The sequence below is a fragment of the Cloeon dipterum genome, chromosome 4, assembly GCF_949628265.1.
Source record: "Cloeon dipterum chromosome 4, ieCloDipt1.1, whole genome shotgun sequence".
Taxonomy (NCBI): domain Eukaryota; kingdom Metazoa; phylum Arthropoda; class Insecta; order Ephemeroptera; family Baetidae; genus Cloeon; species Cloeon dipterum.
Genome location: NC_088789.1, coordinates 21,917,638 through 22,055,477, shown reverse-complemented (window position 1 = coordinate 22,055,477; position 137,840 = coordinate 21,917,638). Strand labels below are relative to the sequence as shown.

Below are 137,840 nucleotides of genomic sequence, written 5' to 3'. Positions count from 1 at the left end.
CACATCATGAGGAGTTTTCTGATTTCGACAACAATCGGTGTCTAATTTCAGCAGCAAGAAAGGGCTTTGCTCCCCCGGTCGTAGATTTATTATATTGCAAATTACGCGGCTTTTGTGCGTGCAGGGTTCAGCGGAGGGCGTCTTAGCCGATATGTCGGGCCGGCGAATTCGCATGATTAATTGCAATCGGCCGCTCGGTGCGCCGCTTTTGCAACGGTCCCGCGGGCCGGGGAAATGTAGAAGCAGCTTTGAATCAATTTGGCGCGAGTGTGCAAATATAAATTAGCCAGCGCGCAGGGCTCGGCAGGGGCGACCGTAAAGCAAGGGAAAACGGCTTTTATTGAATTTTATAACTCGACCAGCCGGCCGGCCCTGAACATAATAATGATAATTCGAGCAATAAATACATGTGTGCGCGGGAGAGTGTAATTTAATGAAATATAAATGCGAAATTCGCCGCTTAAATCAATTTAGTGCCGGGCAATAAAAGGAGCACACGCTGCTCTGCTCGCGCATTATGCTAATACCGCCCGCCTTAATTAACATAATACAAACACACAAACAATAAAAATTTCAATAAGCCGCCGCAATATATATATTTCATGTGTATGTGCGCGAGTTTACAATCCGGGCAATAAAGCACTACGCGCGGCTTTCTCGCATACAATTAAATTAGCCCGGCGTGGGCGGCGCACAATCGCATTAATTATCGTCCCGCGGAATAATAATTAAACATGCTGTCGGCCGCCAAACGGATCTTCCAATTTAAAATACACGTACGTACGTTAATAAAATCGCCGGCCGCGCGCACATTGTCTCTCTCTCTTTCGCGGCCGAAACCTACCATTGTGTGCGCTCCATCCACCTGGGGGGCGCGTTCTTGGAATCGCGGAAAACGCAAAGAGTATCGTAGTCACCAGGTGCACAGCCGCAGGAACTTATTCTTTATCCCGCAACAATTAAATGTTTAGCATCCAGCTTTTTAAAGAGTATCGATAATTGCTCGTAGTACCGTATTCATTCGGAAATATTGATTATTTTTTTTAATATTTATTCGGTTTTAAATAAACATTGTTGACATCCTGTTGGCATGGTTCATCAAAATTGAAGGAAAATAGTCCTATTTTGCACCCTAAAATATTTGGGGCCATAATTACTAAAATTGCCTATTTTACAGGGGCTAAAAATGTGCTATTTTTTTTTAGAAAATATCAACTTTTGCCTGGTTTGAAGTATAGATAAAAAAATTGATGTAAAAATTCCCTACACTTGATGCAAAAAAATTTGCCTTGCTGGATGACAACTAAAAAAATAAAAAAACAAGGTCATAAAAATCAGGTCGAATGTTAGAAAAATTCTGGCAAACCCTAATACATAACATTTTGAGTTGTCCATTTATGTGGCAACAACATAATATAAATATAATTGTATTGTGCTTTTCCTCTTTCTTGAGAAAATTAAAGTCAGAGTGGAAAAAACATGGAGGGTTTTTATGCCCTGAAAATCGAGATTTTACCTTAGGCCAATTTTTGTGCAGATTCCGTGTGGGCTTTGACCCACATTTGATTAAAAATAATAAATATCAACTTTTCGAGGGCACGGTTGGGGGCTTGATACTCATCGCCTGACCCCTAGGAGAGGAATTTTGTAGTTAACTCTCATAAATGGGTATAAACATTTTTTTGAATTATTCACAAATAAAATTTGTTGCTGAAATCCACTGAAATCTTAATTTATTTTTCATTTATAAAATTAGTACAATAAATTATTTCCATTTCCTTCTCACGCGTCCTTAAGTTTTTAAATTTAAATTAACCAATCTTGTACATCATATTCATTCAGTTTACTTAGGAGGTTTCTGCAAGAAACATGGATTATCAACATTGTAGCATTGCAGCTGTTCAACGTCCTCCTCTGACACTTCTTTGTACAATTGCCTGCCGTGGTTGTCAACGCAGTAGCAGAGGCCTCGGACGCACTGCCAGCGCCTGAAGTTGCCGTTGGGACAGCACTCGGGCAGATCCACCGTCAGGCCAGACTCGTCCTCAGCCTTTTTCAGCAAATATCGCGCTCTGGCGCAGTTGCAGTCCATCGCGGCTGCTTCAGCGCTCATTCTGTGAACCCGGAAGTTTTCCAGCTGCTCGCCGTTCTCGTCTGAGCAGAACATTTCTTCTGAATCAGTCTAAAACAAATTTATTGTGGAATAAAAATTGATAATTTTTGGCGCACGTATTTTATTCCGAGAAATAAAATTGAAAACGATTTCACTTCTGGTCCTTCTACAATGTGTATAAATAGTATATTGAAAATCCCAGCAGCTTCTAAAATATTTACATTTTTTATTAATTATTTTCCTTGAATGTTTACCTGTACGCGGTCATAGCGGCCATCGAATCCGCAATTGGGCAGCTCGTGGAAGACAAGGATGGACTCATCCTTGAGCTCGGCGTCGCGCACCAGGGCCTGGTAGCGGCGGTTCTCGCACGGACGGTACCAGCGGCTGCGCTCGTGTCCGAGGCTGGCGTTGAAGCAGCTGGGGCTGCCCTCGTCCAGCAGCGAGACGTGCACGCGTTGCTCACCCACCAGGCCACCTTCGTTGTCGATGCACGCGCACTTATTGTCCACGCACTGCAGCGGGTCGTACGAGCCGTCCGGCATGCAGTGCGCGAAGAAGGCGCCGGCGCCGAGTTCCAGTTGCGCCGCGCGCCACGCGTCTCGCGAGCAGTCGCAGTTCATCTTCATGAGCGCCGGCGCCGATGCCGCAACGATGTCGCCGAAGATGCGCTCACCTGGAAAATAGAGTTAATTTAAATAAATAATCAGAAAATAGTTAAAAACACAATTTGATGTGTTTGAAAATACGATTTCAAACACCACAGATATAAATAGAATCGTACACGTAATAAAACTATTCATAAGGTGTTAGAAATCATTTTAGAGATGTTAAAATAGTAAATTTTAATCTCAAAATGAAATAACAAACAGCATGGCTTGAAAATTAAAATCATATAGCTGAAAAAAAACTATAGTGGTATAAGAACAAAATATAATTTTTGAAAAAAAATGTATAATAATAATGATTTAAAAATGATTAAAATATAAAAAATTAAAAACTCTTGATAATTGTCTACATTTTATTTTCCATCTATTCAGGAGCTTAAAAATTGCAGCTCCTAAATAAATTTCAGAACCGCACTATTTTAATTTATGGATTGTTTGCGTTTTTTCTAGGTTTTGTAAACTGTCCACACTAAAGCAAATAATTTTACCTAATTAAAGAACCCCGAAATAAACTTCATCATTTATACCAAAAATTAGATTTTAAAAAATGTTAACATAAGTAAATTCAGAATTGAACGTCTAAAGTAACACTAAATATTAACTATTTTGCGCCTAAATATGAACTGAAATTCAAGGTTTATGGAATAATTTTTTACTCAGCCATAGGAGGCGTTTCGTTTAAGCGTTTTTGGTCACGCGACACAGACAATTTTTTACAATTTTTTTTAAAAGTGTGATTCATCATACCATTTGGAGCGAGACAGAAGCAGAGCGAGTCGGGAACGCAGGCGATGGGGGCGAAAAGGCCGCGGTCATCACACTGCGGTCTCTGGGCCAGGTGTCCGAGGGTGCCGTCCTCCTTGGCCGCGTCGTACGCGTCCTGGAGGTCGTGGCACGCCGTCTTCAGCCTCTTGCACGTGCCGAATTCCTCTCCAGCATCTTTCTGACACACAAGACCCGCGCCGCAGATCTTGGTCGAGGTTGGCTGTCCTGCCTGTCCGATGTCGCAATATTCGCCTGCTTTCAGGTACGAAATGCAGTACTCGCAACAGCCGCACTCCACCGGATACTTGTACATGCGGCCCTCGTCGTAGCACTGCTTGTCGATCGGCGGACACTCGTTTTTCATCAGCCAGTCCGAGCATACTTCCGACGAGCATCGCAAATCGATTTCGGCCGCCAGCACAGTCCCTAAGACAGCGAAAAGCAGAAACGGACGTACGCCCGACATTATTTCGCAGTTGTGATTACCCAAATGAATCGATGCGCTTTGGTATTATCAGTTGTTGCAGCATGATAATGGTTTATCGCATTGAGGAAACTGACGTCAGCAAAGATAACGTGCTGATGATGCATCGATAATGAGTTTTTCTTAGCCTAAATCATATAACATCATATCTTTGTGTTTATTTCTTTGACAGAATACAAGGCATTTCAAGCAAAAATGACGACATCCACGCTAATAAACTGGTAGAATAAACAAAAAAATCCAAATGTTGTTTTTTCGGAAATATATCCTGTGCTTGTGATACATTTTTTAAATATTATTACATGTTCTTTGTGCTTTATTGAACATTTACATTCAAGGTCATTATCAGGGTCAAACATTTTTATGAGTGGCCTTCGTGACTTTTATGTCTGGAATATTTTTAAATGTCTGAAACACCCAAAAGTAACTCCTACATACCGGCACCTGTTAAATTGTGCGAAAATTTCAAAATGCGGTTTTTTGATTTGATTTATCTTTTTAAATAAGTATGTAAATTTAAAATCATGAATTTTAACAAATATTTTAACCACCGTGGCTCAGCTTTTACGTATCAGAAATGCGGATAAACACCAATAATTAATCCTCCCCCATGTACTGCAGAGTTTTTGGGGGTGCTAAGAACAATTTTTGTGGCTTTTTGCCAAATGACCTGAAAATTGTGGTGAAACCTTCATTTTTTATGACATTGGGCAGTTGATTTTCGCATTTTTAGAATTTATTCTGTACTACAAGAATTATATTCGTGTTTATTGCAAAAACAAATGATTGAATTAATTCACTCACCAATACTGAATTCCCTTTTGAACAATCCAGTATGTTATTAGTAGCAACAGTTCAAAACATTTCAAACCATATAGCATCTTACGTTCACGTTCACAGTTCACAGTAAATTACCTGCATGATATTTTATGTTCTTTGGGCCAAGAAAGGCTGCAAATAAGGAAGCAAGAATCACTTGTTTGTCCGGCGGGTGGAATTCTAAGCCATAAATTATAATTTCGCGGCAAAAGGCGTTAACTAAACAAAAGGAAAACATAACTCCGGTTCGGTGCACACGTATATTTTTTCTCGTGGAAAAACTCCCACAGAGCCGCAAAGTGAGTAACGAGGCGCTGTTTTGGTATTTTTACCTTTTTCTTATTTCATTTTTCAATTTTCTCGCCTGCTCGTTCATCACACGAGGTGTTTCTGCCCTTTGTTAAATTACACGCGATAATTACGAGATTGCTTGGCGGCTGACAGCGGCGTAACCAGAGCTGAGCGCGTGTGTCAAGCCGCCCTTTGAACGCGCGGCCCGCGGCGCTGCCGCGATAATTAATTCCGAAAAACGCGCCTTTTCGTGCGCGGCCGGGTCGGAAGAAGAAGAAGAAAAAGGCCGTCGCGGGTCAAAGGTGGCTGGGCGTTGTTATAATTTCACTACCAAATAACTGACGCGCACTCTCGGGTTCCGCCCCACTTCTCAAAAATTACACAGCTCGTAAAAATAAAGAGCAAACGTAAATGCAGCCGCGCGCTGCTCTTTATTGATTTGTTTATGACCAGCCGGCCGACCGCGGCCGCGGCAAGCGCGAATATTAAATTGCAGCTTTTATTTATTGCCGCCGCCGACACCAAAATATGAGAAATTCCCTTCCTTAAGACAATGGCCAACAATTCACCAGCGCGTTGCGCGTGAGGCTGGATTTTCTGGCGCGAAATTTATGGTCCGAGTGCTCTCGGTGTGTGTGCGCGCGGCCAGATTTACTGGATCGGATCATGCAATTGGAGGATGTTTCATAAATCCTGGCAAAAAGGGGTGTTCTCTATACTTGAATTTTAACGAGCTAATAGTTTTTTGTATTCGTTTGGAACGTGTGCTTTTTACTGCTATTTAATTAATCTTGGAGGGCTTTTAATTACACTCACAAATTAAAAATAACTATCACCAATGAGATCGAAAAATCGGATCTCTGTTGAGACTGAAAAATATCCCAGCTCCCACCCTAAGATCGGTTGTGGACTTCGATCTCACTCTTTTTCCAAACTCTTAAAAAGTCAGCAACATGATAAAGAATAGTTTTGGAAAAATTTTCCTTAATATTGTATAATTTTTAAGTAAGGATTTACTGAAAATTTGGGAGCAATCGTTTATACCTGATACTTGAAATATCAAAAATTTTATGAAAAAGCTAAAAATATTCCTGTGAAAATCGGGTCAAAAGTTTGCATGTAAATTAAACGGCGAGCACTGTCTCCTTGTTGGAATTAATTAATTTCACTAGAAGGAAATTTACCCCATTATTTGCACACCATTGGAAAGATTGCGATAAGAGGGTTCGAAATCAAGCGCAAAAATCATTGAACATATTGAGAAATTTAGCCAAATCTGAAATTTGACTGTTCCTTGCTTCAGTTTTTATTATTGCACCTTTTAGCGATTAACTGTTGCTAAATTTTACAAACAATGAACTGATTTCTTTAGTCAACAATGCAAAATATGTTAAATGTTCTTAATTGTCAAGGCTCAACTACTTGAACAAAAGACACTATTTATCAAACAAAAGAGAAAATTGCCGAAATTTCATTAATATCGAATTGAAAACCAGAAAAAAGCTAAAATTTGTTTTATCTCAATATTGTTTAGTTTTTAGAACCAAACCCTTTAGAAAATGCAAACCTATTACCGATATTTCTTATGAAAATATATTTTTAGAAAAATCTTAGATGTATATCGACCACTTACACAGATAATTTTCTGCGTTTTGAGGTGTCTGGCAGTCTTCACAAACAATAATCACGGATTTTTAGCAGGTTTTGGTGGTTTTAAGAGTGTGGTTTACAAGCTTTGAATTACATACATTATTCGTGCTTATTTTGGTGTCTTTAAGTTAACAGAAAATTAGTTCGGCACTACATAATGAGAATATATCTTGCTTCTTTTTAAACAACGACCAAAAATCTAATTTCATTTCTATCCCAGCATCTAATTCAGTTTCACAAGCTTGCTCGTCGAATTTGTGGGAGTGCTAAAAAGCACACACGCTTCGGGAGTGATGAATGGGAGAAAATGGTCATCGCGGCGTGCTTATTTTCTCGCTGCAGCTGATGGCGATAAATCGCGAGCACCTGGACCGCAGAAGTGCGCTCAACTTGAAATCCGAGCAGTCATTTAGAAAGTGGCCCGCGAAATTTGGCGGCGTCGGATTTCTCGTGGGTGGGCCGCGCGCGCTCGTGATTTATGCCCGTGCACACGCGAGAACCGCGCGCGACCCATTTAGCGCGGGCGGGTCGTGCCCTCCGCACCAAATCTTACTAGTGACATCCACCTAATGGCTTTTTTAATTGAATGTTTGTCTGTTTGTTTATGCTGCTGCTCGTCACAGGCCTCATTTCCATATATCTCGAGCATCACAGTCAACTGCTGATACCGTTAGAGCGAAACGAGTGGTTGTACAGTGTACAACCAGTGAATCGCCAGGGTATAAAACGCAAAGTTGCTCACTTCACCTTGTTTTCCCCCAATTCAGTCCAAAAAATGCCGTAAATATGAATTATTCTAAAACAAATCCGGTGCTTTTCCTGTGATATCGCAGTCTCGTATTTTATTAATAAAATTTAAATTAAAAATGTTTTTGGACCACCTTTTATTTGAAATTTTTGAAATTAGGCTCCATCAAGGCCGTTTTAGATAGGTATTCAAGAAACTTACACAATTTTCTCACACGAGCAGAAAACTTGGCCTATTTTCATGGCTTTTTTGGTCAATTAAGACAGACTTAGACTTCTTTTAGACCATATTTGATGGTTTTGTCGTTTTATATATACGCTTTAAGGTGAGCAAAATTCGTACTTACATGGTGGTCCTGCAAATAGAAACTAAGGAAAATAACGTTCGATCATCTAAAATCTTTAAAATTAAAAACAAAATTACTGCAAGGTCATTTTATTTTCTTTTTAAATATATTTCTCACATTCAATTTAAAAAGCAATACCAAAATGAAAGAAAACTATTAATACAAAGACTTTCACAAGAGGAAGTTTGAAACAAAAGAGGGTTTAAATGAATGTATGTCTGTGAATATTATATTTATTCATGCTCCTCTCTGCGGTGAACGGTGGATTTATTGCTCTCAAAGTGTGGAGTAATTTTACAAGGAAGTACATAAAAACACAATTACAGAGAAAATGTGGTGTAATTACTCGCCGAACAGACCAGAATTGCAGAATTTCCAGCTCTCGTAAATCAAGTGTTACAAGCGCAAACGTGAGTCAAAGCAGCAGAGATAAAACATTAGCGTGTGTTAATTTTTACGCCAGTTTGCATTGTTCAGAGAGAAAAATGAGGCTCGACACGTGAACTCTGAGAAAAGAACATTAGGGATCATAGGTTACAAAGCAAAGTAGTGCTAAACTCATTTTACAATCTCTTCATGCACGCGTTGTGATAAAAATGAGAATTAAATCATTGCTCCAGCAAGAAGAATTTGATATTTATTCCTCAAGCTCAAACACGTCCACGATTAACATTCCGGTGATCGTAATGTTGAAACTGCGCATTTCAATTTAAAAATGTGTATTTGGAGCAATTAAGAGGAGAAATAATCTCGTGTGTCATTCCAATTTCACGCTTCATGCCAAAGAGTGGCGTCACCAAAAATGTAGTCTGGTATGCCCACTCTCGATTTTAATAATGATCGCAGCTTTCGGCACGCACAACTCCATTTAGATTCGCAGATAAAATACCTGGTGTTTGCCGTGTGATTTATAATTAGGCTAATTTATATTCCAGAGAGGGAGAGCGAGCGTAAAAATGATGTGGCCTTTATCTCCACTCGACTCCCGCCGAGTGATGAAACGGAAAGCGATGTTTGAACATTACTCGCCGCGCGTGATTTGTGCCCGTGTTCTCGGCCGGCTGGGTCACCACTGATTAATAAGAACAAGCGGCGAGAAACAGAGCAGGCGGAAAAATTATGGATTGCGTCACTCCATTGTTGGAATGGCTCGCTGATTGAGGCGTGCGCATCGCTAATGAGACAATTTCAGTCTCGCGGTGGGCCCGCCGGGGCGTCTTTTTTAATGAGACTGCGCTGCTCCCAGTCGTCAGTCGTCGCAACTCTGAAAAATTGGACGCCTTTTGACCCCAAAATCTAGTTAGCACTTCTGCGTCAGTCCAACAGTCCGTATTAATTGGGGCTCATTCATTTCCTCTCTCGTTTATTTTGCTCGAAAATTTATCTGTTGAATTTGGAAACTAGTCCATTTATTTGGCATCTTTATAGGGGTTTTGTAAAAATAACTGTTTATATTATTGGTTGCTGGAAAATTCTAATTTAGTACTTCATGAGATTTTTTAAAAATGTTCTGTCGATATTTATACAGACTCTAATTCCCACTGACTTTTGTTAAGATGATCTAAAAACTAAATTTTCCTTACCCATCAAAGGTGAAAATTTTAAAAGATTATGTATTATAGTTCAATCGATTGTATTTTACCATACGCCAGCAAAGTCCGAATGGTCTTGGAAACAAGAGAAATTCACATACTCGACCAGCATTTCACGGTTATCCATTTAATGCTTAGTTCAAATGTTTGTTTTCATCTTGAATTATTCCCAATATGTGTTTGAAAATTTTGTATTAAGTAGCTAATATAAGTATATATCATTATTTCAAATGCAAAGCAAATAATGAACTAAGTATCAACATAATAAGAAGCAACGCTATATAGATCTATGTCTTTTGTAAATTGTACACCGTTGGTATTGATTAATAAATTCTATTGTATGTAATATTCTATTCTTTCAAAATTACCGCTGGTGCATGAGTAAGGTTCCAAAGTTCTGTGTTGAAGCAAACAGAAACTACAAAATGCCTGAAAATGTGACAATCTATAGGGAGGAAAAAGTGTGAGAGTGAAATTTTAGTTCCTAAAGCATTAAATTCCAAACTGTAACAAGTAAAATATTTAGTTATTTTTACAACCTGCGTTTCTTTTAAGTAATTTATTTATTTTCGTCAAATATTTAGATTCTCTGTACAAGTCCAAGCTGCTTTGGAGCATATTTCCATATATATGACTGAATTGACTCGAAAATATCACACTCCATCTCTGCATTGTTTTTGCACGTTCTCTCATCATCAGGTAAGAGGCATGCAGGGTCTCATCGAGCGGCGCCAAGCAGCTGCAAGTGAGAGACACGAGGTTTCGCACTTCAGGAAGAGCCCGGATAAAGTTATGGAAAAAGAAAGAGTCGTTTCGTGAGAGAGGTCTTGACCCTTGGATGAATAAATTTTAATGGAGACGTAGCCGCGCGCGTCCCAGTCAGAGAGTCAGTCAGTCAGTCGGCCACGGCGGCCGCGGCGGCTGCGGCGACTCCACCCACGAGGGCGATGACAGCCCCAGTTCCTGTCATTGTGCGCGCCGCCTGATGAATGGCCGCCCCCGATTTAATTTGAATTAATTCATCGCGGCGCATAATTTAGCCTTCACAGCCGGGCTGGTCCCGATTCATCGTACTTTAATGAAAAATTCATGCGCGCGCCCAGCATTTTAAATTATTTCCATCTCCAGATTGGAACAATTAAAATAAAATGAAAAAAAGGAGGAAAGGAATCGACGGGGAGGATTGTAAATGCTAATTTCCGATCGGATCATCGCGACTTTTTATTATCATTTTCTGCTTTACATATTCATTCTGCGCGCGGCTCGGGATAAAAGCCGCAGCAAGCGCGGCCGGCGCACAATGCAAATGCCCAGTCGAGTGGACGAGCAGTGAGCATTAATTTATAAAAGCCTGTAGCGTGCAATTATCGAGCCCAGTGATATCGACGCAGAGACAATAGCCGCCGCGCACTTTAACGCTCGGCAACGCCCAGCAGGATCAGAAATCTGAATTGAACGAGCCTGCATGTGTGTGTGTGTGTGTGTGTGTGTGTGTTGAATTATATTCCGCTCTTGATGTGCGTTTAGGCGCATGCAAGCGGTGCGATTAACTTGATTGAACGTCAAGTGAAAGAGCAGACACTGCAATGACTCATCCACTCGACTGCATTAAGGCTAAAAAGGAAATTCATTTGACTCGAGATGAAATGCAATCACGGCTACCAAGCTTAATTCAAAACCTGTGTTACACTTACTTTAATTAGCACAATTATTTTTCACAAACGCGTTAATGTTGTCGTTGCTCTCACAATCAGTTCAGGTTAAGATTTCGATTCCTCACGAAGAGGATTTTTTATATAAAAATGCATTTCTATGCAGTTTACTTAAGCAACAGGGCAAAAAGCAACAATTGAAAAATTTTAGAAATTTTGGCTTCAATAAGAGATTGAAAACACTGTAATTTTAAAAATTTGTCCTACAAATAATGGCAATAGTAAAAATAGGGTCTTGTCACAGTATAACAACGCAAATTTTGCTGATTTTACGTAAAATTGACATCGCTTCCCCACATACATGTTTTCTTGGCATATTTTCATCGAACTGCGTGTGCCACTTTTTGAAGAAACTCTTTGTTGTGAAATAAAATTATGATTTCAAGTAGGGAGACAGTCTTTAAAACCATTTGAAAAGCATGCTAACTTTGCAGCAAATTTTCTCAAAAATTAACAGTGAATAACCAGCCCGTTGGCTCGCATTGTTAAGGCATTCTCAGGAGTGTCAAAGCAATGGGAGGTATTTGAGCAGTTCGGAGATCTAATACTGGCTACCCAATGTCAGAGATGGCAAAAAGTGGTTAGTTTAGTGACTCGAAATGCTCAAATTGCTCGGGCTGGGAGGCGCAGCGGCGCCGACTCGCTACTTGCTGGTTTGCACCTTTCCAGCATGCGTGATTTGGCTTCACGGGACGAATGTCTAGCGTTTCAATGCAGTCCTCGGTGCGGAGGCAAGTGGCCCTTTAGTGGGCTGGGTCCCTGTGCGGCCTGGTGCGCCCATGTTATCCGTTCGCGGTGTTATTGGGACCCGGGTTTCAGCATTCGTGCTAGTAAAGTGCGCGTCCTTCCCGGTCCTCGGACAGGGATAAAAAGAGAGAAAAAACAGTGATACTGAGATCAATTTGGCAATAAACGAATCCATTAGGAATTAGGGGATTTAGTTTATGAATTGACAGCAAGGGTTATCCAGGGCAGTATAAAAATCGTTCCTAAATTACTTCTAGTTAATTTCTAAAATTTCTTGATTTGTATAAGGACAAATAATATCACATGTTTTGAATGTAAATCTTCATTTTTCAATGTTTTATTCAAGATTTTTCTTCACATGAGTTGTAATAAGGATGATTTGTAATTAGAATTATGCTGAAATTGTCAAAAACTGGTAAATCTTGTTGTTTGTTGACTGCAACTGTTGATTCTCAAGGTTCTAATAATAACCGTCAATCTTTCCCATCAACAACCTGCGTTTTGTTTTTTGTGATCAAATTTCACAATTTTTTTTTTAGTTTCAGAGGTGAAAGAACGTCCAGACGATTGAAAGAAGCTGGACCTTTAAAGGTTTTATAACTCCAGCAATACTTTTGTTCGATAACAACTCCGACAGGAGGATATTATTTTTATAAAATACACATGGTATGCATGGCATCCTAAAAATAAATTTAATGTTCTTATTGTTAGAATGCAACAGAGGCGAAAATTTCGAGCTTCTCGTCCTGTAGCTCTAACAAAGAGCAAAAAAAGAACTTCCCAATTGAGCTTGATCTCAGCATACATATTTAAAGTTTAAGAACGGATTAAATGCTCAGATACTTTCAAAATTAGCAGGATAAAATTGATAAAAGTCAATTTTTTTGCTCTGGCCCAAATTTTAGCCAATTTAGATGCATCTAAAAATTATAGCTTTCAAAATGTTTAAGATCGTTTTGAATTTAAATCTTAAAATTGCACGATTCATACTTATTAGGTGGTCCTGTGATGATTGGAAGCTCAGAAAACGATCTTTAAATTCTCAACTCCACTCATTGGCAAGTAGGTATTTCTTCACGGCAATGAAAACACATCTTGCAGTTTGCTGCCGTTTTGCGTGTGCGTATGAAGAAGAATGAAAAATATATATGACACACAGAAGGCCTGGCGGATGGGATGAAATCAAGCAGGAGAGATCCATCAGGGGGGCAGGGACGCGGTGGGGCAGGGAACGGACACGTCAGTGCGATTTGCATTCAACTTGAGCAACAAGTTGCTCAATAATTTACGGCTCAAATTAATAATCGACAGCACGGCGCGTATGCAAATGTACGCGGACGCGAATAACAATTTGATGGGTTGACACACGATGGCTATCTGCGCGGCCGATTTATTTACGATCCTCCTGCTAAATGCTTGTCGATCAGCCGTGTTATTATTGTTATTAGCGTAATGAGATTGAATGCTCGCGATATGTAATAAGCGGCTAAATCATTTTCAATGAGAGCGCCGCTTTTTAGCGTCGGACGCCTCGTTTTCAGCGTCGTTCTCCTATAATAAAAGACTCAATCCAAATTAATAACGGGCTGAAATGCGCTCTCAGCCGGGGCAAATTGTTGCACGCAGCACGCACATCAAAGTGCATGCGACCGACCGGCCGGCCAGCCAACTGAAAGAGCTGCTAATTTATTCCTGCGACGAGAGGAGATCGAGTGAGCACTTCGATGATGATGCGCTCGCTGCTGCCTCTCTAACTCGACAATATCAAACGAACGGCACAAAAAACGACGAGTCTCTTTCACAAGACTCTCAAATGAATTATTAAGTGGAGATACGAACAGCGAAAAAATTGATTCAGCAAGTGATGTTTCAATCGCACTCGACGCTCTATTGTGTCGCAAAATTTAGAATTCCAAACTGTAGTAGAAAAAAGCTGTCAATTTCATGCGTCAGCTGTTCTGAATTAATTTCAAATAAATTGAGCACGCAACTCCTAGCTGGCGTTATATTTTCAATAATAAAGATTATGTTAGGATTTCAAACAATATTTTCCGATATTAAAATTGTATATAAGAAGTACAAATTGAAATTTGATACTATGATGTATTATGACTAAATGGGAGAATAAACAAACATATAATTAATGTAAAAGGCCAAAAATTTAATTTGAAGTCATGCAGAGTCCAAATCGAAGCTGTTAACTCAATTATGCATTTTCCCTTTTTTATTTCCATTTAATGAATATAATTAAATGGAAAAGAATTAGCTAGTAATACTCAAAATCAATGATCTAAATTTGATTTAAATCACCTTACTTAGCCGTGCCAAATAGTATAATAACAACCAAATTTATAATTTACAGAGAAAATTATAACATTTTCCAATAATGAAAAAGTGAGATTCCAGTTTTGATTGTATACTGCTACGAAAATGTGCGGTACATTTCATAAACTTCGTCTTCTATTCAATTTTTCGCCCTTTTGCCAAACCCTAGTCATAACTCATGGCCCCATCGTAGACAGTGTGAAAAAACCTCACTTTGCACTGACGTTACGCACGTATTTTCATCCGAAATAATATGTAATTTTCGAGAGCCATAACTCAAAAGGCCGGTGATCGGTATCTGTGAAATCGGCGCCGCAGAATACTTTAATAACCGTCCCATAAAATCTAAGTAGCCGCGTGCAAAATTCAATCAGTCTGCATAAATCGGGCCCGACGCCAATTTGGCCGCCGACGTGTGAAGAGGAGTCGGTGCGAGGCGAAAATCAATTTATTGGCTCCAAATTAGAGGCGTGATGGATGGCTGACGTATGCAAATTGATCGGCTATTAGCGGCAATTGAGTCGCGCTAGCCGCCTGATTAAAAGCACATGCAAATCAGCAAGGCACTAATGACAGACCCCGGCTGCCGCCGCATCCGCTGGACCAACGGCCGACACCATCTAGCGGACGCCCAACCAGCCTCACGCATGCAAATCTCTCACCACACAAGTTAAAATCACTCTATTTCTTCTAAGAAACTGTTTTTTAATCATTCAAAAATTCGTTTGGTAATTTAAATATTGAATTTGGCCATGTTTACATATCAGTTGACAAGATTTAAGTTAAAATTTTTTCAAATGGAAATTGTACACTTTAACCTGTTCTTGCCATTAAAATTTGCGAACATGAAATAATTTATATATAAAAAAGAAATAAACCAACAAATTTATCTGATAGGTCTTGAATGTTTCTGTTTCATGTTACGTCTTTAAATTCCATAATGTCGTAAAATGTATTGTAAATTTATAGGGCTGTAAATTTTGATGGTTTTTTGGGCAAAATAGTCGATACATGCCGATTTTTTTAGTATTCTGTGTGTGCCATAATTGGTACATTATTCAGGCATTAAATGAATATTTTAAGAAAAATCTTCATTTTTCACAATTTTCATGACAGAAAAATAAAAAAAATTATAAAATATTAAGTGAGAAAGAAGGCAACAAACTAAAAATTAGAAGAAATGTTGCCTCAAATAGGGAGCTGAATTTTTTCAAAATATTGTTCTACAAGTGCAATAGTAAAAGGAGGACCTTTCTACATGGAGCATTCAAACTTTGCCAGTTATCTCATAAATTTACATCTCTTCATTAGATTTTCTTGGCAGATTTTGATTCCTCTTATTGTCTATCCAACTGTGTATGAAACATTTTCGGGAAAATATTTGATGTGAGAAATAAAACAAATTTCCAGTGCAGAGTGCAGCCACCTTTCTCCAAATTTTACCTTCGTTGATTTTGGGTTAAAATTATATTGAATTCTTCGAGATTTTTATACATTATACAAAAGGATTTTCCGCGGTTTGGCACAAACTTTTGGGAATTAGAGACGATTTTAAGACTAGCGGTTTAAATGGCATACTAATTTGATGCGTCGGTGACGATCAGAAGCTAAAAAAATAGCCGTCTATGTAACATTAACAGCCCTGATTGAAATGCACAAACGGTTCAACTTTTTTCAAACATCCCTTCTCTGATCCTCGTTTTAAATTGACACATGACCTTATTATTGAAATTAATCATGTTAAGAGAAGCTGCTGATGCTGATAACACTAGAACAAAATCGTTAAGTGTCTTGTACAAGTTTCATGGTTGCTCAAAATTGTATAATACACAAAAACAAATCAAATATGTATTAAAAATATTCTTCAGTCCATCCATTGATGGTTTCTGTATTTAGATTTGATTTCAAAAATCCTATATTAAATCGTAAAAATTACACGACTGCAAAGAGACCAAGCTGATTGTGCCTCTGACATAAACAATTTTATTAATCTCCCACTCTATGCCATGTTTGAAATAATTACAAGAGGATTTGACAAATAGAGCAAAGAGAAGGTGTGTGTATCTGTCCAAATAGTCGATGTAAGCAAGCTTATCATCTGCTGCTCCGGCCATTATTTTCGCCTCTCAATATCTCCAGTGGCGCGCGAGAGAAAAACAATTATTATATCGTCTCGTGTGAGGACGGACGCTCCCATCTGAATGCTAATCGGATTGCCGTATAATAATATCGGTTCCGAAAGAGTAGAGAGAGAGGAACCTATATATTTTTTATCTTATTAACGACACTAAAGACTTAATCCAACTGGATTTCCAGCAACAGCAGCAGCGTTCTCGCGTGCCCCGCGGCTGTTTACGTTTCCACAATGAGGTATGGCATTCCATAAAAATTCGAATTGCGCGTGACAAACAATAAACAGGTTAACGCCGATCGCGATCGCCGTTCTGTTCGCGAATTTCGCCTCTGCAGCCACGCGAAATTCTGCCCCTTTTCGTGCTCCGGGGCCGCCGCTGGCCTATCCGCCAGCTGACCCCGATGACCGCGGAATTCCAACGAAAGCAGTGCTCCTTGATAGATACGTTGAGCAAAAGCTGGACCACACGAATCCCAACGATGCCAGGACGTGGTTTCAGGTGAAAAAATAAATAAATTTGACCGTAAAAAAAATAAGAAAGCCTTAAATCAACTTCTAACATGAAGGTTTTTCAAATGAATGTCAATTTTGCGTGACCTCATGCCTCGCTTGTAAATGATTATATCAATTTCGGGTCAAATTGCTTTATCTCCTCTTAAAATGTTTTCAAATTCTATTTTTATCCTTTTCTAGCGTTATCTAATCGCTGACGAATTTTACACGCCTGGCGGTCCAGTGTTTGTGTTTCTCAGCGGCCCGTGGAAAATCGACGGCGAAATTGCTGTGAACGGATCGATTGGCCTGTTGGGCCGCGATTTGGGAGCGGTCCTCATCGATTTAGAGCACAGATTCTACGGAAAAAGCAAACCAACCGAGTATGCAAAACATTTTAGCATTTGCCAATAAGATTTAATTGGAGTCTGTACATAGGTCGTTGACAATCGAAGATCTGGCCTTTCTCACCATCGAACAAGCAATTTCGGACATCGTGAATTTTGCCACGTTTTTGAAACAGAATGATGAGATGTTTTCTGGGCCGTGGATTCTGTACGGATCAGGCTACTCTGCCAGCTTGGCCGCGTGGACGCGCGCCCAGCATCCAGATATTTTTGCTGGAGCTTATGCTTCTTGCCCGCGATTGCACGTGACACCGTATTTTGAAGGTCTAAAATTTCAAATCATTGGAAACCTTCTAAACCACCCCTCGCCCAACCATCGTGTAGGCGTGTTCGTTCATCCCTTTTTAGAGTGCAGGAAGCACTGCTCAAAAATATTTTGTTGTGATTATAGGTTCTATATTTATTTAAAAAAATTCAGGGACTTTGCACTATTTCAGATCATTTTAAAATTTTAAACCAATCTCTATTGAATCATCAGACTACTACAGAGTAGTGTACTCTGCCCTGGAAGAGGCCTCTCCTGGCTGTGGAAATTTAGTCTGGCAAGGGTTCGAAGAAATGTCTTTGATAGTCGCCAGTGGAGACAGTGAAACGCTTGCCCAGCATTTCACGTGAGTTTTTCAGCAAACAAACTTCATTTTCTCTTCATTCCTTAACCTCTGAAGTTTTTGCGATGGAAAAATCGACACTCGAGACCCTTATGACGTGCAGAATTTGTATAACATCGCGACTGAGCACTTTGGCCAAGAGGTGGAGACAGCAAGGGTTGGAAATTTGACCGACAACGTTTGCTATTGGATGGAATTTGAGTCCCTCGGCACGCCATTTGAAATGCTTGCCTTTTTGGTAAATGAATTTGGCACGTGCTACATCAGCGATTATCAAGAGGTTCTCGAGTATGCCGTCAACAGCACATTTTGGCAGGAAGACTATTACGGTGATTAAGGGCAAAATTAAGTTAATCTAATTCAAATCCAAATAATATGCTCAGGAAAACAGTGGATGTATCAACAATGCTCAGAACTCGGCCAGTTTCTAACGACGGGATCCACTCTGGGACCAACTTATGTTTCTATTGATTACTTCTTACTCTACTGCAAGACGGTCTTCGGTTCGCAGTAAATTATTAAATTTTCACTTGTTCTCAGCATTATTGATTGTGCCCCTAGATACAATTTGCTCCATTTGGAGCAGAGTGCTGCCCGTCTGAATGAACTGTACGGCGGTCTGACTCCGAAGGGGACGAAAATCGTGTACACTGTGGCTTCGTTAGATCCATGGCACACACTAGGCAGCCACTCTGCATCACCGGAGAGCCCGTTGATCATGATCCAAGGTAACCAAGGAAAGCCCTTTAATAAAAATAATTAGTGAGGCCTGTGAATTTTAGACGGTCGATTTTGTTGAAATTTCCAATCGTCATGGGACAGTGAAGTCTGCACGGATTATATAATTTAAAGCTCTTATTAGAATCGTCCTTTGTCTAAACTATTTTAATCCTCGAATTGTGCTTCAAAAATGCACTGAAAACCGTCTATAACCGACTATTTTAACCATCGACAATTTTCCCTTCAAATTGTGTATAAAATTCATAAGTCTAAAAAAAGAATAAAATTAATTTCAGGGGCTTCGCACAGTTTGGATTTGAGCGGTCCAGGTCAAAACGACACGTTCTTCGTGCAAGACGCGCGGCGGCAAGTGGCCGAATTGATTCAATCCTGGCTGTGAGAGATCAATAAAGAAGCAACGACTCCTAGGAAAAATCGAAAGTGGATGAAATTTAACCCACATTTCACAGCGTCAGGTCGAATTAAAACGGATTAGACACGCGTACCGTTCGGACAGGAGGGTTTCGCGCTCTCTGCATACCAAGCGTCGTGTGTTTGCATATATTCACCGGCAACAGGAGCAGTTATAAATTTCAAGGAGTCAGCCGAAACCCATTTGCATTTGGTAATAACACGTAAGCCACGGCGTTTTTCTCTCTCGACCAGCGATCAAATGCAATTATTTAAATCGGGGCTGAGAGGAGAGCACCTGTGCTCCGACCAGCACAGATTATAAAAATAAACGCCGTAAAAGACGGACGGACGAAGCACCAGTGAAATCTGCACATGTAATCGCAGCGTGGCCGGCGAAAAATGTGGCAATCATTTACTCATCTCTTCGGCAGCTTTTTTACTCTTACCCCAGCCTGAGAAACCGATTTGTGGGTTGCTAACTATAGATGATTCCTCGTTTGACTACTATTATGTTCAATAATAAAGTTGTGGGATTTATTTACTAATAAACTTCAAAAATTTAGGGAAGGAGATAAGAGGCAGCTGAAATTTTAATCCCTTGCGATATTTTAGGGAATTATCCATTCTCTGGCCTTTTTTTTAAATATAACCTTCATATATTTTATTTTGTTCTGATTGTACAATCTCTAAATTTGGTTTGTGTTGCATGCGAATGCCTTTCTTAATAAATTCGAGTAAATAAAATTTGATTTTGAGGCAAATTTAATTTTATCAGCGATTATAAGACATTTAAAGAACTTGCGGATCTAAAATTGGCAACCCCGTGGGTCACTAATGGCTATCTTTTTAATTTTATGGACTATATTTGGCAATATTCAAACTAGGAAGCAGCAGAGGCCGCGCAGAAGAAAGTGCTGGTCACTCTTTCTCACTCTCTGCGGGTCGGTCAGAGCGAGTGTTTGGGCCCGCGGCTACTCGTCGGCTGCTCTCCCCGTTATTAGCCGGCCATTGATTTATGGACGGCCAATTTCAGCGGCTGGACGCGACCCGGCCGCAGCTCTTGTCACTCGGCGCGCGGCTATTAGCGAAAATTCGCCGCCGCGCGTCAATTAACCAAGCGATCGAGATGGAATTCGGCAGCGCATTGACACGGAAGCAGATAAGATTGATAGGCGAAAATTTGCGTAAACAGCTAGCCAGCCCGATTTCAGCCGCTCGATCGTGTGGACACACACACACCGAATTCTGGTTTCGGGTAATTGTCCACTCCGAGACTGGATAAGCGCGTTTTATCTCGGATTTATAAATTAGCCGGTTGCACGTCCCGGGCATTTCTTCTCAAGCCGATAAATCGTGGACATAGTGACTCGTGCGCATCAGATTTTAATTAATCCTCGCCTTTCTAAACCCAAGTGTGCCAGTTAAAACGGCAGAAGAGCTCAAACTTCCGTGTTTAATCCGAATATTTTGTTTTTTGTCTTTTTAATCAACTTTGATAGGATATTTTATGTGTGTTCAAAATGCCTAATCCGTGAGATGCTAAAACCAAAAATTATTTTTGCCAATACCAGAACATTCAACCAGATGAAAATTTATTCTTGCTATACCAAAATCAAAACAAAACCAAAATTTCAAGTTACAACACCTAGTAGTCCCTGAAATACATTCTAAAGCAATGGGAAATATAAGCAGATTTCCAAGTATGATACTCATCAGCGTAATCCATATTCCTATCTCTGTTTTTGCAGGGAGACGCAGATTTTATCGCGGTGGAATTCGACCGAGCGGATTCCATTCTTTTTAATTTGCAGTAGCGCGACTCGTATTTCATTTCGATGGCGCGCGGGGAGCAAAAAATTCGAGTTAATTTTTCACGGCCCCATTGAGGCATCTGCCTGCTTTTCTCTCGTCTTTTCGCCTTTTTATCGGCGCCGATCAAATTGCAGGCCGAACAGTGAGTGCAAAAAATCCGACAGCGAATGCCTTTGAGTGCGAGAGCGCGCGTTTAAAAGGGTTGGGCTAATCAGAGTTTGTTTCACTTTAATTAATTGGTATGTGTGTGTGTGTATGTATGTTGAGCGAGAGTTTTTTGCACTTTCCAATTGCCGTGCTGCTGCTGTTGCTGCTTAAAAGCTCATTAATGGCTAGAAATTGTGGGGATTCTTTCGTAATAACCAAAACACGTTTCATCAATGGCCCCGCGCGAATATTGCAATTATCACTTGATTATAATTCGGCGTTTAGAAAATTGACGCTTTCCCGGCAATATCAAGGGTGCGGTTGGCGCGAGAGCCATTGTTGGGCACAACACCCCATTAATCAGGGCAGAGCTCGTCTCATTAAGTGTCTCGGGGCCGAATATATGTAAGTGGGCGACACGTGTAATTACACGACGCGTCTCGCTGCTCCTGGGCTTGCTTTATTGAGAGCACGAGCGCGCGCCTATTATTCCCGGGCCCACGCTCGTGAGCGTAATTAGAAAATGACCAGTCGAATAAATCGGGCTTGATTGGAAAATGCGTACGACGGACGCGCTCAGAAATTACAAGTTGCGCGCTGTAGGCGGCGACCTTTCATTTTCTGCGTTATATTTTACACCTTAACAGGCCCATAAACATTAAATCGGCGTTTACAATTTTTTTTAAATATATTCCCTACAAGTACCGAGACTTCCATTTAGTCGCAAAAAAAGTACGCAAACGAGGGCGTCAGGCTGAGTGTTATATATGATCCGCTCAATTAAAATGCGTTATTACCCATAGAGGCATAACAGGTCTCCTTAGCGTGTTTTCGCCTCTCAGATATTAAAAGCCAATAAATTTACGACTTATTTTCGATGAAGTCGATAAATAATTATAAAATCCATTGGCAGCACAGAACAAGGTCGAAGATATTTATCAATTTTGAAGATGGTTTCTCTTGAAAATAATTATTTAGATGCTATTAACGGAACTTTAATTTTCTTACAGATGCAGTTTTTTAGCCAGTTTGTTTTCAATTCGAGTAAACAACATTTTGTGACTTTGGAGAGACACTTTAAAACCACTTTTGGAGTCCAAAACTGCCGACATCCTGAGAAGTGGTACCATACACGTTTTAAATGCAAAGATAGCATTCATTTTTTTAAAGTTTCTCAAAAATTAATCTTTGAGGCGATGATTTAATAAATTTGCTGCCCTCAGGTTCAATTTTAGTTATTGTTTTTTACACTTATGTTGGTAAAAGAATTGCAAATCCTCGAGAAAATTTAAAAATATTAGCAAGTAAATAATTAAACATTGGTAAAAATATATTTAAAAATGTCTAAATTGGCTCCAAAATCGAGTAAATGCAAGCTAAACCTGTTTAAAATTTCGTATTTTTTTATAAACTAAAACATCAAGCTCCCAACCCAAAGTGATTAGGATATTTAATGAAGCCCTGATCTGCGGGTGTGAAACAAATTTCATCACTCGTTTTAAAACATAAAAATAATGAGATTCGAACTTGCCTCTTGCAAAACAGGTTTGAAGCATTCAGACGCTGCAATAATGCCACTTGCATCCCTATCAGTGCTCCATTTATTTTTATTACAATGTCTTAAAGACAGAAAACGCATCAGGTCCAGAGATAACTATTGCGAGTTAAACAATATTTTCCACAACAACCAATTGCATCCCTCTGACGTCTTAAAAATTCCCAAAAAGAACGTGCGGTTGGCCAAAACAAGAAAAGATAAATATCGCAATGCCATAGTGAGAAACCGCACACGCATATTCCAACACATTCCTACGCACTCGTTGGAGAGCCCAAATAATTCTAATAGCTGCCCGAGAAGGCGAGAGATTCGGAAATTGTGCGTTAATGGACAAAACCGCAGTCACGACAAACCGCACTCGTTCACACGCGCGCAGGAATTCCCGCACGCGGCCGTAATTGACTTGTAATTCCTCCTGGGGGTGGGGCCGAGGAGTGGATGGACAGGGCGAGGCCCCCGAATTAATCACGCTGCCTGCATTTGGGCCTCGGCGTTGGTGGCGAACTTTGTGGACGCCTAGGATATGGAGGTAACAATAAATCCCGGCTATCTTGCTTTTTGGCCTTTTATTACGACACATAAATCAAATTTGTGACACTTTTTTAGTGCTTTGCAGACTGGAGAGAAGGTGGAGTGGATTTGAAAAATAATTTTGAGCACAAAATCATTCAAAGTTCGCACATGAAAACACATTTTGTTCGCTATTTATTACTTCATTGTGTTGCAGTCTCGGAAAAGGTTGAAAACAGCAGTAAACAAATTCTGCGCTCGAGTTAAATTGAAAGTGGGCCCATAACGCTGGTGGGCGGACTGCTCAAGAGGTGTTGGTGGCCGCACACCTGCATCATTGTCCTTTTATCACCAACGGGCCGAGGGCAGATAACCGCCTTAATTTATGCTTGGCTGCAAGAGACACACACTCGCATTGCTACAGATTATCTCCAGTGTCAAAATTCGGAGCAGAAACAATGGCTGCGTGTGCGGCAGCATTTCAATTAATCAGCAAGCAGTTCTCTCACACCCAGTCGACTCAGTCTCTTTATATCTCTATTCGTGCGACACGGCCAAACGAAAATAAATCAAAACGAGCATAAAATGTATCACACACATACTGCGCCTCTGTGCCATTGTTTCTGCTGATTATCTCGCTCTCCTACCTGATTTTACAGCAGTGGCATACTTTGATTTGAGCTCATGGTCTCGGGAGAGGAGACACTGCTCTGGGTCACCGTTGAAGCACTCTCAACCGAAGCTAAAATGCCAAAAATTGAGTCACTGCACAGAAAGACGACAAAATGAAACATACCAACTGATCCTCCAGATGTCCTTTTCTTCTTCAAGACAAGTTTATTTGTGGTGACTTTGTTTTCCAAGCTAGGCACTGTCTTCCTGAACAGAGTTCGGCTGTTTTTGGAGTGCACATATTCATAGCCTCTGCAAACATTTTCATAGAGATTTAAGTTTACGTGGTTAATAGTCCTAATTTCTTACTCAGGAGGTAAAAGAATCTTCAGTTCAGCTGGAGTCTTGGTTTTGCTTGAAATGGCATAGCCTTTGGGTTTCTTTGACCTGCCCATCTTTTCAGAGACCTCCGGCAGCAGAGCACACGCGCCAGCAGCTTAAATAAAAATTGTTACAAAAGAGCCAAAATAGAGTAGAAAAGGGAAACCCTGCTTTTGTAATGATCATGACAGGTAACAAGGCACACTCGACAGATAACAAACAGTGTCACCTGCTGCGCTTTTACAGGCAACTCTCCCCTTTGCACTTGCAGCGTGCTACCCTCTTACGATTTTCCAACACCTCTCCCTTAAGTAAGCCTCTCAGCAGCTTACACACAACCTACAAAGCACTAGGATTATCCCTAACGATGTTAAGATTATGATTGATGAATAGATGGCATTAAGTTAAAATAAAATGGATGATTTTCATCGATAAATTATTTTGGCAGTACTTCATGCGCTGTCGTTAAAGGCACATAACATCAAGATTCAGTCTAGGTCCGGCAAAAATCTGTGAATATACTTAGAGCTGATCAGGTTTCCAACTGTGATGTAAATAACTATATTCTCATTATTTTATAAATACTGAGATAAAATGGTAATAAATGCCTGGCCATGAGTGTTGTGTCTTTAGGAAAATAAATATTATACAAAAAAATTATCCAAGCTAGTCCGACTAGTTAAATATTTCAAGGTAATTTATAGAAAAAATGAAGGGCAGATAATTACAGATAAAATGTTAATACTGCAATTTTGGCCATATCGAGAAATCACTCATGAATTTTCTTAAGTGCAGCATTAATAGCAAACTCACAGTACGTTCAGCAGTTAATCAAACATTTATATTTATAACGAAATCAATTCTCACTCAAAATCTTAGCATCTACATGTGACCTTAAAAAACCAATGATCGGCATGGCATCATCTTGATTTTTACTGAATATCATAATTTGAATGGAAACTGGCTTCAAAATCTAACTGAAACAACAGCAATGCTCAAAACCATGAAGTATTTTATAATTTATTAACTGCTAGCAAGCTTGGATCGCAAACTTAGTGTGAGAGGTCCGCGTTAGAGTGGGGACGTCCACTTGGGAGCCTAAAATCGGAATATGAGGAGGTGCCATGTTATCTCAGTTTATTCCTAGTTGTTGAAGCATTAAAAATCAAACTATTTTCCACTATGTAGGCCATAAGAAAATTTAAAAGCGGGTTTACTTTGAAAGAGCAGTTAATGCAGCTGGCAAAAATCATCTTACTAGGCAGTGACGAGTAGGAGGTGAGGGAGGCAGGACTCTTCTTGCTGCCAGTTTTCGAGGAAATTGGGGTCAACGACGTTTCTTGCTCATCAAGCGCGGCCATATTGGCACTTCTCTGGCGGTCCCTCAGCCCTTCGTATTCCTTGCCAGACTTGGAAATGCAGATTTTCCTCAAGTGAGTGGCGAGGTCGATGATTGGCTCCAGCTCGCCCTTGAAATCTACAATGGACTAAACGATTAATAACAAAATTCTTTAAATAGGAAAATAGTAAATTGCCAAGGCACTTGTTGTCATTGTACGCCTTCTCAACATTTGCAAGCTTTAGGAACAGTTCAGAGTCCATTAGCATCTCCAGCTGGTTTTCCTTTCCCAGTTCTAAACCCTCAGGGAATTTGAGATCTGCGTGCTTGGACCTGGCTAGTTCGATGTGTTTTTCGGACGTTAACTGGTATAATTCATCTTAGAAACGACCCAGAAAATAATTAAAATAAAATTACATCAATGGGGCTGATGCAAAATTCAAATGCCTCTCTCTGGATCAATTTGCAGAAAATAAAAACGTGCTCTTTCAATTCCTCCTTCACGCAGAATTGCACTAACTCATTCAATTCCTGCCACTCATCTAGAGTGATCTGTGAAAAGATGCTGTTGTTCGCTACGAGACTTTAAATTTTATATTTTGGTTAATTCACCTTGAATTTGCAGTAGTCCTCTCCTGGTTGTTTGACATACACCCCATAGAGGAGGTACATGCTGCATAGTCGACGAGATAAGGTGTTGGGCGGCAAAACCATGTTTTTCACCACGAACAGAACCAATTCTGCATTTTCAAACGCCATTTCCAACGTTGGTCTCCTGTAATAGTTCACTTATTAGTACAGAAACATGTCAAGGGCAAGGTTTAGTTTAATTTGAAAGAAACTGAGTAAAAATCATATCATGATAATAAAACTAAAATTATTATTCTCTCTCACCAGAAAATCATGGAGAATCGCATGTCTTTCCAAACATCGGCGAAGATTTTATAATTCAAATACTTCAGAGAGTCAAGCTGGTCTACAATTTTATTACAGTCTTCCATCAACAGGCCGACAAGCGTTTCGACGTCGTCTTTGCTCATGCTGCACTCCACCGCCATCGTCGTTGAGCTGAAATAAAAAATTCCTAATTGAATATTTTTGTTGTGTTCCTTCATCAGTAATAATATGAGAAATCCATTGCAATTAATTTCCTTAATAAGCAAGAAGCAACCTGGTTATTTTTCTTTATTATTCCAGAAAATATCAGCTTGGAGGAAATTGGAAAAAATTATGAACCAAGGAAGCTGTATTAAATAAAAATTTTTATTCTTTTGAGAATAACGTTGATGATATATATGCATAAAAATGTATGTACATACATATGTATGATATTTTATCCGTTTTCGCTATGTAGTACATATATGTATCTATGTAAAAATCGTTTGGTGCGCAAAAATAAATGTTTTTATAAAATTTATGTAGATACAGAGTACATTATACATACACACGTTTTCAAGAATGTTCACCATTTAACCTTCTCAAAATTTACCTTCTAAATGTTTCTAAAAATTCGGAAAAAATATACATTCATATAATAGCATGATGGCAAAAACCTGTATGTACACCAAACATTACAAATTTTTTATTTTGATATATTATGTACATGTACATATAATTATCGAAGATGAGATTTATTGATATCTATCTATGGTTAAAATGAATGTAATACTACGATATCTACATTGAGAAAACAAATCATACAAACATACAAAATAAATACTTCGTGTGTGTATTATATATAATATGGAAAAGTCAGTTTTCGCCGCCGAGTTACAGTTTTCGCCACCCCTACTTTAACATGGGATTCTCATAATAACTGGCGAGATGTGTAACCCGGCAGAAACTGAAACTTTACCATTAATATTGTGTGTGCGTCGCGTGTCGCGTGCGTGTGCGTGGGTGTGCGCGGGTGTGTATAAGTGTAGATACAAATACATTCATTAATAAAATTTCGATATGAAATATTTCAGCATTGCCTAATGATTATGGTACAACATTATGTTACCTGATGTGCAGCTACTGGATGAAAAATTAAACAATTTGGACGGAGCACTCGGTCAAGAATAGATTTATGAATGAACGCACAACAAAGTTATCTAGGTGGATTTTTAAGTCCGGTGTCCAGTGTTAGACTCAGTCAGACGTCTCTCTTCGTGTGATTATATGGTTGGCCTTTTTGGTTTAGTTTGGTTTCTCTCAACTCGCACAGACAAGTGAGGACGCAAACACAACACAGGCACACTTTCGCGTCATTCGCAATCGCAACAGGCTCGTGGCATCATCTAACAGCGCGCCACAGGTCTTACATTCCATTACATCATACATACATACGCATACACACTGCAAAGCCACAAAATCGTTTTCATGCATGATTACGTCCAAAGAAGAGTAATAATGGTAATCTACTTAATTTTTGTCTCTCATTTCCACATTCATGCCATCTTTGACATTTCAAATTCAGATTATTGAGCGTAAGGCAGACTCACCAGTTTCGCCCAACTCACACTTCTCGCTAGGATAGGGAATAGGGATTAACATTGAATCTTCCCATCAGAGCGAGAAGTGTGAGTGATAGGAAAGCGTGAGCCCCCCATATATTAATTTAAAAATAATTTTGCTGATTATGATTAGCTTGTGCATGGTTTTAATGCTCTTATACATACAGGTGTTAGATAGCCAAAGTAAACAAACAGATTTCTCCCACCATTCCTGTAAATCTTATAGGTTAAATTTTGGTACCAGGAAACTAGAGATCCCGATGCCTCTTGTATCAACATTGACCCAGAAAAGAACCCAAAAAACCCTGAGATCCCCGGTTTGAACCTGGAGGTAAGCAGCTTAATTATGCTGGTGAGTATAGAAATGCTTGTATGAAAACTCTCGTACAATTACAATATGTATGTACGTATGGCTGTGACCTTCAGACCTGTTTATCCTCCACAGGCGTACATCTATGGAAAAGTAACAGTTTCTGCCGGGTTATGATACACATAATCTCGCCAGTTTTTAAGAGAATCCCATGTAAAGGTAATGGTGACGAAAACTGTAACGCGGCGGCAAAAACTGACTTTTCCATAATATATTAATAATTAGTTGAATTGTTAATTGGTCAATAACCCTGAATTAATTACAGCAGCTACTTGAGATATATAATGTGCGATGACTAACTAAACTCTTTGCAAAATGAAATAAAATAAATAAAGTTTTCGTTTTGAATCGTTAAACTGTAGCCAGAAGACATGAAATGTCCTCTGGTTAGGGGATTTAAATGCCTCTGGGTACAGGTGAAAAACGTGAAAAACAAACCGTGACATCAATGGATTGCTTCTTTGTAGATGATCTATGGTTAATTTTTTGGAGATTTTAACATTCCATAACGTCCTTTATCACTTATCTTTAAATTATTATCATGTATGCTTTTTAAAACATGGAAATATTTGACACGTTATTTTTTCACGTTTATTAAATTGAAAAACGAGATGTGGGCAGAAAAGGTTTGTGGTAGAGAGAGAACCGGGACGGGCTTTTGGTCCCGTCCCTGTCCCGTCACAGAAAAAATAATCCCGTCCCTGTCCCATTTTTTTCTCTCGGGTTCGTCCCGTCCCTGTCCCTGTTAGCTCTTAACCTTGTCCCTGTATAGTCTCCCCCTGGACCCCATACCAGATTCATATTTTTTTCAAATTTCTACTTTACTTTTAAAATTAGCTATTTTTTGTCAGTTAAATAACAATATGTAAATTGTAAGCCTCGCAAGAGTGCTCACTTTTGGAAAAAGGTTGGTGGAGACAGTGACTTATTTTTACTATTATCCAGGGCTCGCAAAAATTTTTCCGGAAAACCCCACTCCATGGCTAAAAACTGTTTTTTGCGGGGTTTTCTGCAATTTTGCGCTTTTTACCGAAACAAATGCATTTTTTTGGAAAATAAAAAAAATTCCTGCTGGATGAGCAAAAATAGGAACGTTACAAAATCAAAATAAAAGCCACTGATTGAGGGTTCATCAATTTTGCAAGGAAAAACGCACCACTGTTGTTTGCGCACAAACGGAGTCGGAGTAGTTTTTCACGAATTTAACCCCAAAAAGGTCAAATTGCGGTTTGTTTTACAATAATTGGTTGTCTTTTGGTGAAACCAGTGGCATTTTTACTAATTTTTAAAAATCCCTATTTCTGGTCATCCATCTTGAGAATTTTTTATTTTAAATAAAAACGCATGACATGTGCTTCGAAATAAAATGCGCAAAATCGCAGAAAAACCTGAAAAAAGCAGATATTTTGCTGATAATTTTTTGGCTTTCAATGCTGCAATTGCTGCCGATAAAACTGTCCCTCGTCCCGCTGCAGATTGTCCCGTCCCTGTCCCGAGATACAAAATTCATCCCGAATCCGGGATTCCCTCAGGGACGGGACGGGAATCCCGTAATCCTTGTCCCTGGTCCCCTCTCTAGTTTGTGGTGCAAATTTAATTTTTTTAATCTCGCAGTTTATGCTTAAATATTGTTTTCTATTTCAGGCTCGTGCACAATGACAGTTTATTCCTCTCGTCTCTGCAAGATGACCATCTGTCGTTGCAGCAAGTGATGGATGATGATTTAAAGAGATATATGGACATAGATGACAGCATAAATTTTGACATGACGCTGCCACTGGATGATTCACTTGATTGTAAGTTGGAGTTTCTGGATAATACCTCTACAGGTACCTCAAGATGAACGCCTGTTAATAATCATGTACATGACATTTGTTTTAATTTCAGTTGCCAACCTTATCAACCGAGATAATGATTTCAACTATGATATGTGGATCAATTCTGAGGGTGCTAGTAGTTCCCAGTTCCCACCTGTGACTGACAATGAGGCCGCGATTCGGATGGTCAAGCCACACACTCCATGTCACCCTCAAACATTGTGCCCAAAGTTGAACCCATCGAGGATGAGTTGAACTCTGAGCCCATTGTGTTGAAAACTGAGTCAGAGATGGATACGTCACCTCCTCGGCAAATTACTTTCAGCACAACCACTAAACAGTATGTTGCCAGCGAGAGCAGACATCCCGTAAGCAATATTTTGAGATAAAACTGTGGGAAATTACCATCATTGTGTGATTTTCAGATCAAAGGGCATTAGCCTTGTATGTAATGCTATAATATCCAAATATCATAAGGTTTTTAAGTCAAATAATGTACAAATGTGTTTTATAGTTTTAAAAGATTTATTGACCAAATACATTTTTATTAAAATTAAATTATATTCTTGCAGGCTGATGATTCATGAGCAAGGAGAGCAGTACCTCATATTCACTCGACAAGCTGCACGAAGTAAGATTCGATTTTGGGCTTGCTGCCCTTGTGAATAGCGAACATCACCAGACGGGAAGATGTAAGATGATCTCTGAGTCAATCGTGACCAGGGTTGCTGTAAAACTTTCTGGCCTGCTACAGACCTTAGGGGTGCCATGACCACATAATATACAGTTGGCTTGGTTAATATTTTCACATGTAGCTTACATTCCTAACCAATTATGGCTTAGCGTGGCTACAAAGTATTTGCTTGAAAATAGTTTGTTCTTCGTTTTAACCTTGTATGTGTGTAGTAATACAAGTAACTTTCCCGTTTAAGGAATAACTGCTTCAAGTGACCTAATAAAATACTATGATGCTGGACAATTGGTCATGGAAAGCGCTGATTAGGATGTCCACTCTGCATAAAGGGGCACCATGCTGGGCATGGCACAGGTGTAGGTGATGGCGGTGGCGGCGACTCAGGGGGTCCAAACTCTTCTGTTTCACCTTCTTCCTCAGCAGGCGTTAAGAGATGCTCAGGGGGCTCACCTGGCGGAGTTCTAGGACCAAGCTGCATCTTTGGACTTGGAGATGGTGTCCTCAGACCCCGAGAAGGTGTCCTGTGATCAAGGGACCTGCGACCTGGTGGCCCCCTCTGATCCAGCGGCTGCCTTGGACCGGGAGAAGGCGTCCTTAGACCTGGGGATCGTGTCCTGCGCCCTGGTGGCCTCTTTGGACCTGGTGCTGGCGGTGACTTAAGATCCAAACTTAACTTTTTCACAGGCATCGGACAGTGCTTTAGTGTCTTTTCATCCGGGAATAAGCGACGCTTTGCTCGATTAATGGCAAGCATGATGATGAATCCAGTGACGTTAAAAATATATGGATTAGAAACACGTACTAACAACTCGCCTCACGCTTGTCTTTAAAAGGTGCTAGAGTAGTAACTATTGGAGTGAAGTACTTGATCGCTGGAGTAAAAGTTATTGTGTTGAGATTTGCATGTCTCAATCATTACCTATTTATATTGCTTTCACCAACCTTAGACGTGTTTTTATTAGATTATGAAATCTGTAAATGCATAAGTTCTGTGCTGATTGAAACATCTTTAGCGTACCACCTTATCTTACTCATCTTGCAGGGTTTCCCTTTTCTTCAACGTGGAAGCGTATGATTGGCTGAGAAGTCTACCTACCTTAAATACGCGGGCTGAGTATGAAATTCATTAAGCTTACATAAAATATAATAATGTGTTTCTGTTCTATGATAACCATTAAAAGTTACAGCTTTTTGTAGTTAATCATTGTGGAATAATCTTTACATTTTTGGCAAAAATGATCAATACTGATTGATATGTATAATTTTACTGTGTTTAATCAAATTTTAGTATTATGAAAATAACTTTAAGAACTAACTCAAATTTGAATCTCTATTCCATTTTCTAAAATTCTCCACATAATTGATAAAATCCCTAAATCCTCTAATCTGTTCACCTCTTATGTAAATCACAACAGCAAAGACTGAATGAATTCGATGGTTTTGAAATTGATATCAAAACATAAAGGTTCCTTGTCAGCTGAGATTGCATGTTAGTAAAATAATAATTGCCTCATATAATTTGAAGTATATATTGTTGAGTGATAATTTGAATGGCTTTTTTTCTCACAATCTGTGTTTGCAGGGCATCTGTATTTCATTAGCAACAGGCGCTTTGAGAGATAATTTCTTTCGAGATGAGTGGACAAATAATGGTTTAGATAAGTGAATAACATATTTAATGTTGGAATTGCATTGCTTTGTGGTAATTTCTATTTTAGGGAGTGCGCATCCTGATGACCCACGTATTGGAATATTATTGTATGTCAGCAACCTTGCACCTTATTGAGTCACTCTTGTCCTTTGCGAGCTCTGGATTAAAGGTAAGCTACGACACTACTTCAAGTTGTTTTCCATTAATTAATGGTAAATTTTTTATATAAATAGTAAATTATCACTTTCAAGTGAATGTAATTATGTGGCTGAACTAAAGTAGACCGGCTCCATACTAACGATATGATATTAGCCTGAAAAAATCAAACACACAGATTTGTGCTCGTCAAAGCATGCACAAGTAACTGCAGATTCACTAAAACAAAACAGGCGTGATTTGAACCACAACTAAAGCTTGGCGGGTTTTTTTCTTTTTTAAAGTATATTCATGTGAAATAGAGTAATAAACAAGGGCAGGAACGCGTGAAATTCATATTTATTCCTCCGACTAAACACACGCGAGGCACGCGAAGTTGAATTACCCTCTCGGTGGACGATGTATGTACTGTGTACAATACAAAGCGCTTCCTCGCTGCTCATTAAAAACTGCTTAAACACACACCTATGTAGTATGACAGAGAATTTGCATACGCTCGCAATTCAGCATCAAGGGCCGCGGCGGAATTATTTATTTATTTACTCTGAGATGCAAATCAGGCGAATATGTGTTGGCTCATTTTATGCAGCAGACGGCGGCGAGTGCTCGAGCGGCGTGATTTATTGGTCTCTTCTTTCTTTGGAGCGAGTGCATTGTCTGCACACCGCCAAGAAGTGTGAGCTTTGAAAAATGTGTCCAGGCCAGGTGCCTGTATGCTTCGTTATTATAAATAACGTTGGGTGTCGAAAGCGATTCGTCGGAAAATCGAATTGGCAATGTGCTTAAATTAAAATTAGCTAATATAAACATTGAACTAAAATAGCTTAGTGCAATTTTGTCAACATGCCTCTGGCCACAGTGCAGCGATTGTAAGGAAACTTTTATACAGGTCGCGCCAAAATTCATTGACCAATGCATTGGCTCTGTATAGGGAAGATGAATGGTCATTGTATTTTGGAACACCCTGTATACTTTTTTACAACGGATTTATATCTTCTAACAGGATGTAAAGGGAGGGTATTTTATTTATAAATTATTATTTTAAATAGATTTAACAATTAATTATGAACAAATTTAAATGGTATGTTATTTACAATGTATTTCAATCAATTTTTATGTATCAAATATACCAGAAAACTATGACTAGGAATTCTTCAAAACATGTTAAGCAAAATTGCGAATTTATGAGTGATGAAAGAAATTCTCCATATTCGCTTGTGGGGTGTAACTTGCATTCAGAGCTGGCTGGTGGGCCTCTCGCGGAGATGGGACTGGCGTGGTGCCGAAGCCCACGCACCGCCATGCCCTTATTTGGTGCTTGCACGCGACCACCTCGCCTTCCGACATTATATCCTTCGCAGGCTTTTACTCACTGCTGTCTATAATACTTCAGCGGCGGCTGCGAAATGTGATCGAAGCGCTTAGAATTTTATTTATGCCCACCATGCGCGCTCTCTATCTCTGTCGGCCCATCTTTTTGTCTGCTTGCCCGTTTTTCACACATTTTCGCAGCCGTTTTTATTGTTTTTCGCGCGACGACACGTCACATTGATTACAGAGTGATCTACTGAACACCCTAAAAGTTAAAAGTTTCAAATTTCACTGAGATATCGGCACTGGCATCGCAGCTATTGTTTTAGGCCTGATTTCCCAAGTAAACTGATGGTACCTTTTTGCGGTTCAGTTTGGGTCTTTAAAAAAATCTGATATTCTTATGTTAGTAAAAAATTGCAGCTTAACGTACAGATCAATCTGGCATGAGTTGATTTATTTATTTAAAAACAAATTGGCTAGCCGAGTGAAAAATTCCTCATACTTGGAGAGTAAGAGATTTTCATTTTCTGTATGAAAACCTATGTAAAAAATTACACTCGCTTAGCAAAAATCAATTTTTACTCAGCTAAATCAGCCACGGTAGATTTGCAAACTGCGGAACCCTGACGGAACATTAGGAAAATGGAAAGCGAAGAATGATGATGAGCAGGCTATCCATTTTCCGTGCTCACGTTTGTGCTGATATGATAATTCGAGCGCAAGTTGCCTCTCGTCAGCAGCCGGGTCAGCCGAGTGGTCGCAGTCGAGGTGGTCGTGAGTGTGTACGTACGCGAATTTTTAATAATTTGCAGCCCGCGGGCGGCTGGCCAGCGAATGGAAACAAACGAGTGTGTGTGTGGTCGGCCATTAGGCGCGCTTAATGACGGCCAAGCCAACGCCAAATCCGAATCCATCAACGTCCAGCGTGCATTTATCAATTCGGCTACTGCACCGCTTTCCAGCCGACTTGAAAAATTGAATAGGAAACGAGCCGCGAGCAGAAGGGATGTGAAAAATCGTGAAAGGTCGACGTGTTCGCCCTCTGAGAGATCTGTTATCGAATTTTGTTCTAGAGCATGTACAGATTCCTATTTACTTAACACTAAATTTAAATTATATCTGCTTGCTAGAGCAATTTTAATAAAATTTAAATTTCTATTTGACGAGTGTCAATCTACGTCTCACATCCCTGACCGCGACTTGGCCGTGACAATTACGTCGATGGTTATAAATCACCGCGTCCACTGCTGCAAGAAGCGAAAAAACACTTCTGACACTTCAATTGCTCTATTTGATTTATTCCGCGTGTCGCTGCTTTATTATTGCAAGTACACAAACACATTCATACACCGCGTCGGCATTAAATATATGACACGCGCGGATAAAATCGTATTTGTTCGGCGCGCGGTTGATGGGCTCTAATGCCCGTTTTATCTGACGCGCCGCCGCGAATGACACACGCACAATGAGCTCGCCGCCGCTGCGATCACTTTTTGCCGTGTCTGCACATTTCGCCCACGGACAAAATATGTCATCATCAAGTGCGATATTCATCACGGAGCATGCGAGCGTCAAAATAAATTCAGTTTTTTGTCCGTAGTGTTTCTTAAACGGCTAATTGCACGACCGCGAGCTTATTTAATGAATATAATAAATATGCTCCACTAAACACACATTAGCTCGGCACTCGCACCAGCCATCAGCACCCCAAAAAGGTTTACACACGCCCCACAAAAAACTATACTATTAATTTAAATTTCTTGGCTAACGAATGTAATTTGAAAGGATCAAATTTCGACACTGATTTTTGCTCTGTTGAAAAGCACAGATCGAATAAGACTACTTGGAGAATTAAGTGTATTGATGCTGGGTAACAACTGAAGATGAGAGTCTGCATAACTAATTTCATCACGATTGGGTAAAAATTGCCCTTCACATTTTTAACATGGGAATCCCCCATTTGACTCTAAACCGATATCTGGCTAAAATGATGCTAGATTTAAGCTTTCTAGTATCTTCTCTTTTAATGAAAGTTAACCCGTTTGAGGCAAAAAAATGCTTATTCGAGTAGACCATATTATCCAAAGTTCCCTTGTAAATTTTCAAGGACAATTTTATGCATTTTTCGATTTTTGCTTAATTGAATCCTACATAATGTCAGACTGCCAAGAGGAACCTTAAAATTTAACTGTAAGTTCCTTTTTCTTTAATTTTAAAATCAGTTGTCATTACTAAGCCCAAAGAATTGTATGAAAAAATTCATGATTAAATTCTTTGAGCATGAGCAAATGAAAGTGTTGCCTTCTCCGGTCGTGCTGAGCATTGTTTCCACCCTTTATTAATTGAAGCCTTATTTCCATTATAGGTTCTCATAAGAATGAATTGCTTTTGCAAGCGGCCCCCTGATTTGCAGGCTCATTGTTCGGAGAGCGAGAGACGAGCTGTGAGTAGTGCCGGCTCGGCGTTTCACAATGGTGACGTTTTAATCCTCGGTGTTGAGCGCACTTCAATGTTTCCAATTTGCATCTTAATGTGTGCCGTTTCGTGAGCGCATGATACATACAATATTACAGCGGGGCATTAACGGGGATTTGAAATAAGCAATGCGCGCGATTATTACTCGAATCAATCGCGCGAGTGGGATTTGCGCGCAGGATTGGATCCACGCCTTTCGCTTCTTAAATTATTAACCTCTCGCACCGCGCGGCTTTATTACTTTTTATTTATTATATTTCTTTCGCTCCCCAGAAAAGCGTGTGTGCTCGCCGGCCGAGTGAATTATGAAACTTGACCATTCGGCCGCGTCTTTCTCTCTCTGAAATCGCCGGGCAAAATGTTTATTATCCGCGGCATGAAATTATTCGGGGCCATGTCGTAAAATTTATGCGTGAATTCGTAGATTTAAAGCGGCATACAGTTAACTCTCCAGCTGAGAAGATAAGGATCGACACTTAAATTCTAAAGTGAGAATAAAATAATTGGCCGCAATTGAGCCTGGCTTGCTTGCTTGCCGTATTTTCACTTCCGAGAAATTTGCCTCCGCGCATTTGATATGCACACGTGTATATTTGTGACATTTGCGCGTTATTTATTGCGCCTGCACTTTCTTATGGTTACCCTGCGCGGGCAAGTTAAAGGGGATTGATACAGAAAACATTATTTAAATTATTTGCGTATGCTTTGAGAAGTGGATCAAATTGTTATAATCTTAATATCAATTTGTTCTACAACTGTACAAGAATCAAATTAAAATTTTCCTACAGTAAAAAATTCAAGCCAGTTTTGTTCATAAACTTAAATTCTGAATCTTCTTTGCAGACTTCAATTTCTCTCGTCGTGATCTATCCAACGGTGCATTATCACTTTGGGAAACTCTTAATAGTGGTAGTTAAGTAAAATCAGATTTCAAGTAGGGAGACAGTTATCACCATTTGAAATGCTATTTTTGCAGCCAATTTTCTAAAAATAATTACGCTGCTACTTGAGTCAATTTTTACTTTAACTGGATCCTTTTGGATTGCTCAATGCATTATTGGCAACAGGAATTTACCGGAGTTTTGCAGTATCAATCCTCTTTAATTAATTCTGGATCCAATTTAAAATCCAGATTTAAGTTTTTTATTTAAATAAGAGTACTGCCCTTGTCTCCCTTTCACTTTGATCTAAAATTTTATAACAATTATTGCCTGTTGCAATTTAAAATTTTTCCTTTCCCTGGACATTACCAAAATTGCCCCTTGGAGCTACGGGGATATAATTCAAAATTTCAGGTTCCAATTTAAAATAACAACACGGCGGATTACAACGAATAATTGGCTTGCAATTTTGAAAAAATACGTGAGTTGCGGGTTGTTGTGCTGTCGACGAGAGGCGTCAGCATCATAAAGCGTCTTTCATAGAAACGCCGCCGCCGCTGCCGCGAGATTCCTGGCAATTAACGCTGCATTTTGATCGGCGCGCGGCTTCATTTGCTGCTCGCTTGATTAGAATTTCCAAGAGGAATGCACTTCATTGTGCCTCGGCGAGGCGCCGCGGGCCAATGGGCGGTGGGCCATAAATCAGCGGTCGTTACACGCCGAATAATCGGAGCGCAGTCCATGTACACACACACACACACACACACACACACCGCGTGTTTACGACACTTTGCCAAACAAATCAACAATCAAATTTATACTTAACAGCTCCCCATTAATTACCATTTTAATTTCAAGTCGCTGCCGGACACGCTCGCCGTTTTTTGCCTCCTCGCGCTGCTTTCACGTAGTAATTATTCCGTATTAATTATAATCCTAATTTGACGCTTTTCCCGTGCTTAATTCAAAGCCTGACTAGTCCACTCTCGTAGATTATATCGCCGTGCGTCACAAAGTTAATTTCTGCATAACCCTGAAGTAATTTTGTATATTTAAATTTAACCGGAACGCTTTTAATTGCAAACTAATCTGTACAAGCGGTCACTCTTTTTGGTATTTCTCTTGAATCTTTGTAAATCTGCCGTGTTATTTTCAGAATAACTTCACTCTTCAGCTCGGCGGCCAGTTCAAAGCCAATTTTTTGCCGGGAAAAAATCAGATTACCGAGCGGCAGGCCGACGTTTGAGCCGCAGATTTATAGAGCCGGTATTGTACCAGCGGCAGCATCCATTCTGAGCGGCTAGTCGACTCATTAGACGGTAATAAAATCATTTCCTCGGCTCCCTTTGAAAGCATGCATAATTTTGTGTGTGAGAGAGAGGAAAAAAGTTGTCGGCTGTGTATGTAGGAGCCGCGCCGCTTTTGAGTGCCTGTTTATTATTCGCGAGAAACGCTGAAAATTGACGAACAACCTGTCTCACTAATTTAATCGTATGCAAAAAAATCGTCAAGCGGCACTTAAACACGAATTACGCGGAATTATATGTACTCATTAAAGCGAATGAAAGGCCATTTTGCCTACTGAAATATGGCCCCCTCAGACGTTATTAATGAGTGCCGAATCGGATGACGAGAGAGGTTATTAAAAACATAAAAAATATGAACTCACAAAATGCGGCATCGTGACTGAAATTTTACGGCACACTTACTGGTAAATTTGGAGAGACATTATTCCGATGCCATTTACTTGGTGCCAGTTTACAATTTTTTAATAACTTATCTGTGCGTGGGTAAAAGAAAAGTTGATTTTAGGTTGATTTTTCGTGGCCTAGTTAAAAGTGTACAAATTGTTGTGTCTTCAAAGCATATTATATTGTGACATTGTGACGCGTTTTTTTATTACTACGTGAGATGTTTAGAGACAAATAATGTTGGAAAATCGTGAGTTCTGCACACCAGAACTAGACAGGCTTTGAAATTTGCCTTATATAACCGAGATTCCGAGCTGTATTGATTTTAAATCATGACAAATTGATAGTTTGTTCATACATTTTATAGGGGCCAGGCTTCACCCCTTGCCCTCGGGGGTTACTTGGCCGTTAATTTTATTTAACTCGAAATATGACGTTCTTGGTTTCACAATTCATATCTGGACTCAATTTTTATCTTGCAATATTTATTTATAACATTTTTCTTTAATTTTAATTCTTATAAGAAGCTTTTGCCTATCAATTTCCACCGTTACATACAGTAAAAAATAAAACGCGGCACATAAGAGAGAACGAGGAGCGATATTTAAGCTCCATTCAGGAAACGGTCCAGCCTGTGGTCCACGGATTGACAGATTTATCCATCAACCGCGCCGGAATTCGCGTTGGCGTTGGAGTGGCGTCATCGAAATGAAATTTAGAGTGTTTTCCGAACAAATTTCTCTGCGCGGAAGAAGCGGCCGGCGGCACACGTGTGTACGCCGTATAATTAACGGAAACGCGAGCCGCGCATGGAAGGAAAAGAAAATAAGGGCGTGCTGCGTTTTCCGCCCATGCAGCCGGCGGAGTGACACGGGCCCTGAATGATGAGCCTGCCGCCGCGAGTCTCCGTGGTCGTCCCGGCCGAGAGCGAACAGAGCAGAAGCGGCGGCGGCTGCGGCGTTATGAAAATATGCCTGGCTTGATTGTGTTTCGTTATAAATCTATTGGGGCGCGGTCGGCCGGCTGGCCAGCCTCACGTGAAATAATAATAATAATAATGCCCCGCGCGCACAAAGCGACTGCTCCTGTCAAACTGAGCAGCTAAACGCCCTTGTAATGGCCCTTGTCATACAACACGCCATTATTCAAAATCAGGCCGTGATTAAATGCACCCATTCCGCCCCAGACCCCAGACCAAACGGGGAACGCGAGGCTCGAACGCGTCCTCCGCACCTGAAGCACTTTTTGAGTCAGTGTGCTATTTATCGCCAAAAGTAGGGATCGGTTTGTAAGTGCTTTAGGTCCAATCATTTTATTTGTTGGATAAAAAGAGTGTCTAAATTGTGTTATTTTTTTTATCTCTATTGGACATGGTGCGAAGCTTGAAATTGATTCGTCTTAGAAATTGAATTGCTTGTCCCAAAAGTGCTTTTTTCCTCTTATAGAAAAAACGACTTCCTTACACAATTATAATAAGATTTTTGGTCGTCATTTGTGATAAAAATGGGTTGGAAACCCCTTAGTTTGAATAACAATAAAAAAACTGACAAATTTCATGACTAAAAGCGAATTTTCATATTTTATCCTAGGTCAAGAAACATCACAATTTAAACAAATACAAAACGTTTTAAATTATTTCAAGTATTCAACTCTATCTACAAAGCATGACTCATTTACGCGTTTTCTGTTGGTAAATGAGGCCCTTTTTTCAATTTTAATTTGAAAAGTCAATTTCATAGACCGTATGAGCTGTTGAGCAATAAATGTATTAATTGCATCAGGTTTTAAAAGGCAAAATCTGCATGGGTATGATTAATTTTGAAAAAACAGGAGCAAATTAATACCTGCTGGCTCACGTCTTTTACATTTTAGCCAAAAATAAAATATTTTGGCGCCAACCATGAGTAACATCAATTGATTTCCTGGCACCAATGTGAAAGTAAGGCAAACTGAGCTCACAGCAGCGGTGCAGACACAACTTCATTAAAATATAATCTCTTGGGGAATTTCAACAAGGATATATAAACGATATAAATAAAAGCGTCCGCGGTATTTCGCAAGACGTCAATTTATCTGGAGCCTCCATCACGTCGTTCATCACATGATAGCTTTTTGTGTTGTGAATTTTTCTACTGTGCAGAGTTGAGTGTGGCCAGAGGCCAGAGAACGGCCGCCCTGGCCGCGGGTGACACTATATAGCTAGCCTCTCCGACCGACTGATAAGCGCGCGGCAAATTATTTATTAGCGCTCGGCTCGTTTAGGCTGCCCTGTAATTATCGACCATTAATAAATCCTCATTACCCGAATCGGCCGCGCGGTCTTTTTCCGTTTGAGACTACGTATTAGTGCTAGCTGTGTGTCAACAGCAGCCACACTCAATAAACCCGACCCGCTGTCTTTAAGCCGAGGGTTTGCAATTTTAAACTACCCGGATTTACAGCCAAATTTAAAACTAGTTAAATATTCTACTAAAATTTAAACTAACTTCCATTAAATTTGGTTCAATTGTCTTTGAAATTTTTGCTTGGAGCCTGTAAAATAATCAATTTAGTATATATTTTGATACACAGGAGTGTTTAGAGTCCATAACCCGAGGACCAATTCACTATCAGGTCTTTCTTTCTGCGCGGCGGCCGCGAGCTCCATCAAAATGCCCGCGCGATAATGATTGCCCTGCTGCTAAGTGGCCCTTGGGCCACCGTTGTGCTAATATCGCAGCCTCTACCGCAATTGCGCGTGTCTTGCAGAATATACATATACGTACGCAGCTGAAACTGCTTTTCTCCGGGAAAAAATCGCCTTCGATTACTCTAACAGCCGCGCGTTGATATCTCCTGTGTGTAATTGGCGCAGGAGGCTCTTATTCAAACTGGATCTTAATATGTTCGACATAATATCGGGGCTCATTTCGGCCGTGCTGAACTACATTTTAAACGAATGGTCAAACGCGCGGCGTTATTTATAGCAAAACTAGTGGACAAGTTGGTAGCATTAGTGAGACTCGAGAGTGAATCAATTTACTGAGTGTTTTCTGAATAAATTATTTTACGCTTTTACTAAATTCTTCACGTTAGATATACGCGGACAAGATGAACTAAAATTAATGCCAGTATAGTTTATGTTCCAATTTCTGAAGCTATTCGAGACAGCTTCATTTATTTGGTGTGGCGATAAGCATTTTAAAAGTTGATCCTGTACTAAAAAATTGGGAAGAAACATTTCTATCTTTACCTAATATATAGGTGTTCTTGCTAACCACCAAATCAAAATGCTTTAAAATTTTACAGTATGAAGATAACGCAAATACTTGGTACTGAAAAACCGGCCGGACGCTGAATTTTTGCTTCGTTGACGACAGCCGACCAGGGGATAATCCTGTTGACGTTGTTGTAATATTAAAATGCACATCCTCGTCCATTTCTGAATTGAAAAGAGCGTCAAACCCGAGAGTGGATTGCAGCAGCTTTCAGTTAACAGGGAAAAGAAGTGCGAGGCGTGTTGCAAACAATAAAAGCGAATTAATGGCTGGCGGAGAGAATATAAAACGGAATGGGTTTGCACCGATATAAATGTCATACCGGTGCACAACACACAAATAAATTAATAAGATACACAGGCACAAGTGGAATCGGTCCCAGCCCGCGGAGAGATAATTTTTATTTTGCTATCGTCTGGCGTCACAGCACGCCCATCTGTGCGGTCCGTACGTGCGTGTGCTGCGGGATGGGATGACTAATGACTGGGCCGGCGCATGAAAAGTTAATTAATGACTGCGGCCAAATGAGGGAATCGTTGCGCGCATTGTTGTGTCCGCAGCCCCTGGAAATACATACGTATTTTCATAATTGAGCCGACGCCGCTTGACTTTCAATCGTTTAATTCCCTCTTGGCAGTTTGCTCACGCGCTTCATCAGTCACACATTGTTTTTGGTGCGCTTTCAAACGAGCCGTGAGAAAGGTGGACCACGCGTTTAACCGTAACACGACTATAATTAGGAACAGCATAGTTGTCATTTCTTTTCTGCCTGATGCAACTCGCGGCTCCGCTTTTCGAGCACCGCACAGCCTGATAGTTATTTTCAGATCGGCTCTCGTCTGGCAGGGTAATTGTTAAATATTACACTCGCTTGAATATAACAAAATGTTTTACAGCGCTCTGTATTCTGTTGAATGGAGAGGAATAAAAAGAACTCTAAGCCGTTTACTGAATATAGGCTTCAATAAAAGCTTGAATGAAAATGTCAAATTTAGAGAATTTCTCCGTTTTGCGCAGAATTTAGAGCTTTCACAGTCATTCCAACACAGTTATTCAAATTCTTTTTCGGCGGAAAGAAAGCCTGCAAAGTTCAGAGTTCGCTAATTTTGCAATGCGCAAAAATATATCACTGGTTTTGCACGAAAAAACAGACTGAAAACTGCGCCAATATTTGGTGCTCCCGCATTTTTTCGGGTATTTCCAAATTTAACCCCTGAAAAGCTCTTTTCTTATTCTGCGCCAAACATGACAAAGAGTATAAAAATTTGCATTATTTTTCAAAAACCCATCATTTTTTTAATTGGTAATAACTTAATGATTCATACAAACATGTGCTTTAGAAAAATCCGCAATATTGCGGAATACCCGAAAAACCTTTTTTTATAAATGCAGTGGGTTTTCGAAAGAAGGGAACCATTTTCAAATTGATGCTTCCCCTTTTTTTCTAATTTTGAGCATTTTAAACTACTAAAAACACGTCCTCTTGCTCAGAAAAATTTTACTTTCATATCTTTAGTTTGACCAGAGTTTTGCAAACAAGAGGACAGTTGCCAAAAAAGGCAAACCCTTCGCGAAACCGTTTTAGAGTTAAAGAAATTTGGAAAGGGAACACACTTTTACTTTTTTTTAGATATTCTCTCGTTTAGGAGAATGGCAGAAAACGGTTTTGAGGGGAAAACGGACGATTTATCTGCCGGACAATATCAGCGGAAATTTATTTTTGCGGTGCGAAAATTGACAGTGCGGGGGCCGCGCCTCTCGGGGGCTGCCCACGCCGCCTCACGCGGTAGCCGGTGCTGCCTCACTTGCCCGTCGGCCGCCTCCCACATGCAAAACAGCACTCTATCTCCAGAGGTGTCACTCACTCGCGCGTAGAATAAACACGCAAAAGAAGCAGTGTGTGTGTGCCGAACCGACTTATCGCCGCAGCCGCCGCCACAGCCGCCACCGCGCCTCGTGGGTGTGGGAAAATTAAATTTGCCTGCGAATAAATAAATAAAACGTGCGTTTCGCTAGACACGCGGAATCGATAAGACGCAGTGCCGGCAAAGGTTTCTCGCGCGATTCATCGCCAGATTTGGCGAAATATTAGCGACACGCAGAGGAAAACGGAGTGGACACGTCAATAAATCCTGCTCACGACACTCTCCACTTGGCTGTTCACCCATTTCAAAGCTAGAAATCGGCTCAAAACTATATACCAGGACCTTTCCATAGCGTAAAATTAAAAACGGACTGTATCCTCGAGGCTTGAAAAATTCTTTCGTTGTGACAAGTTTCCGCGTCATCGTAGCGCCCTATTTCATGTATCATCACAACTGGCTCCAATAACAGGTCACTTTTGCACGGATTTCTAACAGATTTGGTTTTTTAAACGCTTTTAGACAGTTTTATGGCGATTGGGAGCTCAGAAAAAACTGTTGGTCGTGTAAAAGTCAGTCTTAGAAACACGTCACTGTTTTGTTCGCGATTTGAAAATGCTGGTGCAGACGTCAGCGGCGGCGTGCTGGCAAATAAAAATAAATAAACGCCTAGTTTTGTAGCGTGGCGTGCGTGTCGTGTCATTAGCATAATTCAATTACGTGCCGCTGGCGTAATCTGCTCCGCCGCCGATGGGCGTCAACTCATTAAAGCCGAAAATCATTTCGAACATGCAGAGCAGGTGCCCAAATTGTAATAAAGCCGCGCCAGACGATAAATCCGCACCGATATTCCCAATATTAACTAACCCCTATAGCCACGTCCTTGTTGATATGTTGTTGGGCGGAATCAGAAATCAGTCAGGAAGACGTAACAATGCCCACGCTGCCCAACAATGGTCTGTGGGAGAATTAATTTGTGAGACTGCAGTGCGGCGTATATTCATTAATTACGCATTGACTGATATTAATGCTTTTGCGCCGTTTGAGGTCGCCCAGCCGGACGGAGAAAAGAATGAGCGGCATAGGCAAATGTTTTCCTCCTTAATCGACGCGCAATCAAATTGAACAAATCGACCGTCTGCCTGGCTACTTGATTTGCACCTTCAGAAAACCGCTTTGGCTGGCTCCTACACTTAATAAGACACAAGCCTAAAAATGGGTTTGGTGATTATTTTATTTCTTAAAAGCAGCACTGGAATTGAATTTTTGACAGTGCCAATCGATTTCCAAAGGTCGAATTTGGTCAAGAAGATGAATCAATCGGTCCACAAAAGTGAAAACCCGTTACTTTTGGTGGTTTTTGGTTTCGTAACCTAGCAAAAAAGCCAGAAGAACGCCGGCGACTCATCAGAGAAGCGAGTGGTTTCAAGATCGAGACAGCAGCGCCAAAGGGACAGCCAGCGCAAGTCAGCAGCTTGACTTTTAGCTTCCACTGGCTCTCACTGTGGCGCTGCCATCTTGTTCTTAGATTAGCGCTTTGTCCAATCAGAACCGCTCCCTTATTTAAATAGTCACCGGAACTTTTTGCTAGGCTCACAATCAGACCAAAAACCGCCAAAGTAACGGTTTTCATGTTTCCACCTGTTTTCGACACGTCTTGACGATTGTTTTACCAAGTGAATTGGCTTTCCAACCTAATTCAACCCTCAGGAATTGATCCGCAGTGTCTCAAATAAAATCTAGTGCTACTTTTACCGGTTTTTGAGATTTATAATCAATATTTTTAACTAAAGAGAAACTAATATTTCGATCAACAATTAGAAAAGCCACCGAATTTTTAGCTGTAAGTCCGTCTAGTTTGTTGTTTTATTTAATAATAATATTTAAATAAGAGGTCCAAAAATGGTTTTAAATTTGATTCAAAAATTTAGTTGAATGCCTTTTTTTCAAAGTGCGTATGAAATAAATTTCTTTCTGGACTTTGTAGCAAAAAAATAACAAGTGGACAAGTTTCACCTTTCCTCAATAAAATTACCTTGGTGGCTCATAAACAAAAAGGTATATATATATTTGTTGCATGCAGCACCGTGTGTCTTTTCAATATGTGTGTATTTATTTAATCTCAGTGTTTCAGTCAGAAAAGAGGCGAAATCGTAAATTTGTGCTGTGTGGTTACCGTGGTTGCGAAACGTCGTTGTCGCTGCTCTCTTGACCTCGTGCACATAAACCCTCTTTTTTCAGTTGTTTTTACATTAAACAACTATTAGCATACTGCTGTTGTAATAACGGGCACTTACAGCGCGGGTCCACGGCCGAGGGACGGATTTCGTTTTGTTGCCGCGCAGCTATTTGGACCGCTTTTATTCAGCCAGCACCTGATTTATAAGCGCGCACAATGAAAGAGATTCGGCGCGCATTATAATTTTATATTTAAATGTGTGTCTTGCCCCAGGGTCGACTATTCTAGACCAAGTTAATTTTTTCGTGTTGTGATTTTCATCTATTTTCTTTTTCCCCCAAAATTTAAATCCGGTTAATTTACGACTCAAAAATTTAACTGCCTTTAACACCCTAATTATTATAATTTTTTTATACCTCAGTTTTAATCTAGTCCTGATATTTTCCAATCAAAATTACGGTTGCAAGAAGAAATTTATTTAATTGAAAAGTGTCTAGAGTGGCCAACCCTGTTCTCGGCAGTTTGGTGCGGTGCTGTTGTGTGTGCGGAGAGCGAAAGACGAATTTATGAACGTGCGAGATGCACAGCCACACAAACAAACCAAGGACAAGCGCCGTTTCTTTCGCGAAAAGTGTGTGAGACGAGGTGGGCGACAGACAGAAAGACACACCGGCGAATTGCCCGTGATTTATGTCGCCATTCAAATGCAGCGGCGCGCGCATTAAAATTAACCGCACACGCGATTATGTATCTCTGCGCTATACACACTGCTTTTATGATTTTATTCACTTATTTTCGGGGAGACGCCTTCCTGCCTGCCTGCCTGCCTTTTTTCCTTCAAAGCCCGCGCCCATAAATTACGCCCGATAATAATAGATCATCTGTTTGCATTTCGATAATAAGCCGGTCAATGGGCCTTGTTAGGCTCCATTTGCTGCTCGCATTAAAGCGCGATAACTCAGCCGCGCCAAACCTTTTCATTGTTAATCTCCCGTCGGCGGCGGCGGTGACACGAACGAACTAGCGATTTTTTCCATTGCCTCTACGCTGCTCGCTTGGCTGCGTGAAATTTAATCCGATATATATTTCATTAATCAACTTTTAAACGGGACAATTTTCCTCGCTGCTGATCTACAGCCAGCACTTTCAAATTTAAATACGTCTGCTGGATATGATTAAAGCCGCTGACTTCAAGACCAATTGAGACGGTATGCAATTTTGTAACTGAAAAATTTACCGGAGTTTAAAATTTAATTTTATTTGTAATTTTCCTAGTGTGCATTTGAATTTTACCAAAATCTTGGTATGAAGACGCATACTTCAGACGTCTAAATGGACTCCTTAAACTTTTCTGGAGGACGAGTTGTCATGACGAGTCGAGATTCAGACGAGTGTGAGACGAGTTTTCAAGAACCTGCTACCACTCATGCCTCTTACCTCACTCTATATGTTTAATTTTGGGATGAAATCAAAAGTGATTTAAAAAATTTACTTTTTTTACGTATCTTCTATCAATCCGCAACGTATTTCTGGTTTGAAGATTTTTCTGAGATAAATTATTGTTTTTTTGGCATTATTTTCAAAAGATAAATATCACTAAAAGGTTTTGTCTGCATCACCTAGCAGTACAGCTATAATTAAGCCCTATTTTTTAAAGCTTGCTAATTTTTTCTTGCTTTTGTCAATAAACAGTTGTTCTTCAATACAGTTTTCAATTTACTTTGAAATTGTAGAAGGTCGTTATAAATTTGAAGAATCAATCGAATGTCTACGAAGCAGCATTAATTTCTGCGAAATATTGGTGTGCAATCCCAAAGTGACCGGCGGCAGTGCAATGCAAAGCTGGTTGGCATATATATTTTGATGCGATAATTGCGGCAAGTAGTAACAAAAAGCGCTCCTTGGCGTTGGACACCGTTTTGCTGGTCACAGCTGATCGCGACAGCGTGATTACGGAGCTGGTTTTAATCTGGCAATTAATGAGCGGCCGCCTGCTTATTTAGGGCATTTGTTTGTTATACAGCACGTAGTATACGTACGGCTGGCCGGCCGGCCGGCTCTCTTTTCGCCACCACCGACAATAACTTAATTATTAATTTGCCATTCACGTGGCCTCGATTCCGGTGCCGCGTTGCGCCAGCTTCGGCCCCGATCGCGCGCGCTGACCAAGTGGACATATACCCGCCGCCTGAATTAAAAGTCTTTTCGGCGCCCTTTCAAGTTTCCACAGAAGCTGGAACTGTTTTCCCAACGCAAACATCTTGTAAATCCGAAAATACGTGCCTCTCGAGAGGACGCTGTTTGATTAGAGAGCAGTTTGTTTGTCCAAGTGAGAGGTCTTTCCACGCCGTGCGGATTCAATAACTACTAATGCTTCTGCTGCTGCAACTACGCCACTCATGTCCGAGACTAAACGTGGGAACTTCAAATTTTGGAAAAATGTAGAAATTAAAAAATACGTTTGGGATTTACAGAGTTTTTTTCTATAAAACAGACGACTCTTTTTTATAAAAAGAGTCTTTTTCTTTTTTTCTAAGGTTTAGACAGTTTCAAAGAAGTAAGATTTGGACCCAATTTAGACGGTTTTTATTAGTTTTTATCCATCTTTCAGGCTGTTTTTATTTTTACGAAAATACCCCATTTAAAGCCATTACCAATTAATTACATTTTTTGTCCTCAAAAAATAAATATTTTCATTTCCAAGTCAAGCGGTTTACTCGATAAACGTTCATAATCTCAGACCAATAAATTAATAAATAATACTATGTAGGTATACTTATTGTCTATATGAAATTTTCTTTAACTCTTTAAAAACCTAACTCTCACACTATGTAGCTTTAATTCATTTCCCCCTGTAAAATGTCTCATCAGATTGTGAAAAATATTGATTAAAGAAGTAGTAAATTTTCTAAAAACCTCGTTTAATTTTTTATGAAATTCAAGAAGAGAAAAACTTGTTTAAAATCAATAGATTCATCTATTAAGAATATTCAGGTGTCAAAAAATTTAAACATTTCCACTTTCCTTTCGCCTATATAATATAATAGGTAGTTTCAAACTCTTTTTAGACGATTTTTAATCGCTTTTTGGCTATTATTGCAGTTTTAGATGATTGGGAGTTCAGCAAAAATTGTTGACCCTTTAAAATCCCCTTGGCCTGAAATAATTCGAGGTCGTTTGACGCCTAAATAAAAATCGAACTCATAGAAAAAATTCCCAGTCCTCGTAGCAGTGAAAATAGCACAATTATTTTCCTATTCCCACTCCCACCCCCGTCGAGGCGGATCTCTTAGTTGTAAATCATTTTATAACAGAGGTGAAAATTCGTCCTTGTCAGCGGGATAGTTTTTACGTGGAAAAATAGATGCATGGCGGGCGTCGAATTTGTATTGCGCGGCGGCACTCCCTTTTGACACAATCATCTCGCGCTTCTTCGGCTTTTTTGTGCTGCACTGCCTCGCGGCTGCTCATGGATTATGCATGATTGATTCTGGGAATGAGCGACGACGGCAAATTGATTCTCGCTTGCTTACGCTTGTTGTTGTTTGAAAAACACGGGCCCACGCACCGAAATTACCCGATTTATTGAATATTTTACAGCAGAAAATATTCCGGTTATTCGCCACAGGCGGCTTACTTTCAAATTCGAAGCATGACTCACCAGAATTTATTTTCAGGAATGGATATTTTCAAAAGTCGCATCGGAATGTTTGGGCTGCGAGCGAAAGAGTGGCACGTTTTAGATCAGGGATTCCCCGCGGATTAATGGATCTCTACAGGTGAATTCGATTGATTGCTGCTGCCAGCCTTCGGAATGGCGTTGATTATGCACTGTTCAATTAGCGCGGGTCAGCGGCCGGCGCCTATCAGCAACCTCTTTTTGCTCCCTTTCCTTTTAAAGGATTCTCCTGCGCGTGAGCCAGATATAAACATTGATTTCGTACCATTTCAACCGTTTTTTCACAAGCCGAATGGTTTAATTTTGAATCCTTGATTACGCAGCAGACTTGAACAAGAAGCCTTTTGCTGTTAATTACGGTCGTTGCTTTGAAAATGATTTAAAGGGCTGAAGGAAATGGAATTCGCGTAATCCGCGTGTGCGCACACACCGGCGTTTGGGTTAATTTATGCACGGAGCGAATTCCGAACAGTTTCACGACCCGCTCGCCAGGCTCACTTGAGCTCTGCACGCACAATTAAAATTTTAATCAACTTTTAAAGCTCCGACATCGACCATGCGCGATGCTGGCAAGTAGGGGCTGTGTAACAAGGAAGTTTCCTTTTTATAAGGACACCAGCCTTCAGAAGAATTAAATTATGATACTTTTTTTCTTCGAGGTTAAGTTAGATGTTTCTTGGATTGCTTTAAAATGTGCATCAAAGTTGACTGTTTTTACTAGCATACATGATTTATTCGAGTCATAGATTTTACACCAAATGTAGGCATTCCGAATTTTAATTTTATAATGTTAAAAGTTAAAAGAAATTATCTTTTAAAAAACATTAAAAACAATAAAAGCTAATAAAATGTTCAATGTTTATTAATTTTTCATGAATATAAAATTTTCAGTGAATTTAATTTATTAAATTTTATTAAAAATATTTTAAATATATTAGTTTTTTTAAATACTTGCTTTGATAAATATTGCGTGCAATATTTGTATGTTTTAAAACTTTTAAAATAAAAAATATATATATTTGTCTTTTATATTTACTACATTCAGAACTAGACCGATTTAAAAATCTGTGGTTGTGGTTACGATACGTGTTACGGTTAGGTGAATAAAAATGATTTATAGTTGGTAAAAAAATGTCTCTTTAATTAAAATGATAACTCGTTCTGTGACAAAAAGCAGAGAAAAGCAAATTGCAAGGACGGAAGTTTTTGTTTATATAGAGATCAATGGAAAAATAATATTTTTCCATTATATTATAATCTTATTCTGTCTTGATAGATACATTTTATCCATTAATTAAGGATTTGCAAAACGGATCATCGATTATTTTATTTGTGAGAATGACGTTGGCTCCGCTCAGACCGTCAAATATAGTACGAATCATGAGTTATCGAGCACTCCTATTCGAACTCTATTTCAAACCAGTTCATCGTTAATTTTTTTATCATTTCGTCCACGAATCACGTTAAAAATTTTTTTTGAACTTTCTTGAGGATTTTTGGCATCTGCGATGTCCCTATTTTAAAATTCCCGCAAATTACGCCCGCTTTAAAAGTCAATTTTAATAACGATTCCGGCGCAGACGTGTACTTTTTTAGAGAATTTGAAATTTTTGTTCATTACTCATAACACGAAAAAACAATTATTATTGAATTTTGATAATATATATATCTAGCCAAAATTTGGATATGATGAATAAAATTTTTACCAGAATATTTCTGTAGAAATAAGGAGTGATAAAGAGCTCATTATTAAGACCAAAAAAGCTGCATTTAATATCAATTTACACAAATTTTATTAAATTAGTTTGACAAAAAACGAAGCTATTAACCAAATTTTAAACTGAGTTGAATAATAAAATTCTACTTAAAAGTGTTGAAGTGAAAAAGCAAAATGGTTAAATTTGTAATTTAGTTTTATTGTGACGCATTAAATATAAATTTACTGTTTATCACACCCCTAAACTCTAAATTCAGGCAAACTGACGTTCGACAAACGTCATAAGCAAAATGTTTCGCATTCATTTTGGACGATGATTTACGAGGCGAGCACCAAGTCGATGGCTCGATGTGTTAATAAGCACGCGATTTGCATGCATTTGAAATGCTAATTCGCGAGCGACACGCCGAGCAAGTAAGCAAAAAAAAGAACGAGCCGTGTGCTCTATTTGGCCGAAAGCGAGCAAGGACACAAAAACGAAAGATCTTTCTTTCTCGCGGCACTTTCTCTCTGCCTGACCGCTACACAGAAGCTGTCTCTTGGCGTGTTTTTGCCCGGCAGCTTGTTTAATGTGTCTGTCAATCGTCGGCCGATCGCTCTCCTTTTTCATTATTGCGTAACCAGGGGAAAAAATTAGCCGCGCGCTGACCAGAGCATTTACATTACGCTCGGATGATGAATTGGCCGGCACGTTCTCCAAACTTGGAGCTCACTGACCTGCCCTCGCTGCGAAAATGTCACGTGAAACTTGCTCGCCTCACAATTCAAATAAATCCGGCAAGAAGAAGTTATATAATCCAAAAATGGTTTCATTTCTTCCACACTGGTTTAATTTTCGGCTTAAAAGCTTGCGTAATTTGTGATTCTACCTTATGGTTGAACGGTTTATTATTATTAACCACGCATTTTGTGATGGATTGTGACGTGGTAAATTGAAATAACTAGGGTACTGCGTTTTAATCTACTTTTTACGCTTTGTAGGTTGAAATTAATATTTATTTGATTTTGCCTTCCAAATAATATTTTAGTTCAAATTAAAATGCAAGGATTTTTAAAAACCAAAACTTATTTAAAAAGCATTTAAATATTGAGGCATTTTAGCTGGTTTTTTTTTTAAATCAAATTAACAACCTCAAGGAAAATAATCTAAAAAATTGAATTAAGTCCTGACAGTGAGTATGTCTTCTAAAAATATAAGTTCTTGAGTCGCATCCTTTCCCACTTCCCACGTTGAAAGATCAGTATCATTTCTCAGCATTGTCAGTCATGGATCGCAATTTCGATTATTTTGAACAGTTTACTTTATTACTCTCAATTAAAGCATCAATACGAAAAAAGTCCTAATTTTCCTGATTGAAATAAATTTTTATTATGTTTAGCAGCCATTATAAAAGTAGAAAAATATTATTTTCTAAATATAATTAAATTTGTCAAATGTTATGTTTATATTTTGTCTTAATCAAAATAAACTGAGGTATAGTTTGAATGAAAATAATAAATAATGGGCAAATTAATCAAAAATTATTTGAATTGCAAATAGGCCACAAAATTTTAATTTAGAGATCATTTCTGGGACACACTTATCAGAAAAGCATTTGGTTAAACGTGCAGTTTAACAGATGTCAATAGGGCTGGAAAATTTATACGGTCGGCAATTTTTTTTCTGACCTTCCTATCGTTGCAGGACTGACAAAACCATCTTAAAAACACTGTAAAAGTTGGCGTAAAATATTATTTGTCTTGCAATCTAACTTTTAGTGACATTTTCGTGCAAATAACGCAACTTTATCTAGATTTCTAATATGCTGTTTTTAAATAATTTCCGTAGCTTGGAGTAAGTTTAAACATGCAGCTTTCATTCTTTTAAAATATTCAACAAGTCGAGAGTCAGTTTCACACGTTTATCCCCCAAAAAATGCCGAGGAAAAATGCAAATCTGCGCTTTAAGAGGCGATAGAGATCACTGGTGTCGGGTTGCTGCTCTCTCGCGGCAGTAAAAATAAAGGAAAACGCGCCCATCGCAGGTGTGTTGCGGGCACGTACGAAATTTCGCTCATGTGTGCATGCATAATTGGCCGTAATCATAATAAAAATAATACAGATAGAGTACGCACGGCGAGAAATAAGTGGGTAACGGGACCTCTCACAGGTGAATTTCGATCTCGCGCCGCAGATTACGCGAGTGGTTGCAACAGAGGGCGCACAAAAAATAATTATCGCTCATCTGCGCGAGCGTTTATCTCTGTGCAGTTTCTCGGGCCGCGCGGCGTGCGAGAATAAAACGGGGCGACGCAGGACGATTGTAATCAAAAACCAAAAGCCATCAAAGGGCTCTTTTCTACACTCGCGAGCTCGCGCGCGCCCGGCCGTTTAATTAGGTTCACACCAGCACGAGCCGACACTTTCGGCGGCCGCACCTTTTTTGATAACGAAAATTGATCCTCTTTCGCCGCTCGGGCCACGTGATCCAGTGGTGAAATTTCCGGGACACGGCCTTTGAAGGTCTCCCCGACGCTTTAACGGTCCGTAATCACTTTTATATGCGCGTGAAAACCGTTTTATTTTGGAATATCGAGACCTCTTCGTTTTGCAGCGCTGCGCTCGCAAATTTAATCGCTGGAACGGAATTGCAGCAATTCGAAAGTGCTACTCTAATTTCTCTTTTAAAAATTAACTCTGTTGGATTGACCCTGAAACTAAAATTATTTCCCAAAGTTACAAAAACGTTGTCGGTAGCGGAAAAAATAAACTCGTAATTTTTATTTGTTGCATTGATTGTTGCCCTTTTCTTGCAACAAGGAAATTTGCGTTTGGTTGTTGAGCTATGCACACAAAGCTGTGTTTTCCGGAATTTATTGAGAGGAAATTTTGTAGATGATGATTTTAAGTGTGAGGGACTTTGAAAAAAAGTTGAACAATGTTTTAAACCTTTCAATTCTAGGACATTGAAATTTTTACTTACGGTATCTTATACAGTGTTTGAAATTAGATGAAAATTTGCCAAAGGAAATTGTTATCTAATTCGCGGTTTTTGAGTCATGAACGTTTGAATCTACTTTCTACGGCTGTGAATACTTCTATTTTAATAGTGCAATCAGGATCGACAAATCTTTCAATTTAAGGGGAAAAAATTAAAATTCGAAAATATATTGTCAAATCAGGGTAGGTACGTGTGGCTTTATAATTCAGCGGCTATGGTAGGTAGATAAAAAAAACAATTAAATTTGCTAGTATCAACTTATTTTGGAACAAAATCCTCTCCCCGATTTGCCACAAATGAAATTTATTTAATTATTTTAATTATTTTAAGACCGTTTTTGACGAAGTTTCTGAGCACACCAATCGATTCTTGAGGGTCGAATTAGGTCAAGTGGATATTTATTCCAACCTATCGTGCGTAGCTCAAGTAGAACTTTTTTACCGCCAAAAATATGAACCTATGTGCGAGAACTGCGCATGCGTCAGAGCTGTGTGGCCGAGGTGAGACGTCACGTCAGCCGCTAGCAGCCGGCGGTTGGCGTGTGGCATGCTCTTACGCATGCGCATTTTCCGCATATAGATTCATATTTTTGGCGGTAAAAAAGTTGTATTTTTGTGCTACGCACGTCGCGCTGCACTCTTTGGTCGGAAAAATATCCAGTTTACCTAATTCGACCCTCAAGAATCGATTGGTGTGCTCAGAAACTTCGTCAAAGACGGTCTTTAATTAATGAATCCATAAAATTTTAAGATCAAATGTTTATTTCAATCACCAGTTATTATTATAGCTAAATTTTAGTTCTTATTATTTAGGCTTGATAAGAAATTTGTAGCCGATAAACGTAGCAAATCAATTCAATTGGTATTTAAACAGCAATTAAAACGCAGAATTATTCAAAGTGGCAGGACAAACATATTCAAATCACATTTGGTTGAACAGCTGTCCCCGTTGGCAACGAGCCAGAAAAACAAACGAGCACCCGGCGACGATGTTCGCCTCGTAATTAATTTAGCAGTCATAAAAGCATCAACATTTTTTTGTCAAATGAAAGTGTGGGAACACGCGAGAGTAAAAGGCTATGCACACAAAACATGATATTAAATCGAGCGCATCGCTGGTCAAATTTCGCTTCTTGGCGCAGGCAGATCAGGCAGGTGGAGGAGAAGAAGATGCTCGGCCGCAGCGGCGGGCAGGAAAAAAATTCAGCCGCGCGGCTGCTGATTGAGCAAAAGTGGCCTGACCGCTGATTACGAGACGATATTAAGTGACCGTTCTGCCTTGCCGCGTCTGCAATAAATTTTTATACGTGTGTATGCACGCCTGCCGGCCGGCTGGCCGGCCGTGGGAACATTTTGGCATTTGGATTTATTGTTGAGCATCTTCGTCCGGCCGTCACATTAAAAGAAGTGCGCGAGAAAGTGCCGAAATTATATGCAAAGCAGCCCCGTCACTCTCGAGAGGCAAGTACTCGCGCGCAGCACGTGGGAAAAGACGCATTTTTGTTTTTCGAGGGGCATATCTGCCGAAAACCAGATGTGCGGTCCCGATCGAATAGCTGAACCCACTTCCAGGTTCGCGTTACGTGTTTGCCTTAGAGTGCGACGCGCTACCATTCGGTTAAAACGCCAGCCAACTCGTGGAGCGAGAAATGTGTAAATTAGCTGCCGGTGTCAACAAGGAAAATCCATTATTTCATCCGTTTGCTAGTGAATAAATAAATTCGAAATCGATGCAGGGAGAATGACGAATTAGTCTTTTTGACTTGTGCTGCACAAATTTCACTGATTGTGATTCGATCTGGAAATCCGTTTTTTATGTGAAAGCCAGAGGGCCATTAAGTGCCCTGGCTCCAAAAATATTCTTGGTTTGCGCTAAAAATTAAGAAAAAATTTACTTGAGAGGCACTTTATATTAGGACAAATAGGAATTTTTAATGGAATTTTACAATTTTCTGCATAATTTCTTAATTAGGATATTGAAATAAATTTAAATTTAGAAAGGATAAATGATCAAAAGGGCACCCAGTAAATATTATTAGGATTACTGATCAAACTTGCTCCAAAATTTCAACGCTTTTGACCATGTTTTCTTGGCCAATTTCAATTCTTCTCGTCAATATCTATCCAATGCGGCGTATTAAATTCTTTTGGGGAACTCTTTGTTATGAAATAAAATAATATTTTCATTTGGGAGACAGAGTTCTCACCATTTGGAAAGCATTATTACTTTGCAGCCACTTTTCCAAAATATTCGCAGAGCTGCCTAGGTCAATTTCGACTTCAACTGAATCGTGGGTGTATGCATTGGTAACAATGTTTCCCGGGTTTTTGCAGTTTCGATCGATTTTTTCTCTGCAATTTGACAGTCGAAATAGGATCAAGTAACAACTGAACTCAGTTTTTGCCTCTTTTTCAATATTAACACGTCTTGAACATGTTTTCGTTTAGTTTTTATATCTGATTTAGCTCTTCGCGGCGTTTAATATCAAATTGTGTATGGCTTTTGCAAAGAATTTAACCTCTAAACCGAGTTAATCACGTTTTAAAGGTGGCAAACAAAATACACGCAGAAACTCCATTAAAGTATTTGACAGAATGTTGTAAGTTGAGGAAGGAAATTTTTTCCTGAATTATGCACTCAAGAGGAAGAGTCCTTGTTGCCAATGCTTAAACTTGCTTATATATACCAATCCTCAAGGATTGAGCTAAAGCCAAAATTACCCAGAGAGAAGTGTAATATTTTTTAGTTAAATGCCTGATAAATTTGGGGCACCATCTCTTTACTTGAAAAATGATTGCATTGTATTACACATAGTTTGCTGACATAAGGCATACACCGTCGGACAGATCCCGTCCAGATAAATCTAAATCAAACATGAAAATAGTTGACAAAATCTTATGTCTGAATAAAGCCCCACTGTCTTTTGATTTTTGCATTCATTTTTAAAATTTTCCCGCAGTAAACTGGTAATCAGACGACCGCTCATATTAAATCATCAGTTTTTGTTCTACATAAACCCTTTTTAAAATGAGATTAAATTAAAATTAAAAAATATATTCTAATATCAAAAATCTAATACTTCAGTGTTTATTTTACTACTTTCAATATTCATAATGAAATTGTTGGAAGATGTCAATCAAGGCACGAGGTTGTCATATTTTTCAATCGAAATGAAATAAAATTTCCTCGGTGTATAGCGTGCAGTATTATTTTCTAACAAGTTGCAACTCATTCTAACTGAAAAAATTTGAATTTAAATACTACAAAATTTGTTCTGTGTTTTCCCTACAAAAAATATATTATATATTCTTATTTTAGTTTGACAACAATAATTTGAAATTACCACTTCCCTGCCTTAAATGTATTTCTAGAGAAGAAAAAACCATAATTACATTAAATTCATTATTACATTTAGTGTCTACGTTGCGCCACTGGTCTGAAGCAAAAGGCGAGTTCTCCGCTTCACCAGTCCTCACATGTTGGAGTTGATGATTCGCACACATTAGCTCGTTAGCCCGTCCAAAGGAAGTCCGTGCTCTTTGAAAACGTTTTTATTTTATTCAAATCACTGCACTTTTCGCCTGCCTGGTTCGCGCGCGCGTGTCACTCGAGCAGACAGCGCACTTTGAAATCCAACTCACGTTGTGGCGAAAAAAGAACAACAACGACGAGAAGCGTTGATGCTTTAATTGCGCCTCTTTAGCCCGAGATTTGCGTGAGAGAGTGGAGTTAAATAAAATAAAAAAGCACGCGTTTGTTCGAATAAATCACGCTCTCGCCATAGCGTCGGGAGTATACGTACTAAAAACTCGTGCCGCGGCCGCGCAAAGCGAATGTAATATAAAATCATATCGCATTTATTCAAAGGCGAATCTGTGAATGATAATTTTATTGAAGCAATAAAGCGGTTGGAATGTTAAACGGCTCGCTTTTAAACAAGTCGCGTTTTCCTGCTCCATTTGTGTCCTCTCGCGACTCATTTTTTATTATGTATCGCGGCGCCGACACAAGAGGGAAATGAAAAACTGTGCATTTTTGCGGCGAAAGAACTAAAACCGAAAATTAGCGAAATTGCTTTTAATGTGGGTCCATTAAAAAATTCTTTAGGACAACAGGACAGGATAACAATTATACTTCCAGAGAAGAATTTTAAGATAATTAATTTGGTTTGGAGATAATTATAAGATAAAATTTATATTGCTATAAAATATGTGTGTTTTGTGCAAGTTAATTTTAAATAAAGAAGGAATAATTCGTATTTGAAATTCATTAGAATGTTAGAAAGGAAATATTTATTTTTTATTCGGTTGTGTTTCATAATTTTAATTGATTTCATACTTGTTTTTATCTTAAAAAATCATTTTAATTATATATTTCTCTGTATCAATGAACCACTGCATAATGGAAAATAGAAATTCAGATTCTTCAAAATTTATTAAACTATTTTTTCTAGAGTTAAAATTCACTGAAAATTAAATACCAACTTTTTTCAAAGATCCGAGGAAAAATTCAATCTTCCATGACGGAGTGGCTGATAAATTCCGAAAATTCCTTTTCTTCGTCATATGTTTTTATTTCTTATTTCTCCTTCTCACACGTCCCTCGAGTGCGTCGTCGTCGTCTTCGGCGGCGGCAGGACAGGGCTGACCGAGTGCATTCTGCCGGGGAAAATGACGGGATGCCCCCATTGACCAAAGGAATCGCCGGGCTTTATCAACTAAGTCGCATCTCCGCTCGTCGGACGCGGCCATTTCCATACATTAGCGAATCTTGATGAAATTTAATGTCCCTCATATTCGAGAGCGTATAAAAATTCCGGTAGCCGCGTGCGTTTTCCACTCTGACGCGCCTCCATTAAGTTTTTCATTTAATATTTCCGCTCGGTTCGGCGAAATGCGTGCGGGCAAAGGACATAATTCTTTAATTCCATTGCGACCGGCTCGCCGCCGCGACCGCCGCCGCGCGCACGCGGGAATAAATCAGCGGCGTGGCTTATTTTTCTCTCTTTCTCGGTGTGCGTTGAGCGCGCGCGTGTTGCTACTTTTTGCAACAATTTCGCGGGCGTTGGTGCATGACGGCCATTAAATCAGCGCAGCGCAGGATGAAATACGCGTCTGCAGCCGCTTTTTGACAGAATCGTTCGGCTACTTTTGCCAGCCGCGTCACCATAAATCAGATACTGTATTTTTTTATTTTTATTTTCGCCGAGGTCAAGCGGACTGCTCTCGCTCGCGCAGACTGACCGCCACTTTCTCCGCGGCTTAAGCAGCCTCCCGTCGGTGGCAGCACTGTCCAGCCGTGATTCAGGTCCGCTCTTAGTTTTAAATATTTGCTAACAAAAATACAAGATAAAATTATAAAATTGAAACTTTGTTTTTATGCAATTCATTTTATTAATTATTTTGCGTCATTTATTTGAAATATTTTTAAATTATTTTTTATGCTACATGAATTCGTTATGGTTCAAGGCAAATTTAATTACTATTAAAAGTACATTATAAAGATTAAAACGCACAATTCCTGCATTTAATCATGTAAACACTTGTTCCATTATTCTCGGATGGTCCTCGAATGTTTTAAAATAAATACCAGTAATCTATATAGAACAGTTAATCCAAGAGAAATAATCAGCAAAATTAATGAAAAAAAAACAGCAGTTCTGTGGATCTTCACAGATTAATGTATTTATTTATTTTTTCAAATATTCCCCAGCGATATCAGTCTCTTTCTCCCAAAAGCGTCATTCCCATCATCCGCTTGTAAATCTGCCTCCTATTTATATTTATTGCACACACCGAGGAAAACACGAGTTTGTGTTTCAATTCCGGCGGTCGTAAATCGTGCGTTTTATCTGGAAATCGGTTCCTTTTGTCACCTGCCGACCGACGGATATTTCGGGCCCCGACAAACACGCGGTGCGAGGCAAACCCGCGATACATCACGGTCCTAATTCGAGCGCTCGTGTCGAACAAATCGCCGCACTTTGTTGACAACGCACCGGCGCAGATGCAGAAGCAGAGCGATGACAGCCCGGCCACGAATTTAACTGTACACAAATAGCTGCGGCCATGTCACCCGTGAAGTCCCTGTCATACCGATCCTTCCAACAGATATGTCATATCTATTCACAGAATTTCACGCACCCAACTAATTTTTTCAGTCAAAATTTGAACCTCTTTAAAGTGGCTGTCAATCAAACAGTTTTTATTTACATTTTTTAAACGTCGTTTAATCGGATGTTTTAAAATTTATGCTAACAGTAAATAAAAGGAATTTTTCCGTTTTCTGAATTTGTTCTGAAATTTGCTGTTAGGAAACCCAGAATTCGACGTTGTGATTTTGGTGAAACAATTAAATTTGCGTAGCCTTTCCTAGTGTGAATCACGTACTATGTGGGGGAATTTTTTTATTTGACAATTATAGTAATTTTTGGAGCTTTTCAGAAAAAAATTGATTTAAAAATAGAGTATTTTGCTCACTCAATTTAGCTGAAAATTTGACATACACAACATTTTTATAAATGCGACAAATTGATCAGTGGACTGTGTTTTTGGAAAAAATGAAAATGTCCCGTAAGTCTTCGTTTTGGGGTTTTTAAGATTTTAGTGACCAAACGTAGAACAAAAAACAAATATACGTTCTGAAAGCTTATAAATTAAAGATTACAGTAAAAAATTAACCACTTGTCGATTCTTCTTTTTAAATAGAGTCTACCTATAAAATATCATAAACTGGCTTTACAAATTGACTTTGAAACATTTCTTATGTTAAATTCCCATAATAATCGCCATAAAATAAAAACATGAAATGCTTGTAAGTGTTGTAAGAGTTAGAGAGCCAAGAACCAATCCTCGTGGGGAAATCTCATTTTTAGGAGAAAAATCACATGAAATTGGAATTCTTGTTGATTGACCAAAAAATGATATATAATTTTTTTGCCATTTATATTTAACCACATCAATTTTTTGTCAAAAAATAAACCAAAATAGGGGGATAATTTTGATTGAAAAAAAAACTAGAAAAGCTAGTCCATTAAAGATCTGTCGAATGTATCGTATTTCATCAAATAATGTGGTCATAATCCAAATTTTACCTCGACTGGTGCAAAATTGTATTTTGAAAAAATAATCTTAATTTTTTTAAGCTTTAAGCCTGCCGAGCCCTTTCATATTATTATAGATATTCCTTGATAACATATACATATTTTGTAAAATACTTGCCTGAGAGCATCATAACTCGTCTTGGGTTAGTTTTATCCTAGGAAGAAACGCTCCGATTTCTCAAACCAGAAATCCTGCAATGCGTCTGGCCTGAATGAACAAAATTAAGCAAAACATCAGCAGCTCTGTCGGCTTGAAATGTTATTAAATATTTCCGAGAATCAGGCGCTCACTCATTTCCATATCACCTCATTCTAGAAAACATTTCTGAGCTAACGTGACACGGTGCTCGTCGTAGATGCTCTCCAGGAAAGATTCGCTCGGCGAGGAAAATCGCGGCGCGCGCTCATGAATGAAAAAACAATAAACGCGACTCTACGACGGGTGGCATAAAAATAATGCCAGCTCCCGGAGAGTCGTAATGAGCCGGCCAACCGCTTGTTTTACTCCAAATTGCGTCAATTTCACCCGCAGGAATGTCCGTGAGCAGCGAAACGATGCACCGCATCCTTCAAGCGTCTAGTTTCGGGTGCGCGCGGACCGCGGACATTTTTAATTAGGTTCGCTCGTCCGGCGACGATGAGGCCAAATTAAGCGGCCCGCTGGAATTCGCTGGAAACGGAGACAAACGGGTGCTTTACTCTGCGTTTTATTGCGTCTGTTCAGTGGAAATCGTCCTTCTTTTGACCGTGAGCAGCAAAGCTATTTGCAAACAAAGAAATGCAGCAGAAAAATGGTTTCTTATAACCCTTGAGACTGCCTGTGGGGTCGGTTACCGAGTACCGACCCCAAGTCAGTATTTTCGATTTAGAGAAGCAAAAATAGTTTACTCTAGATTATTTTTTTTAAAGAAACCCCTAAATTGTAAATTACTGTGATATATTTTGCTTTCGAAAATATTAAACTCTTTGAAACACCAGACCCGGTGAAAAATAACTTAAAAATGTTTAATTCACCTTATTTGCGCCAGGAATCAAAAGTGCACCTTCTGATGGGTTAAAACACGCAATTCAAAGCCATTAATTGATTTGGGCCCTTCAAGTTATGGTAAATTGTGGATCAAAGCACATTCATGTTTTTCTGGGAGGATTTCCTGCCTAACGTCTCCTGTTGGCAAAAAATTAACCATTTTTCAGCTATAGCCTGAGATTAATTTTGCGGATTTTGTACGGATTGTTGCACTAAAATCGGTTTGTCACACCTTACAACTAATTAAAATCAATTTAAATTTTAAAGGAAATGCGTATGAGGGTGTTACTAGACAACCCCAAGTCCTAAAACTCTTCTCTTTAAATTTTCCTCTGAATGATAACATTTCATTGTTTGTTTAGCGAGGGTAACATAAAATTAGTTAATTTGAGCTGAAATTAAAGAGGAATGATACTGGAAAAGCCTGGAAAATGCTTGTTGCCAATGCATAAATTCGTCCCTTTTCCAGTTAAAGCCTAAATTGACATAAGAAGCACTGTAATTTTTTGAGAAAATTGGCTGGAAAGTTACCGTGCTTTTCAAATGGTAATGGCTGTCTCCTCACTTGAAATCCGATTTAATTTCAAAACCAAGAGTTTCCCCAATAAGTGGCATACACCGTTGGACAGATCTCGACGATTGGAATCGGAATGTGCCAAGAAAATATGTTCAAGCACTCTAAATTTTGGAGAAATTTGGCAAAATTTGAATTTTTACTGTAGGAACGTCTTTTTTTATTGTTGCAAATTGTTGAACAAATTGTTTATCGGTCAATTGTTTAAGGCATCCAACAATTTAAATAATTTTCAATTGTTGCCCAGTATCATTCCACTTTAAGTAGCGATTCATTGCATATTCGTCAAAATATTTGTCATGCAACACCCAAAAATACCATGTATCCTATTGAAAAAAACAAAATTAAAGTGGAGTGATACAGGACAACAATTGAAAATTATTTGAATTGTTGGATGCCATAAACAATTGATCGATAAACAATTTGTTCAAAAATTTGCAATAGTAAAAAAAGGACCTTCCTACAGAAAAAAATTCAAATTTTGCCAATTTTCTCCAAAATTTACAGTTCTCGAACATATTTTCTTGGCATATTCCGATTCCTCTCGTCGAGATCTGTCCAACGGCGTATGCCACTTTTTGGGGAAACTCTTGGTTTTGAAATTAAATCGGATTTCATGTAAGGAGGACAGCCATTACCATTTGAAAAGCACGGTAACTTTCCAGCCAATTTTCTCTAAAAATTACAGTGCTTCTTAGGTCAATTTAGGCTTTAACTGAATCCTAAGGGATGAGTTTATGCATTGGCAACAAGCATTTTCCAGGCGGCTTTTGCAGTATCATTCCTCTTTAAGCTATATTCCTTTGCATTAGATTACAAATTTTGAAAGCGAGTTTCATTTACTCTTTTCTCGATATTAATTTTCAATAAGAAGTTGCAAGCGACGATATCTTGGTTTCCATCTCATTCAAATCAGACGAATCGCATCTGCACGCTGATTTCTCGAAAGTTTCAATTTTTCCTGACGTAGCACGCAGACATGAACAGTACGGATCAGGCCTGCTGGTTTTGACATTCAGAGCGGATGGCAGCGGATCGAGAAGGGAAAAGAAGCGGAAAGCGACACTGCCGCTCGCTCTCCAGTCTCCACCTCATTGTCAGTTGAGAGATGAGGAAAATACAGCAAGCAGCCTCACTCGTTCGTTCGTTATGAGTTTGCGGCGCGAGTGACATTTCAAATGCGATTGTGCTGCGCGCAACGCATTGTGCAAGTGACGCCGCCGGAATAAATTAAATCGGCCGAGAACCAACCTTTGACTGTGGTGTGCTTGATCTTCAGGTCGCCGCCGACAACACGAAAAGGATTGGCATATATACATGTACATATACGTACGGGACTCTAATTGCAAAAGAAAGAAAAGGCTGGCCGAAAATTGCGTAAACATATAAACATACGCCAGCACTGATTTTCTCCTCGCATCAGCAGAGAACAGAAAAAAACGCACGTCTCTCTTAATTTCTGTTTGCGAGAAGGATAATTACACCTATAGGGTCGAGAATTTTAGGTATATTTATCTGGAAAACTAATATTAATTTTAAAAATGGACGCTAATTAAAAATAACTACTTAACCAGCTTTATGTAAAACGAAATTAATATAATTTATATATATTTTTGGAAATTTGTAATTAAATTATTTACTACTTGCTATAGTTGCTTACTTGACACATCATGTGATTTTTATATATTAAAAATATTTTTTGACCTGCAATCGAAGCAGTCCTGGTTAAAAACTAAATTCTTATAAAGAAAATCTCTTCGGTTTACCCTAGTGGTGAGTTTAAATGGATTTACAGATGCTGTTCAATTTTTTATGGTTTGAAATAAACACTGTCGACCTCCTGTTGGCATGGGTCCTCAGATTTGGAAGAAATTTTCTGATGAGGCTATACTAGTCACAAATCAATCGCACCATAAAATATTGGGCCATTGCTTGCTTCACACGGGATTAAAGTTTGCGTTTTTTTTAAATGGCGATTTATTTCCAAGATTGAGACTTGAGACCTATAAAAAATTATTACTTCTGTGTTTCTCATTCTAACGCAAACATTTTCACCTGGAGCTGTCACTGACATCGTTGAAAAGGCTCCAATTTGAACAATAAACTCACCTCAAACTAAATTGAAGCATCCAAAGAGATTCATTGTCGTCTGACAATTTCAACTGCAAATGTCCTGGCCAAAACTGGACTTTTGCAATGTATAATTAAAAATATTTACAGTCATACAGAAACATTATAATAAGGATAAATTCTACCTATTTTAATTAAGGATTAAAATAAAAAAATGTGAACATTTTAACGACATAGGAAATTTCAAACAAATCAAAGCTTATCATTAGTAACGGACTAAAATTGGCAAACCGAGGCAGCATGTTTGAATTTTTTGCTCGGCGCAATAATATCATCGTTTGGTGTAATTTTACACGGGCGGCGATTTGTAGCCGCGCGCAGGGAGAGAGAGCAAGTGTCCGTGCGCGGCGCGGCCGATGATGATTTAGATAAAGCGCTGTATTTGGGCATTTAAAAGTGGATCAAATCATTTTTGAACGAGCGAGCGCGGTGCGGCGGCGAGCCTAAGTGCTATTGGGTCAGGTGGAGCAGCAAGCAAGGCAGCGAAGGCCGGTCGACGAACCCTTTCAGCACCGGCAGGCACATTTATTTTCGCTAAGCAGCTCGCTTTAATAAACAACAATCACGGCGGCGGCGGCAGCAGTGACTACTTGAATTCGTTGCTTCGTTCGTTCCTTCGTTCGAACAGAGTAAGTGCTTTTCGTTTTGATTGCCGCTGTCATTCACACAGCGCGAGATTTTTAATTCTGATACCCACAGCAGCACATTCAATTTTATGCGTGCCGCTAATGTTATTTTGTATGCTTTTTAATTACGAATATTTACCTTTCAGATTTATCTCGCATGAAATATGAAGAGCAGGCAGCCGGCATTAAAATTGATACGAATCAGCTGAAAAATTGGACTAGTTTGTTTGCAATGAGACGCGCGTTTTCCAGGCTCTTCATTTGAATTTATTCCGAATATTTACACATGCACTCTTTTCCGGAGATTTATGCTATCGTTTCACGTTTACGCTGGAATTAATGAGGCTAACACGAGGGGACACACTGTAAACACACTGCTAATTGGCTGTAAATCTGGAATCGGAACGCGACATCTTCTCCCCATCAGCGTGTGTGTGTTTGTGACAATGTAACAAAGGGGGGCTGAACTAACACATCTTAATTATCCAAGAAGTGCAACTTATAATGTAGAGAGTCGCTAATTGCGATTGCTTTACATACATGGTAGTATAATCATTATTTGTACTGACATTATCCTTCGATTAAAATACTTCTAACGAGATAGGTTAAAAGGTTAAAAACTAAATCTGAGAGGTTACAAGTCTTGCGAAGAATGGCACTAGCACGTGCCCTGCTTTGGCTCGCCGGAGGCCGCTTCCTCGAGGGCCGCCTCCTCTGGCCGCTCGCCGGCCGCCTCCAACTCGCTCTCCTCAAGAAGAGGCACGCCTGGAACAGAAATTGCAGGAATTTTATTCGCAAACAGCACAATGAACAGGATTTTGTAAATGGGTGGGAAATAGGAAAAAGACAGTTCAACGGAAATTCCGGAAATACCAGCACGCTTCCATCATTTCAATAAATACAGTTAAAAATTGGATTGTCCCTTTATTCTGAGATTGAAAATACAAAGAAAATTTCCAACAAACTCCAAAAGTCCAAATTAACAAGCAAAAAAATCAATTATTGAACGTGCAAGAACTCTAATTTAATGTGCAAGAAGTTCAAATGGACGTGCAAGAACACCAATCTAACTTGCAAGAAGGACAAGAAGTTAGATTTGGGTATTTTCCTGAAACTCACCGTCAGTGTTGAGGACGGAGCTGGTGTCAAAAGAGGCAAGGCTTCCGCAGATGGCCCTGCAGGAGGCGCTGCCGGACGCGATGGACGAGGCGCCGTGCGAGCTGACAGTGTCCAGCGTCACGGTGGTCGAGCCGTCGCTCGTCGCGGCCATCGTGTCCGTCGAGCCCGTCAGGTCCACGGCGTACGAGCGGAGGCTTGCCGAGTGGCTTGTGCTGCGAAACGTAAAAAAACATTTGGTTACCTCTTGCGTTTCTTCACCAATAAAAATTGAATTACATACTAAAATTAGCAAAAATAAGATTTTATTTAAAAAAATTGAGAGAAATTCACGCAATAGTTATTTTCTACGCGTAATTTAACCTTTTTGCATAAAAAAGAGACCCTTGTAAATTTGGCTATTAGTCTTTAACTATCTACCAAAGTTTGTAGTAGCCTAAGCAAGCAGAAAAACGCTTTTCGCGATTTATATGCAAATTTCAATTAGCGTACATTCAAAAGTCCATTAAAATAATCCAAATATTGGCACAAGCTGCCGAATCTATCGGATTAAATGCAAAAACGCGGCTTTTACTGCCGATGTTTGACGAGCAAACATCCATGTTCGCGGCAAAAATTACTGTTTTTTTGCGCGCCCGCATTAAAAACCACTTTTGATGCCACGTAATTTGCATACCGAGTGTTTTATCGCCGTTTTTAACGAGTGTCGCGCACTTAATTGACTTTCGCAGGGGCCGTCGAAATTCGGATTCGGCTCGCATGACCGCGCTTCTCACGCACAAATCAATTATTTTCTCCCCTCGGCAGTGGCTGTGGCCGCGGCCGCGGCGATAAATATAAAATCTCTCATTGTCCGAGGCTTCACGCTTGCGAAATCTACATCGGGCCAACCGGTCAGTGCGGCAAAAAACCCGGCGAGACTCAATTTCCGTAATGGCCGCAAATGCGTATGATTTGCCGGGGTAATGAGCGTGCCATTTCTAATTTTTTCGCGTCGCCAATAAATCACGGAGAACGAACGAACGGTCGAAACGATCCGCCAGCTTTTCGGCTCTTAGCTCGCTTGGCCCAGGCCGCGGGCGCCGTAACGAGAAACACGCTAATTGAGCGGTTGTCGCCCGCGGTGGCCCAGCCTGATGGATACTGCGGCCCAAACATATGAGCAGGGATGTGAAAAAATCGGATTTTGGCAACGTAGTTTAATATAAAACTCAAAATCCCCCACGTTCATGGAAGATATCGGACTTTTGAGGATTGAATGTTGCTTATCGAATTCATTTTGATTTATTTTAGACTAAATCATATGAAACATTGAATAAAATGAATTTTTTACAGGTTTTTTTTAGCAAAGTAAATGCAATTTTAACTTGCAAATAAGTCGATACTAAAAATTATTAGTGTTTCATGGTGCCAATATAAATTTCACCACAGGTTATTTGAAAATTTCAGGCATTATTGCTTAGAATTTTTGCCTTAAATTGTGTACAATTTGCTGAACTGATTTTGGTTTTCAGCAGGACCTTTAATGAAATCTTTCTACCCCAAGAAAGCAGAAAGCAGAGTATATAGATTGATTCTGAAATCGCAAATCAAGTATCCGAAAAAAAAAATGCCATCATCTGTTATTTACTTGTATTTGTCTGTATTTTATAGTTTTCGAAATTCCTAATTTAAAGGTTGCTCTTTTTACACTTTCCCTCACACTTATAGGTTGGAAAGCTCTCGCGCGCGCCAGCCGCATCGTTTCCGAATTTCTCCGCAAATCGTTCGATTTTATCTCGCAAAGTGGCCATAAATAAGGCGCGATTAAGCTTTGGCCATTTTTCTTTTTGCCAATAATATTAATCAAGATTGATGGGCTTGCGGTTGCTGCGACGCGCCGCCGCATTCACCCCGCTCGAAGCAATTAGCGTGCTTGCGCCGGAATTTTTGTTGCTTCATTTCGGAATATCGCTGGGTTTCTGCGTATTTGCTAATTTGCAGCAAAATTGACAACTTCCGCTCGCTATCAACCTTGGAGAATTTAGGGCTTGCCAATGCGCAAAAATGCACTTATGTTTTTTTGCAAGCAAAATTCCACAATTTTGTAAAAACAGTGGCACTTGATTTTTTTTTTCAAAACTATTTATTTGGATCGTCTAGCATTAAATAATTATGGTCAACAAAACAAATGATAATTTATCTTCTTTGGAATTATGTGGTTTTTTGCGAGCCCTCTCAGTGATTACCGTTGCAGTTTGCTTTGATACAGCGATAAATTAAGCAGAATTCAACGCATTTCACAAAAAATGTTGCCTCCCACTAAAACCACGCAGTGAAATTCTAATCGTGGCGCCATCGGGCCCCGTTGGAACCGGAATACTGCACGTTAACTGAAGAAACACTAACCATTATATTCTTGCATTTTTGTCTGGATGTTTCGCAAAAATGCCTCGAGTTTTTACTCCGAAAAATCTGCATTTGAAAAAGGAAATACCTGGACGACTGCCTGGTGCAGATCCCGCCGTGCAGCGAATGGTGGGAAAGAGTGTCCGTGTCCCGGTCGTGCTGGTGTCGTCGGCCACGACGTCCGCTGCCTGAAGAGAGGGCCGTCCATTGGGGCCCCGAGCGACCCCGATGGAGGGCGTTGAAGAATATGCCGCCCCCGGGCGCCAGGTTGCCTCCACGCTCACGAGTCGCCTCCTCATAGCTGGGCAAAACCGACTGGAAAAAAAGAGAAAAACGGGATTTTAATTACAATAAGAGTTTATTTATTTGATTCATTTTTTTAAGATATGTATATGGAAATATTCCCTGCAGATCAGCAGGAAACATATTTATGAATCTAAAAATTGACATCACACTGATGAAATTAAAAAATTTTACCTGCCAAGGAAACTTTTTAGATGCTTAATTTTAGTCGGTAATTGTAATTACTGATATATATATAGAGCTTTGTTCTAGAAATTTTTAAATTCTATTATTTCAGCGAATATTATGCGGCTTAAAATTTATTTGAAATTTTGAGATTTTTTTGAAACCACGAATTGATAAGCTTAGATATTTTTCCCTTGAGATCATAATTTCATCTAGTTTTTTCCGTAAAATAAAAAAATTAAAATATGGATTTAAATTTATATTTAAAAAAATATATCATAATAATCTCATAAGTGCTATTATAGCGATTTAATTGTGCTAAATGTAAGTATACAAAATAGAGAAAGTACAACATAAAACAAATTTCAATTTTTCTGGGCAGGTAGCCTACACCTTTTCACGAAATTTGTTGCAGAAATAAATAAGAACACCTCTGTCAAAATATTATGACTGACTAATCGAGTTACAAAATACAAGAAAAATAATTCTTAAAAAGAAGAGGGAGACGAGTTAAAGGTCACAAGCAATGCAAGACTTAAAAATAAAAATTCACAGGAATTTATCTTTGCAAATGATCTGACGTGTGCTTGCTCATCTAAAATTCAAAGCTAGCATAAATAGAGGACGCAGTTGATTAATCTCGTCGCATAGATGGGTGCTTACACGGAGTGTCACACAACTCAAAAATATAATTTACGGCGGTAAAAAATTGAATGCTCACTTTGCGAGCGTTCAAATCTCCAGCTTGGCGCTTTTGTTCAACACAATGTCCCGTTTGACGGAGAAGGAGAATAATCTCGTAGGTACGTTATGAGGCAGGCGGTGTGCGACGGCGATATTTCATCTTTATGCGTTATTTTCACAAGGCGAGCCGACGGGACGGAAGACGACTCGGCTGATTAATAGGCCGGCGGCGGCCAGTGCCACATTCGAGCGTGATTGCCGTTGACGAGGCGGCCGCGCACGCGGGCCTCGATTTGCATCTGATTGCGCGCGCCCTGTGACCCCGGCACACGTGACCTGCTCAAGGCGAAACGAGCCGCACACTTTCTCACACCGAAAATAAAAAAGAAAATACACCGACGGCCGGACGGACGGCACCCTCGTTACTCACCGGCGCCACGAGAGCTCAATTATCCGATTTGTAGAAGAGTTTATTTTTACAGTTAAGCTGCTTTCGCACAGCAGATTGGCTCCAGATTTTATTATTTTAAATTATAGAGACGGACTCGGAAACTTGATTTTATCCGGGCATATAAAGGAACAGATGAAATTGGGTTGTGAATTTTATGTTTTTTTTGGGGGGGGGGGAAATAGTCGACAATATTCGTACATATTTAACGGTTTTTACTGTTTCTGTGGTTTTCTAGGTAAAGTTTCAGCCAAATATTAGGCAAGAACGAGCACAGAGAAATTTGCACGTTTAATTGCGGAATTTTTTCTCACATGCACCTTGAATAACAATAATTGCATTTTAAGCATATCAAGCCAGAAGCCACATTTAATTGGCCACGTTGGAACCCTTAACAAACAGCCCTTTTGATATAGAACATTTCCAAAACATTTTAGTCCGTATTAAAATTCAACAGTTTGAAAACTGACTGCCTCATAAAACTAGCTCCTTAAATATTTATTTACAGTTTTATAATTGAAATACAAAATTTAATTTTAACCAAATGAGGTTTCCTGGCTGGTAGTTAAATGAAGAAAAGAAAATTAAAGATGGAATGCTTGATTGTACAAACAGGTTGAGGGGGTTCAAAATGTATGATTTGATCAAGAATCTAGAACCTTTCTTTTCCTTCAACTTATATATTTTAATTTTTTACGCAATTTTCTCTTCAAAGTAAAGGCAATTCCACAAACACGAATAAAATTGATAATCTACCAAATGAAAACAAATTTTAACTAAATATTCTTTAAAACTAAAATATTAATTAAAAAACAAATGTAAAAATTAAAAACAAAATTACCTGTCCAACTTGGAGACCGTCAGCAAAAGCGATGAGCGCCACCCTGTCTGGGTCGGGGGGCAGCAACGTCGGGGGTGGCTGGGGCGCGGCATCGGGGCTGTCGTCGGGCCAGTGGTGGAGGCGGGACGAACGCTGCCGGCCCCCGGAAGCGGATCGGCCGCTGCGGCTGCGACGGCGGCGGCAAATGACGGCCAGGCAGACCACCATCAGCACGGCCATGACGGCCAGCGAGGTGCCCAGGGAGGCCAGCAGCGCTGCCCCGGGGCTCAGAGAGTAGTCTTCCCAGCCCCGCGTCAGACCCGTCACTGAAATTGAAAAGAGGCAAAGACCAACCGTCAATTTTGGGACACCAAAAAAGGATTAATTTATTAAATTTATGTTCAAATTGAAATTTTTGGGTTAACAAAATTCAAATAAATGCCCTTAATCTCTTTCCTGGGCACCCTAATATCTAGAAAAGGGGCGAGTTGCACGTATTCTGTAAGTCGTTGACGAAATCGACCGGGTAACACCGTACCCGTAAAAATAACTGACATGTCATTTAAATTAAATTAAATTATTGATGTATTTAAATTTTTGCGCCTAGCCATTAAAATATAAAATAAATTCGAAAAATCATGCTCCTCAATTCTATCTCCAAGACGTCTTTCTTTTTATGTGTTTGAAAGCGACCGACCGTCTCTAAATAAACAGTATCAAGTTACCGAAGCCACCACGAAGAAGTGATAAACATTATTTTAACTGCTCCAAAATACTCTACACAGGCGAAGAAATTTAATTTCTGAATCGAAATGAGCGAAATAAATTGCGACTGTGGAGCGATACAATCGGTGCGCTGCTAAAAAATTAATCTCTATTCCGATCAAGATTAAGACGGCGGAATATGCGCGCGGCATCGGAACATCTCTGATTTATATTTATTTCTCTGGCTGGTTGGCTGAGCGAGCGAACAGACGAATTAACCGGCCTTTTTGCAGCTTTATGACGGTACGTGACACTCATCCAGTATTTGGCGGCGTGGGAACACGCACCGCGAAATCGCGCGCGAGTGCAGCAGCTCGCGAAGCAAGGTCAGCCGGTGCAGCGCCGTCAAAGCAATCCTTCCTCGGCTTCCAATCACTCAAGCTGAGTCAGAAAATCGGACACGATCGGTCGGTCAGAGCGCGTGAAATTATTCCAGCCTGATTATTCCTTTTGGGTCTCGCTACCATAAGTGAAAAACTCGAACTAAATGCGTCGCGTCTATTTTTACACTTGTAATTGTGGAAAAGAAGTTGTAAACAATTAAACTTTCCTTTAGCGTCATTATCGCCGCCAGTCTATATAAAAGAGTCGTCGCCTAGCCGTTGCCACACATGCACGCAGTAATTATCGCATTGCTCAAAATTTGTCATAGCAAAACTCACGATAGAACGGCTGGTCATCGGCGACGCAGTCTGGAAGCATGGCCGGCTGCCAGCAGCCGGAGGTCTCGCAAGAAAAGACGGGATTGCCGCGCAGTCTGAAGCCGGGCTGGCACGTGTAAGCCACCCTGGCGCCGACCCTGTACCTGCCGTCAGCTGCCAGGCCGAATAAGGCGCCGTGCGGGATGCTCGGCAGGGGCAGGCAGCCCTGGAACTCCTCTGAAAACAAAAATTGAAAGACGGTCAAATCAATTAAAAAATTAAACTGTAAATAATCATGTCTTTTTATCTCTTAATTTAACTTTTACTCAATTGTAAATCTCTATGTCAATTTAAAGAAAATAATATATTTTTATTTCAAATTCAAAATTTGCTAGTTAATTGATTCCTAAAATTTTCAAGCGAAACAATTTGAACAAAATTGACTCTGTTCCAGTTTTTTTAATATCTGGAAACCATGTCTAAGACATCAAGACAAATTTTCGATAACAAATTAAATTTAATTAAAAGTGTAGACGTCTTCTCTCGAGTAATTGTATATTATATTTATATTTTCAAAATTTTATATTTGATAAAATAAAAAGTTGTATGAAAATATTAACTATAAAATTATATATAATATTTAAAAAGGATCCAAAAACTTATCATTAAAAATAACTTTGGATATCTACGGAGTTTTAATTTTTTTTTAGCTATATCTCTTTTGACTTACCACACTTTGGAAGTCTGCCGTGCCATTTTCCGTTGATGCAGCGGACTTTGCTGAGCTCGCAGGGCGCCTCGGTGTCTCTGAGCCCCTCGTTGCACTGGAACTGCAGCTCGGTGCCCTCGGTGACGCCATTGGTGGTCATCGGCCCCTTGACCCAAACCAGGGTGGCCCCGGGGACGACGGGGGTCGAGGCGCACGAGCGGCCCGTCTCGACGGTCTCCTCAGACGAGTCGGCGGCGGCGATCACGCCTGCAAAATGGCAAATATTTCGCGTTGACTAACGACATTCCAATTAAGTCCACTCATTTTTTTTGTCGGTCGCCCGGCCAATTATTTATTCAGTGCGTCTAGAAAGTGATTTTAGCGGCAAATCAGAATCCGCATCAAAAGCAGCCGAGCGGCTTTTTTGCCCGCGCGCTCATTGTTTGCCGCGGCGTAATTTAGAATAACGAGTGAGCACTCGCGAGCCAACGAGCCAGAGCGATGGACACGGGTAATAAAGTGCTTTTGTGAGCGGCGAAAAAACACTTTCTCCGCCGCCTTAATCACCACGTCCCCATGATTGGACTGCCAAATGAGGCGCGTCTCTCATTCCGCCACCCTCGAGCGATCGCGCCCAACGACCCGAACTCTTTGTTCTTCGCAAATTGCTTTCGATTCCATCTCCTGCGATCGCTCCACGACCTCTGGGCTTGATTTCAGCACAATTTGCGAGGCCGGCTTTGAATACTTGCCGGACGACATCAAACCGGAATAGTACGTGCGAACCCACAGAACCTTTTTGCCACTACTCAACGAAGGAAATGTAGCAAGCATAAAGCGATAGGGAACGAAAACCACAACATCCGTTTTTACTTATTTCAAGCATCAAAAATCCAAGTTTATTAATAAGCTTCTTTTCAGCTCAAAATAAAAGATACAAACAGTTTCAATTATATTAAGTGGACCTGATTTTTACTATTTAAAGAGAAAAATATTTTGGAAAGTTTGAAAATGAGGGGAAATTTTCTAATGCCAACAGTAGAGGCCTTTCTTACATTATTAATTTTACTATGCATATTTTTGGCCACAGATATGAAAGAGAAATCGGATCAGATTTGCTGAACTCGTTTAAAAAACCCCTAATTCCCGACAGTAAAGCTGAAGTGACCACAAAATTAAAATTCCCATCACAAATTCTTGAATTTTGGACAGATCCTTATACCCAAACAGAATGTATTCCCTATTTTTTTAATTAAATAAAAACTTTCGAGCCAATCTCGGAATTTTTGAGGATCAGAAAATTTTGAAAACAAAGTTATGAGGCCAGAATTTTCTTAATTGCTGAAATTAATGTTGTTTGCCGACATAAATCAATGGCAGCACGACGTGTTATTTTCAGCAACGACATTAAGATTAGCGCCGATTTCCAGGTAGTTGATTAGCAAATTTGATTTGCATATTTATGAGCTTCTTCTAATGGCACACTCGCTAACTTTTTGTCGCGCACACCACGATTCGCCTCGCCAGCTCGTAATGACTGCAGGGAGCGATCGGAATTCGTGGCATATATTTAAAGCAGCCCGGCGAAAGATTGATGAACAAGATAGGCACGTGTGTGAGCAGTGAGGGCACACACACGTATAAAAGCTAGATCCGAGGAAAGATGCACGGCGCTCATTCGGACATAATTAAAAAGCTTATCACAGCAGCGCCGGCGACGAACAGGTCCAGCAGCAGCAGTCACTTTTTCCGACGTGCTGCTGATTTTTAATGGGGCCTAATTAAGTGTAAATGACCGGCCGGCTACAGCAGCAGCAGCGGTTCCCACGCGCTCATTACCGAGGCGCAGCGTTTCTCGTCTCTCTCTCGCTTTATCAGCGGCCAATCGTAAAAATCACGGGTAAACAAGCTCTCAATTTAATCGGCTGTTGGTGCTGCATAAATTTCGTTTATATATGTTCCCGTGCACGATGACCGTCTTCATTAATGACTGTAGGGGCCAGATTTTCAGTCGGTCTGGCGAATGGTGTGGTTATCCACAGGACAGCAATTTTTATAGATAAGACAATAATGAGCTTGTGTCTTTTTGGACTCGTAAGTGATAGATTAAATTCATCACTGTGGGACAGGGCAACAATTTATTAAACATTAAAGGCCACCAAAACAGCAAAATTGTCATCATTTTCTGATAACAATTTATTTAATTTCTAGTTCAATTCAAATTCAATGGACTTTTAAAGCAAATGGCAACAATCGTGCACTTCAAAGGACCTTTAAAGAGGATTGATACTGAAAACCCCCGCAAAATTTTTGTTGCTAATTCAGTATAGCAAAACTTACCAGGATAGCAGGGCAATTTTTTTGAAAAGTGGCATTTCTAATGGCGAGGAACGTCTCACTGCTTGAAATCTTATTTTGTTTAACAGTAAAAAGTTTCGCATAAAAGTGTTCTCGAAGAGAGAAATCGATATCTCTGCAATAAAAATATGGTTGAGCGCTGTAATTATAGGATAAAATTTGCAAAATTTGAATTTTTATTGTGCCAATGTCCTCTTTTTATTGTGTCACACTGCAGAACTGATTTAAACTAACAATATGATCAATTATTGCTTAATTTAGCCCATAATTCTAATAGCTCCCAATCGAAGCCCTGTAAAAATCCCAGATTTTCCTGCATCAAAATGGCGTCATTGAGACTCTACCCAATCAGAATCACCGTGTGAGTTGTCAACAATGGAATGGCTGGCTGAAAATCTGCGCCCAACGCTGTTAATTTGGCTCCCTGGGCCCGGCGTGCTGCTTGCTGATTGTCACCTGGGCTAGCTGCGCGGCAGCAAATTTACAATGTCGTGTCGCGAATCGCCGTTTTATGGCGGTTTAAACGGCCGATTCTGCATAAGCAGGCCATCTCGCACTCGTGGTGGGTTTTATGAGGCGGACCACCGAGCGGTGAAACCAAGCATTTCTAGAATGCGTTCCGTGTAAAATGCGCAGTTCGGGGAATGCGAATTTAATAAAAACGCCTGCTGCTGCTGCTGCTGTTGATTTTGATAGGGGAATTCGAGTTTCACTTTTTTATGGCACGATAAAATATTAAAACCGTGCCTAATGATGAGTGATGTTAATAAATCTTATCGGGCAGCCCACTGATTCGGTCCAGCGTGTCAGGGAAAGATGAGTTTTAACCGCTACTTAATTTCGCACATGCTGACCATTATTAAAGGCCTTGATTGACCTTGAGGGAAAAGCTCGTCTGGAGCCTGTTCTTAATGCAGATTAAAGCGAATAAAATTCCCCGCAACTCGGAGAAACGACAATTAGCATAAAAACTAACTGTGAGCGCAAGGATGAGTAACAATCAGACATTAAAAACTTGTTTAATTTCGTGGAACATGTAAACCTATTAGATTTAATATTTCCGGCGCTTAATTTAACAGAATGTCTTTCATAAAGTGTCCACAATTCCTCTATAACTATAGGCCTGTGAATTTTAGACGGTCGACTATGTTTTTTGACCTTCCAAAATCATCACACGACCATCAAATGAGCACTATTTATGCAATTTGAAGTTATTTGAACCATCGTAATACCGTCAACGAGCTCTTCAAGAAATAAACCTGCTGCAAAAATGATTAAAATGTTTTGGATTTAATTTTTCTAAAAAAATTATGAAATAAAAACACTGTTCACAGACTTCCCAGTAATTATTCCTCAAAATATGCAAAATATCAACTGAGAACCGTCTAAAACGGTATATTTTCCCTAAATTCCCCGCCTAAAAAATATTTTGCAATAAACATTTAAATTTAAAATGGGAACGAACACAAGAACCTCGTTAATTACGGATTTGAGTCTTCACGCTGGCACGGGGCGTGGACGAGAGTGAAAGATCCGCGTGTGAGCGAAATGAAGACAAATCTGCCCGGCTGGGTTGTACGGAGCGCGCAGAATGGTAACTATAGCGAGCGGCCCTTAAAAGGACTAATACTGTTTGAATTTCAAAGTCGCTCGCTCGCTGCCAGCCAGCGTGACTGTAAATATGTATTAGTTCAGGTGTTTTACCCCGAGTGAGTGCGCACGAGAGAGTGCAGGTGAGCGCAAAAAGTCTGCAGCTGGGATGCTGGATTATCTGCCGCTCTCTCGGCGCGCGCGTCGTGTTGTGATTTTTAATTTCGAGATCGGCGGGCGATCAGAGGCGCGTAATTATAATTGGCCGCCGAACGCTGAGCGCTGGCCGAGCGAGCATGTCGCGCATTAAAAAGTTAATTTGGCATTCGGGCGAGGCGGCCGCAATTTGGCGCGATTATCGATGCGCGCGGGCACGCTCATTATCGCCGGGCTACATCTCAATAATGTTAATTGAAGCCGAGAGGACGCGATGCATGCGTTGTCGGGCGGCGGTGGACGCCGCGCGGGGCGTGATTAATCAATTGCAGCGCCGTTTCACACTCAATCACTCGCGCCCCGAAAGTCAACAAACCCGTGTTGCTTAATTTCGTGGCGAATTATGCGCCGAGAGCTGCTGAACATGAAGGTTTATTGACTTTGCTGCCGTGCTTGCCATCTAACACCGCCGCGATTAAGTGAATTTTCGTGTCGAACCAACCGGCAGTGATCGACGCTGTTTATTTCTAGTTTGTATAATTACTACTGTTTCTCTGCATTTATAAGACCCAACATTATCGAAAGGATTTAACGGGTTTAGTGACGAAAATTATTGCTGTGGGGCTGAGGGATCGACTGGCATTTTCTAGAAGCTAAAATTAAAATGAAAAATCGCAAAATAATTACTCTAATCAAGCCAGGTGTGCAAAGTGAAAAATTCACCTCCAAATTATTCAGAATCTGATCGCTGGCCGTTGAAAATTGCACTAATTGCTGTGCACGAAGGAAAATAAAGCAAGAAGTGAATTTTTTTTTGGAAAGTCAAGGAATTTCACTTAAAAAAACTCTAAAAAACACGATTTATTCGATTTTTAGTGTTTTACAAACATTGCCGACTGCAAATCCAGAGTTATATCGATCAGAATTGCTAATTCTGCACACATTTATAATAATCTCAACCTCCCATGACAATCCGAAGGGTTTAGGGGTGCTTAACCCCACTCTTTTCAACCCCTTTCTATCATTTTAATAAGAAAAAGTACTACTAAATAATTTAAATTACCCAAAACTCACTCTACATTAGCACCTCATACATTTTTTTTAAATTACCACCAGCATCCCTAAACCCTTGAGCTTGTCAGGAGAGGTCGATGCAAGTCTATAACGTTGTTTAGTTTTATAATCGAAGGTTGATGGTTGGAACCCGAGATTTGGAGTTGACGATTGACGATATTTGCAAAACACGAAAAAGCCAAGAAAATAAATGTTTTTTTTTGTTTTGAACTGGAATTTCTCAAAAATAAAAATTGGCAAGTCCGAAAGTTTTACAAAATTTTCACTAAAAATGAATAATTTTCCAAAAATATAATATGACGCTATCTGCTCGTAAAGACTAATTTCAGGTATAAATTTCATTGAGTTTGCTTGACCTCATGCCAATTTTGTCCTCCAAACTGTGGCATTTCGTCATTTATATAAATCTTTTCACTATTTTTTTATTTGTTCTTCTGTTTGGTTTCGTTCAGTACCCCTATTTTATTTATTCAGAATCGAATTGAGTCCGGATTCACCTTGAATGCTTTTAGCAGGCGTTGCATGCCTCAATTCGGTCGCAGGTCGGAGCAAACTCTCGAAAACTCCATTCTCTTTCGCTTTGAGAAGGTAATTAAGTCGAGTTTTTGTCTCTCTTTTCGTCGCCAGGGAGCGAAGGTGCCGATGCGAGGTGTGCTGATTGTTTTAACGCGCGGCAAATGACATCAACAGCGGTGCTAATGGCCAAATAATTGGCTCGCCAAGTGGTGCCGCGTCGGCAACCCCCGAGGCCGAAAAACGAGCCCGAATTAATCACAGCCGCGGCCCAGAAAAAAAGCGTCGGTAATCAGAGTGCGCGCATATTTCGCGCGGGTTATCGCGATGAAATTTAATATCTCTAAGCGATCCGAGCGCAGCAACGAGCCTGTGTACGGACAATTTATAAAATAAGCAGCCTGCTGGGCCGTAATTACGCCGGCCGGCTCATTAACGCACGCCCGATTTCACAAATGTCCTCTCTTAGCGGGCCAATTAAAAGTCGATCAATTAAGCGGGTCGAGCGGCCGGCGAAAACGCGTTTTTGCAACTCTTTGCACTTCATCATCGGCCAGAGATTGCTGGAAAGTTTCGGCCCGCCTGCCGAGCCGCTGAGCTACTGTTTTATTATGCCGGCGATTTTTACATTTTGCGATTCGAGCCAAAAATTTACTGCCACCGATCGGTGGTCCAGTTTTCCGCGCAAAATGAAATGTGGCGGCCGCCAACCGTAACTCGGGCGAGTTAGTGCCGCTCATGAAAAGCGACGTAAATTTCGCAAGCCGCTTTATAGATTTCATTTGATCCCATCTGATATAATAAACATCTCGGCCGGCCAGCCGTTTTCGCCCGTCTTTTCCTCAAAAGAGATGTCGACGCTCGGAATTGCTCTATCTCTTTTTCTCTCTGGCTTGTCTGTGAAGTAAGAAAGGCGGTGTGTATTTTGCTTCTGGGGAAAAAATGAAATTCCAAACACCTGGATCTGATAGTTCTGATGATGAATTGAATCATAACCGCAGAATATTTCAGTTAGCTTGGGAATGTACTATCAAACCGATTTATTGGCTAATAATCGAATTTAAAATGAGAAAAATTCCTACACTTTCTTTAAGAGGGTCTCAAAACTTTTAAATATTCCAGGAAATTAGAGTTTGATTGATTTACATATTTTCTTGATGAAACATATCACTTTTAGCTTCGTTTTCTTAAAAAATTAATTGGATCAACACGCCACATCGTTATGTGCACCAGTGAAGATCGATAAGAGAGTGTGGTTTTTGCATTTCGACGGTAGTAGTTGGTTACATTAAATTCGCAAGTGTTTGAAAAAAACGCAGAGCGTTTTTCTAAATTAATAATTATTTTTCAAGCATTTTTTTGCTCCATAGAATTTGTTATTTATTTTCCCATAATCTTGACTCTAGCTATGGATAGATAGAAAATTCTGGCGAAATTAATATCATTTTTAATTATTATTTTAGATGGCGCAGCAGAATTTTATACCTATAGCCCTTATGACTGCTAATTTTTTTTACTCCACAAGGAATTTAAATTTAGATAAAAAGGCCTCAATTTACAGAAAATGACCGGTGCTAACCATTAGCCTCTTATAGACGATGATCTTAAATTTATTATTCATTCAATTGGGCTTGACGAGAGGAGTGCACGCTCTATTTTTGAAATCGAAAAACGTGGAGTTGTGATAGAACCAAAAATCAGTCAAAAGTCTCGTAAACCCACAATAATAACAAATTTTATAAATCGTTTTTTGAAAGATTCAATCTGTGTGTAGAACTGATAACTAGTTTGAATTCATGCGAATTTACTCGAAGAATTTGATTTTCAAAAAGAGAGTAGATATATTAAAAAGATAATAATTTTTGAACCAAAATTTCAATTTCGACAAACCCAAGATAAGAAGTTTTTGCTTTCACAACAATTGATTTTTATCATTTTGATTGATTTGACTTTTCCAAACATTTTTATTTCGATCACGCCCTTGGGCAGCGGGCAGAGATGAGCACGCAGGTGCACGAGGCCAGCCCCGCCCTTGCCGGCGCCGCTCGGCAGGCCCAGCGCACGAGAGGTCAAGGGTCGCGGCCCGTCAGTCCTCGGCTGTAATTAGAAGCTGGTTCGTTTCTCTCTGTCTCTCTCAATGCTTCGACGGCCCAAATTAACTCGTTTAGCGTGATGACAGGTCGGCGGGGGCCCGGTCGTTCGCGCCCTGCCGAGCCGCGAGCCCAGTAAATCACGCACGCTCCACTTCGCCGCCCGCGCGTAAATCTCAATTAGACGGCCGGATCGGCGCGCTTTTACGAGCCAAACACAACAAGGCACTTGCCAAAACAACCGGCGTCCGGTTTTCTTTCTCACGGGCAGCTTTTGCCCAGGGTGCTGTCCACACCTGACGCCCTGGAAATCTCACGTGTGATAGGGAAAAGACGAGAGGTAAAATTTGCCGGAGACCAAGTTAATGTAAAAAGGTTTAAACAGCAAATCTCTGAAGAGTTTGTGTTTCAACAGCATAAACTGAACCTTGAGGTTTGATTTTAAGCAAAAATTTACCTTAGTAGAACCGCACATTTTTTAAAAGAGTAGATGCCACGTCACTACTTCGAGGACAAAGTGCACAATACAAATAATTAAAAGTTGGTCCACAATTCTAATAAAATAAAATTAAATTCTTTATGCATTCAACCAATATTTAAAATATTGTAATTTACTCGTACTTCGTAATACTATTTTATTTTTCAAAGCAATTCTTTTTGCGTCGTTTGCATCATTCATCGATTTCATGCCTGGCAGCCGTGCCCCTACGGATGCATTTTGCAATGGCGAGTGGTTCATTAAATGAAATCAGTCAGTTTTCCGAGCACCGTGGGCAGATAGGCCTATTAAATGCGCAGCTCGATCGGCAAGAAAGTCAGCGCGCATTAAATTACGTCTCGACGCATGAATGGGAGCACTTGAAATTGCGTTCGCTGTGTTTTCGCCATCATCAGGAAAGAGGATCGAGCGAGCGCGCGTTGGCTGCTGCCCCGACAATAACAACAATAACGCGCGCAAACGAGCCCTTTTTATGGGTTATCGGCGGCGCCTACGCCGAGCCGTGCGTTTACGCGCATACAGCGGCTTTAATTAGCGCCGTAATTGCCTTTAATAGAAGCAGAAAGCTCGTAATTGAAGGTGACATTACATTAAACTTTTATATGATCTGCCCCATTCGTGGCGCACGAGGAAAACGAGAGAGCGCCGACGGTTCGACGCCGCCAATCGCCGCTTTTAGCTGAAAAATGCTCCATCGGCATTTCTTACAAAGGTGTTGTTTTCTTCCAGAGGCTGATGCAACCAAATAAAATGTATGTGAGACTTTTAATTGCCACTTGCTTGAATCTTTATTAAGCAATTGGAATTGTCACACTGCTGCCTTGAGTCGTATAAGTTATGATAATTATAATGAAACCTCGGGAGGTGTAGGTTAAAGGTAATTTATGTTTTTTTTTCAGAATCTAAGAGGAAAAAATGCTCCAAAGTGGCTATAGGATTCAAATCCACATATATTGTAGGGCAGCTTTGGCTCATGTGAAGCAAACACAATGGAATTTGTATTGGTGCTAAATAAAAAAAATATTTAACAATGTCAAAATTATCATTACTACGGACTAAATTTGTGTATAGTTATAAACAAAAATATTTCATCTGCTAAAAAGGTATATTTTCAAAAATAAGATGTCTTTTCTATTCCGATTACAAAGCCCAATCGAATGAACATAAATATTTAAGGTCATAAATCAAGGTCTGATGTCACTACGGAGTTCATTCAAAAGATTTTTGGGTGTTTTTCGTGGTTATAATACCAAAAGCTAATTTAAAACAAAATTAAGTCACAAGCCAGTTGTTGTAAACCTTTGGGAAAACTTAATGATGGTCCTTGCTTTCATTTTCGACAATTTCTACTCTGAAACGTATGAAATTTCTACTGTTGCTAATTTTTTTTAGAGTTGAAACGACTTAAAATGTCCTTGCGGCCGATATTAATTTATTTTCTTCACGTTCTGTGCAATCTAGAGTGGATTGAGACTGAAAGGAATTTTCTTCCTTCAGAGCAATAAATCAAGATATTTCAGCATGAAGTCTCTCATTGTTTATAGAATCAAAAGTAGAAAAAAAGAAATTGAATCAAAGCTAGATGTGTTTCTCTTTAAGATGAGGAAAACGCAATTTGCAAAGCGAATAATCTTTTCAGAATTGATTTAGGAGATTTACCAAAGAAGCGACTCTCTTAGAAAATAATTTACGACTTGCTTCCAAACAGACGACGTGGAATTTTATTCAAATTCCATGTAAGCAGCTCATTACCATCCAAATTAAAAATTGAATTCATTCCGCGGCACGAGAGGGTACGATGATATTAAATTGCGTCCCACTGCGTGTTTGCGGAGAAAAAGAAAGAGCCTTTTTGATAAATGATGCACGACACATTAGCATAGGAATAAATTACGTTTTCGAGTCGGCGGTGGCGGCGGCGGCGGCACCAAAATGATGACTCACTCACTCGGCTCGAAAACGCTTCTTTTCGCTGAGCAAGCGTGTAAAATCAGATCGAAAAGATCAATTATGCCGAGCAAATGCACGAGCCCTGTTTAGCAATTACAAACGTGCTCGCGCGCGCGAGCGAGCTAGCGAGCGCCGCGATAATGAGTCATGCTGCAAGCGCACCACAGCTGAGAGAGACCGGGGCCGAGTGACTGACTGACTGGCTGGCTGGCTGCTTTTGCGTCCCGATATGGAAGCCTGTCGTCCCGCTACCATATTCAGTGATGCAACCGAATTCATATTCAACCGCGTGATTGACTCGACACTCCATTATGTTATGTGCACTTAGCAGCCGCCGCATGCAAATTCGCTTGTTCTCCTTTGTCCGCTCGCTCGCTCGCTCACTCGCTGGCTCGCTTGCTTGCGGCCAAGCACGCATTTCTCGCTCGCTCCACGACCACGGCCCGGCCGCCAATTAATACATATGTATGCCTTTCTTTGATTTGCGCTTTTGCAGTTTGTTTTCTTATTCCCATGGCGCAGCTGCGTGCGAATTTAACCTCGGGCGTGCCAGACGTGGGAATTAGCATAATTTCATTACATTTTTAGCTGATTGTGAGCAAGAGGTTTTCAACTCGTGCTCTGAAGCAAATCTATCCAAGCTGAAATTCCGAGATGCTTTTGTTATGGCTTGATTTTTTTAGACTTGTCAGCTTGTCGACTGTTTCTTATTTTGAGCTTGCTATATTCGTTATAGGACCACCATATGAGCGCAATTCATGTAGTTTTAAGCCATTTGAGCCATACTTTGAACAATCATTAACCATATAAATCAGCTAAAATAAGTGCGAATTTAAGGTCATTCATACGAGTTTATTTAATATCAAATTTTCAGGTGGTTTATTAACCAATAAATGTCTAAACTCTATTTTCAAGACGACATAAAATCTTGTTTATTTGTGCTCAAGGTGCTCAACAATAACGTGAATTTTAAATACATTCAATCGTTTTCTACGTCTGGCGATTCCACAGCCTTTTCAGATTACCGTATTTATGGATTTATTACGCTGATTCTTAGGCCTGAGGAGCCGAAACAGCTGATGTGTAGAACGAAAATAATTTTTTTCCAGTTTCACCTCTCCTTCTTGATGGCACAACATATTAGAATAAATTTATTATATAGCTATAAAGTTCCCCACGTTATCATGTTTATGTTTTCAGCGCAAATCTAGCAATATTAGCAATATTAGCATTGAAACAACAATTTTTCTCGTGTGACGGATTGAATTTATTAAACATTCAGTCTTGTGATATCCCCTGGCGAAAAAGCGCAATGTGGCGACAGCCAGCGATCTCATAATATATTCAACAATGCGATCTTGCAACATTGATAGCATTTCACAATTTACAACTCACATCGTTAGAATCGATAAAACGAAGGACTGGCAAAGCGCCGTAATGACGTAATTTGAATAATTTTTCAAGACAAATATTTGAGTCTAATCTTACGTCAGTGCAAAAGGAAATATCATCAATTGATTAAATCTTTAATATAGCTTTTTTGTTTTGAAATGAAGTGCAGCTCCCTCGGTGTTTATTTTCTACAGTTTAATTGTCTGCTTCTGGTTGCAGTCCTATATATATCCAGAGTTTCCTTTACCGTCTGAGGGCTGAGAGTAAGTCAGTGGAGCTCTACAGGTTATCAATTAAGATCATTTGGAAATGTTGGCTATAACAAGAGGTTCACTGAGTCTAAATTTACCAAAAATGTATCTTTAAAATGTGCAATAATCAAATCAGGACTGAGTAACTAAATTTGCCAAATTATTGTTGCCGATTTTTTCAAACAGCAACCTTTCCCAATATCTAGCAGTGTTCCGAGTTTTATCCAGCCGGTTTAATCCATGGTGGTTTAAACCAGGTTTAAACCACCCTATTTTAGCCGGCTTTATTCTGGCTTTTTTGAATTTTTCTCACAGCTTATTAAAAATCCACAAATTTGTTTAAAAAATAGTTTTTTGTTGCAGCCAAAAAAAGCCAAAAAAACCGGATTAAGCCGGATACAATCCGGATAAAACCACCTCGTTTTAGAAAAAGCCGGCTTTTTTGGAACACTGATATTTAGACAGTACTTCAACAAAATTAATAAGGGACATAAGGGTTTTCCAAATTTGTCGTTATCATTGAGTAAAGCTATGAGTAATTTGGCTTGACGAAACCAGCTGATTTTTTTATAAAGCTTTTTAAGAGCCGTCTGGCTTTCTGGAAACTCGTGACATGGCTCTGGGCATCGGTTCGCGAGCATAATTGCGCGTGCAAAGAGCGATTTGCGTCGTCGGCGCCAAGCGAGCGGGCGGCGCGAAGCGTGTCAAACGCGGGTAATGAGCACGCGCGCGCGCGCGGCGTAATTGCCGACGGACGGATAGACGGCCGGTCGAAAAGCAGCGCTCGGGGTCGCAGGTCGCGACAGTGAGAGAGTCGTTAAAATTTCGTTACGTCCCTTGGTAGCAGTAAATCGCGCGCGGTGCGGCGCGGCGCGGAGCGGCGTGGCGTGGCATGACCGCTTTCCGCCGTTTGTTTATAAAGTTGTCCGGTGTCAACGCTGATAAGACGCACACACTCGGTCTTTCGTTCGTTTCTTTCTCTGAGTGAGCTGCACGAGTGGCCGGCCGGGCCGGCCAACTGCTTTTATGGCCCAGCATTCCAGCCCGGGCGGGCCCGCTTAGGGGGGCCAACTCTCTAATCACTGCCCGCCGCATTTGTTTTGCTCCACGTCTGCTCTTTGAAATTAATGTCCAGCCCGAGCCATTAAATCGCAACTTGTGTACAGGAAATGACACGGATTCGTTCGAGAATTATCGCCGACGTTGGCCTTTCATGACGATGTGTAAGCCTCTGATGAATTTGGCAATCTTTAAGGACCACTCCTGCATGCAAGGATGTTGCGAGCCAGGCGGGTTTGCATAATTGTCGGGCGGTAGCCACAATTAGACTGCGAGGAAAACATTCATGTCGATTGTGCAAACCCACTTTTGATTAATTTTTCGATAGCCGCCATGATGTTTTGGGACCAACAAGTCACGAGATTTGAAAATAAAATAATCTGAATTCAATCCAAAAATTTCCCTCGATTTTACACCTAAACGACATTCTAATTCGGGGTTATATTTTTTCATTATTTTACAATCCGGTTTTCATCAATGGTTTTTATAGTTTATTACCACTCAATTTTTGCAAATTTCTTGCGCAAGAGGTGCAAGAAATTATTTATTTACTGTTCATATTTATTTTTAAATAAAGTGCAACAAAATTTTAGTGATCAGCTTTTAATTTTAACATATAAATATATATGAATTTGTTTTGCTGTTGTTTGCGGATATTTGATAGCTCAGACACAATCAAAATACTAGGAAACTAAAATAAAGAAATAAATAATTATCTTAAATTTAATTTTCCTGACATATATTCAACAAAATTTTTGCTATATCTTTTGATCGGTAGTTAAAAAATGCAAGAAATTGGTAAAAATTGAAAGCAAAATCTCTTTTACCAGAAAATTCATGAAAAAATACTGGGCAATAAAAATAACATTTTTTATTTTCCCGACGACAAAGGCCACTTTCACACCTGTTTTTTGGATATACCGGGAACTACACCGTTCTCCACGGCTATAATTTTAATTCAAATGACTTACGCCCTCCTAAAGAGTAAACTATCAATACGGAGCCGGTTAAAGGGCTAATGATTTTGTGAAATAATACACTAAAATTTTAAAAAATGCCACAAACCAGCGGTAATTAGCCAAAGATATGCAATTTTTAAATCTTAAAACCCGATTATTTAATTGTCCCATATGTAAAACTGACTAATTTGTGAAGGAAACAGATTAAACACTTTTAATGTCTCCGAAACTGCACAACCTAAAAATGTTTCTTATTATGGAGGATTTTAAAACCGATTTCAAGCGTTGATAATTTTATATGGCTAATTTATTTGAAAAAAATTATTTTAAAACTATTTTGATTTCAGAATTAATAAATCCTCTATCTCGCAGTTCACAAGAGGACAAATTTTCTTCAAAGTGATGAAAATTGTGAGAGTTGGAGCCAAATTATATGTATTTTAGGGAATTAAAAATTTACATCTGAGGATTAATTGAACAAGGAAAAGCAACAAAATAAATATGTAGGTCCGATACATGTCCAGAGTTCTTTTGGCTCAGACCTAGTGGCCGCGCTTTCAAAATAGATGGAGCGTAACCAGTCAACCCGACCTGCACACGCTGTGTACAAACATTCCCAGCACGCTTTGGATGCCAACACGGCCCACAATTCATCTAAACATCATTTTCGGCGAGCATCGGCGCCGCCTGGCATTATGGAAATTGAAACCGAACACTGCTGGTAGCGAAATGAGTGATGAGTTGGAAGAGGACAAACGGCGCGGCCGCGGGCGTTGTTTTTTTTCTTTTCAGCGGAGGTCAGGGACGCTAGCGCTGCGTACCCTGGCGCTGACCCTTTTCCTCTCCTGCGCCCGCTGACCGGATTCCACGGCGCAGAAAGCGGCTTTTTTCGCGACCCAGCCAGCGCCTTTATGATTTATTATATTTCTTCTTGATTAAATAGAGCACGTTTTTGCACCGGAGGAGAAAATGGGCCTCGTATTAAAATTCAAGCCATGCAACCTTCTGGATTTAAAAGGCGACCGGCTAATAGAGTGCGTGCACATTAAAATTTCGTCAGTGAATCAGGACTTAATTCGCGACGCTCGCGCTTAAGAGTTTTTGCATTCCTCGCGATAAGCGGCGAAATGTCACATGCATACCAATTACCGCTTTCCAAGCGGCTCCTCACTCAGCGGTTCTGCGAAATTAAAAAGGCGGCCGTAAAATTAAGCAAGCATTCCGCTAATTGCATTTGCGCGCATATAAACTTTTTACGGCCTTTTGCGGATCAAGTGTGAGTTATGAAATTGCTTTTAGACGGTCCAGCCTTATTTCGGCCTCATAATTAGTTTGATTGGCAGCGAAATGAACCACGAGAAAGCAATAAAAACTGCAAAAATGTCGCCGAGCAAGACTGATCGATCGTCAAACAAGTTTTTGCTGCCCCTGTTCATTTTCTCCGCGCTCATAATTAATACAAAACGTAAGATTTACTACAAAAAAATAACAATAAATTTTACTTGCGGTGGTTTTGAAAGAAATACAATCTGGAAAACTAACTAAAAACCATATATTTTAATTTAATTTTAGACTGGTTGTAATCAAATTAACTATCTGAAGATACACAAAATTGTCCAATTCTGATTGCTGAAGTGTCTATAGTTTTAGAACTTAATTTTCCTTGTCCTGTTTTTTCACAACAAAGGAGTTTGTCTGAAATTGCATCTCGGTCTGGTGATTACGTCGCCCGGCGTAATTTGCATCTCTGGCCGACGATTTCCCACGGCCACACGGGTAAATAATGATAATAATAACGCGCGCGCGCGTCTTGTTATGTTCGAGCTTTCGAATAAGTCGCATCCATCGATCGGAGCCTCTGGCCAAAAGAAAGTACCACGCAGCAAGTGTGTGTGATTTTCATCCACGTGGGAACTCAGCTGGACGGATGCAAGGAATGAAATGATGGCGGGGGCGGAACGGAGTGAAAAATAATCGCTTTACGGCCGCAACTAACGAAAAGGTGCCTGATTTTCTCGGCCCAAAAACCTATTGCGGATTTTTGCCTCATTAGAACCTATATTATGGAATATTTTGCATCTCATTGTGTGAAACAATCGCGCCCCGAGCAGGTCGGGTCAAAGGTGAGTGTTTTTTACGGTGAAGGTTCTCTCGCATCAAGCGGCGAATTTATGGGCCTCGCCGCTTTTGTCACTCGGACGAGGACGCTCGCTTCTTTCCTAATTTATTGAAAAGCCGAGCAGTCAAAACATCGTGCTGATGTTTGATGAAGTAATTACTGCAGATGGCATCTCGCCACGGGTCAAAGCACTTTTGGCAGCCGGCGAAACGTGATATCAGTCTGGGGAGAAGGAAAGAAAATGTTTTCTCGTCATTTGTGTAATTAATCGCTTCGTTTTCCTCGGAGGAGTAGTGTTGATCAATTGTGATTTCCAGCTAGGCCTTTAAATTCCTTGAAATTTTTGTGGAGATTCCACATGAATGCGACTGCGATAAAAGAAAAATCGGAGTTGCCTCTCAATTATGGGCAAGGATCGATTCACATGTCTCTCGGCTCTCGGCTGACACGCACATTACGGTGCGCGCGCGATAATTTATGGTGCAATTACAGTGGCGATCAATCGGCTATTGAGCCTTCGTCACGACCCCCGCGCGACTCGAGTGAACTGCACGCTGGGCCGATGGACATGTTCAGGATAAATTAGTCAGCCGAGGTGCGAGTGGCACTCTCAGGGCTGATTTAAAGAGGCGCCGCTAATTTATCGGCTGGGTAATTCGAGAGCACCTGCACTGCGCGCACGGCCGTGTTTGCTGACCCTCGCCGACCAGAGCGAGAGAGAGAGAGAGAAATCGCCTCTGCGTTTGCAGCATCTCTGCCTTGGTACCATTTGGAACGTGGGAATGTCGCTCACTCGCTCGCAGGACGCGTGTTCTGCATGCAGATCGCGTTTCCAGCCCGGGTCAAAGGATCTCGCTGTCGCAGGCTGCACCATTTGTTGTGTGTGCAGCTGGAAATCGCGCGACGGCGGTCTTGGAATTTTCGCTGATAATTTGCCGCCGCATTGTTCCAACTTGCATCGACTGAAAGCTCGTTGTGACAGCTCGAAATTCAGATCTGGTTCGATTTAATCTTGAAAAACGTCAACTTTCGAGTAAACTATTTAAATTATTAGATTGCAAGTTGAAAAACGAGATTTATGAACGAAAGTCTAATTTAATTGAACAATATCCTCCACTTTTTACTTCCACAACATTAATATCGTATATTTATCCATTATTTCTCATGAGCGGTGCTCTGTATTTCGCTGATCCACCGCCGGAGATTATAAACACGAAATCCCCCATTCAAGAAAAACGAGCTTGAAATATGTAATTTCGTGCTCCGCTTCTTCAGCAGGAAAAATGAACTCGATCCGGCGATAGGCCGTTGGAGACTTGAATGAATGATTTGTTTGCGTGCAGAGTAGATCAAAACGCCACGAGAGCCGAGATTTATACGCCTACAAGTGCAGGTAATTTAATACAGGGAGCTTTAATGCGCGCGTTTCAGCTCCTGGCGACATGCTACATGGAAACAGGCCGAGCCAGATAAAAATCAAATCAAAACTCGAATTAATCAAACAAGTAAGTGAGTGAGGAGAGCTGAAATTCCATACCGCCGATTCTCAGATTTTGCGCTGCGCCGTGTTTTGCTGCAGTGCACAACATAAACACCGAACTGTAACCTAACCCGTGACGTCGGTGCACCAAAGTCAGGAGCGAGATGCAAAATATCTTACAAAGCCTTTGCTGTAGACTCCAACAATAAAATATTCCCCGAGTTTAATCTTAATATTTGTGACAGTTGATGAATTGCAGCTTTCTCAAATATCTAGGGCCAATAATCGTTTGGCGGTGTGTTACCCAATATAAAAGAATCTGGTCCTGTCCACTTTCAAAACGTTGTTGAATCATAACTTTGGGTGAATTGCCCCTTTAGGAAAACGAGACCAGTCGTAAAGTGGTGCCATTTGGCCGAACAATTAATTGCCGCAGTCACAAATGGAACAGTTTGGCGCCACCCGGCGCGACCTCCGACCCTGTCAGGGTTGACAGTCAGTGAGAAAGAACGTTTCGCAAGCACTTATTGTTGACCAGGTCGCGAAACGGGCGATTTATCTCGGCGCGGCCGGCCCCAGCTGCTGGGAAAGTGATTTTCGCAGCGCACTCGTAAAAATGGCCTGGCCCGGTTGACCCTTGTTAAGCCGTTTTGCGAGTCGCGCCAGAGAAATGCTTATAAATCAAATTGGCGGCACAATTGCGGCGCGAATCTCTCGGAATTAGTACGCCAGTCCGTCTCGTCCAGTTAGCTTAATTGCACTTATTTATTATTTTTATTTATTCGCGTTTTCTCTGTACAAGCGTACTGGTTTTCGGTGTAAAGAGGCTTCACACGCAAAAAGCTGGATCCAGACGCCACGTTGACCCAATAAGTGTGTTGCTGGAGTAAAAAAATCAGCAGTGTACTTTTCGCACAGCAGGATCGAAATTATAAATCATTTTAAACTTAATACCTCTACTTTAAGACAAATTTTACGATGAGAATATAACATCATTTTGTGTCTGTACATTGTGAGCATTTAAATTATTGCTAAAATTGTATGGCTCAGTTTTGCATTTTGCCGTCTCACGGTGATGGCAGCACCGCGCGGATCGCTCAAAGGTAGGTATTAATAGTTTGCGGGCGGGCACGTGGCTGAGTCACGCAAAGCAACCAATTAATTGGTACGACTCCCGCTCGAGGTGGCTTTTGAGGTGCCTAAAACGCCGATTCTGACACGCGAAGCTGTATTTCAAGTGAATCAAATGGCTGTCATCATTAGCTTCAGGAGAAAGAGTCATCATATCTCGCTTAGCCGCGAAAATGATTGCAAATAATTGCTCGTTTTCTGGCGTTTTGTCCTTAATTGTGGGCAATTTAGCGTCGTATAAGTGGTTGATTCGAAAACTCTTACTTAAATCGTCATAAGCACTATGCCCTTTCCCCTCATTTTATTTATTTAACAAAAAAAATCAGTAAAAAGCATCTTCAAGTTGAAAGTTGTGAATGTGAACGTGACGAAACTCTGCAAGTAGAACGGTCAGAGCTGCATCACCCGATCGCAATCGGACCTTACGTTCACCCTTTCTTTGATAATGCTCCTTGAGCTTCTTTTGCATCGATCTCGTCGCTGGCTCTCAGGCTCAGACCCGAGTGCAATTCCGTGTTGGCAATTATCTCCGCGAGCGCAAACGCTGGTTTTATGAGCGGCAGGTGCTGAAACCTGATCCCTGGCGGACTTTTGCTTGTAATCCGGAGGCTCATCTCTTACTCTCATTACACGCACATTAATTCAGAAGGACGTGCTCGGGTTTCTCGCACGCGGAATCAATCGGCCACCGTGGGTGTCGGCTGGAACTCATTGAGCGGCACCAAATAAATCAATCGCTGACCCCGAAGAGCTGACTCATCGGCAGGCCAATTAATAATACGCTGCTGCCAGGGGAGCTCTCTGTGTCTGCACACTTTTCTCTTCTCTGTCGTCAGCAGTATGCAATTTTTAATTAGCCCATTAATTATGCACATTCGTAGAGAAAGAGAGAAATAGGCTGCGAGTCCATATATAGACAGCGCGTTTCATCATTCTAATTCATAATCAAGTGGTGAATTTATGATTCGCGGCGAGGTTTGTTTGCTTCTTACATTACGTGCATTATATACGCCCGGCTGAACAGACGTGCATGCCGAGCGGATAATTAAAATCTAAGCTTATTATTTATGGCCGAGGTAAATCTCAGGCAGAAAGCTTTCGATTTGCCTTATTTAGCGATTTGGTATGCATTCTGCGCGGGTAATTTGCATTTTGCGGCCACGTTTGGGAACAATTTTCTAGTCAATTTTACAAAATTTCGCTTTTTATTGTCCTGTTTTTCCGAGAAAACCAAGCCAATTAACTGTGTAGGCGCAGTCAGAAATAAATTTTAACTAAAATACCATTTTTCACGCTCCTGTGTCTAAAATCTTTCCTTTTCTCTAGACTGCACCGTGGGTTCCACGACAATTATATTACACGGCACATCATGATTACTGATCAAACAGCCCCTCGAGGCTACGAGAGTCATCGATAACAAGCCCGCTTTGTTTTGTTTATTGTCCAGTTGGTTTTCCACTCGATTTCATGGGAAATTGTGCGGCAATATAAACAAATTCGATCTGAATCGGGTGTGAAGAGGAGATAACAATAAACGTGAGTGTAGTCTTGTGCACCGTTTCCCCTGTTTTCCAGTAATCGGCGTCACAATGAATCAAGCGACGGATCATCCGAAAAGGCGTCGGCCCCCAGGTGAGAAAAGCAGCGCCCCAGCGGGCGGCTTGAAAAAGCGGGGCCAACGGGGTGACCCCTGCGACCGCCCACCAAATCTAATTAATCGCTTCCCACACGCTCGGCGACCACTTGGGCCTTGGCGTCCAGGTAATTAATTAATCATGCTGATATCATACAATGCTCAGGCCGAGCCATGTTGCTGGGCAAACTCTGATCTTGGTAATAGTTCATCTCAGGCTATTTGGTTCTGATGGAACAAGTAAATCAAACCGAAAAAAAATCCTTAATAGTTTGCAACTGTAATACTGAAAATAAAGGAGATCGCGTTTAATTTGTAAAATTATGTATTTAATTTAATTGTGGAAAGCAAGGGTATTTAAACAACCAATTATATAATAATTACAGCTTTAAATTTTAATTTTAATTTTAATATTATATTAAAATAAAAAAGTTAAATGTTTTAAAAAAATACGGCAAAATAACTTACAATCTAAAATGAAAGTGGATTATGTACTACTGGGTAATAATTAATTATTAAATAATAGTCTCAATTATGTGCTATAATCAAAAAAGGACCAAGTGTAACAGTAAAAATTTTGTCATTTGTCCAATTTCTCAAAATATTAAAAAGTTGGTAATGATTTTCGATTCCTCTTGTTGCGATCTATCCAACGGTGTGCGAATTATGAGGCAAATAAATCTAATTTTCAATGAGGAGAAAGTGCTTGACGCTTTATTAGCATGCACACTTCTCAACCGATTTTCTTAGAAATGCAAAAGACAACCTGAGAAAATATTAGATCGTTCCTGATTTTCAGATTAAATGTAACATTTCAGTGCATATCCACTTTAAACAACTGCCTATAAAATGCAGGAAAGGTTTTGTAAACAAATTTAGCTTAAATTAAAATTCAGACAAGCAAAACGGAGAAGAATTTACTGAAAATAAAGTTCCGGCTATTTAGATTGATCACTTTGAACAAAAGCGAACATTTGCAGTTGTATACCAGGATCAGATTGTCTCATCTTTGAACCTGCGAGTTTGTTGCGGTGTTAATTTGAATGCGGCGACACAAACACACGCTTTAGTTATGAGCAGGTTGCAGGCTCAAATCTAACACACGTCCGCGGTGTGTGGAGTGCAGCAAGTAGTGCCTGCCTGCCGCGGTGCGATGTCACTATGCAGATAAGTGCAGTTGCGCGCGCTGCTAATTAGGCTCGACAAGTGCGAGTCATGTGCTGGTGCGTGCTTTTGCGCCTCGCCTCCTTATCACAAAATTTAATTGAGCGTGTTCCGTTCGGTGTTTGTTGTCGCGGCGTGAAATATACTGGCCATTTTTATGAGCCGCATAAATTAGCCGCCGTGAGATCTCTATCCTCCGCGCGAGAGGATTCATTCTCTGCGATGTCTCGAGTGAGAAGTGCATAATTAAAAGTCGCTTGCTTGCCTTTTCGAAAGCTGCCGACAAAACCATAATTTTCACGAGTTCCTCGCCCTCTCCAATGCCGCGCGTGACATTTCGTGAAATGCAAATGAGATATCTTATACGCATCTTTCTTTCTCTGCCAGAAGAATTAATCATACGGCGTCCGTCGGGAAAAGGAATTTTCGCCAACAGCCAGACGCACGCAGATATTAAGTCTGTGATGTAATCGGTTTTAATTTTAGCCTGAGACACCCATCGAAAGAATTGTTTTACCACACTGTGAAATTGAGCATTATTGAAAAATCATGCAGCAATTAAATACATGTTTTCTGCAAAATAAAAGTCTAATTTATTTTTGGACAAGAAAGTTCCAACGGGTGGATTGCGTACTAAGCTCCCGTTAATATGAAATTTCACGCTCGCCAAGTAGCACAAAATCAAAAACAGGCTTTAAGAGCTTATCCACGTCAAGGAGACGCCGCAAATAAATGATAGTGGACAATCCGCGTGTACACTGTCCACATTTCGGGTTCAAGCAGAATTTATTGAGCGAGCCACAGGACGGCATCATTGTTTGCACTCCTGACGCAATTGGCCATTTGTTTGTCAGCTGCTGTTCCGGGTTCACCACGTGTTTTATTGTCTGCTGTGCAGCGAGTGGCCGGTCGACCAGCGTTTGCAAAAAGAATTGAAGACAGAATGAAAGGTCATCGGGGCGATAACAGTGGCGGCGACGGCGACACACAGAAAGCCAGCCACTCATGCACAACCCACTGACACAAAATAATCAAAATGCTACCGAGTCTCGCCGTTTTCGCCGACTTCTGGGACCGATGTTAAAATCAAATTCCAATAAAATAATTAATGAAATAAAATGAGCAATTTTTAATTAACGTTTAAATAACTTAAAATGGTAAAATTTGAATTAAAATTTAATTTATAAAATGGCTATTCATTTATTCAAAAAACAAAGAATGGGGGAATTTAAAGTTGAAAATTTTGTAAAAGAAAAAATAGCAATTCTAGTAATGTACAACGGCTGTTACATTGAAATATTACTTGATCTTTATTATTTTTTTAACCTGCTGTTCAAAGCTTCGGAAAGAACTTACCGCTGATAGAAATTATGTATTTTTATTTAATTTTTAAAATTATTGCTTTGAAGGTACATAAATATCTTTAACGACTTTAATTTGGTTTTGCAGCAGCACAATTACAAATTTTAAATACCAGTGAAAATGCCGGGGTGATCGTGACTAAGTCAGATTGCCGCAGCACAACAGGCTGAACAGGTAGCTCCTCCAATACATATTTCACTTTACAAGCATTCTGCGGAGGAGCAGTAACAACACTAGCAGCCGCTCACCGTGCTTTAAGGATAAGGAAAATGCCTCGCCAAATATTTGCGCGTCGCTCATACACTTTATCATCGCATTTTGTCTGTGGTACTGCCGTTTTAGAAACATCGTTCCTAAATTGCTGTTTGGCATAGCTACACAGCCACGCTCGACGCGACCAATTACTCATGGACTCGGCCATTAAAAGCGTTCGTAGTTAACTTCCTGGAAGGCCAGATTCACAGAACGATTCAAGTCATATTGTGCCGGAATCCGGGAAGTGGACTTTCTTAAATTTAATCAAATCCGCTTGCCGAAAAAAATATTTAATTTCCAAATCGAAAGAGCTTAAATTCGAATCTGTAAGGGAATTTTAATTGTAATAATTTAAGGACTAGATTATGATTTTAAAATTCTAAGGTGTTAAATAGGTTACAGAACGAAAAAAAAATAAAAAAATTGAGAGTTTTAGTGTCTATAATTTAAAAAAATTAATATTCATAATTATTTGTTGGAGGCTTGAAAAATCATCTCTGTCTTGAAGATGGTAAAGAGGCACTTGAAGCCAACTCGGTAAACATGACCGAAACGCCCACTCAGGGGACACTCGAAATTGTGCAGATGCATGGAAAACGGCGACGCTGACGGTTTCGGGCGCGTGGCGGTCGCAGTGCCGGCCACCCACGACCCAAAGGCGAGCCACACGGCGGTGAAAGGGCTGGCTGAGATAAACGTCGCTTGATTGAGAAAAGTGGCACGCAATAACGCGTGAAATATCGCCCGGCAAACGTGGCTTTTTTATGCCGGCAGGCGACAAGCCTGAAACAAGTGTCGCCCGTTTTTACGTTTTATTGCCGCTTAAATTGAATTATCATTGCACGGTGAATTAGAAAGGACGCGGGCCGAAATTTGAATAATATAACTCAGCGTGCTAATGAAGGTGAAATATTGTCGTGTCCTCGGCGCGCGGAGAAAGAAAGAGAGAAAGAGACAACACACACAAACACACGCGCCGTCATTTTCGGTTTTTCTTCCCGAATTCGATCGACGCCACACGTTTTATTATTATATTCGAGCTGTTGTTGCATGTGTCGCAGCGTGTGTGGCAATGCAAATGAGCGCGAGTGACGCGCCATTAGCCGGTGTTTCACACCTTGTTACCCAAACGGATCTCATTATTTCTTCCTCCTCTCGAACGCGTTAGTTTCCTGCCCAAATCACGAGGCGCGCCACCCACGGAGGCTGCCTTGTCATTACACCTGCGCAACCACAATTATCCTAATTGCCACAAGACGCGACACAGCACTCTCTGAATCATTCCTCGAAATGATATCGCTCCGCGGCGCGAGAGCTTTTGTCACATTTTAAAGGTCGTGTCACCGTTTCTCCGCGCACTGCTCACAGATGCAAATCTTTTTCACCACCGGGGTTTTTTAGGTAAGGAGAAAGAGAAAACACAAATAATGCATTTATTCGAAAAATAGTATAAAAACATGGCTATCACGTCTCGCTAACGATTTAGTTTCAAGCGTGGTACTTTATAGACGTCTGAGCTGAATTTTAATAATAAAAGCGCTTATTTTTTGCGCTCGCATCATGTCAGCCGTGTACGTGCTCATGTGAAAAGGCTGCTCGGATATTTACCTTAGGCCATGTACTTTTGATTTGTTTGTGAAGTGCTGGTTAGACACGGCGCAGCGTAAAAAAGCGAGATCACATTTCAGACAAGACGAATTCAGCTCGCCCCATTAGCCGGCTGGTGAAACTCAAGAACGGTATCACCTTTTCACTCTGCGTGCGAGACATCGAACGCTGCTGGCGAGAGAGAGAGAAACGGCGGACAGGACGCAAGACGTACGCGAGAGAGCAAAAATAAACGAGCTGCTGGAATCGTCGCGGATAATCTCGCAGTTATGATTTAATTAAAGCGTTATCTGCGAGACGTACGTGTTTGTTTAAATTTCGCACACGCACTGCTCTCTCACGGGGCTTAATTATCTGCGCGCCCAGGCATTCTAATTAACATGTTGGTTGGGCCGAGGAGGTGTGTCCGGCCGACCGGCCTGCCGTCCGTTTGCTTTGTATCTGTCCGCGCGATCTGTAATCTAATTAAACGGCAGATTCGGGCGTGCTAATCAAGCAGGCCGGCGAATTTCAGCAGTCCCGAGTAATCGCGGCTAATTAATCTGCCCAGCCTAAAAACACACTCGCATGCAAATTTGGTCGTGTTGAATTAAGAGCTGCTCATTTCCTCCCTCGGCACGGCCACTATAGGGCCTCCAGCTCTTTGAGAAACGGCTATTTTGAAATTTGAAGACCCGCCGGCGTTCTGAAAGTTGTTCGATGAGACGCGTTCGCGTTTGCAAGCCAATTTACATCTCAAGTGCGAAAATTTCTATGTTAAGAGGAGGGGGTTTATTTATGAGGAAGATAAGCAGGACAAAGAGCCAAGCTGTTTTAATCGGCTTGTTAGGGAAATCAATGAGGGAAAATTTCAACGCACGAAATTCCCCCTAACAATAAGTGGGGAATTTAAAGTGATTAAATAGACGGTCATTGAGTGGTAAAGGGTTTGCAGATTTTTTTCGTCCGGTTTTCCCAGAATAGAAAATACCAAATAAATAAATAAACAAATTTCTTGAACAATTTACGCAAAATTCATGAAAACCCATTAAGTGCAAATTGACAGCTTCAAGGCTAAAATTTATTTAAAAAAAGATTTGATTTCAATTAAATTTAGAGCTATGAAAATCAAAGCTTTAAACGGACCAAAAAATTTTGTAAAAAAAGATAAATAATGGAAACGTAATTATTAAAAAAGCTTTATTCGTGAAACATTTTTGATATGAAAATGTTACTGACTTAAATTGCATTTATCTTTTTGATTCAACCTTTAAGAGCCTTATATTTAAGAAAAAATTCAAAATTTAAAAATAACAACAAAAAGTGACACTTTTTTCCATTTTTTTAATGGTGCAAAAGAGGAATTATTGATTAAAAATATTCGAAAATTGCAAAAATTTGATCAAGTGAGAGAATTTCCGAAAAGAAAAACTAATTTTATAATAGAGAGAAATTGAGAAAAAAAAATAACTGTCTCAATTTCCACCCTATTAGCCAAACCCTTAGTAAAATGGGATGAAAACGGAAAGTATTGCATAAACCTAGCACTGATTTATTTATTAAACATTAAAAAATACTGACATTTTGAAATATTCCACGACTTCTACAAATTTCAGATGGAATGCAATGCTAGCCGAAACCCTATTCTCGGAAATCCAGATGGGTAATTTGTCAGAAGCAAATTATTCCTCTTCATATTTAAATAAATATCAAAAGGCAGAGTTATAAAAGGTAAAATAAATATGGCCCTTGAGTAAAATTCAGGAAATCGTCGCCAGGTAGCAGGCTAGAGATAAGCAAATTTCGGGCGTCACTTTGCATATTATCTAAAATCGAGACGGCGAACAAGCAGGCGGTCAGGAGCAGCGCGGCGTTGAAATAAAGTAATTAATCTGGCAGTGCAAAAAATGGAAGAGGTGTCAGACGGGCTGCGGATTGGCGGTTAGGACATGGCTCCCGCCATCAGATAACTAATAAATGCACAGCTCTGGATTATTTGAATACAAACATTTTTTGGGGTACGCGTAACGTTCGCGACGATGCTCAGGCAGCGATAATTAGGTGTCGCATCGGCGGCCACGCCCGCCCCTCGCTCGCTCGCTCGCCGCGTAATTGAGGAATAAATCTCGGCGGCGGCTCATTTGCATGATTAATTGCCCAGCACGGCGGCTGAGGCTGCGGCGGCGCGAGTGGGTGTCGGGCCAAAGTTTCAATCGCTGATTAGCGTCAAATCGCAGCGCCGGCCTCGTTTTTCGCACGCCAGATACCAATCGTGGCTGTAAATTTTCTGCTCGCTCCGCGCAATCAAACTAATTTCCTTTCCGCGCCGAACAAGCCACCGTAATTGAGTTTAACGATCGGCCCCGCCGACTGGCAGATAAATCACTTCCAGGTTTTAAGGCGAAAAAGGATTTCCACCTACCTTGTGTTGGTTTTTTGACGCATTTCGGCGCGAAGGGTGGCATCCACAGGCCCGATAGGCACTTTCGTTCTGGGGGCCCGTCCAGGTGGTAGCCGCTTTTGCATCCGTAACGCACTTTGTGAGTCGCTTCCCTCTCCTCGATCGAGTAACCGTTTACCAGGGTGCCTTCCAATACGCATCCACCCTTTTTAACTGAAAAAAAAATTAAAAATGTATTAATAAAAATATTCATTTCCCTAAAAAAAAACCTGGATATAAAGACAAATTATTCGTTAGGTAAGAACTATTTTGTATTAAATGTTAAAAAATTATTTGATGTAAAATTAAGTTTCGTCCTGGTCCCGGCAAAATTGCGTAACTTTCAACAACCAAACGCGAATTTCCTTGTTGCAGGTAAAGGTCAACAATCAATTCGACAGTGAAAATTTGGGTGTTGGTTGACCATTGCGCAATTTTGCCGGGACCAGGACGATTTGTTCTTTTGAACATTGAAATTTTGCAATATATGAATAAGCTTTTAAGTTTGTTAGGTGACCAAAAAAAGACGTAAAATTGAAGTTAAGAAATTTCAGAGCCAGAAATTTGCTGAAAATGCCTGGGAACCGCCAAAATTAAAACACAAACATTAATTTTGATATAGTCTCCTTTCCTAATTTTTCGAATCTAGTCGAAAAATAATAATTAAATTTATAATTCCATCCTAACGACCTTTCCCTCCTTGAACGTCTTAAAAAAGGGGTAAAAGAAATTGATATCAAAAATAAATAAAAGAAAATTTTCTTTTTTTAATAAAAAATCAGACAATAGTAAATTTATGCTTGAAGCTTGATAATACGAAATTTTGTTCACAGACTTTATAGCACAATTTGAGAAAGCAGCAAAATTAAAAGAAAAAATCTCACCACAAGTGACCGCCTGTCCTGACCAGACCCCATTAGAGCAAATCCGCACTCCAGATGCACCACTAGGCTGAAACTGATAACCAGGGGCGCAGGAATATGTGACTGTGGTGCCATTTGCATATCCAAGGCCGTCAACTGGGGCTCTCCCAATGTCCAACCCACCATTTTCAATACCTTGAGGCTGATAACAGTCTGCAAAATAACCCACAAGATTTATTTGTGATGTTGTTTTGATTTTTCTAATGATTTAAACAAAAAAACTTACATGACGTGCAGGTAGGAAGCCTGTCAAGATTCCACCGTCCATATTCACAGACAGCCTCTTCCTGTCCTGAAAGGTGGAAGCCGTGAGGACAGGAGAACCTGACCATGTTCCTCATGCGGTCACTAACGTAGCGCACCTGCAGGGTTTCGTCCAAAACCATCCCTATCGGAGAACATTGCTCCGAGATGTCGAAAATGTCTCCAGCTGCAAGGTTGCATAAAAAATCAATAAAGTGCAAGGCTATGATGATGATAATAATTATGGGATCAAAAAGAAACACTGCAAACCTGAGCCATTGAATCCGATCTCGGAGGCGAAAGCGCCTGCTACGGACAGCAAGGTGAAGACGTGAAGGGCGCTCATCGTGACGACACGCCCTGCACACTCTTCTGGCTGGCCGATAAGGTCGCAGGAGGGTCCGTGCAGAAAATCAGCGAAATTATTTGGGCTCTTTTGATAATATTGACAGGTCAACTCTGCTGCTAGCGAGAAACGCTCAAGGCCTCAACTGTTTCCAACAGTATAAATTATACTCTAAATCCGCATGAATTATTTTCTGTTTATTCTCAATAACTTTTGAATGAAAATGTTTTTAAAAATGCTATGTTCATGTTTTTAAATTTATTGATGCAATTTAAGTACAAAATTTTTGAATTTTTACAAATCCTTTAAAACTTGTCAGGTTGGCGTGCTTGCACATTTCACTTCCCACAGCTGACGAGGAAAATAGTGTCAGAAACCAAAATAATGACAACTCGACAGTAGTACGGGTAGTACGTACTTGACCTGTAAATCAGGACAAAGGTAGAAGGTGGAACAAAAACCTTTCCCATCATCGAAATGCAGTTTTTCCTGCTGTTGCTCTAGCTTTGAACAAGAAATCTGACAAAGGTATACTAAATTATATAATTTTACTGCAAATAATATTTTTAAATTTAATTAAAAACTTCCGTGCCAAATCATTCTAAACCTTAAAAAGCCACTTTTTCCCTGTAAATTTAATTTTAAAATATCTATCAGACCTCTTTCTTCAACTCTTTTCTGAATATTCCTGTTCAGCATCATCCGCAAGATGTCCTGGTTCAAGGACATCACCAGCAAAGCAGAGTTCATGCTCGAGAAGCTGGACAAAAATGCAGCGGCCGCACTGAGCACTGATACAATTCAGAAAGCAGCTCCCAAAGCGGTCACCCTAGATATTCCACCTGATGAGGGACCAGATACCATCCCTGAAGAAGCTCTGTTAGCTACACCTTCTCAACAGTGTGTATTTATTTTGTAAAATAATCATGGAGATTTTAATCTTGTGACTTTTATGTATTCATCACAGAAATGGCATCTCCACGCCCAAGAAAAGTTCCACGCTGTCGCAGTTGAGGAGTTCAAAGAGCAGTTCTTCCTTGAAAGCGTTGAGGAAGAAAAAGGAGTCTCAAGAGGAAGACATGATGAAATATTTGAACAGCTCCTCCAGGTAATCATTTTAACAATAATTTGCAACAAAAAAAAACTGTCGAATTTTTAACTTCCTCATTTTCAGCACTGCTATAACCATTCCTGACACAGTTGATGGGGACCAATCAGCAGCAATCCGAACTGAAAACAACCTTTTGAAATCAGAGATTGAAAGCCTGAATTTAGAAGTGTCGAGGCTGTTGAAAAGGGTGAAGCAGCATGAAAATGGTTAGCCTCCACTTATAAATAATCAAGAATTAATCACTAATCATTTCTATTTAATCAGACCAAGCTGAGCTCATTTCACGGCAGGCAAAAATCACTGAACTGGATATGGCTCTTCAAACAACCAGAACGGAGGCGCAAAAATTAAGCAAGGACTTGACTGAGCTGCAGGCCCTGAAGTCCGAGTCCCACTTTGAGCTGTCCTCTGAGATCGAACGACTTTCGAAACTTTCCAAAGACCATGAAACCGCAACCATAGCTCTGTCCAAAGAAAACGCTCGTATGGCGATGGAACTGTCCTCAGCTCAGCAGGAGCTGGCCTCTTTAAGAGAAAATTTTGAAAAGTATAGGACCAGAGCGCAGAGCGTGCTGAGTGAGAAGGACTCGCTGATTGCAAGGCTCAAAGACCACCAGCCCACGGAACAAGAACTTAAACAAGATGACAATCTGGAAAATGAGGAAATCCAGCTACTCAGGTAAAGTGCGAGATTTAATTTTTTTGCTTCCAATTAATTCCTTTAAGAATCTAAAATATGGTTTTTTTTCATATTATATGGCTAAGCGAGATGTCTATTTAACTATGTTAAAATGAGGCTGAAATTCGAATTTTACCTGCAAGTGAATTTGCGGAAGAAAGACTAAACCTTTACAATTATTTTTAAAAATAATTATTAGACCAAGCCCTCAATTTTTATGCTCTTGTCTAGTTTCTTATTTCATTCCCGCGAATTTAAACTCTTCAAATTATTTTTATCCTAATATATTATCCTTTTAGGCAAGGAAATGAAGAAATGATAAACCAACTGAACGTAGTCAGGGACGAATTGACTTCTCGCGAGGAGGAGAAAACCCAGCTGGCCAGAGCTTTGAATGAGGTGCAAGCAACTTTGGACGTAACGCGGCAAACGCTCACCTCAGCTGAACACGAAATACTATTCTACAAGGAGGTGAATTCACTCGCGTTTCCCAAAATTAATAATATAATTATTAATTGATGATTTAGGAGCTGGAGCGGCAGCGTGGAGAGGTGGTCAGGATGAGTCGAGAGTGTGACAAGCTCAAAGCAGCTCAGGTTTCTAAAGCTCCAAGTAGGCCTGCTCCTCCGGAAGTCAATGCAAACTATGTGAGTGGGTTAAATATATAACTTGGCGCCTTACAGATCTGTTTTTCTATTAGATGGTTGATTTGGACAATAAAGTGAGAAGTTTGACTGCAACTTTGGTCAAGAAACAGCAGGCAGTGGAGATTTTGACCGCAGAAAGAAATGCTATGCGATTGCAACTGGAGAAGGCTGAGGTTAGTTTAATATTAAAACCAAGAGCAACGTTAGCAAATTAATGTCTTCCTGCAGTTACGACTTCGTGAGTCTGCTAATTTGTACAACCCTGGGATGATAGCTTGTGATATTAACACCACTGACGATGGTAAAAATAGGAAATATTTATTTAATCTTCCCAATTAAAAATATTTTTAGCCAAGGCAGGAATGATGTCTGGCTTTCTACGAGAGAGGCTGGTGGACTCAAACGTCAGCAGGAGATTTCGCAGAGCGTATTCTACATTCGATTCGGTTGCAGGATCTCTGATGAGGCGATATCCCACAGCAAAAATATGCTTCATCGCCTACTTGGTGAGAACTTTATTCGCTTGCTCGGAACCCAGCTCCATTAATTTTATTTTTAGCTCCTTCTTCACATCTGGGTTCTGGGAATTCTATTCACGTACACTCCAGACTCTTCCAACAAGCACAACACTCCAATGAAGTAATGAAAATTGTGATTTTGTTAAAAAAAATCCTACGTATTGCATTTCTAGATTGAAATCCGTAACTGGAAAATGATATTAGGTATGCTCTCATTATTTGATGTAAAAGCACCAGTATATATAGCTTTTGAAGCAATAAATCATATCAAGCAGCTCTCTTGTTTTATTTATAAAAAGTGTGTCAGCGACGCGGGGCAGGGGCCGCCGAATGGGTGCAATCGGCCCTGCCGGCGCGCCTTCCCCTTATCACGAGGTCGGAGCCTGTTCTTCTAGCCATGGCCGACTTTAAAGGGTGCAGGGTGGACAAGAAGGGAAAATGCCCGGTTACCATACCATACCAGTTTATTGTTGATAGCGGCGACAGTACAGCGTGGCTACCCAGAGGGACGAGCGGGGGAGCGAGAGAGTTACCCTCTTGCTCGCGTGCCGTCAGGAGAGCGAATGTGTGGGTGCGAGCAGGTCGTGTGCTCGCGAGAGGGAGGCTCTCACGTCGCCTTTATTGATACCTGAGTTTCTCCCTCCACTCTCCCCTGTGGGCGCCCGAAAGTTCACGTCAATACATATCGGTGCGCAACAATTATTAATGCGATCGTAATATCGTCAGGTAAAACCCTGACATCTCACCGGGGTTTAGTTTTTTCTTTTCTTTTTTTCTCTTTTTGAACCTTAATTCTAACATTTATTTCATTTCCCGTTCTTACATTGTCTCCGGACATGGAATTTTCGTTGTCATTTGGTACTGCTCTGTCAGGAAATCAGGAAAAAAAGATGCTTTAATACAATATTGCTTTCTTGCGTTTGTAAAATCTTGTTTTAGAAATAAACTCTATTAAAAAGGTTGTATGAAACAAATATTTCAAATGTTCGTGTATCAGAGGTTTATTGCAGTTATTTTCTTCATGGGTGGTAAGAATGGATTTATAACTCGTAATATTTTTATATATAAATCGAAAAATACTCGCACCAGCGCCAAGGTCAAGACGTGTCAAGCACTTCTGGTCAAGGCACCTTCCCCTCAGCACGCTTCAATTAATAACGGCGAGTAAAACCTGGTGGAGGGGCCAGTTTGCCAGACCAGTCTGAATAAAACCACACACATGTATGTAGTAGTTGTTATCAAGGCAGATATCACTTTTTAAACTGGTTCAAATTTGAGCTTACTATACAAATGGAATAATCAATTCACAAAAGTATAGCTCTTTCGCAGTTTCGTTTGAGCCAGGTTTTTCCTCAACTGCCATCGGCGTGATAACTCGACATACCTAAATTTGTGCGAGACCTGTCGGACAGGTAGAGCCTTTCAGTAGTCATTATATTGAGCTGATCTCTCAAATTGCTTGACTCGGGTCTGGGCCGTGCACTTGCTGCCATGATCGCCGGGTCCATTGCCGTCCAATCAGATTGCACGGCTGCAAGAGGACATGTCAGCTTAGAACAGCACTCTTAATACGAATGTTGCAAACTGACGTCTTTGCTGCATAGGCGCGGGTCTTTGGGCACCGTTGCTTGTGTAGCTGCTGCCTAGGTTGGGCAGCAATGCCTGCCAGTTGGCAAAACTAAAACCTGATGGAGCAGGGGGATTCGGTTCCTTGTCGATAACCCGACCAAATATAAAGGAAGCAGGCTGACTCATATCGTTAAATGCTGAAAAATTCAAATGTTCTTTTAAATGGAACAGGAACTGAACAAAAATATTGCTGTCAATAAAAATCAATTACTATTAAGCTAAATATCCGCAAGAGGAGAAAAAGTCTTGCATTTTCTTGCCACTAAATTTTATCACCGCTGAATTTTGCCCGTCAATTTCTACTAATTTCAGCAACAAGAGTTACAAGAAATGACTTATTGTGGATATTTGATCAAATAAATATAAAAAAGCTGTGATCAACAATATTTTAACATTTTTTTTGGAGGAATAGTTTTTGCAACCCTGACAAACCTCTAGGCTGCATAGCAGGCCGGTTGGACGGTGCAGCGAGCCCATTAAAACCCGGGGGAGGCGCGCGTCTGGCGTCAAACTCAAAAGGTAAATCGTGGTGTGAGGTGGGACGGTGCAGATCGCCCGAGCGAAAAAGCTGTTCTAAATTGTTGTTCGTTTGTTGTTGCATGATCGCCGTCATCGATCTGCTTTGTTGCAACTGATGTTGCTGCTGCTTTTGCTTCTCCGACTCGATCAATTCAGCCAAGCCTTTTTGCGTCTCGGCAAATGGATCAAATCCTAAATCGTCGTCGTCGTCGTCATCATCATCACCTTCGTCCAATGCACCTGGAGGACAACCTTTATAATTGGGGATTTTAATTTAGATATTTGAATAAGAAATGTTTTTCTTCAATAAATACTCAATTTTAATGCAATTATGTTGGATTTTTCTGACTGCATCAAATTCAAAATAGCATTAAAACTATTAAGTACTCTTATGATTCAATGTTTAGGTTTCAGGTGAAGCAATTAATTGAATTAGAGAAGTATTTCCTGATTTGAACCATGTTGATTTAAGCAATTCTTGAAGATTTACTGAAAATGGACTAAAATTTCAAATTCAATTTAAAAATATAGTTTGCTAAATTTCGCTTGTAAACCTTGTTTAATGAGTAAAATCAATCAAGTCATTTTAGTCTAGTAATAACTCAAATTTTTCATTACAATTTGTTCTGGATTTGAAATGTGAAAAGTACCATTGGGTAATTCAGTTGGCTCGAAACCAAAGGCCGCTTGCAAACTGATGCTTTCCAAATGATTTCCATCGATTGGGAAATGAGAGAATTCCGTGGGTGCGCTCTCAGGAATTGGCTGCGTTGCCTCTACTGCAGGAAAAATTAGTTAAGGACCAAAAACAGACTATATCAAACCTTTAAAATCTTCTTTCCCATTCGCATCATCAGATATTGAGGAAGTGCTCGAAGAAGTTGACAACGATTGCGGGATTAATTGCACATTGCCATTAATAGTTTCGATATCTTGACCCGTTGAGTTATTGTTTTGTGGGGGCGGGGACGGAGACAATTCTCTTCCGCTACTCGACTCCGGTACTTGCTTTTTACTTCCATGCTTTCCTCTAGAACGGCCTTTTCTTTTCCTGCGAGCCCTGGAGACAACATGATAGAAATTTGTAAGGTCATGGATGGAAAAATTTAGATTTATTTTTGTGTGATGCAAAAATAAATCAGTTTTCGAAACTGCAGCACTGGACAAAGTGAGCACCCATTATATTGTGACGTAATCGTCAACTGTTCAGGACACGCCACTTCTGTTGCCCTGACAGTTTAAACTATAGAGCACGGAAAACATACAAGTAGCCTGGCTATTAATTACTGAAGAAATGACACATTCCCAGCAAGGCCCCCAAAATTTAATATCGAGATGAGGCCAACTCACTTTGCCGGTTCCTCTGATTCTTTTTTCTTTGTTTCTTGGTTGGAAGCAATATTCTCCTCCGCCTCATCGTTGAACAATGGCCATGGCTCTTCTGTGCTATTATTTCCCCAAGCAGAGGCGGCCGGAGCGGTGGTTGTAGCCTTTGGAGTATTATCACTGATGCTAAAAAATTAATTTTCAGCAAAAGACAAAGATGTGTCTATTGTGGAACAACCTTTCTTTGACTTGATTGCTAGAACTATTGATTAAAAGCTGGTCGTAGAGTTTCTTTTCGTATTCTTGGTGTTTGCCCTGCTGCATGTCCTCTTTGGTGAAACTCGCTTCAGAATCACCTGCACAAACAGACAAATTAAGCCAATTCTTTGGTGCATTATCAAATAAAAATCTACCCAGATCGTGCAGATACATGCACTCGGCTCGAGGGCACTGTTGGTTTTTTAGAAAGTTGGAACAATACTTGGTAGTACCAAGCGATACCTTGAGCGATCGGCTGTCAACCAGAGTATTGTTGACGGCCGAGATAGCACGCAGTGCGTCCTCACTACGATAATACGTAACGTACGCACTCGCACTTGGGCCCTGCAATTCAAGCACAACTTTCAGCCTCCTGGCAGAGGTCAGAATCTGACTCGCTCTTTACCTGAGTCCCAGCATAGGAGGTACTCTGGTTTATCACCACTTTTTGAATACGCCCAAATTTGCCAAAGTACTCGTGCCGTTTGAGCACCTAAATCAGAGGTGACAATCTCAAATCTTGTTTGACAAGGCATTAATTGCGAGCGAGTACCTCTGTGTCAGTCAGTCTTGCAGGCAAACCAAGCACAAAGACCAAGTTTTTCTGCACAACTCTCACAGCCGCCAGATGTTGCCGAGACTCGATAACCTTCTGCTTTCTTTGCTGCTCTCGCATCCGCTTCTCGGACTTAAGTCGCTGCACCTCCGTCGAGGTCAGCGGCCGAAAATTGGCTGGGTCCTCAGAGTAGGCCCGCCGACACGCCGGACAAAGTCCGTTCTCGTCTGTCCGGATGCGGTGCCAGCAGAACCGACAAATCTGTGCCACATAGACATTTATTTAGCTCAGTTCCGCTCGCTAAATTATTTATAATATTCTGAGCTATAAATTTGTGCTAAACGTTGTCAAATAACGTCCTGCGCAGATTTGCATTTTTTGAATGCTGTACCTGGTAACCACATGTACAGGGGTGGAAGTTGATGTCGTCAATCTCCAGCGGCTCCATGCACAATGGGCACTCTAGCTGCTCTTCTCCGCTCTGATTAAGCACAGACATTGTTTTCGCTGTAAAAAAAATCAAGTAAATATTTTAAGGCAGTGCATGAGAATATAACAAAATTTGAAATTGTGGGGATTAACGTGTATTTGACACCATTCAAGTGCCGTTTTAAGAGTTTTTCCCACCATTGAAGACAATGCAATCTAGGTTAGAAGCCCAGGATGCTAATAAATGGTAAAAAGCGCATTATTAGCAAGTAAACATCCCTAAATTCAATAATCAAAGTAGATATATTTCAAAGGGTTTAGTAAAGAGATATTGTCAGAAAGGGCCCGGGAACCTCGTATTGAAGGTTCAAGTACAGCTAACGGGAGACCGTGGCCTTGTTTGTGATGTCACCAAGAGAGGCCTTTGAGCTCACTTTTACCCGCTTTTTGCTTACTTTTCGCTGATGCAACGTTCTTGTAAAGAGAATTTGGCTGCTGGAAAGCGAGTCGGCGGTGGAAGAAGCGAGAAATTGGCTCAACTTGTGGGTGGAAAAGGCTGGAAGGGACGATTTCATAAACATCAATCGTGTTTACAAGGTTTTCCCGCAAAACAGCTAGCTGTACTACAGTGTTGCCACCAACACAGAAGGTTACAAAATATCTCCATTGATTTTTTTTATTGATTTAATATAGTTTGATACAGTATTAATTCGTGATTTATCCGATGAAAAGATTATGATAATTTTTCTTACTCGTAATGGGTCAACATCTTGCTCAATTAATTATTTATTTTAATTTCTTATTGGTGACATTGGTGAGCTCCACATGAAAGCGTTGGCAACTTTGATTTTCAGCTGATTCACCAAAAAAGTATTTTTTATGTCAAGAAGTGTCACAGGGAATTTCCTCTAGAATCTGCCCGGTTGCTCGCTTGTTCTTTAAATATTGCTCATGAACAGAAGAAGCTCAATACCATGAACGCTGAGCAGGTGCGCAAAGTATTCAAAATATTCGCGCACCTTACAGACTGGTCGGCGCCTGGGTGTTTTTTGGCTTAAATGTTTCTCTAAAGTCTCAAAATAAATCTGTTTACTTCAGCCGCGCCTTAGAACAGAAGATTTGATTTCCTTTAACGTAAAAGATTATGAATACTATTTTATCAGCGTTTCACGGATTGCTGATTGCTGAAAATACATAGGTATTTTCCAAACAGGATTGAAAATCAATTTAAGCTTCGGATTTAGGAGTTAAAAATTAAGAATAGATACATAGATAAAATATTTGCATGCTCCAAACATTTATTTAATTTAAACATGCCTTTCGTTTTAAGCATACACCTTGACTTCGCAGCATAGTAAAATAAATATTCTTTATCACGCAGGCTTAAACTGTGGGGACAACCATTATCTCAAGAGAAACAATAAAAGGAGAGGAGAGCTGATTTCCTTATCGCAATAATGGGGGAGGAATGCGAGTTGCGGCACTTGATGCTCTCAACCGAGGCTGACGAAGAAGACTCTCCAGACAGAGAAGAGCAGCCGTCGCCTCCACCAGTGGTTCCGCCAGCCAGAATGAAAAGCAAGTCGTCCAACAACAGCTCTGCTAAAGTAAATTATTTCACGGAGCTCTACACTTTAAATCAAATTTACAATTTCATCGATTTTTTATTAACGTCTTTTATTTTATTAAGGAAGGGCCGTCGAGGGAAAGTAGGAGTCAAACACCGTTGACAACAAAAGTGGTTTACGTCAATGAGAAGACTGACAGCAGAGAGAGAAATCTTGACGCAAGACAGGGCTCGGTCAAATCTGTCGCCAGAATGCACAAGCCAAGAAAGGGTAGAGGGGTTTAATTTTTGTTCAGTTTGTGATGCACAAATTTGTGTGCGATATAATTTCACTCTTTCTAATAATTTTGTTCTGTGGCATGCAAAATTAAGAAAGTTTGGGTAAGGTTTCAGTTCAGGACACTTTAGTATTCAACAATTTTTGTTGCTGCTTAAAGTTTTAGTCGCTAACCCTCATATTTATTTGCGTTTTCACATTTAAATAACCTCACAAGTAGAAATATACATATTTTTAATTTCGTTTTGTTTTAATTCATACTAATTTCGTTTTTTGTGTTTTAGTTGTACTTTAGTTGGCCTCTGTTTTCTTTTGTTTGCTTATTTAGTTGGTAATGTGGTGAGACCTCTGCAGCACCACTCTTTTCTCTCAGATGTTGCGGACGTGAGAGGTATGGAAAAGGCTCTGCTGAAACTTTTGGAAGACTTTCACTCGGGACAATTGAGAGCGTTTGGTATTATTTCCCTTTTGTCGGATTCTTTGATTACATTTTAATAAATTCTTTAGGCCAGGACTGCAGCATGGAGCAGATGGAGGAGATCCGAGAGCAGCAAGAGCGTCTGGCCAGAATGCATTTTGACCTTGGGGCTCAGCAAGAGCTGTACGCCCCCTTGAGCGACGAAGGCCTCAGGGCCGGACAAGAGAACCTAGACCGATTAATGGGAGCGCTTGAACAACTCAGTTTGTCTATTGAACGGCTCCATTTGAATGAGCAGGACGGTCTAGTTTTCACAGATTAGTCACATAAAAAATCACAATCTTGTTTTTAGTTAAGGAGTCTTGCTCTCTTTTTAATATATTCCTGTGTTTAATAAATTTTGTATGATTTTGTGAAATAAAGTTCCTTATTCAGAATAAAAATTTGAGTTTATTTTACAAAAATTGCGTCCGCATTAGCGACGATAGGCCTGGGCCTTTCACTGAACAAAAGTTTTTGCACAACCATACCTTGAACCTCGTACTCGGTGACCTCAAACTCATCTTCTTTCTGCTTCTTCTTGAGAATTGCAAGTGGTTTTTCCAATTTTGCCACTCTGCCAGTCAATACATGATGGCCAATAATCAGCATAGGTTCGCCCTGATCATGATATGTATAAACGTTACTTTTTAGATGTAATAGCTTTAAAAAAATAGTAAACGGACCTCTAAATTGTAATGCAGATCACCAATTATCTTTCCATGAAAAGGGGCTGCTTTTTCGTTACTTTGCAGATCTCCTTGAAGTTCTATCATTGACCAGATAGGAATTTTAAGATTTTTATGGCTGAAAATCGTAAACATAAATCAATATGAGGAAAATTCAGGAAAACCTTTCAACACGCCATACATGTTATGCGATAGTAAAAAAGCTGGAGTTTTAAGCAAAGTTTTATACTCACGGATTGATAATTATTTGCATCCTGAACTGAAAGATGACAGGCTATTCTCTAATTTAATCCCATTAATTCTTTTAGAGAATGCGCCTACCTCCCTCAAATTAAACAAAACTGAAAAACTGCTTGCTGGACCTGAAAAGTCCTTTGTTTCCGCTGAATCCTTCTTATCCGTCTTGGACGTCACGATTTTTGCCGCGAGAGTTGTAAGAGACAGTTGTGCCAACCAAATGCGAACAACAAAAAATCACCGGTTAAAAATTTGTGAGAGTTGAGGTTTTTAGTTTGATTTTATCAATTGCAGTCATAATTTTACTTTTTTAGCATTCATTTCATTTCATGAAAGATTTGCCTTTGAAATTACTATCTTTTAGGAGGCTGAGCAGGCTGCAAAATTATTAAAGTGTTGGATGCATTGCTTCAGTCCTACCGCAGCAGCTGATGTTGCATGTGTTTGTTTATTTATTTCTCTGGCTGATCAAATTGTAAATAAGTTGTGAGGACAAAAACGGAAATTCAGGAATCAGGGTTTCTTTTCTCATCAAAACGTAAAGATCACAAATAAATTTTTTAAACAGAACGAAACTCACTATTAACATCTCACGCGATGGCCGCTAATAAAGCAAACGAATCGCTGGAATTAGCTCTAGGTATCTATTTATGTTATGAGTTTTTGTTTTTTATTTTTTCCTATCCCTACAATGTATTCCTCAACTGTAAATTAAGTTCAATAATTAACTTCATCGTACATAACTTTTTTTCAGAGAAATTCTCCAAAAATATAAGAGAAGTAGGATCCCAAGCGATTTGGAGTTTGTCGTCTTGCAAACCAGGTAATTTTAGCCAAATTTTCTTTATGTCGGACATATTGACGAGTCAAACATTGAATATCAGGCTTTGGAGTGGACCAACTACGAGATGACTGCGTTGACACGTATTGGCAGTCAGATGGGCAGCTACCACACTTGGTCAACGTGCAATTCAGGAAGAAGACCACTGTTCAAGACATCTGCATCTACACTGATTACAAATTGGATGAGAGCTACACTCCAAGCCGAATCTCAATCAGGGCTGGAACACATTTCAACGATCTGCAAGTAAGATGAATTGCACCCTGCCCCCTGCCTTAACAATTAAATTAAAATATTTTTCTTTCAGGAAATTGAAGTAGTCGAACTGAACGAACCAAGTGGCTGGATTGTCATTCCGATTAAAGACATTCACGACAACCCTCTGCGGACATTTATGGTTCAAATAGCGGTAATAACAAACCATCAGAATGGACGGGATACTCACATGCGGCAGATAAAAATCCACTCACCAGCAGAGAAAAGGGCAATCACCCTAGATCTTGGCCACCTGAGCACCGTTGACTGTCGGCAGTACAGCTACCTCAGATAGGGTGTGAATTTTGGCCTTGATTTTAAGAATGAATGGGTTTGATTGTGAGTATGTTAAAGCCTGTGATTCAAATTGTTGCGTTTGCTGCTGAAGAGTGTAAAGCTAGGGTAACTGGTCTGAAAATAAAGTATGATTAATATTTAATGGTTGGCTTTGATTCACCAGAAAAAACAACGCTAAATTATATTCTGGGATTAATCATTTATTATCATGCTCAGATAGAATATGAATATGTATAATAATAGACCGTAGGTTATAATAATCTCAATACGTTGCATTAACAATTACTATTTTGTGTTTTGATCTACACTAAATTTTCACCATTAAAGCTGAACGTTGCGATAACTTTAGCAGTCTTTGTCAAGAATGAGAGTTTTTAAAATTACAACATTGATCACATATATAATATATGACGACTTGCCATAGACACGAATGATTTGAACCTAGTTAGTCGCATTCAGGCTTGTTTGGATTTCCTCCAGCGTCTTGCCTTTGGTCTCAGGCACAAAGAGGAGCACGAAGAGCACTCCAACGGCGGTGAGCCCGGCGAACATCCAGAAAGTTTGACCCTCGCCAATGGCAGATACGATTGGCCTGAACAGGGAGGTGACGGCGAATGCGAGCCACCAGGTGGCGGCCGACGCGACTGAGCCAGCAACGCCCTTGACCTCGGGGGCAAACAGCTCGCCGACCATGATCCACGGCACAGGTCCAAAGCCAAGCGAGAAAACCAGGAAGTAGAGGCAGACGGCGAGAACAGGCAGCATGCCGAGAGAGCTCAGGTCCTGGCCGCGGTCCTTCAGGAAGAAGAAGGCGCCCAGGGTGGTGTTGCACGCGGCCATCACGGTGGCTGACAACAGCAGCAGCGGCCGCCGGCCCGCCTTGTCCACAACCAGGAAGGAGAGGAATGTGGCGCCAACCTGGACGGCTCCGACGATGGCCGCTGCAGTAGCACCCTGCACTGACCCGCCAGCCGCAGCGAAGATTTGCTCCGTGAAGAAGATCACAGCGTTGATACCAGAGAACTGCTGGAACGCCATCAAGCCTGGAATTTTGGGAGTTTTTAGAGGATTTAAGAAAAATACTAGGCGGAGATCAACTCACCAACGCAAATCATAGTTGCCTTCTGTAGGAAAATGGTTTTCACCGACACAGATCTCTCTGGAAATAAAGTTTGAGCATTAGAATCTTAATTTCCGCGATTTACAGATTTCCTATAACGATGAGATGATAAAAATTTTGAATTTGTGTTATTCCTATTTAAAAAATAAAATTTAGTTTATTTAGTTTTTACTTTATTTAGGTTTTTACTTAGACTGTAAAAAATAGATAAATTTTTCATTTAAAATATTGAAACCTGCGTTCCAGAGAATTTTTCTCATATAACGGTTTCAAGTCAAGAATATTTTAATCAAAATTTTATTAACAAATTGAGCAATAGTCGTAAAAAGTCATACATAAAATGTGTTGAAAAATTATTGAATCCCTTTTTATCTTAAAAAATAGCAATACTTTGCTTAACACTATCATTTGTAAAATTTATATTTATATTAATAGAACGCCAGTTGGATCTGATACTTGTTGAAAAAAGTAAAATACAAACATAATATTATGATATAACTTTCAAACAAGGAGGACAAGTTTGATTATTTAATCAGTAGACAGGAAGTTAACTCAAAAAATATTTTAATTAAAATAAACCGTTTATTTTTTATTTAACTTAGCAGGTCATGAGAAGAGAAAACAATTTTATTCTTTTGAGAACATGAGTGTTAAAACCGTTTACTAAATTTTAATATTCTATTTCTATAAATTACGGGAAAATCACAATATTTGAGATTGAATTTAAATGCAGTTTACTTCAAAGTAGATTATCTGGATAATCATAGTAACTTAAATTTAGGCCAGAAAGAGGAAAAATAGTTAATTTGAATTGATTTCTGGGATATTTGGTTGGATTTGAGTAAATTAGATATGCTTTTAACAGTAATTTGAAATTTTTTGTTACCTTCAGAGACTTGTCTTGACATTTCGTTCAGTTCCGTTCTCAAGTCGCACTTGTTACCCCACAGCCACTGAAGCGAGTCATGAGCCGCATTCGTACGGCCCTTTCGAAGAAGGAACGAAGGAGACTCAGGAGAAAAAATGAGCACTGCTACTGCCGTCACAACTGGTAAAATCGCCGATATCACAGTGAGCCAAAACACAGACACCTGGAAGACATAAAAATTCACTTAAGCTCAGCAGATAACATTGTCAATAAGGAATTGTTTTTTCCTTATTTACAGGCACTAATTACCAGTATCATGGAACGGAAAAACAATGTTTTGTAAATTATTTACTTTTGATAATCTCTTTGAAGAAAAATCTTACAATTAGTCCACCGCGCCCTTAAAATTTTTGCTTTTTAAATTCTGATATTCGTTTTATTCGTATTACTTGTATTAACAAATCACTCACAAGTGGTCCAATGACGTAAGCCATCTCAACGCCCATCACAACCTGCAGCTGGAAGAGCGCTCCCAGGGCTCCTCGCAGTGACGGATGGGCCACCTCAGACACGTAGACAGGCGCGGCCACGCTGAAGGCGCCGCCAGAAGCGCCGCAGATGATTCGCCCGCTGTAGAGCATGGCAGGGTTTTTGGCAAAGGCGACCAGCAGCCAGCCGATGCAGAGAGGCACGCACAAGAAGATCATGCAGGCTTTGCGGCCAAGCCGGTCGACCAGCTGTCCGGCAATCGGCGCCATCACAGCTGCGCCGAATCCAGCCAGGGATCCGACCCAACCCAGTTGGTCGTCTGAAATCTGAGGAGATGCCGATTTTAGTGCAATTCATTTATTTATCTTAACTGCGTCTCAACTGGAAAGCCAAGGGCTCCTTGCTTCAGTCTTTCTCCAACCGGAGAGGTCCAGGCCAGCACGGATCCCAAGCAAAACGCTCCACAGGTGGCGGAGAGGACGGCCAGGAATTGAGATATTTTCCGTACATCCTGAGCCACTGGCGCCTGGGAATGGTCATCTGATAGCAGGGGCGTATTCAAGTCGTCATCCACTCCTGCTTCACCGCCACGAAGCTGCATTGAGAAAGAAATTAATGATTTAATAGATCTATGAAAATAAACCGGAAGTATGCCATGACATAAAAAGAAAACGTTTGGCACGCAATTCACAAGCTGGGTTCCTTATCATAATTATGGTTTTCAGATATGAAGTGTAGCACAAATACATACAAGGAATTCAATCCAAAAATGCGAACAAAAATTTCCAGATACAAAAATAAAAATTTAGACTATCTCACCTGGCCGTGTTGGGCTTCAGAGTCCATCATTGAAATTCAAGATCTATAAGACAAAAAAAATCTTTGAATAAATATATGCATACAGGTAAAAAATCCCAAAATTAAAAAAAAAGGTGGGTGGCTTTCCATGTCCAAATAATTGTTATCTTTTTTGGAACGAATTTTATAAAATTAAAATGAATTCGAAATAGTGAATAGGAAAATTGGTAAAGAAATGTATTCAGCTTAACACAAACTATGAATGATGAATACCAAATTTCTACCACAGCGATATTATTTTTAAACGTACGTAAAATATTCTCTTTGCAGTCACGTGAAGTTGTTTCAAAAAGCTCAACGCCACCGAGCAAACAGTATGATGTACACAGTGTCAGTGATTCATCTGCGTTTCAGCAGAGCAGTGTACGCTGGTTGGTTTCAAAATTAAAAGTGATAATGATATTCTGCTGGCACCGCTGCGGAGTGAGGAGCGAATGAAAAGAACAAAGAACACCACATGACCACGCCCACTTTTAAGTTTCTTTTTAAAATACCGGTATGCAATAAAAAACCGGAAAAAAGTTAAATTTTAATTAAAAACGCAATGAAAAAAGAATTTGACGGTAAAAATTATTTTTTATTCAACGCATGATGGTATTTTTTTCAGAAAGCTTGAGGAGCTGTGCATACGTGTTTGTTTTCCTTATTTTGGGAACCGGTTCATTTAGCGATAAATAAACGTACAAATGTAAACAAACTGAACACGTCGAAGACACGGAGGAGCCAGACTGCCAGACCAGGAGGAGCTCAACCACTTCCCACTTCGGCACTATGAAAAAGGAGCAAGGAGGGCAATCGCGTAAAATCTCTTCTCCATCATCAGCCTGAGACAGATTGTAAATTGCCTATCTGTTAAAGGCCCACGCGAGTTTTAGATGCCAGGCGTACTAGACGTGCTTGTGCCACGGTGGTACGTATGAAGCGTTTATACATATATGTAATTATATTAGGGACGAATGATTATCCGGCGATTAGTGAGGCTGTGTGTAGTTTAGTTTGACAGCCGCAACCGCAAGAGGATAAAAGACCGGAGTGAATGTTATAGAGAGCCGCTGTGAATTAACCATATCGAAAGTTATCAATATTTTTGCAGATTTTTGCTTCATTTTTTAGATTCGACTAAATTACTGTGTTACGTCTAATTTAAAACGCCAAAAACGCTCCATTCTTTCATAGTCCATGGTGCATTATGGTTAGTTAAAAAATTAGCGTATGCCGGCTGACCTCGCGCATTAGCTCCCTATTTTAGCTTTTAAGGCAAGGTCCGCTGGGAAAGGATGTGAGTCAGATATTTTAGCCCCACCTGCACGCTCGCCAGTTTTTGTTATCTCCTCTATATCGTAAGATCATATTTTCGTGTACCCTCCTCTCACCAGATCAAAATGAAATGAAGTACTTTTTAATTTTTTTTTTACATCAGGAGATCTGTTAAAAAATTAGTTCTAGCTAATTTTTTGATCATATATACGTTAAATGGTTATTTTTTTATCAGAGTTATGACTTCTTCGTTGAAGAAAATGTTGACAATTTTAAAAATACTATTATTTCTGAATTTGAATATGTGCCAGTGAATTTATCCCAACAGATGCTAACATAACTCGGGAAATTCGACCTTGTTTCTATTGTGTTTGCTATGTTAACTCTAAAATATTTTAATACATTCCCAAAATATCTCACGAAGCAGTTCCTACAATTTTTATTTTATATAAATTGACGTTGAATGTATCGCTGGTATATAAAAAATACAACTAAATGATTATTACCAACAGCTGCTCGTGATAAGATGAGATAAGTCATATTTGGCAAAATGTCGACCCGGAGCGAAGAGACTGTGTTTGCCTCTGGCAAACTGATTTTTCCAAACCCAAAAGAAGATAAGCTGGATACACTAGAATTCCTTGATGCAGCCAAGGGCGTCGTCACCCTTGTTGGTAATTTCATAATCTTTTCTCAAAATATAATTCTCGACATTAATTTTAAATGATGAATAAAATAATAATTGTTCAATTAAATTTTGTTTAGAACTTTTCGGCACACTTTTTGCAGTCGTGAAATCTGACATGAATGGAAACATTCAGGTTTGTTGAATTTCAAATGCACCTGCATTAAATTAATTATCAATTATCTGTGCGCCCAACAGAAACTGACGAAACAATATCAGAAAAACCCCGCCAGCCACTCGACTCTCCATGACATGATAATCGCTGAAAAGCAGCAGGGTGGAGTTTACGCCACAGATGCACTCCTTTGGCTCAAAAGGTAATGCCTTTATAGGCGCTTAGAAAAAGAAAACACTGATATTCCTCAATTCCTCATTGAAATTGGTTGACTTTTAATTTGTGCTTACTGGTTTCGGCTGTTAACTCGTCAACCGCCGCCCTAATTTCATGAAATAAAATTAAAAATTCATTCAACAGTCAAATTTGGACAAAATGCAATACAAAAAAAATAAAATCTTTTGGCGGGTACAGGTGGGTTAGAGTTAAAACGTGAGATTAATATTTCTGAAAATTGCTGAAAAGGTTAAAAAAAATTCGTATTCTCGGGGTTGCAAAATAATTTAAAAAAAAATCAGTGCCGTGTTAAATAACCTTTTTTCCCAATTTTAACCAGTTTCTTGCAGGCCATATTTGCACCTCAGTGTTCAATAATTTTCTTATTTACATGACCTTGACTCTGAAAAATTTTTAGAGAGGAAATTAAGGAAAAATTGAGGTAGCAAATTTAATAGCAATTTATAAAGAAACATATTCACAGTAGAGGACATTTGACCACTTCCGACCGCAAATTTTATATTTCCAAATGGGAAAAATGGAATAAATTCATTTCTTTTGTAAGAAATTGGTATAAATTGAGTAGTTAAAACCGTTTAAAACCAGCGGTGAAAATACCCGGTTGGTAAGCAAATGCAACCCTGCCTATTCTAAATTTAATATTCCATAATATTGTGTCTTCAATTATCTGTCTTAAATATTCCACGAAATAAAATCTAAAATTGACTGCTGAAACCAGAAGCGTAAAAAAGACGACTTTAAATGAGGATTTCCCGGTGTTTTCTCCTTTTATGAATGAATCTTCAAGTGCTTCCTTCAATACCTAGATGCAGGATAATAAATGTTTCATAAATATTAAAAAAAAACTTTCAGAGCTTTGCATTTCTTCCAAGTGTTTCTGGAAGGCATCCTTACAGACTCGCAGAATGGGAAAGTGGAAGAAGACGTGTCCTCGCATTTGAGTAATGCTTACAAGATCACGCTGGAGAGATTCCACAATTTCCTTGTCAAAAAGACATTCAACGTAAGTGCTAAAAGTAAATAATTTCAACAGCATTTATATATTTTTTCGTGCAGTTTCTGTGCGGTCGGTGTCCCCACAGAAGCAAGTTGGTGCTGACCATGTCTCTAGGCGTCGAGGGCCGCGAGGAGGCGGTCATCCAGGGACTGGACCCTGTTGTCAGCAGCTTGAAGCGCACCATTGAAGTGATCGACAAGCTCTATGTGGATAATGGCCTCGATCTTGAGGCTGGTGCTTGACCTTCCCCACCGAGTCAGCTTTTTTAACTGATTAATTCTTGTTGTGTCATTTACACATTTAATACTTTTGATTCTAACCGTGTTATTGGGACCCAAATTATTTAATAATTGTCGGTGCGTTGATCATTTATCATTTTAGCGAAATTTTAAGATTTTGATTGCTTTGATTAATTTTAATTAGGAACGTAGTTTAAGATTTGAGCTCAAAAAGCATGAAAAGCCATGGAAAATCAGCCTACGCAATCAGGGTATATTTTTGTAGAGGAATGTGGTGCAAACCTGTGTCAAATTTTTAGTTGGAACCTCCGCGACATTGCGCAGAATGTGATTTAGCTAATGGGCCTTACGGGAGTGCCTCCAGCTTCAGTGTTTTTCCACGAATCCAATTATATAGTATCAGGCTGTTAATTTATAGTAGATTGTATTACAAAATCAAAACTGCGTTAGTGTGTTTCACTCAGCATTGTGATGTTTCATTGATTTGTAATGATCACCAATGAAGGTTGTTAACATGTTAAAAGTCTAAGAATTCATGTGTATTTAAGTGAATTATTAAAGCAAATATTTACAAAAACGCCATTTCAACAAAACTAAAATGTTTATTTTAATCATTCTGAAAACATGATATAAAAATAATGTCTTTTTTCTACTGCTGGTGAGCCTGCCGAAAGCGATCTGCGTGATGCTGAGCCGCCCTAATCAAAGCTTGGTAGCCGGAAATAAGTTGGAGAATCAGCAGTAGCAGTAAAATGGTGTTCACTGCGTATTCCGGAGGTGTGGATTTGATGCCTCTTGACACCATCAGGAATAATTCCATTGGCAACTGCAAAAGCACAGACAACATCCAAAAAGCTGCCAGCTCTGGAATCTGAAATGTTATGTTAGAATTATGGGATAAATTATTTAAACGTGTTTAACAAACTTTTTCAGTTAAATTTCCAAGGTAGCCTAAATAAAGGCGTAGAATTTGCACGACAAAAATTGACATTAGCATGGTGATGCTGATGAACTTGTATGTGCTGCTGAGATAGTCATACTGCAAAGAGAATAGCATAAAAGTAGAAAAGGAGCAAAAATAAAAATTTTAAATTTTTGATTTTCACCTTAATCTGGAATACAGATCCAATAGTTAAAGCCCAAAAAGGGAAGAAGACGGCATCAAAGTAAAGGAGCATTTGCAATACCAAACTGCATTCTAAGGAATCGCCTAGAAAAATTTTATTTTTTATAGATACAAGATAAAATGATTTTAACTAATCATTCAATAAAATTAATTTCTTTTTGTATTATCTTATTAATTTCACCTTGGTAGTTTAGTGATATTCCTGGAAAAACATTTTCGGATAAACTTGTCACAGACTTTCTCCAAGAAGAAAATGATTTGGCTCTCATTCTGCACGTGTGCCAGTTTCCTGTCAAATTAAGGAATGCAACTTTTAAAACAAAGAGCGTTTTAGCGCTAAAACCAGCGAATTGCGTGAACGCTCTCAGCATAGAGCTCTGTGATTGGTTGATGATGTGCACGCTGAGCCCACCCACTATCAGGTGGTGGTAAATGCACTGTACATACAGACAAAACATCAACAGAAAAGAACGCAAAATTAGATTTTTGACTTCTTGCAAGAAGAAGTTCGTGTTTAAATACTGCTGTAAATCCGAGTGCCAAAAATGACGACAGAGTTTTCAGAATCGCACTTGATTAGATCGAAAATTATCGAAATCATCGGAGAAGAGACTTCAAACAAGTAAGAAAATTCCTTGTGCTGCACTATTACATATCATACTCAAATTTCTCAAAATCGTTAATCCCGGACACTTTCATGCATTGTCATTTTGCTGTTTCTCTTACAAAATTTGTTTACACGATGACTTTCATACGTATGTAATCGGAAATTGCTGATTTTTGTTTGCCATTTGTGTGTGTGTATATTAACGTATGATATGTCATTGTATCATCATTTAATTGTTTCAGGTATTTCGCTCTGCTGAAAAATTGGTTCAGAATGAAGGTTAGTACAGCGGTTATTGATTCCATACCATTCTCCTTTCTCCACATTAAAGTTAATTTCCTTACGACACTGCATTTAGATTTGAATGCAAAGGGTGGGTCTGAGTTAGGCTCGTCACCACGACCCCTCTTAGGTTTTACCTTAAAAATTAGGATGACACATGAGAGGACAAGCCTAACTCAGCCCTGCCCATGTACACTGTTCCCTTTAATACATATTATGGTATTTTAAAGTTATGTAATGTGTCTTAATTAAAAAATAATTAACATATTTTCCCTTCTACATAGATGTCAAAAGAGGATTTTGACTTCTTCGCACGCAAACTGCTTCCACCTGAAGCAGCTCGTCTGCACAACCACTTCCTGCTCTCCCTGCTGAACCAATGCCAGCCACTGGCGGACAGCCTCCGTCTGAGCAGCCCCTTCACACCCTCCGTTCGGACGAGGTCTCCGGAACCGCCGTCTGGACCATTCGTCACGGCAGAGCCAGCAGCATTTGTCAGAGAAATGCGACCAACGCGGGCGCTTGGGACACAAGCGCCTCTGCCCCAGCAAACGCCGGTGCACTCAGACGCGCACCTGCCTGACCTTGGCCTGATGATGGGCCGCCTCCTGGTCGCTGGCTGGGACCACGGGCTGCAAGGGGCCCGCTACGACGTCGCTCTCTGCCTGGTCGAAGCCACCAGGGGCCTCATCAAGTCCGTCCTGGAGTCCGTCGTTCGCCTCAGGGGAGGCCATCGTCTCAGGGATGGCAAATACGCGTTTGGCCTAGGAACCAGACCTCCTGCCCTTCTTCCCAGGCAGGAAGGCCCGCCAGCCAAGCGACCTCGCCTTGAAGAGGCTGAGCAGCAGGCTGCTCAAGAGCTGGCTGCGTCTGCCCCTGGCCAAATTTCTGCTCGACAACCTATCAACCTGTTTGATCTCTACCTCGCTCTTAAGGTAGGGAATTTATTTTTCTTTAAGATTTGACTAGAATTTAAAATTGAAATGGGTTGCAAATATTAATAGCTAGATCTTTTTAAGTTTTCAAAGAATGTTTCTGACGTGACACCTTGATCTCAGTCTTAACTTTTGTCAAAAATAAAGAAAGTTCCTACGTTTTCGTACTTTGCAGAATCAGTGCAGGGAAAAATGTTTCATTTTTTAAATGATAATTTTAGTAAAATTTACTGCTCACATTTTGAAATACTCTGATTTTGTTTAAAATGATTTTTTATCATATACTAAACTTAAAAACTCTGACATTGGTAGTCATAGTTCATAGTTAAATAGGCCAATTTTTATAATTTTAGGTCCAGCCGAACGTAATTCCATCCACCTCGATCTACGCTCGTCTGGTTGAAACTATTGCTTCCAAAATGCAACATTCGAGTTAGGGAGTGAAAAACTTGGATAGAATTTACGACTGACTCAGTTAATTTAGTGCACATCGGCGATCCTTGGTGTAAATACTCCCATGAATAAATATATTGTTCACTGTAAATTCGTGGTTGGTTTTTAAAACAATGCTCACGCATTGCAAGCTTCATTTTTATTTCCCATCAAGGCTGATTTTCAACAAAAAACAGCATCACTTCAGCCAGATGATCAGCGTTCCAGTCGAGGATCTTGGAGAGGTTTGTCAGGGCACTGGCAAAGAACGCCTTGTCCTCCAGGGAAAGCTCCTCCATGTGGTCTTGCATGAACACAACGATCTAAAGAATCGCTCATTTAATAAACAGGTGCGTTTTTCTCAATTAATTCCTACCTTCTCGTAATGAGATTGAGTGTTGAGCTTCTCAGAAATTCCAGCGAGTGCCAAGCCCACGTTCATGCTTTAAAATGAAATTAAAACATTTGTAAACAATAATATAACAAAACCAACATATTTTTCAGCTCTGAGTAGTTTTCGATGAGGAAGTCCAGGGCCAGTTCTGTACCAATTGGGTTGCTGTACACGGAGAAGAAGACGCTCAAAGCGTCTCCAGCTCTGATGACGGAGGCAGGTTGACGAATTGTTTCCTCCAAGTACCTGAATTTTATGTTAGGTGAGTGAGCCTATTTATTTATATTCTTGCCTTTGGAGGATGGAAGCATCAGTTGCGCATCCAAGAGCTCCGAGAAGTTTAGTCTGCTCGCTGGCACTCTTTGCACTTGCGTACTGCGACATGAGGAAGTTGAAGTCCTCGAGGTTTCCGAAACGCATACCAGCACAATAAGCAACGCTCTTTATGTCCTCCTTCAGGCTGAAATTTTAATAACGAAAAATAATTAACCAACCGGGATGTTTTCTTGCTCACGGATTGTTGACGTGGGGCTGAACTGTGGACTGCCACTGCTTCAAAAGGGCCTGGCCTTGTTGGTTGCACGATTCCAAACCGGTGTTGCAGGCCCACTTGGAAATCAGGTTGCGGGTGATGCTGGTAGCATGGCTCTCAGCGCTGTCGACACTCAGTCCGGACACATGTTGGAAGACATTATCCAGACGGGTGCTCAGGTACCTGCGAACCGTTTCTTTTAATTTAAGTCCAACAAAAGCTATTGAGTTGTATTTTACTTATTGAACAAGCTGGCTGTCTCGGGTGTTTGGTACATTCTGTCTCTAATGAACTCCAAGCGCCTCAGGGCTGCTGCCCAGGGGCCATACTCCTTCTCGTGACGGAGGTAGAGGGTGCTGGAGAGGGCTGTTTTGTAGTTGAGCTGCTTTGTAATTCCAAAGGCGAGCGAGTCGTCCAAAATTTGAGCTCTGTTAAGTGGGTCGATCAAATCCGCAGTCGCAATATCATTTAGATAAGCGAAGAGTAGATCCCAGTTGGTCTGATCGTAGTTAACTCGGTAGTAACCTATCGATTAATTATTTTGGCATTAATTTCAACATTTACGGCATTTAAATCCACCTGTCTGTTGGATGTTGACGATGATCCATTCGTTATCCGCGGGAATTCCCTCAGCAGACCCAATCGAGCTTTCAGCCGTGAGGAGCCAACTCTTTGGGACTTGATTTGCAAAGTTCAATTCGCTCTGGGTGGTCAGGGTCAGAGGGATGAGCCATTGCTCACTGGTGCTGACCGAAAATCTCGTCTGAGAGACCTGAGCAGTTCCTGTCGCGTAATCTCTAATCACAGTGACGGCAGGGACGCCCTCCTGAAGGGTGAAGGTGTCCATGACTTGCGCCAGGGTCACTCCATCGGGCAGAATTCCTGCGGGCACGTGCGGCTCCAGAGAGGCAAAAAGGTCGTTTTGGTGAGCAGCGCCGTAAGCCCTGAAGAGGGGTCGACGAGTTATTTTTAAAAAAGCTGATGGTCGTGTGAATCTCACATTTTTGTCATGTAATCAATGATTCCACTTCTGAAATTGGTCGGACCCAACAGGTTGAGCATAAATTTGACCAAACAGCCGCCTTTGTTGTAGGACATGGTGTCGAAAATTCCGTCAATGGAGGCAGGACTGTCCACATCGGCGTGCACCGGGTGACTGAAAAACGCGAATGCGTCAACGTCAAAGGCGTCGAAAGTGTTGTCTGTTTGGAACTGCTGATCCATAAGCCAGTCAGGGTTAAGCTGCAAAATTTATTCATTTTTTAGATTCAGGTTTTTGCAAAGCTAAAAATTGTATTACTTCGCCTGTCGCATAAAATTCAAAGTAGGTCGCGAATCCCTCATTGAGCCAGAGGTCGCTCCACCAAAGAGGGCTCACAATGTCTCCAAACCACTGATGCGTCAACTCGTGAGAAATGACCTGGGTGGCCAACTGCTTGCTTGCTTGAGAACCAGTAGCAGGATCCCACAGCAAAAGATCCTCACTGAAAATTGTTTAAAAAATAATTGCAGGGTGCTAGTGTTTTATTAATCATTTTACACATAGGAGATGTGACCCCAGTTTTCCATGGCCCCAGAAAAGAAATCTTGGTAGGCGAGCTGGTCGACTTTGGGCATTCCATAATCTGTGTTTGTGTACGTCTGATAATAGTTGAAGTGGTCAGGCGCGATATCATTTGCATATTCGCCTTTTTGTACATCTTTGCTCAAAGCCCACACGGCGAACCTTTGTTCATAATGTAATGAATTAGGTCATCGTGACTTTTGGTCACACGTGCAAGCAAACCTGCTGTCTTTTGTACTTTCCAGCCTTGCATAATTAGAAGTAGTGAAAGCCACAAGATAGCTGGACATTCTCGGGGAGGGAAGGAATTTGGCAAAGGTCCATCCAGCTGGCAGTCTAAATTTATTTAATGAATTTAATCAGTCAAGTTCGTCTAGACATGTTTAAATTTCCTTACTCGGGACTTGTGTATGTAGATTCCAGTGGCATATTTGCTACAGCGGTGTAACCAGGTTCTTGGGCCAAAATAATCGTGAAGGTAGCTTTCGAAGCTGGCTCATCAAAGCAGGGGAAAGATCTTCTCGCGCCGACAGACTCGAATTGCGTTGTTGCCACCCAGCTGAAATTTTCAATTTTAATCTGATTTAGAAGTATTTATGAATTTCATACCCAGTGTTTCCATTTTCATCGGTGGTGCGGCTCCTGAAGAAGCCATAACCCTCGCTGTTCAGGATTCCAGTAAAATTGATATTGAGATGGTATTCTTGTCCACTGAGCAGAGATTCTGCCAAGTTGATGGTTAAAAAGTGCCTGTCGTCAGTGACCAAATTCCAATCAATCACAGGCACAACCAATCCAGTTGTATCCTGCGTCCCAAGGGTTTTAGTATTTTCTGCATTTTCATATTTCAAGTCCATACCTGAGTAACTCCAATATTGAGGATATTGAGTTGCTCAGCGTGCAGGACAACGGTGGACGTTGGTCTGTCAGCCAAAATTTTAATATCAACCCTTCCATCGAAGGTGAACTCGGCTCCAGGAACTGGCGAGTTTTGCAAGTAGGGGATCAGCTGCACTTCATAAGACACAGGTTCCACATCACTAGGCAAGAGATAATCTTCCACAGCACGCGCGGAACTGCCGGTTTTCTACGATATACAAACAGACGTGGGTTTTAATTTGAATTAATTTCTGATTAATCGTACCTTTTGAGCATGCCGGGTTTTATGGAAAAGGTTTGTGCGGCCGAGCAGATTTGGGCCATTCCTCGGATTTTGTCCCAGCTCTCTCAGTCTCTCATAATCCTTCACCGAGGGCTCGCTGGCTGCAGCCCACGCAAGCAGCAGCGAGGAAATCGAGAACAATAAAATTAAACGCATAGCGATTGCCTACTTGTCCTCAACTGACCGAATAACTAGGACCATAAGTTTATATCAATTTTGCACACGGAGGTTTTGGTTTTTTTTTTCCACTGATAATTAAAATATCAGCGCTTGTGTGATTCCCAATTTTTTAATTCGTCCTCAAGAGCGTGTTGCAACTCTTTGTTCATGATTATCAACTTGGCATGGTTTAATTCAAAATTATCGATCTGGATGGTCACATTTATAGAATTGAATAATTCTAAAGCACGTGATTGTACCTAATAAGATCGATTACGAAAACGTGAGCCATATACCATCATGCTCACCAAGGAATGTATAATTGATTTTGAACATTTCGGGAATTTTAAATATTATTTATTTCAATCCCACACTATTATGTATTTCATTCAGAAAAAGTCAATTTTCATAATTTGACTCCTTACAGTGTCAAAAATGAGTTCCCATTCCCAGATAAATGTCTTCCTACGAACCCAGAACACAACGCCACTGAGGGAAGATTTTTTGGAAGAAATTTGCTTAAAAAATAATTGTACTGGGAAATTAAAATCAAATCGGAAATATTAGAGGTGTTTTAGCCCTTCGTTACATCATCATTGTGGCAAAAAATCTTTCTTGTGATTTTCCTTTGTATACATTTAAAAGAAAACTAATAAACTTAATGGAAAATTGCATAAAAATCTTCCTTGTGAAACATATTCTCCAATCAGAATGGCATTCTATAAATATATACCATTCGATTTCCATTTTTCCTAAAGACCGTGTGCAAGACATTTTTTCAACCAATGAAACAAAATTAGGAATTTAACGCATTGCTGGACTGTGCATTTGTCACTCTTTTTGCACGCAGCTCGCAAAGAAATGCTTTGCATTTTACATAACTTCCTCTCTGTGTTAGCAGCTTGCCGTCAGGATTAGCGGTGGGAGAGCGCGCTTTGCGAAGGAATAGGTGGAAAAGCATCAGTCGGCCACCACCCTGACCTCCAATTGCAGCCGCTCTGCCAGTTGACATGAGCAACCTGAGTGAGCTGCATCCTCTGGATTACTTTGTTTCCGGCATCTACACATTAGCTTCCCTGGGAGACCCTCAACAGGTTTGTTCTTTTGATAATTTATTTTAGAATAGTTAAAATGAATTAAATTCAACCTATCACTCTGTATAGTTCTTCAATATTATCATTCGGCTCTCCCCCAAAGTGTATAAACTGGCAATCCTCGCGTTCGAAATGATAAGACACTGTTTGCTTATATCGAATCACGCGCACAGACCCTATATAATTATTATTCTGTCTGCATCAAGTTGCAGGATCATTTTTCTTATTTTTGTAACTGAATCGGGCTGCAGTCACGCCGAGTAAACAACCTGGGGTACTCACACAATATTTTTGCATTGGCAAACAACCTGAACTTTGATGCGTAATTTTTTCATAAACATATTTTCCGTAAGAAACAAATAACAAGCTGGTGAGTGGCGCATTTTAGTAGCCTGCATGCGTGTTTCATTTGTATTTCACTTGAGTTTTGTCGCAACAAAGCAACATTGTTTGCAAAGTCCACGTGAATTCATAAGATTTTGGTATGCAAGACAGATTCACTGCGGATTTCATTTATTTATATTCTTCATCATGCGTACGTTAATTTTTATTTATACAGAGAGAGTAGAAACGTTTACGGTTATTTTTGGGTTTTAGTATTTTATGTGCCTTGTAGCATTATGACCTTGTGCGAAGCAAACCAGTTTTCTCTTTAGATTAAATTTAGACTCTCTATTTTAGGAAGTCAGCAGCATAAATTCGTCCCAAACTAGAAATCATTGGTGTTGGGCAATATCGCGGCGTTGACTAATTTTTTCATTCAATCTGCAGGAGGAGAAGTGTGTGCAAGTGCAGCTACTGCCTGAAGATGCAAAGTGCGCGTTCGTGCAAGAGACGGCCGACTGCCTCACTGAGAGCTCTTTCGTGCCCTACCTCTACTTTCTGTTCTGCAAATTCTCAGCAACCACTAGGTTTGCTGGAGTTGCAGTTTCTGTAAGAGCAAATTTTATTGTTATAATTGTTCTAAAATTTTTGTATGGTTTACAAGTAGGAAATTAAATTTAAGTTTGTGCATGGCCAGTTTTAAAATGATTAAAAAAATCTTCAAAACGAATGGCAACAATTTCTCTTCACAAATTTATGAATTTATTTAACAAATTTGGAAATGTTCTGATAGGGGTTTAATTTCTAATCTAAAATCTTAAAAGAAATTGCTACGCTGGTCGATAGCCTTAATTACATAAATCCCCTTGTGGGTATGATTGTGAATTTGCCTTCACTTTGAAATAACTGTGTATTTTTCTGTAGGTGGGATGGCTGGTCTTGATGTTTTTCCTGCTTGGAAAATCAGCCAACGACTTGTAAGTCAAAATTTTATCACTAAACGCTTCTCTCAAATCTTCAAATTTCGATTGAAATTTAATTCAACTTAAAATTATTTCATAGTTCATAGCTTAACAAAATATTTTATTTCAACTAATTTAAATATTTTTACGTTTGTTTCAATAATTCCCGATTTAATATGAATTTTTTTGCAGTTTTTGTCCATCTCTGACAGTGATAGCCAAAGTTTTGGGCCTATCAGAGAGCCTTGCCGGAGTGACCATCCTCGCCTTTGGCAATGGCTCCCCGGACATATTCACCTCGCTCGCAGGAGCTCCTCACGGTCGATCTGAACTTATTTTCGGAGAACTCCTAGGCTCTGGCCTCTTTGTGACAACAGTCATTGCAGGCTCCATCATCATCATCAGACCGTTCAAGGTCGTCGACAGGTCTTTTCTGCGTGACCTCATCTTCTATCTAGGGGCGGTTTACTGGGCCTTTTATATCTTCTATAAAGGGATCATCACTACCTGGGAGGCCATTGGTAATTTTCTGGGTTTTTTCCTCTTTCTTAAATAATGAAAAAAATTTTCTTAGGGTTCATTATCCTTTACCTGGTCTACATAACAGTGGTCCTGTCAGAAAAGTTCTGCCTCAAGACGCAACCTCCGATTGGTATTTCAAAATTTAAATTTAATCTGCCAGCAGATAATTGTGTGGTTTGCAGATGTTGAAAAGAACGCTGAAGAGCGAAAGACTGGGGATTTTCCGGACCGCAATGGTCAAACCTCGACTCTGAGCTTGCCTGGGTCGTCAAGCCATGATCCAAATGAGGTGCTGGACCGCAAGAGATCAATGACAGTCAGCATTGTCCAAGAGTTGGCCATCCAGCAGGATAGATGCAAAGAGCTTAGATGCCAGGGCATTGCAGCAGAGCCGCCAATGCCACAGGAGGATTGTACACTTGATGAGAACACTCCTCTTTTAACAGGTTAATATAAAAAAATCCCCCCATTTGAATCAGTTCCATTTTTTCCCCCACAGGAAAGGCTAGTGCACGAAGACCAAACATCTGGCGAGAACTGCAAGAGGGGCTTGTGCAACTCATCGGTCCCAAGAAGCCAGAATGTTGCTTGGCAAATCGGGTGTTGCACTGGCTGCAGCTCCCAATTGTGCTCATCTTGGCCCTCGTCTTGCCCGTGGTCAACTACACGGCGCTCAGACACGGCTGGTGCCGGCCGCTCAATGCGTTGCACTGCCTTACCTGCCCACTCTTCTGTATTTTCGCCACTCAAGGTACAAATTTGGGTTTTCTATCAGGGTTTGCACACTATTTATGTTCTCTTTGTTCAATTTTGAAAAAAAAACTGCGAGAAACCCATTTTTTTCTTGGAGCATGTTTATATTTACTTACTTTTCCAAAAAGAGTGCAGATCAAGAGCTCAAATGGGAACAAATCTTTCCAAGTCAAGGACATTCATTTTTGAGCATGAAATTAACTCGCGTTGGCCATTGAAAAATGTATGATAATTCAATTTTAAAGTTTAAGTTTTGCAGAGGAATTTTATATTTTTAAATATATTGTTAGCCACTTAAAATGTGCGAAATTTAAAAATCTTGTGCTGCAATGCTCTGAAGAAAACAATTGAAGTCTGAAAATAACATTTCTGAAGGTTTTTTTACAATTTATCTCATGGTGTAGGAATTAAGATGCTTAAATTAAACTTGCCAGGTTATGTTTCCCTAGGATTTTTGTTAATACAATTTTCTTCAAATTATATTAATTTTAAAATAGTTTTCCTGTGTTTAATTGATTAAAAGTCAAGTGTTTTCGTTTAAAATACACATTTTATAATTTATCTACGTTATTGTCAAACCTTTGTTTCTATTCAAATTCTCATTTTTTTCCAGTGGCGACAGTTGCCGTGATTTGGCCGTGGCTGCAGCTGTGGTATCTTGTTTTCCTCTTTGGATGCGTCGCCTGTGCGTTCGTCCTGCTTGCCACCAAACCCTACACGCCGCCCAGATACCATTCAGTAAGTTCAATTTTTCTTCAAAGACAAAAACATCTTGATCTTGCGTAGATTTTCGCCTTCCTAGGCTTTGTTGGAGCTGTGGTGACAATTTACATGGTGGCAAACGAGGTTGTCAATCTGCTCAGGGCGATCGGCATCCTTTCCAATATCAGCGACACTTTGCTTGGCATGACCGTCCTTGCGTGGGGAAACAGCATTGGAGGTATGCTTAAATTGATTATTCAGAAAACTCACCAGTTAATTTGTCATTTTGGCAGATTTCATCACAAATGTCTCGATTGCCAAGCAGGGCTTTGAGAGGATGGGCTTTTCAGCCTGCTTTGGCGGTCCTCTGTTTAGTATCCTTGCAAAAATGACTGTTTAAATCAAATTTCAAATAATAATGTTTTATGATCCTTAACTGCAGCTTTCTCAGATATTTTGTTAGGCATTGGAATCTCTTTCACAATGGCCACTATCGGAAGTGGTGATAATCAAGTCTACGTGAGTATTATTTAAAAAAAAAATGAAAAGGAATTGTCCACGTTGGGAAATGTTGCGTTAGTTTATTCATATTGGCCTGGTGTCAGCTACTCCTCCAGCCCTATTCGCAACGTGAAAATTATTTTAGTTTAAATTTTTAATAGTAATAATGTAACTAATTTTGGTATAAACTTTTAAATTGAAGGTTGTAGTAATGATTTATTTCAACAAAAACTGGCTATTTAAGAAACTAACCAATATCCCCTATTCATAAGCAGATAATTTCACCTATGGCTCCTAACATAAATATATTATTTAAATTTTAAATATTTCCAGATCCGCTACGGAGATTTTGGGCCTGTAATCGCCATATTTTTGGCGATAAGTATGTTGTCCTCCTTGATCGCCTTGATTTTGATGGGCTTCACCACGAGACGTGCCTACGGCATCTACCTTCTGTTGCTCTATTTCTTATTTTTGGTTGCCGCCATCCTCGCTGAAGTTGGACAACTGCCTCTGGACTGGCTCCCGAGATCAAGAAGCCCTACTTTCAATCCTTAGCGAATTTCCCAATGCTAAAAAAGCAACTTCAAAATACCAATTTTAGTTGGAGAATTTTGGTACAAAGTAAAAAAATATAATGTTTAGTTCCTAAGGTTTCTGACTTAGTAGAAGGCCTTTTAGAGTTCTATTCTCCATGTGGATAGTTGAATTTCTGAAAGAATTGAGAGGAAATAATGACAGTGACCAACTGTGATAAAGCCTTGTGGTTAGTGTAAAAAATATTCTTTTTTGCATTTAAGTGTTATAAAAATTCTACATTAATATATTTTGAATTCGAACATTTCATGAGTTTTATTTTGCTCTGTGGATTCTGAATTCATGCAAGTACCCCCAGCGATTTCGCGCGTAATCTAGTTCATTTCAGCTCACCAGATGTCGTGAGAGCAGAGCAGCAGCTGAGAAAAGTAAACAGGCTGGAGAATATTGGAAAGATCCTCTTTATTCTTTTTTCCTGAATCGGCCATCAAGTTTGGGATCAGGCGCCGATGTCTGCCCAAAACATCACTTGTCCGAAGGTGCTCTTTAGGTACCTGATGCGCGAGTGTCAGCGCCTGCCGAAGGGTCCTAGGGAGTACTACCGACATTTCATCAAGCAGGCAAGTCAATCTCAACGCGTTTGAATTTTGGCGGCAAATCCACGTGCATTCAGAGTCGAATATTCTTGCTTACGTGCTGTTTTGCATGTTCTAGAGTTTCAAACAGCATACTGAGGAAAAGGACCCTGAAAGGGTTCAAGAAATTATCAAAAGGTCCGTAGAAGACGCTGAATGGATTATGAAAAAGGTAAATGTTGTCTTATCTTTAGTTAAATTACGACAAAAGTAATGGTTTTATGTTTACAACGTGGTTTAAAACCAATGCATTAACTTTTTTTGCAGTACAAGAACTACAAGCCTCCAAGCACTTCAACCTGAGAAGGCAAATAGGGTAGATTAATGAATTTATTTTTAATTGTTTTATTAAAAAAGTCTTATTGAAACTGTTACTTATTATTTTGGCCGTGTTTTGTCAAGCAAAACATATTTGTAAATTCTTCGACCTCGCCACTTCATGCATAAGTTAAGCGAGAATAGTTACCTAACACTGCAATGCAAACAACTCTTTGTGGTGAAATGAAAAAAATAAAAATTAAAAGAAAGGAATGTGAAACTTGTTTGAAATAATAAACTTGTGTCATCTTCAGGGAAAAATGCTTGTTTAAAAATAATAATAAATCCCCAGGCTTGAGAAAATAATAAAATTCGTGCATTTTTAACATTCGAACCGTAATATTGGTGATTTCTTTCGGGCTGCTAATTAGTCAATGAGTCTGAAGTTTTAAAATGCTGCGATCGCACTTCTCAATTGGCCTGAAACAAGTCTAGAAGTGAAGCTGGCTTGGCCAATAAGTGCGGCGCGGCCGACGCATTGGCTGCCGCTTGTCCGAGGGGTGGCCGCGGCAGCAAGGGTGGGCCACTCGGGGTGCCGGGGCGGAGCTCAACGCGCGGCCGCACCGCCCACCTCCAGTGGCCGTCGGCCTGAGGCAGGCCGAATTTCGACTAAAACTCATTAATTTCAATAAATAAATAGTGCTTTGTCGTATAATCTGATATAATGAGAGCAGCAATAAAAATCGAGTTATTTTGATCGAGTTTCGTCTCGTGGAGAGTTCGAGAAGGTAGAAAATTTTTAATTTAAAAACAAAATGGAATTTCCTAAAATGGATTTTGTAGGCACCAAAACCTTTTTTCCTAGATAATAATATTGTTTATTTTGCTCTGGTTTAAAATTTTTCCCCGTGATATTGATCGGATTTGCGTTCTCTTGTTTTTCCTCTGTGCAATAAATACAGCACGCAGTTTATAAAATTTAGTTGAAATGATAAATTGCGACCCATTTTAGGCCTCAGACAATTAAATTAAAAACAACCCAGATTTTTTGTACTCTCTTTACCGTCTTAAATATATTATGAATTTGTTTAATTTCAATTTCGCCCGCGAGAAATTAACTTTTTATTCGTTTAGTGCTTATATGTGTGTATCTTTGCATGACGTCCAGAGATTAAATTTTTGGCTGAAGGTGTTTACGCTCAAGGAAGACATTTCTGCAGAATAAATAATCAGACTGTCCTCGTTGTTTGAAAGTTGAAACTTTATTAGTCTCGACTCGTTTTGGCTCCAACTGGTGCACCATTCATGAGGATGTAAATTTTCTTGTTTGAAACCTTAAAAACGATGTCATTATGATTTTAGAAAAATTAGCAAAATCAAACATTACTGGGCAATCCCGATTTTTAATGAAATTTTCTTGGTTACTTTGTTGTATTTTCTAAAAAATCTGTTCTAGTGAGAAAAACTTTGATTTTTTGTCCAACTTTTTACTTAATTAACTTCAAAGACTGACTCAAACGAAAATATATGAAGGGAAAACAAAATAAATTAGCTCAGCTATGGTTTTTCACTTCCGCGGTAAAAAGAAATAACCAAATACCGAAATCACAAGACAAATTTGAGATTTTAAAGGTATTTCGTGTGCTAAGCATAAGTTTTAGCTGCCAAGTTTTGATGGGCGCAAGCAGCTAGGGGCGCACATTTTTATGAGCAGCGCGACAGGCGCGCATTGATGCACACAGATCAATAAATAGCTGCACTCTAGGCGCACGCGTAGTGGCTTCCAAGCACGTACTTTTATTATTCTTCCCTCTGCCATAAAATCCCGGAGCAGGCTCAACTCACAATCAGCCACGGGAAATTCATCAGTCATGCTCATGCACTTTAAAACTAAACACGGAACGTTTGAATTATTTTTTAATTTCCTTCTTTCGATAGAATGAATCCAGTTTTTTATTCTTTTTTACAAATATCGGCTACAAATAAAAAAAAAATACAATTTAAATGAATGGATACTGTGACTATGAGAAGAAGTAAGTTGCATTTCGATTGTGAAAAAGTTCAAAAAGTTTCCTCCGGGCCGGATTCGAACCAGCGACCTATGGATATCTATTGCATTTCTCTCGACTACAGTCCACCGCTCTACCAACTGAGCTACCAGAGGACGATGTGAACGAAGAGCGATGATTCGGTATTTGACTGATTGGCGCTGGGGTCGCGGTTTTTCGCTGGCAGCGTTGCTAGACTGTCGACTGTCTCTTGCGTCTTCGGCGTCTTGCCCTCGCTGACCACGCTCAAACATATAGACACGCGAGTCGTGACGCGACTACTGCCTTGCCTGCCTTTTTAATTCTCGCTGTTCACTGATTGAGGAGCGCTGTTAGCTGTTACTCGTCAATGTTTTTTAATTGCAATACAGATAATTATAACTATTTTACACATAATAATTGGACAATCTGGCGAGCTTGAAAATTAATTAATTAAGAAAAATTAATTTCAACATTCTCAACATGAA

At 40.1% G+C, this 137,840-nt stretch overlaps 16 protein-coding genes and 1 non-coding gene across 20 annotated transcripts; 8 read left to right on the top strand and 9 right to left on the bottom strand.

Moving 5' to 3' along the window:
- Positions 1-1,716: 1,716 nt before the first annotated feature.
- Positions 1,717-4,064, bottom strand: LOC135943991 (uncharacterized). The gene is made up of 3 exons (XM_065490664.1): positions 3,529-4,064; positions 2,368-2,789; positions 1,717-2,182 (listed from the first exon to the last, which is right to left on the bottom strand). Exons 1-3 carry the CDS (start codon positions 4,010-4,012, stop codon positions 1,844-1,846), a joined length of 1,245 nt encoding a protein of 414 aa, XP_065346736.1. The 5' UTR covers positions 4,013-4,064; the 3' UTR covers positions 1,717-1,843.
- A 12,561-nt stretch (positions 4,065-16,625) lies between these two features.
- Positions 16,626-19,499, top strand: LOC135942443 (putative serine protease K12H4.7). Its single transcript, XM_065488561.1, has 9 exons — positions 16,626-16,630; positions 16,680-16,893; positions 17,088-17,269; positions 17,325-17,557; positions 17,772-17,904; positions 17,959-18,230; positions 18,285-18,411; positions 18,463-18,629; positions 18,918-19,499. Exons 1-9 carry the CDS (start codon positions 16,626-16,628, stop codon positions 19,019-19,021), a joined length of 1,437 nt encoding a protein of 478 aa, XP_065344633.1. The 3' UTR covers positions 19,022-19,499.
- Positions 19,500-23,107: 3,608 nt separating this feature from the next.
- Positions 23,108-27,540, bottom strand: LOC135942726 (uncharacterized). The gene is made up of 10 exons (XM_065489006.1): positions 27,400-27,540; positions 26,289-26,462; positions 26,007-26,169; positions 25,812-25,946; positions 25,591-25,759; positions 25,314-25,532; positions 24,044-24,170; positions 23,859-23,986; positions 23,710-23,804; positions 23,108-23,455 (listed from the first exon to the last, which is right to left on the bottom strand). Exons 2-9 carry the CDS (start codon positions 26,450-26,452, stop codon positions 23,716-23,718), a joined length of 1,194 nt encoding a protein of 397 aa, XP_065345078.1. The 5' UTR covers positions 26,453-26,462; positions 27,400-27,540; the 3' UTR covers positions 23,108-23,455; positions 23,710-23,715.
- Positions 27,541-66,318: 38,778 nt separating this feature from the next.
- LOC135941779 (complement receptor type 2-like) lies at positions 66,319-102,835 on the bottom strand. Its single transcript, XM_065487497.1, has 10 exons — positions 102,612-102,835; positions 102,325-102,528; positions 102,060-102,251; positions 101,158-101,349; positions 74,135-74,380; positions 73,426-73,641; positions 72,020-72,324; positions 69,667-69,893; positions 67,194-67,405; positions 66,319-66,839 (listed from the first exon to the last, which is right to left on the bottom strand). The coding sequence occupies exons 1-10, from the start codon at positions 102,685-102,687 to the stop codon at positions 66,733-66,735; spliced, it is 1,977 nt and encodes a 658-aa protein (XP_065343569.1). The 5' UTR covers positions 102,688-102,835; the 3' UTR covers positions 66,319-66,732.
- Positions 102,836-103,058: 223 nt separating this feature from the next.
- Positions 103,059-105,916, top strand: Golgin84 (Golgin-84). The gene is made up of 11 exons (XM_065487499.1): positions 103,059-103,215; positions 103,384-103,587; positions 103,655-103,795; positions 103,862-104,004; positions 104,063-104,477; positions 104,777-104,948; positions 105,005-105,124; positions 105,178-105,297; positions 105,353-105,425; positions 105,476-105,630; positions 105,684-105,916. Exons 2-11 carry the CDS (start codon positions 103,397-103,399, stop codon positions 105,765-105,767), a joined length of 1,614 nt encoding a protein of 537 aa, XP_065343571.1. The 5' UTR covers positions 103,059-103,215; positions 103,384-103,396; the 3' UTR covers positions 105,768-105,916.
- Positions 105,917-106,625: 709 nt separating this feature from the next.
- LOC135941778 (CCR4-NOT transcription complex subunit 4-like) lies at positions 106,626-110,987 on the bottom strand. Of its 2 annotated transcripts, none has more exons than XM_065487495.1 (13): positions 110,815-110,987; positions 110,322-110,437; positions 109,928-110,191; positions 109,781-109,867; positions 109,530-109,719; positions 109,355-109,472; positions 109,141-109,302; positions 108,615-108,850; positions 108,441-108,569; positions 107,704-108,042; positions 107,232-107,408; positions 107,027-107,173; positions 106,626-106,843 (listed from the first exon to the last, which is right to left on the bottom strand). In XM_065487495.1, exons 2-13 carry the CDS (start codon positions 110,427-110,429, stop codon positions 106,794-106,796), a joined length of 2,007 nt encoding a protein of 668 aa, XP_065343567.1. In that variant the 5' UTR covers positions 110,430-110,437; positions 110,815-110,987; the 3' UTR covers positions 106,626-106,793. The 2 variants fall into 2 exon arrangements, with proteins under 2 accessions (XP_065343567.1, XP_065343568.1); XM_065487496.1 differs by having other exon boundaries at positions 107,704-108,030.
- A 204-nt stretch (positions 110,988-111,191) lies between these two features.
- Positions 111,192-113,064, top strand: LOC135942071 (coiled-coil domain-containing protein 28A). 3 transcript variants are annotated; one of them, XM_065487989.1, is made up of 5 exons: positions 111,192-111,348; positions 111,741-111,966; positions 112,050-112,197; positions 112,577-112,657; positions 112,711-113,064. In XM_065487989.1, exons 2-5 carry the CDS (start codon positions 111,817-111,819, stop codon positions 112,941-112,943), a joined length of 612 nt encoding a protein of 203 aa, XP_065344061.1. In that variant the 5' UTR covers positions 111,192-111,348; positions 111,741-111,816; the 3' UTR covers positions 112,944-113,064. The 3 variants fall into 3 exon arrangements, with proteins under 3 accessions (XP_065344061.1, XP_065344062.1, XP_065344060.1); XM_065487988.1 differs by having other exon boundaries at positions 111,193-111,348; positions 112,532-112,657; XM_065487990.1 differs by lacking the exon at positions 112,577-112,657.
- LOC135942074 (chromosome transmission fidelity protein 8 homolog) lies at positions 113,049-113,796 on the bottom strand. The gene is made up of 3 exons (XM_065487994.1): positions 113,583-113,796; positions 113,347-113,467; positions 113,049-113,281 (listed from the first exon to the last, which is right to left on the bottom strand). The coding sequence occupies exons 1-3, from the start codon at positions 113,600-113,602 to the stop codon at positions 113,072-113,074; spliced, it is 351 nt and encodes a 116-aa protein (XP_065344066.1). The 5' UTR covers positions 113,603-113,796; the 3' UTR covers positions 113,049-113,071.
- Positions 113,797-114,036: 240 nt separating this feature from the next.
- On the top strand, positions 114,037-115,121 carry APC10 (anaphase-promoting complex subunit 10). The gene is made up of 4 exons (XM_065487992.1): positions 114,037-114,226; positions 114,341-114,409; positions 114,471-114,673; positions 114,735-115,121. Exons 1-4 carry the CDS (start codon positions 114,184-114,186, stop codon positions 114,975-114,977), a joined length of 558 nt encoding a protein of 185 aa, XP_065344064.1. The 5' UTR covers positions 114,037-114,183; the 3' UTR covers positions 114,978-115,121.
- Positions 115,122-115,161: 40 nt separating this feature from the next.
- On the bottom strand, positions 115,162-118,757 carry LOC135942070 (facilitated trehalose transporter Tret1-like). The gene is made up of 7 exons (XM_065487987.1): positions 118,565-118,757; positions 118,276-118,318; positions 117,839-118,051; positions 117,438-117,782; positions 116,986-117,190; positions 116,082-116,138; positions 115,162-116,022 (listed from the first exon to the last, which is right to left on the bottom strand). The coding sequence occupies exons 2-7, from the start codon at positions 118,303-118,305 to the stop codon at positions 115,421-115,423; spliced, it is 1,452 nt and encodes a 483-aa protein (XP_065344059.1). The 5' UTR covers positions 118,306-118,318; positions 118,565-118,757; the 3' UTR covers positions 115,162-115,420.
- Positions 118,758-119,027: 270 nt separating this feature from the next.
- LOC135942072 (glycolipid transfer protein A) lies at positions 119,028-122,443 on the top strand. Its single transcript, XM_065487991.1, has 6 exons — positions 119,028-119,224; positions 120,084-120,245; positions 120,337-120,392; positions 120,455-120,573; positions 121,461-121,611; positions 121,665-122,443. Exons 2-6 carry the CDS (start codon positions 120,122-120,124, stop codon positions 121,845-121,847), a joined length of 633 nt encoding a protein of 210 aa, XP_065344063.1. The 5' UTR covers positions 119,028-119,224; positions 120,084-120,121; the 3' UTR covers positions 121,848-122,443.
- Positions 122,444-122,493: 50 nt separating this feature from the next.
- On the bottom strand, positions 122,494-123,255 carry LOC135942442 (transmembrane protein 17-like). The gene is made up of 4 exons (XM_065488560.1): positions 123,152-123,255; positions 122,951-123,054; positions 122,770-122,883; positions 122,494-122,715 (listed from the first exon to the last, which is right to left on the bottom strand). The coding sequence occupies exons 1-4, from the start codon at positions 123,237-123,239 to the stop codon at positions 122,494-122,496; spliced, it is 528 nt and encodes a 175-aa protein (XP_065344632.1). The 5' UTR covers positions 123,240-123,255.
- Positions 123,256-123,416: 161 nt separating this feature from the next.
- Positions 123,417-125,330, top strand: LOC135942583 (transcriptional adapter 1-like). Its single transcript, XM_065488763.1, has 4 exons — positions 123,417-123,592; positions 123,820-123,856; positions 124,144-124,794; positions 125,148-125,330. Exons 1-4 carry the CDS (start codon positions 123,516-123,518, stop codon positions 125,229-125,231), a joined length of 849 nt encoding a protein of 282 aa, XP_065344835.1. The 5' UTR covers positions 123,417-123,515; the 3' UTR covers positions 125,232-125,330.
- Positions 125,331-125,367: 37 nt separating this feature from the next.
- LOC135942581 (aminopeptidase N-like) lies at positions 125,368-129,389 on the bottom strand. The gene is made up of 15 exons (XM_065488761.1): positions 128,861-129,389; positions 128,576-128,803; positions 128,326-128,522; positions 128,114-128,275; positions 127,939-128,052; positions 127,693-127,878; positions 127,453-127,636; positions 127,153-127,394; positions 126,732-127,096; positions 126,392-126,677; positions 126,135-126,335; positions 125,913-126,080; positions 125,720-125,866; positions 125,603-125,669; positions 125,368-125,549 (listed from the first exon to the last, which is right to left on the bottom strand). The coding sequence occupies exons 1-15, from the start codon at positions 129,032-129,034 to the stop codon at positions 125,397-125,399; spliced, it is 2,874 nt and encodes a 957-aa protein (XP_065344833.1). The 5' UTR covers positions 129,035-129,389; the 3' UTR covers positions 125,368-125,396.
- Positions 129,390-129,972: 583 nt separating this feature from the next.
- Positions 129,973-134,736, top strand: LOC135942582 (mitochondrial sodium/calcium exchanger protein-like). Its single transcript, XM_065488762.1, has 12 exons — positions 129,973-130,131; positions 130,903-131,064; positions 131,380-131,432; positions 131,610-131,938; positions 131,992-132,069; positions 132,122-132,385; positions 132,439-132,690; positions 133,306-133,430; positions 133,479-133,632; positions 133,688-133,768; positions 133,846-133,913; positions 134,229-134,736. Exons 1-12 carry the CDS (start codon positions 130,048-130,050, stop codon positions 134,451-134,453), a joined length of 1,875 nt encoding a protein of 624 aa, XP_065344834.1. The 5' UTR covers positions 129,973-130,047; the 3' UTR covers positions 134,454-134,736.
- A 76-nt stretch (positions 134,737-134,812) lies between these two features.
- On the top strand, positions 134,813-135,646 carry LOC135942584 (LYR motif-containing protein 9-like). The gene is made up of 3 exons (XM_065488764.1): positions 134,813-135,052; positions 135,147-135,239; positions 135,335-135,646. Exons 1-3 carry the CDS (start codon positions 134,942-134,944, stop codon positions 135,368-135,370), a joined length of 240 nt encoding a protein of 79 aa, XP_065344836.1. The 5' UTR covers positions 134,813-134,941; the 3' UTR covers positions 135,371-135,646.
- Positions 135,647-137,396: 1,750 nt separating this feature from the next.
- TRNAY-GUA (transfer RNA tyrosine (anticodon GUA)) lies at positions 137,397-137,489 on the bottom strand. The gene is made up of 2 exons: positions 137,453-137,489; positions 137,397-137,432 (listed from the first exon to the last, which is right to left on the bottom strand). It is a non-coding gene; the product is annotated as a tRNA-Tyr (tRNA).
- Positions 137,490-137,840: the final 351 nt, after the last annotated feature.

Bases quoted from the DNA above. Each gene is read 5' to 3' on its own strand.
- LOC135943991 (XM_065490664.1), bottom strand. From the start codon at position 4,012: ATGTCGGGCGTACGTCCGTTTCTGCTTTTCGCTGTCTTAGGGACTGTG. The intron at 2,790-3,528 runs GTATGATGAATC...TCTATTTTCCAG, and splicing joins CTTCTGTCTCGCTCCAAATG to GTGAGCGCATCTTCGGCGAC. The intron at 2,183-2,367 runs GTAAACATTCAA...AATTTGTTTTAG, and splicing joins GCCGCTATGACCGCGTACAG to ACTGATTCAGAAGAAATGTT.
- LOC135942443 (XM_065488561.1), top strand. The intron at 17,905-17,958 runs GTGAGTTTTTCA...TAACCTCTGAAG, and splicing joins ACGCTTGCCCAGCATTTCAC to TTTTTGCGATGGAAAAATCG. The intron at 18,630-18,917 runs GTAACCAAGGAA...AATTAATTTCAG, and splicing joins CCCGTTGATCATGATCCAAG to GGGCTTCGCACAGTTTGGAT.
- LOC135942726 (XM_065489006.1), bottom strand. From the start codon at position 26,452: ATGGCGGTGGAGTGCAGCATGAGCAAAGACGACGTCGAAACGCTTGTC. The intron at 25,947-26,006 runs GTGAATTAACCA...ATCTTTTCACAG, and splicing joins AGGACTACTGCAAATTCAAG to ATCACTCTAGATGAGTGGCA. The intron at 25,533-25,590 runs GCAATTTACTAT...AGTCCATTGTAG, and splicing joins CAATGACAACAAGTGCCTTG to ATTTCAAGGGCGAGCTGGAG.
- LOC135941779 (XM_065487497.1), bottom strand. From the start codon at position 102,687: ATGAGCGCCCTTCACGTCTTCACCTTGCTGTCCGTAGCAGGCGCTTTC. The intron at 102,529-102,611 runs GTTTGCAGTGTT...GCAACCTTGCAG, and splicing joins GATCGGATTCAATGGCTCAG to CTGGAGACATTTTCGACATC. The intron at 74,381-101,157 runs GTAGGTGGAAAT...GCCATTTTGCAG, and splicing joins CGTCAAAAAACCAACACAAG to GCGTGATCGCCGCCGCCGAC.
- Golgin84 (XM_065487499.1), top strand. From the start codon at position 103,397: ATGTCCTGGTTCAAGGACATCACCAGCAAAGCAGAGTTCATGCTCGAG. The intron at 104,478-104,776 runs GTAAAGTGCGAG...TTATCCTTTTAG, and splicing joins GAGGAAATCCAGCTACTCAG to GCAAGGAAATGAAGAAATGA. The intron at 105,631-105,683 runs GTGAGAACTTTA...TTTTATTTTTAG, and splicing joins TATGCTTCATCGCCTACTTG to CTCCTTCTTCACATCTGGGT.
- LOC135941778 (XM_065487495.1), bottom strand. From the start codon at position 110,429: ATGTCTGTGCTTAATCAGAGCGGAGAAGAGCAGCTAGAGTGCCCATTG. The intron at 109,720-109,780 runs GTAAAGAGCGAG...CTTGAATTGCAG, and splicing joins CCTCCTATGCTGGGACTCAG to GGCCCAAGTGCGAGTGCGTA. The intron at 109,473-109,529 runs GTAGATTTTTAT...CTGTTTGTGCAG, and splicing joins CATGTATCTGCACGATCTGG to GTGATTCTGAAGCGAGTTTC.
- LOC135942071 (XM_065487988.1), top strand. From the start codon at position 111,817: ATGGGGGAGGAATGCGAGTTGCGGCACTTGATGCTCTCAACCGAGGCT. The intron at 111,967-112,049 runs GTAAATTATTTC...TATTTTATTAAG, and splicing joins CCAACAACAGCTCTGCTAAA to GAAGGGCCGTCGAGGGAAAG. The intron at 112,198-112,531 runs GTAGAGGGGTTT...TTGCTTATTTAG, and splicing joins AATGCACAAGCCAAGAAAGG to TTGGTAATGTGGTGAGACCT.
- LOC135942074 (XM_065487994.1), bottom strand. From the start codon at position 113,602: ATGCAAATAATTATCAATCC. The intron at 113,468-113,582 runs GTGAGTATAAAA...TACGATTTTCAG, and splicing joins ATGCAAATAATTATCAATCC to CCATAAAAATCTTAAAATTC. The intron at 113,282-113,346 runs GTCCGTTTACTA...TATCATGATCAG, and splicing joins ATCTGCATTACAATTTAGAG to GGCGAACCTATGCTGATTAT.
- APC10 (XM_065487992.1), top strand. From the start codon at position 114,184: ATGGCCGCTAATAAAGCAAACGAATCGCTGGAATTAGCTCTAG. The intron at 114,227-114,340 runs GTATCTATTTAT...ACTTTTTTTCAG, and splicing joins ATCGCTGGAATTAGCTCTAG to AGAAATTCTCCAAAAATATA. The intron at 114,674-114,734 runs GTAAGATGAATT...TTTTTCTTTCAG, and splicing joins CACATTTCAACGATCTGCAA to GAAATTGAAGTAGTCGAACT.
- LOC135942070 (XM_065487987.1), bottom strand. From the start codon at position 118,305: ATGATGGACTCTGAAGCCCAACACGGCCAG. The intron at 117,783-117,838 runs GTTGAGACGCAG...GCATCTCCTCAG, and splicing joins AAGGAGCCCTTGGCTTTCCA to ATTTCAGACGACCAACTGGG. The intron at 117,191-117,437 runs GTGAGTGATTTG...TATGTCTTCCAG, and splicing joins CTTACGTCATTGGACCACTT to GTGTCTGTGTTTTGGCTCAC.
- LOC135942072 (XM_065487991.1), top strand. From the start codon at position 120,122: ATGTCGACCCGGAGCGAAGAGACTGTGTTTGCCTCTGGCAAACTGATT. The intron at 120,246-120,336 runs GTAATTTCATAA...AATTTTGTTTAG, and splicing joins GGGCGTCGTCACCCTTGTTG to AACTTTTCGGCACACTTTTT. The intron at 120,393-120,454 runs GTTTGTTGAATT...TGCGCCCAACAG, and splicing joins ACATGAATGGAAACATTCAG to AAACTGACGAAACAATATCA.
- LOC135942442 (XM_065488560.1), bottom strand. From the start codon at position 123,239: ATGAGAGCCAAATCATTTTCTTCTTGGAGAAAGTCTGTGACAAGTTTA. The intron at 123,055-123,151 runs GTGAAATTAATA...AAATTTTTCTAG, and splicing joins AATATCACTAAACTACCAAG to GCGATTCCTTAGAATGCAGT. The intron at 122,884-122,950 runs GTGAAAATCAAA...TTCTCTTTGCAG, and splicing joins GATCTGTATTCCAGATTAAG to TATGACTATCTCAGCAGCAC.
- LOC135942583 (XM_065488763.1), top strand. From the start codon at position 123,516: ATGACGACAGAGTTTTCAGAATCGCACTTGATTAGATCGAAAATTATC. The intron at 123,593-123,819 runs GTAAGAAAATTC...TAATTGTTTCAG, and splicing joins GGAGAAGAGACTTCAAACAA to GTATTTCGCTCTGCTGAAAA. The intron at 123,857-124,143 runs GTTAGTACAGCG...CCTTCTACATAG, and splicing joins AAAATTGGTTCAGAATGAAG to ATGTCAAAAGAGGATTTTGA.
- LOC135942581 (XM_065488761.1), bottom strand. From the start codon at position 129,034: ATGCGTTTAATTTTATTGTTCTCGATTTCCTCGCTGCTGCTTGCGTGG. The intron at 128,053-128,113 runs GTAAGGAAATTT...AAATAAATTTAG, and splicing joins TCTACATACACAAGTCCCGA to ACTGCCAGCTGGATGGACCT. The intron at 127,637-127,692 runs GTAAAATGATTA...AACAATTTTCAG, and splicing joins TGGGGTCACATCTCCTATGT to TGAGGATCTTTTGCTGTGGG.
- LOC135942582 (XM_065488762.1), top strand. From the start codon at position 130,048: ATGAGCAACCTGAGTGAGCTGCATCCTCTGGATTACTTTGTTTCCGGC. The intron at 132,691-133,305 runs GTACAAATTTGG...ATTTTTTTCCAG, and splicing joins CTGTATTTTCGCCACTCAAG to TGGCGACAGTTGCCGTGATT. The intron at 133,431-133,478 runs GTAAGTTCAATT...GATCTTGCGTAG, and splicing joins CGCCGCCCAGATACCATTCA to ATTTTCGCCTTCCTAGGCTT.
- LOC135942584 (XM_065488764.1), top strand. From the start codon at position 134,942: ATGTCTGCCCAAAACATCACTTGTCCGAAGGTGCTCTTTAGGTACCTG. The intron at 135,053-135,146 runs GCAAGTCAATCT...TGCATGTTCTAG, and splicing joins ACCGACATTTCATCAAGCAG to AGTTTCAAACAGCATACTGA. The intron at 135,240-135,334 runs GTAAATGTTGTC...CTTTTTTTGCAG, and splicing joins CTGAATGGATTATGAAAAAG to TACAAGAACTACAAGCCTCC.